This window comes from Erpetoichthys calabaricus, chromosome 1 (assembly GCF_900747795.2).
Source record: "Erpetoichthys calabaricus chromosome 1, fErpCal1.3, whole genome shotgun sequence".
Classification (NCBI taxonomy): Eukaryota; Metazoa; Chordata; class Cladistia; order Polypteriformes; family Polypteridae; genus Erpetoichthys; species Erpetoichthys calabaricus.
The window spans coordinates 256,128,900-256,273,078 of record NC_041394.2 but is presented as its reverse complement, the minus strand read 5'-3'; the positions used below and the strand labels follow the sequence as shown (position 1 = coordinate 256,273,078).

Here is a 144,179-nt window from a genome sequence, read left to right as displayed (position 1 = left end):
GTGTTTTGTGGACTTGGAAAAGGCATTCGACTGTGCCCCTCGGGGAATCCTGTGGGGGGTACTCCGAGAGTATGGGGTACCGGACCCCCTGATAAGGGCTGTTCGGTCCCTGTATGATTGGTGTCAGAGCTTAGTCCGCATTGCCGGCAGTAAGTTGAACCCGCTTCCAGTGAGAGTTGGACTCGACTCCGCCATGGCTGCCCTTTGTCGCCGATTCTGTTCATAACTTTTATGGACAGAATTTCTAGGTGCAGCCAGGGCGTTGAGGGGGTCCGGTTTGGTGGACTCAGGATTGGGTCACTGCTTTTTGCAGATGATATTATCCTGTTTGCTTCATCAGGCTGTGATCTTCAGCTCTCTCTGGATTGGTTCGCTGCTGAGTGTGAAGCGGCTGGGATGAGAATCAGCACCTCCAAATCCGAGACCATGGTCCTCAGCCAGAAAAGGGTGGAGTGCCCTCTCAGGGTTGGGAGCGAGATCCTGCCCCAAGTGGAGGAGTTCAAGTATCTCGGGATCTTGTTCACAAGTGAGGGAAGAATGGAGCATGAGCTCGACAGGCGGATCGGTGTGTCATCTGCATCGGTCTGTCGTGGTGAAAAAGGAGCTGAGCCGAAAGACAAAGCTCTCAATTTACCAGTTGATCTACATTCCTACCCTCACCTATGGTCATGAGCTATGGGTAGTGACCGAAAGAACGAGATCGCGAGTACAAGCGGCTGAAATTAGTTTCCTCCGCAGGGTGTCTGGGCTTTCCCTTAAAGATAGGGTGTGAAGCTCAGTCATCCAGGATGGGCTCAGAGTAGAGCCGCTGCTCCTCCGCATCGAGTCAGATGAGGTGGCTCGGGCATCTGATCAGGGTGCCTCTTGGACACCTCCCTGGTGAGGTGTTCCGGGCATGTCTAACCGGGAGGTGGCCCTGGGAAGACCCAGGACTCGCTGGAGGGACTATGTCTCTCGGCTGGCCTGGGAACACCTTGGGATTCCCCCGGAAGAGCTAGAAGAAGTGGCCGGGGAGAGGGAAGTCTGGGTATCTCTGCTCAAGTTGCTGCCCCCACGACCCGACCTCGGATAAGCGGAACAGGATGGATGGATGGATGGATGGATGGATGGCACTACAAAGGTTAGGAAGTAAGAAAAAGCATACTCAAGTTTATTTCTGATAAGTAAGATTATAATCTAAGCAATAATAATATCTACATAACCATATAAGGATTGAAATACCCCATGAGTTATATGATGTCCTGAATACATAACAATAAACTCCCATGAAAAAATAAGTAGAGTTCATAAAGAATCTTGTCACGCATTACCTCCATATTAATTTTGGTGAAACACATGGCAACAGATTCCAGTTCAGATTGTTTATTCAGTAGATCCAAATCCTTCCTGTACACAGTAAAAAGTAAAAAAATTAGGTAATCCTCCCATTTTCACCATCATGACTACAGTGCTTGAGCCCTAGATGCAGAACATATATGTACGTATTCATGCCCATGAACAACCAAATGCTGTCTAGCAGAATACCACCTGAGAATTATAATTTATAATCTTTCTGTAGTGTTTATGGTTTTCCAACAGTTTTTTACTTGTTGAATGCCAAGGGCGTTGCTTTTCAAATAAATGTAACACATTCTTTGCTTAATTCTTCCATCTGTTGCACACATGATGAAGCATGACCTGCTTAACAAAGAGATCCTGCCTGCACCCTTGGGCCTACCTCAGGCCTTGTGTCAATCTGTGAAGTAAAGGATTACAGAAGTAACTCTGACATCTGAGGGTCTGATGATTATTAAGAGTCAGCATGTTACATTAGACCCATAGCTCTGTCTACAGGAGCCCATGCTGAAGTTATTAATTGCTTTTTATATAACATTAAATAGAAGATGGCATGACTTGAGGCCAAAACAACAGCATGAATTTAGTGCAATGTTTTGTAAAGATCTATTTTAATTTTCTTATTGTCTTCTATTATACATGTGTAGAAATATGGATTATTTAAGTAAATGAAATGCAAAATTCCATTAAAAAAGCATAACAGTACATATTTTAATTTATTTTTGACTATACAACGTGTCTCCTTTAATTTATTCACTGCACAAGAACCTCTGGGACAGAAGAACTAGCGTTGAAGTAAAAGTTGCCTGTCCATTCATCACAAACCTGTTTCTACTAGCAATGATACAAATTACAATATAATTCACTTTATTTTAGTAGAAATCCACCAGATGCAACCTTTTAGGCAAGTTAGCAGCAATTCACTTCCTTCATTAACTACTGTTAATCAAAGAAATACATTTAAAAATAATGTAGTGTTGATTATGAATTATTTGTATATTAAGCAAGAAATCAGTGTCAAAGGTGAGATTCATTAAAATATTTGTGTATGTATTTTATTCTATTATTCATTGCCAGGTACTTGAACAGTGAACTTTAAACTAGTGTTGCATTTATCTCAGATGAATTCGATTAATTTTTTAATCTGCAAAGTTTATTTCATACTTTAAAGGTGGATTATAGTAATTATATTTGTAGGAAGAAAAACTATAACATGCCCTAAACTCTAGCCACTGAAAGGAGCTAAAACTGAATGCAAAAGAAGTGAGTAGCTCTCTTAGACAATCAGCTACTAAACAGTAAATTGCTCTATAAAGAAGTGTCTACAGGGCACAAAATACAGTAAATTAAAAATGTTTTAAACAAAACTGCTTAATACAAAAATAAAATAAAAAAAGAAAGGTATGATTAATAATGGCAAAAACATGAAAATCATGAAGTTTGTTTTTTCTACATGAAATCAAACAAATCTGCTAATGTTACTATGTAGTCAGGCATCTTTTTGAAGGGAAAATCAACTGCCACAGCACAGAACTGCACAGGTTGAACATTTGCAGGCGATTAAATCGTCAACTATAAAAATTGCAACGGTCAAAACGAGAAAGACAAAGCAATCAAGATCAGAATCCAATATGCAATGAATAATCTGTCTCAAAAATCCCGGCAAGAAGTAAAAAAAAACTGTTGATCTAGTATGAATCACTTGCCACAGTCTTTGTTTAAATATCCACAAACTTAGACAAAAGATTCTTTGGAAAACTGCGTTAAATAGAGTCACAGTGATGATATTAGGTGGCACGACTTCCAGGACTGTGCCTCTGACAGCAAGTGGCTATGTCAATTGCATTAAATCCAAAAATTAATGATAAAATAAAGTAAAAATAAATTGTGCTTAGTTCTAAAATCCTAAATTAAAAATAAATATAAGTTCCAAAACAATAACTTATTGAACCAAGGAAACATTAACACATTAACTAACAATCACAACAGAGGCTGTGCCCACTTTGTGACATGACAACAATGTGCTCATGGTGAAACTCAGGATCTAACAAGAAATCATCACAAATAAAACAGCATGAAAAAAACAAAAGTAAATGTGCCCATTACACAAAAACAGCAGTATATAACAGGAATGACAGCATTAATTATTGGTTTGCAGGTGGCTGTTCAGTTTATACCAGACAGAGAATCATTGCTGTGATTCTGCCTCAGTGTGGTGGAGTTTAATATCTTCTCCCTGTTGTCGTAATGATCTATCACTGGAGACACAGATCTGCATAGGTACAGTTGTCTAGTTTGCTAGGTGTCAGTTCATGTTGGGATTTTGGGCACTAAAAATACAAATATCATTGCAAAGCAGGCAATGTGAAAGGTCAGGGCTTATTAGTATGTGGGAAAGAAGGATGAAAAATTCCATAAATGTGTGATAGTAATCAGGGCTCAAAGTGTAGAATTTCGTATTTTTGCCATATCTTTCTCTAACTCTCAAGTATAGCATCATACAACCTGACATAACAAAAAACAGAAAGAAAATGGTGAGATTGTCTGACTGTTGTGGAGAAGCCAGACTTTGTCAGTTTTTTGTGTGTAGTACTAGGATGTTGTACCATGTTAGCCATTATGAATGTAGTGAGAAGTCAAGTAAAATAACACCTTTTATTGGCTAACTAAAAAAGATTACAATGTCAGTTTTTTGTGTAAATCTAATTTCTGTTTCAAAGAACACTTTTTCTTAGTGCTTTTTTTGTTTGTTTTCATTTTTTATCACTGTGATGAAATACTCAATTAGAAGCTAGTTAAGTAGGTAGTTGCAGTGATAAATATGTTGTCTGTTAGTTGTGTTAGTGAATTAAAGGAGTGGATGGATGAGAACTGCTTGTCTTTAGACACAGATAAAACAGAGATGTTAATTGTTGGAGGGAATGATGCTGATCACAACAATATTTTGTCATCATTTACGGTAACTCAGTTGGAATCACCATTAATTTTACTGAATCAGCCTGCAATCTAGGAGTTATCTTTGATTCTAGCATGTCATTTAAAGCGCATATTACAAAGTTGTCCAAATCATGTTTCTTCCATCTTAAAAATGTTGGGAAATTAAGGCGCTTTCTAAATAAACAGGATTGTGAGAAATTAATTCATGCATTTATTTCTAGTAGGATTGACTACTGCAATGCGGTGTTCACTGGATGTTCAAACTGTTCTTTATACAGCTTTATACAGTTAATCCAAAAAAGCTGCAAGAATTATTACAAAAACAAGAAAATACGAACACATAACTCCAGTTCTTAAATCCTTACACTGGCTCCCGGTTAAGTTTAGGGCAGAATTCAAAATCCTCCTTTTAACATATAAAGCATTAAATGGCCAAGGTCCGGCTTACTTGTCTGAACTTATCATGACTTACAAACCAGAGCGCACACTAAGATCTTAAGATGCTGGTCTGCTTATGATTCCAAGGATTAATAAAATAACAGTGGGAGGTCGAACTTTTAGTTACAGGGCCCCTAAACTGTGAAATGGTCTGCCTGCTACTATAAGAGATGCCCCTTCGGTCTCAGCTTTTAAATCCCGGCTGAAGACTCACTACTTCAGTTTAGCATATCCTGACTAGAGCTGCTGATTAACTGTACAGACTGCATCTCTGTTGTTAGTCATTAGCACTAAAATATAAGTAACATGATAGTTAGAATTTGTTACTAACCCACCTGGCCCACCTGCCAAGTTGTTTTGCTTGCCTAAGGTAAAGTCATCCCTGATGGAGGATCGCAGGAATCATGGGGTAGAGGGGTCCTTTCATCAGATTGGTTGGCCTACCTCTGGCCAAATAGGGGAGGCAGCGATGGTTGAGGTCTCCAGGACTCTAAACAAATCCAAATCATATTATGTGATATCATCTACTGTTAAATTCTGCTCCGTACTTGTAATATTTTTATTTTTATAGTGTATTGAGGATTTGTTCTGTTCTGTGCATTGAGGATTTCTTCTGTGTATTGTATTGTATTGACCCCCTTCTTTTTGACACCCACTGCACTCCCAACCTATCTGGAAAGGGGTCTCTTTTTGAACTGCCTTTCCCAAGGTTTCTTCCATTTTTTCCCTACAAAGGTTTTTTTTTGGGAGTTTTTCCTTGTCTTCTTAGAGAGTCAAGGCTGGGGGGCTGTCAAGAGGCAGGGCCTGTTAAAGCCCATTGAGGCACTTCTTGTGTGATTTTGGGCTATACAAAAATAAATTGTATTGTATTGTATTGTATAAATATACTACAGTTGGTGTATGAAGAAAGCTCTTGTGAAAGTTACATAATACAGATATTAGTCTCATATTTATCAGGCTAGTGGTGCAGCCTTTTTGGGTTTTATACCACTTAGTCTTCTTGTACTTTTTGTTTCCTGGGGTCTCATGCATAACGCCATGCATAGAATTCTCACTATAACATGACGTAAGCACAAAAGCCGAAATGTGCTTACGCACAGAAAAATCCAGATGCAGGAATCTGTGCGTTCGCCAACTTCCGCTTTCTTCCACTCGCTCAGTGTGGAAATAAACGCACGTGCCTGCTGTCCCGCCCCAACTCCTCCCAGAATTACACCTCTTTAAATATGCAAAGCAATACAAATAGCCCTTAAGCTCAGCGTTCTGTGAAAAGGCAATGGCAAAAGTAGGAGGAAAATTAGAAGAATTTCAGCGAATACCAAATGGAGGCAAAGAAAAATGTACTATTTGTTGGTTTAAACAGTTATATAAGCAACAAAAGGAAGTTGATTGAATGACATAGTGTGTCGGAGAAACTCGAAAGCTTAAGTTCACAAAGTCGCACAGTGCCCGAAATAAAAAAGTTGTCACATATCAAAGTTGGCATGAAAAGGTGACTCGTAGCCCACCGTCTGAGTATCATATGAAAGCTTACTAGGGTACAGTGAAAAAAAAGGCACACAGTGTGAAAAAAGCACAAAATGTCAACTTTAATCTCGAAATTTCCACTTTAATCACATAGTTTATTTTGTCATTAAAGTAGAACATCATAAACTTCATCTTAAAATCTTTTAATTTACTAGTTTCTCAAATCCCATCGTAACTAAAGTAGCACGTTAAATGCTTTGTTGTGTATTTGATCTTATATGTGATCTATGTGCCTGAATCACTACTTGCTCTTCCTCCAACAGGACTCAGAATCCATTACATTCGTAATATTACAGCTCTCTGAATAATTAAAATACTGAGAAGTATATGTGATATCATTTTCATGATGATATGAGTTATTAAACATGGTAACACTGTGGCGCAGTGATTGTTCATGTCTTACAGCAAGATGCTTGCTGCGTCATGCGCAACCTTCAATGAAATGCTTTATTACAGAAGTTCTGTCTTTTTCAAACGTACTAACCCCCAATTCCTATCCTTACTTTTCTTTCTCCAAATACCCAATCTCCACACAATCAGCTCTGTAATTAACGTTAAGCCATCTGTAAGCTTAGAATGGCGATTCTTCAAAACTTTTAAGGAACATCGAAATATCTTCGTAATGTTTAATTATTCTATCCATCTATCCTTCCAGTGTCGCGCCAGCCACAGCATGAATACAGTGCAAGGCAGGAACAAACTGTGAACGAAGCTCAAGCTCGTTAGCGCTGCGGCACCGTGTAGTTAAAGTTTTATCTGTATAATATAATCAACTTATTTTGCTGCATTTCATCTTAAAAATTATATCGTCATCATGTTGTAAATACACGCTTTATAAAGTGGCTCAGGTTGTGCAATATTATAACTATCATAAGTACAATTACCTCACGGTAACTTGCAAGTACAAACAGTTCTACAAGGAGCACTTGATGGACTGATTGAGTGCATGTATAGTTCCAATCGCTATAGATCTGTGATTCATACTCTGATACAGTGATATAAAAACTCCGAGTGGTGCAGTGAGAGTAATATGGAAAAAGAAGATCCGCTGTGGCAACCCCTAATGGGAGCAGCTGACAGAAGAAGAAGAAGGTGCAGTGAGAGTAACAACGCTAAAGCAGTTATGGTATTTAGAATAGTTTGACCTTTCTGTGGACCATTATATTGTTACAGGTTAATTATCAATCAGATTCAATAAATTTATGAACAATATGTGGTTAATTTCAGTGTATTTGATAAAGCCGCCATCGTGGATGTGGATCTAAGAAAGGGTAACCACACAGGAACAGTAGCACTGCTTTGATGCTGGGTGCCACCAGTCTGCAAAACCGAGTGGAGAACTTGTGTACGACAGGGTATGAGGTACCATGGAAAAGTGCGTGGCTTTACGTCAAGTGTAGGTTTTATACATCGTGATTTGAACGTGGAAACGTTCTTACGCAACATTTCTGTGTGTACGCACCGTTTATACATGAGGCCCCTGGTCACTGCCAAAATTCAGTTGTCTTTTTATGTGCCAGCTCACCCTGTCTATAAGTAATGAGCCCTGCAGTTATATTAATTGTTGGTAAACTAATATTATGTGTTGTTATTTCTAAAATGGAACTGACTGATTCAAGTCTTGGGTAGACAGGCAAGTGAAGTACTCAATATCAAGGTTGCTTATGATGATGATAGTCTGTGAGTCTTTATTTGTTGACTGTGGTAAATTAGTTTTATTGTGTTATCTAGATCTTAATCTTTTCTTATTGCCAGCTGTATGATTAATGTTTGATGTAGTTATGATGGTAACAGACACAGGCCATAGCAGAAGAATAATTAATAGTTTAGAGTAGAAGATAATTAAAAGGGCAAGCTCAGTTATAGGATGCACTCTGAACCCGGTGGAGGTAGCAGCAAAGGAGAGAATTAAAAACAAAACTGAGAGCCTTTATGAACAATGCTGCACATCCTCTGTGTGACATACTAACACTGAGTGCTTGTAGTCAACAAATTATTCAGCAATAGTGTGTCAAGAAACACTACTGGTATCCTCTATACCAACAGCAATATGTGTGCATATACCTCTTTGGACTGTGATTGTTTTTTAATTTTCTTCCTTTATAGTCATTATAGTGTGTGTTCAAACCAAAGTGTGCGTGTATATTTATTTACTTAATTATTTACCTTGTTATGAATTTATTTAATAAAGAGCTTCTGTAAAAAGCCAAATTACCCTGTGTACAAATAAAGTTTTTTCTATCTATCTATCTATCTATCTATCTATCTATCTATCTATCTATCTATCTATCTATCTATCTATCTATCTATCTATCTATCACCAAACATTTGTGTACCTTTATTTCATATTTGACCCTGGCTAATATTTATTCTACTGGGTTTGGAATTATAAGATGTAACAGCACAAATATCTGACACATACCACTGAAATGGTTCAAAGAACAATCAATTAGTCAGTCATTATCCGACCCGCTATATCCTAAAATAGGGTCACAGGGGTCTGCTGGAGCCAATCCCAGCCAGCACAGGGTGCAAGGCAGGAACAAATCCTGGGCAAGGTGCCAGCCCACTGCAGGTTCAAAGAACATCCATCCATCCATCCATTTTCCAACCCACTGAATCCAAACACTGGGTCACGGGGGTCTGCTGGACATGAATTAATAAAATTTTTCCAAGTTATATTCTCTAAGATTGCATTCATCTTGAAAGTAAGGTGTTTTTGGAAAATGGAGGAGTTTCATAAACGGTTAAGACTGATGAACTATATTGCTAATTTCATATGACAGTTTTGTGACTCTGAAAAAAGTAAATACTAGTTAAAAAATAATGTTTGACAAAAGTTTACAAGTGCAATCTGTCATCCCTTCTTTGGGGCTAAGAAAAGATGCAAAATTAGCACTGTGGAGAAAGAAACACTGAAATGCTGTGTCCAGAGCTGTGCTATATATGTCAGTATTTGGTATGATTTTGGGTCCTCAAAGATTGCCAGTGTTTATTTCCATCATTAGATCTTCTTCCAGTATTGCTAGGGTTGTGGCCCCTGAGGTTGTGACCCATACTTAATCAATGCGATGGGATAAAAGGATAGCCATGAGTGCAAATCCTTATCAGATCTGCGGATGCCAAATCTCTGAAATATTCAGAGTTTGTCTTTATGCTCTTTTGGTTCTGACCCTCTTATTCTGTTGACCATAACTATTGTCTCTCATATTGGGCTTTGGTTTAATTTACCTATACAGTGGAACCTCGGTTCACGACCATAATTCGTTCCTAAACTGGCAGTAAACCGATTTGGTCGTGAACCGAAGCAATTTCCCCCATAGGATTGTATGTAAACACAATTAATCCGTTCCAGACCATACGAACTGTATGTAAATATATTTTTTTTTAAGTTTTTAAGAACAAATATAGTTAATTAAACCATAGAATGCACATAGTAATAGTAAACTAAATGTAAAAACATTGAATAACACTGAGAAAACCTTGAACAACAGAGAAAACTAACATTGCAAGAGTTCGCGCTATACCTTTGCCTTATGACCCGATCGCAGTAAACACTTTTTTTTTTTTTTTTTTTTAATGAGTTTTAAGCACAGGGAAAAAAAGGAACATTTGAACAAATCTGAACTTTATTTAAAAACCAACCATAAACCACCAAGAAAGTAACATTGCAGGAGTTCACGCTACGAACTGAAAAATGAACATTTGAAAAACCCGTAATACAAAAACTAACCATAAACCACCAAGAAAACTCACCTTGCATGAGTCAAGTTCTGACATGAAGGAAGTAAGGAGGAACTGGGTGGAGAGGAGGTTACAGTTTTGAGGGAGAGTCCGGCTCCACGATGGAGGGATGTTCTCCTTCAGGTGTTTTCTCTGTGATTTCTTGGGTTTCTGGTGTTTTTAGCTATTTAGCTGGTGAATCAGACTTCATGAAATAGTGGTCTAATGTGACTTGCCTTTTCCTATGCATTAAAATTTTTCGGAAATGCGAGATGACATTGTTGTTCATCATGTTTATCACTCTGTTTGTAACCGCTTTGTCAGGGTGGTTCTTTTCGAAAAAATCCTGGCACTCGTTCCATTTTTCCATGATGGCTTTTATCGCATCACTTTTTATAGCTGCCCTTTCCTCTTCTTCCCCGGAGGACTGCTCCTCGGTGAGCAACCTAAGCTGCTCCTGCTGGAGTTCAGTGAGTTCCTCCATCGTCAGCTCCTCCTTGTGATCCAGGACCAGCTCCTCGATGTTCTCATTGTCCACTTCAAGACCCATGCTCTTGCCCATGGACACAATCTCATCCACAACAGGAGGCTCAAAGCTTTCTAAAACTTGTTCAGAAACACATTCAGGCCAAAGTTTCTTCCAGGCCGAGATCAAGGTCCGGTGTGTGACGTCTTCCCAGGCTTTATCAATGAGGCAGATGCAATGAACGATATTAAAATGGTTCTTCCAGAATTCTTTCAGGGTTAAAGACATTTCCTCGGTCACATTGAAACACCGGGCGAATAGTCCTTTGGTGTACAGCTTCTTAAAATTTGAAGTAACCTGCTGGTCCATGGGCTGCAGAAGAGGAGTCGTGTTAGGGGGGAGGAACACGACCTTAATAAAGTCATACTCCTCAACCATATCGTCAACCAAATTTGGAGGGTGTGCCGGTGCATTGTCCATCAGAAGAAGGCATTTTTTAGGCAGGTTATTCTCTTCGAGATATCGCTTCACGGCGGGAGTGAAAGCCTCATGCAGCCATTCCAAAAACAAGGTCCTTGTGACCCACCCCTTCATGTTTGCCCTCCACATCACAGGCAGTCTGGCTTTGTTTACATTGTGCTGCTTGAAAGCACGAGGGTTCTCAAATTGGTAAACAAGTAGCGGCTTGATTTTTATGTTGCCATTAGCGTTAGCACACAGCAAAACGGTTAACCTGTCCTTCATTGGTTTATGGCCGGGCATAGCCTTCTCTTCCTGGGTAATGTAGGTCCTCTTCGGCATCCTCTTCCAAAACAATCTGGTCTCGTCGCAGTTGAAGACTTGTTGCGGGATGTAGCCTTTGTCCTCCACTAATTTTGTGAAATTTGTCATGAATTCTTTCGCAGCTTCACCATTGGACCTAGCAGCCTCTCCATGCCTTACCACACTATGAATGCCACTTCCCTTGCAAAACTTTTCAAACCATCCTCTACTGGCTTTAAATTCCTCACTTTTGCCACTCGTTGAAGGATAGTTTTGCAGCAAATCGCCATGAACCTTCCTGGCTTTCTCGCATAACATCGCCTCGCTTACGCTATCCCCTGCAAGTTGCTTCTCGTTCAGCCACACTAGCAACAATTTTTCCACCTCTTCCAGCACTTGAGGCCTCTGCCTGGTTAACGCTGTAACTCCTTTTGCAACATCAGCTGCTTTAATAGATTCTTTCTGTTTTAGAATAGTCGGTGGCAAGATCAGTAACACGAATGCCACGCTCATACTTTTCAATAATTTCTTTCTTTACTTCGATTTCAATTCTTCTCACCACTCTTCACTTGCGTAGAAGCCATGGTTAACTGCAAAAGCACACGAAATACTGTAGAGCGCAAAGAGTTCACAGGTAAAGCACGCACGTCTGACTGAGAACAATGAACAGGGAGAGGCTGAACATGTGCTTAAATACAGTAATTGGTGCGTACGAACTGGAAGGGAAATGAAATAAGAGCACAAAGAGTTCACAGCGAAAGCACGCATGCACGTGCAAGCACACACGTCTGACTGAGAACAATGCAACACGTGCGGAAATCATCAGCGTGCACAAACCAAAAGGGAAACTGGCTTGTTCGTATACCAAATGTGTGGTCGTGAACCGAGGCAAAAGTTTGGCGAACATTTTGATCGTAAACCGATTTGTACATGTACCGAGACGTTCGTGAACCGAGGTTCCACTGTATATCTTTTTTGTTTTGCTTTGTTTTTTTACACACTTCTCCTGGCTTTTGCAAACTGAAAAAACAATCGATGTGTTCACGATCATGACCCCTTTCATGATTTTACAAAATAACTGCTGCAAAATGCCTGAGATTTTAACATAAAATTTGTAATAAAATGTACCAGGGAGAGCAATGAATACAAATATGCAAAATAAGATAGAAAAACTAACAATTTAATAAAACCAGAATTGCAAAAAATCTAATAGGCATTATTTTGTTAAGGTTGTCTCTCATGCTTTACTAAATATTTGCTTAAATTTCACAGGAAGTTAGAGAAGGATTTCGTCTTTAAAAGAAAAAAATAGGTGATGTTTGTCTCCATGATAGAAAAAAGTGAGTTTATGAACGTAAATAGTTCTTGAAAATGAATAGGTTTGTTAAAATAATACACACTCTTGCTGAAACATTGTTGAAGCTATTCATAACTGTGAATCAATAAAGTATGATCGGTAGGCACTGTGATTTGCTAATGCCTTTGTGAAAGATTTTTTTTTTTAAGTTAATGTAAGATTGTAAAAATATATTAGTTAATTACTCCATGGGTCTTCTTTTTTGATGTTTGATAGAAGCTAGCACTGCCTTCTAGTGTAGTTGTTATAGTATAACTAGGGGGGCAAGACCCCTGGCGCCCAACCCCCAGTTCTGGCAAGAAAATTAGTAAAAGATGTAAATGTACAAAAGAAAAAATATTATTTACTGGAGTCAAAATCACGAAATTCTATAAATATGTAAAAGAAAAATTAATTATTATTTAATGGAGTAAAAATCATGAAATGAGAATAAAATATTTAATGTTTTACTGATTGGAGTATTCCCGTTAAACTGAGGTCCATTATGCTTGATGAGTATTTATAAGAGACTAAATAAATGATCCATTCATTTTAACTGATACTCTTATAGATAAAAAACGTGTTTTTTTTTAAATTACTCATTTAAATAACAGGAAAAATCACGTGAAACGAAAGTGGTATGCAATGGGTCATTGTAACTCGACACTGACCTAACTAAATCAGCTAAATACAGACATTGGAGTTATGAATAGATAATTTTTTTAATAGTTTGTTCCTGTGAAAGAAAGTTTACTCGATCAAAGATAAAAACCACAAATTTCTTGATATTTTAGTTTATAATTTAAAAATGGAACAAGAATCTGAAAATCTAACAACATCACATTAAAGTTCAATATATTCTGAAAAGAATGATACCAAACATATATACCTGTATGTAGGTTTTAAACTAAGCCCGATTTAAATGGTGACAAAAAACATGACATAACAACATCATATAAATTTGTTGGACTTTTAGGCTTAGGATTTTATATACATAGATTAGATAACTGCTGAGAGTCAAATTACTTTATCAAATTCATACTGTATGAAGAGCTCTTTCAATTATAAAATACACTCTGCCACTTGAAGTCTGCAAACTACTATTTTTAACACATAGTACATGGAACCCGTCTGGAGTTTCCCCATCCCACACCATACAATCTTTGAGAGTGCACCTTCTGTGTTTCTGCTTCTTAAGCTCCTCAGCACACGGACACACATTTAGAGTTGAGCAGTTCAAAAACTGATTAATTCAATCAAATGTCTGAACACTTGTTTGTACCTATCCTGGAGGTATTAGGTGCAAAGTAGGGACTGAAACAGAATGGTGGCCAAAATGGTATCCTAGATATAGATACACCAGCTTGGAGCAAATTGTTTTCATAAACAAATTTAAACCATTTCAGAACAGCAGCCCCTGGTGAAATATCTGATAGCCTTCATAGAATATTGAAGCAGCAAACCAAGTTTACTTTTCTGTTCCCTTCACATAAGACAGAAAGTGACAGGCAGACTTGCAAAACTGTGACTTTTTAAACTTACATAGTGTAGACAAAGGATCATATACTTTAATTTTGATGGGTCCAGAGGAATAAGGACCCATCCTTGCAAACTCTGGAACAACATAATAAGCATTGTGAATCAGAGACTTTAAAAAATTACACTGTAAGATTGGAAACAAATATGTGATCGGATAAATGAAATTATTCAAAGAAAGAGACACTCTTTTCCTTTCATTTAACAATCTACTGAGTAATACTATGATTTGATTTAAAAAGAGAGTGTAATGTTATTTTTGTTCATTGAAAGTAAAAAGACTTTTTGTGCTTAAGTGTCCTTATCTCAATTGGATTGCATGATTAGCATGAAACAACTCGAGGTTAATTGTCTGTTTTGATGAGCTGTTATTATTGAATCGCCCAGCTAGTTCACTTGGAGTTATTTTAGAAATATCTTGCCCTGTTCATTGTATTTACTGTGCCACTCAATGAAGCATTCAGAGTTTGTATTATACCATATGGCATGTTAGTCTAAATGATACACTGTAGTTTATTCAGTATCCTATGGATACTGCAAAGTTTTTACAAGTGTAAAGCAACCAATATGCAATGAGGTTACCTCAAAGTCAGCTTTCTGAGATAAAATGAAAATAACATTTAATACATGAATAAGCTGAAAATCCACACCTAACAAAGGTGCAGCAGTTGCCTTATGTCAGATTCAATGACGGTACAGCAGTTGCCTTATTTCATGCACAAAATTAGAAAGGTGGAGCTGCTACTGAAAATATACCATGCACTCTACTCCCCAAGGAATAACAAACATGGCGTGCTGTAAAACCAGCTTCTGTGACTATAGTTTAGGGTCTCGATCGCCATGGAAAGGAGAATTCTTTTGGTAGGAAATAGAGAAGGGGATAAAAGAAAGAATGTTTTATAGCCGACTGCCTATAAGCTTTTAGATGTATTTTGCACAGCTGTAATCAATCAGATTTAACTGCATGACAAGAAATGTATTAATATGTTTATTTCTATGTTGATAGGTTTTCATTAAATAATTTAGGTCATTATTAACAGAACATAGCATGATTGCTAAACTGGGGTTAGATAAAACTGAACAGTTTCTGTATAGCTGAAATTTTATTCCTTAAATTGAAAAGTTTTGTGTCGGGTCTCAAAAAAACATCAAAAATGTAGCATAAACCAAGAAATCAGACTTAATTACTACGATGATATACAGAAGTGAAAAGCAGGGTAATTAAGAGTGTCTTCACTGGGGTACAAGGGATGTAATGGCATTAGATGTAGGCAGGGTTTGATGTCCAAACATTAAGATATAAGACAAGCAGAGCAGCTTGCTGACGTTTGTAATGGGATACAAATAGATGTCAGACTCTTAGCAAATAAAGAGATGTGCCCTTGAAATGTTGCTACAGAAGATGCCGGTGTTTATGTTGTATGGTTTGAATAAATAAACAAAGTAAAATGATGAAAACCATACACATCTAACACGTACCAAGAGTCAAATGTCTGTCCCCACCCATGTCTCACTCCTCTCCATTCCATGTCAGGCAGCGAGGAGCAACAACAGGGTGCACAATGTTTGGCACAGAGCATGCATTAAATAAAGGGAGAATCAATTGTTTTTTATAGTCAACTGATACCTGAATGTAATCTGATCACAAAAAATTCATGTCAATGTCAGGTATAAATGGTGGTAGACATTGATTAAGGTGGAGTGTGAGACTACAAAGAATGAAAAAATTAAGTATAGTTCTCATGTTACTAACTACTCATACTTTTTAAAAAATACATACGTGCTTACTATCTTATTGAGAACTACATCAAAGTATAAACCACCCCATTACACCACTACACTATAACACCACTTTGTATGTAAATCCTAAGCTATTAAAATTAGCAGTGAACAAGTCAGATTCATGAAGAGGTATACAGTGGAAGTAGATACATTAAGTAACAGTGCAATGCTGTACAAACATATACATTACTTAGATCCTTACAGTTATTAATGTTTACAAAGTCAATTCCTTATTATATTTCCTATTAAGCAATTATTAAAAAAGATGTGTTTGGTTAACTGTGCCAGTAAGTTTAAGTATACAGAAAAAAGTGTAAAACGTGAAAAAACTAAATTTAAAGGTATAATGCCCATTTAGTCTGGCTACAATTAGCAGAACTAGCCGCTGTGCAAAACCTATTAAATAAATAAGGCTAATTAATTTAAATTAATAATAATCAGAAGTATAAATTGGGTTCTGCAGTGGGTTGGCACCCTGCCCGGGATTGGTTCCTGCCTTGTGCCCTGTGTTGGCTGGGATTGGCTCCAGCAGACCCCCCGTGACCCTGTAGTTAGGAATATAGCAGGTTGGAAAATGAATGGATGGATGGATAAATTGGGTTAGAAGCTTTTTCGTGACACATCTTAGTGTCAAATAAAATGTCTGCAAGGAAATTTCAAATTTCCTTCCTGTCACATGATGATGATGCACTCCCAGGTTATAGGGCACATAAGAGCCCACTAGCCCCCCTACAACGACTCCCGGTGGCCCCCAAGGTATCCAGCAGGGCTGTGTATACAAACTACAATGTCCATGAGGCCCTGGCTGGGTACAGGCATTACCTCAAAGCTGTGAAAGAATCTTGAAGTATGTATCAAGTAGAGGAAGACTTCCAGCAAATTGTAATGTTCCCAATAACATCTAGCTAAAACGTCCATACAACAGTGGAGTAAAAGTCTCCACTTGTTGTGGTCTTCTGAGCCAGTAAAATCTCACACAGTGGAATCAATACAGTGCAAGCTATATGTTTAAAGAAAATTGCTTTATTAAAGGTTCTTCAAACGCATTGTGCTGTTAAGAATATTAAGAATGACACAGACAAAGACTGACTGACTGAAAAGTGCATTTTTCTTTTGGTACTATGGTTTTGGTATTCTAAAGATGTGCATGTTTATAACTCTTAAATGGCTTGATATGACTGAATTCCTGCCTTATACTCAATGCTGGCTAGACTCTGGTGTCTTGTGATCCTAAAATCAGATTAAGTAGGTTTAGGAAATAGTTTACTCTTCAGGCAGTTTCTTGTGTCTGCAACTTTCAGTTTCTTAGCATGGAGGCAGAATGTAAGTTTCAAAAGATTCCAGCCACTGATTTCTAAGTACAGCGGGCCTGGTGAGGAAAGGAGGAAGGCGCAGGAGTAAAAATTCATCTCTCCTTATTGTCAGATGTATAAAAATAAGATTAGACCACAGTTAATCTCTTGTGCTGTGACAACTCTAAACTGCAGCCAAACAGTCAAAGCCTCTATAAATCTGTACTGGCTGCATATTTATCAGTAATAGTATAACTATAAATGCTTGCATATCTTTACTGACAGTGATTCTGTACTCTTATACAAGTCTCAGTAAATTTTCATTTAAATAAAAATTTTGTAAACAACAGCCCTTAAGATAGTCCTCAGCAATTAAAGTGTTCAGTAAGATTTGTTTAAATAAGAAACAAAGTAAAAGTTCTCATCTACCTACAATCTTACATCCAGCAAGGTGAAATCTACAGCTGCAAATGACACAGAGACAAATATGTAAGTTTTATCCATGTGAATTAACAAGATGAGTCTCTTTTAATATGGTTCTACATTAATTTTAATAATATAATGTGTCATAATTATAATGGTTATCAGTATTTAAATATAGGAGGATTCTTTAAATATTTATATTCTAGTAGCTATAGGTTTGCAGTTTTTACCCTAAAAAAACAAGCATAACTTAAAAAAATAAATTAAGAAAATGTTTCATAAATATTAATGTAAGACTGCTTTCCAATGAAATCAATGTGCACCTTTAAATTTTAAAGGCATATGAAAACATCTGGCGATCTGAATTTTTTTTCCTTCAATTTTCTTTCAGTCAAGCAAATTTGATGGCATCTCTGATAAACAACTGATTTCATCTTATCTAAAAGCTAGGGTTAAATCTAATTTTGCTACCAGTAATGCATCATGAATATTTTCAGAGGACACAACTAAGACGGTTTGCTTCATTGAAGTACATGCTGCCTTCAGAATAAATGTTAAGAAAAGAATAGTTTCCTTTAAGGAAGACTTGTCATTATTGTTTCTTTACCAAAATAATGGTTTAGTGCCTGTTGCATTTTCAGGATCTGCATCAAATATTTGACTAGACAGGAAAAGAGGAACTAGATTTTAACATAATGGGTTATAATGGAAGTACAAACACAATTTTGAGTTTAAGAAATGTGTGGTTCATTTTGCAATGTACATAAAAGAAATTTTAGCACCAAAAAAAAACTATATAGGAAGTTATTTAACTTCAGAGAATGTACAAAATAAATAAAACTCTTTTGCTTTTAGGTGTTAATGTCAGATACATTTTCAGTTATTCAGCATTTTTTAAAGACACAAACACAATATTAAAACATACATTAAACTTTGTAATAAGTACAGTTTTTGGGTTGCTGATTCAATTTTGTTCATTAAGGGTACCATATGGCAAAATCTGTCTCAGTCCTCTTGTCAGAAATAAGATCATTTCCCTAGTGAATCACTGGCCTGTCATTGTTACATTACTGTTGGTGCTATTCACAACTTTGTAACCCATACAAAGGGAGGCAATCATTTTCTATACATTTATTGAAACTTACCTGTATGACAGTTTATTTATGGGCCATACTTGTGCAGAAACCCCACTGTAATTTAATTATTATGGTAAAAGGTGGTGCATGCATTCAATGAGTATGATGCATTTAAGAGAACTGGCTGAAGAACCAATTCCCTTAATTCCAATCAATTCCAATCAAATACATGCATAGTCCAAATGAACTTGGCATTAAGCTCAGATTCTGCAGTGTCAGACTATGTGGATAATGTGTCTGTTTTCTTTTTGCGTTGCCCCTAGATGGTAGAACATAACTGAAACCCAGAGAACTTAGTTGGATTTAAATAGTTCACCCATTTTAAACTAAATAATTGTGTATGATCAGTAAATAAGCAGAATTCAATGTTCTGACCAGTGATATAACTGCTCCAAGGCCAGTGTACTATTTAACATTTCTCTATTACCTATGTCATAATTCATTTTAGGAGCTAACAGTTTCTTTACAAAAGAATGCAGAAGGATTGTGTTTTCTAATCCAGAACACTTTTTGAGATAGAAGATTATCCACACTGGCATCTTACAATCCATGTTAATGTGAAAGGGAATGTGCAGTGAGAGTGATGCGAAATGAGAGCTTAGGTAAACAAGGTTTTTACATTTTAAAGTGGCACAATCAGCCTCAGAATCATATTTTGGTTATAGTTAATATAAGTGGCAATCTATTTCTACTGTAACAGTAGGGGGTGCTATTGCTCCCTTGAACCCTCAGGTACCACTCCAAACACCAGGTAAAAGTCCAAGACTCTTTATTTTTATTATAATAATGTGCACCAAGCACCCTCCACTCCACACTACTCATAAACACTATACAATACTTCTCAACAATACTCAATAACAATCCTCCTCTCCCAAACACTTAGCCACCCTTCCTCCCAGCTCAGCTCCGCGTCTGGGCTTTCCCAAGGTCCTTTTATATCTCCTGACCCAGAAGTGGTTCCAACCCTGCAGTCCATGATTCCTTATCACTTCCGGGTCAGATAAAAAGTCCTTTTCTTCATCCCAGAAGCACGTCGTTCCTTCTGTCCATGTGACCAGGACGTACTTCCGGGTTATAGGGCACGTAGTACTCCTGAAGCCTCCCTACAGCGGCTCCTGGTGGTCCTCATGGTATCCAGCAGGGCTGTTTGTAAAAACTACAAGGTCCATGAGGCCCTGCTGGAATTCGGGGAACCTCCATGCTGCTGGGAGGGCTCCATCTGGCGGTTTGGAGGTGTGGGCCGGAATATATGGCCGGCCATCCCTCACACTACCTAAAGTTTTGTTGGATGCATTGTTTGGTTCTTGCTAGATATCCTGTACCTAAAAAAGAGAATCAAGGCTTTATGAAATTTCTATTTCTCATTTTTAGCATATAAATTGCTTGCTTTCACTATTCCAAATGATGCATTTTATTCTCCAAGGGAAACATAAAAATAACATAAATATACACAACAACAAATCTGTCAAGATTTCACTGAAAAAGCACTAAAATAAAGCAGGTGCATAAGGCAATCCATAGGACTTTACTAGATATTAGAACTCTATGGCAGCGTTAAATATAATTTTCTACTCTTTATTTTCCATTTTATAATTAAATTACATGTATATCAAAGAACTAGTCTTGTGAACATTGTTGACTTTCATATCTGGTTCACCCAATGAATGAGAACTATGATCAAAAAGAAAGATATTGTTACTAAAAAGATGACCTCATTAATCAGAATTGCATGTCACAGAAACCAAAGAAAAATATAATGCAAAGCATTCAAAAACACATGTTTTATAGATATCCCATCTCTAACACACTGTCTCCAAACATGACTGACAAAATAAAAATGCAAAACTCAAGTAAGCCTAGTATAGCTTATGCTGATGTTAAGCTTTTGTACTGGATACAGGTATTTGTTCCAATGAATTTCTTAATTTATTTTCATTCTTGTTATTTAAAAAAAAATCTTTTTTAACCAATTGGATTGGCCTACTCCTATTTGGTGTTGCACACTTAAAATAACATGAATTTTGCTCGGGGCGACCAACCATTCTGGCTGAGACTGCCTTAGTTTTGACACTCTTAAGTCCAGCATCCCAGGCAGACTTTCCCTGGGACACCTAAAGTCATCTTTTAGCCATTTATCTGTGCCATGCTTCTTATTTATTAGGAAATAATTATTTTTCTACTAGCTTTTAATTATCTGTTTGTCAGGTGAGACCTGTTTGTTTTTGTTGTGCTTTGTTGTATACCAGACTGGCCTGGATTTTGAATAATTTAATGTTAGCTTTGTTTTGATTGATCTTCGTTATACATATAGAACTTTATTTGTCCCCAGGGGGATATTTGGTTATTTACAGGAGCTTTTTAAATAAATGAATACATAATTAGATAAATAAGTAAATATTCACACATACACACACAATATTGTCTGAATACACACAGGAATGACTACAAAGAAAGAAAATATAAATAAGAAAGAAAACTACTGACTTGGCAGTCACAGTCAAAGTTTGGAGATGAAGGATGTGACAGGGTGGGAAAGAGGGGAAGCAGGGACTATTTTCAACTTTTATTTATTTGTGGGTGCATTTTGCTTAAACAAATCTCGTGTACATTCTATTGTCTATAATTATGAATGTTTAAAGCAGCATAACTCAATTATTAGTTTGGTAACCAGGGAATTAAATTAAATGTTTCAAGACATGTTTTCTGCTTTAACTATTTTTTGGAAACACTGCTCTTAGGGTATAAAATTTGAATATGTTTTTAATAAACAGAAAAGATGTGTTTTGTCAATTCCCAAGCCATATTACTGCCCTATTGACAGTTCTGAAAAAAGTAACCATGGAGGAATATACCAAAGAGAATTTGTCAAATGGATTATTAGGCCCTCAATAAATCCTATTTGGCCTGGGGTTTCTTCTTCAGTGTAAAATATGGCTCACTTTGACAGCATGTAGACTTTAGGGGATTGAACAAGATTACAATTAAGACCAATTACCCTTTGCTTTAAACCATTCCTTCTTTGAATCAGGGATGGAAGTCCTCACTTTTTTCTAAATTCAGTCTTAGCAGCAGGTATGGTTAAATCCATATCCAAGGAAGGGGATAAATGAGAGAGGAGATTAATACTGCCACAGAGTATTATAGATTCCTTGTTACACCATATGGATTTGAAAACATTCATGAAGTTCTTGATTCATTTGACAGTGAGATTTTGAAAAATCATTCAGTCACACAAATCTTGGTCTTCAGCTTCATTATATTGATTATTTTCTCTGATTATAAATCTTAATTTCTGGCAGATGAATCGCATGTAGAGGAATTGGTGATGTTGGCCGGAAAGGATAGAACATCATTTTATATTTTTTATAAAGAATTAAAAAAAAAATTGGCAAAATATATAGCACTTGTCTACAAGCATCTTACTTAAATAATCTATGACCTATTCCGAAAATTGAACAAGAAATCCTACTGAATTTCTTTCTTCTGATTTTTGACCATAACCTCCCAGCATCATTACATGAGATGTAAAGAAAAACATATGTTCATGGATGATGAAATACAGGAAAAATGTTAAGAGTGACATCAAACTATCAACCAATGATACAAATTATTGTATCTTGTTTGTGGTCTTTCACCTATGGAATAGTGATTTATTTTTCAGAATTCAGCTGAACTAGGATAGTTGGAATTTGTACTTAAAACCACCATGCAAAAATATTTTGTATATGTTGTGTGATGTTTCCCTGTTTGAGGTTATGGTGCACTTTTTGATCACTATACTTATAATTATTTTTTAACATTATGATGGTTCATAAGTGGTAGTGCTCTTAATAACAATAAATTGAAACTGAATTCCACTTATAAGTATGAAGTAAAGCAAAGTATGGATACCATCTAAGACTGTAAAAATCTTTGTTTTATAAGGATTAGCGTTCTATATGAATCCATCTCAGACATTAATTTCATATTGATCCAACAATACTTTTTATGTATATCAATCTGTTTGATCATGATAGTCTGGGCGTGTGAGTGCTCTGGATCGTAGTGTACTAGCACTAATACTATTTACTTTGTTAAAGCTGTACAGAATGGTTTTACCTTCTTTAGCAAATCATGAAATGTGGACTTGACATTATATTTTATTCTAAATAGACTATAAATTACTTCAAAAACACACATTTATTGTACAATATTACAAGTTACACAGCATGCAACCCAGTACTCCCGTACTTTCACCCACAAAGTCCAGGCCTCTCAACAATGCCTTTCTCCTCTGGTCTGCCTCCACTCCTCTCCTCTCCTCCTGAGCTGTGTCCTTCTTCCTCCCGACTCCAGCCATCGAATGGAGGGAGGTGGCCCCTTTTATATCCACCCGGACGTGCTCCAGGTGCCTCCCAACAAGCTTCTGCTGGCACTCCCTGGTGTGGCGGAAGTGCCGGCTGTGCACCCGGAAGCACTCCTGGTGTCCCTGGTCTTCTTCCACCCAGCACTTCTGGGTGTGGCGGAAGTGCTGAGAGCCAGGGCTCCTCAGGCATCTGGGCGCCCCCTGGCAGTGACCACGGGCCCCTATAGGGTTTAGCTTCCATGTTCCTTTCCCGTGGTCCCCATAGCCTCCAGGGAGTTCGCCCCCTCGTGGTCTGGAGGAGGCATAATCCCTCCTCCGATCCTTCTGGGCATCTCGGCTGGGTACCGCCCCCAGCCGCTCACCACAATAGATAGATAGATAGATATTATTTGTCCACTGAGGAAAATTTGGCTTTTTACAGAAGATCTTTAAATTAATAAATAAATAGGTAGATAAGTAAGCAAGAAAATTAAAAAGACAGAAAAATACTGACTTGGCTGTCACAGTCTTAGTGAAGTATTACTGTTGGTATAAAGGAGTCCCAGCACCGTTTCATGACATAATTCTGCTGAGTAATTCATTGGCTGAATTTACTCAGTGTTAGTGCGTCAGAAAGGGGATGTGCGGCATTGTTCATAATGACACTCAGTTTTGTTTTAATTCTCTCCTTCGCTGTTACCTCTTGGGGGTCCAGAGGCATCCTATAACTGAGCTTTCCCTTTTAATTTGCTTGTTGATTCTGAGAGCCTCCTTTGAAGTGATGTTACCAGCCCAGCACACCACAGTGTAGAAAATCACACTGGCCATCACAGAGTTATAGAAGAAGTGAAGGATGTGTCTTTCCACTTTAAAGGAACATGGTCTCCTCAGGAAAAAGAGCCTGCTCTGGCCTTTTCTTATATAGTTCCTCTGTGTTCCGAAACCAGTCCAAGCTGTCATTAATGTGGACCCATAAGTACTTGTAGGAGTGGACTGCCCCTACATTTACTCCTTGAATAGTGAGGCTAAAGGCTCTTTGGTGCTCCGAAAATCTATAACCAGTTCCTTGGTTTAGCTAATGTTAAAATGCAGACAATTCTCTTTGCACCAACTCACAAACTTCCCCTCCTGACTCCTATACTCTGTGTCATCCTCTTTATCAATACACCCCGTAAATGCAGAATTATCTAAGAATCTCTGCAAGTGACATGACCTAGTGTTATATTTGTAGCTGGAAGTGTAAAGAGTGAAGAGAAAAGAAGACAGGACTGTTCCTTGTGGTGCTACAGTGTTGCTCATATCTGTGCCAGGAACACAGTCATTAAGTCTCACAACCTGCGGTCTGCCCAACAGATAGTCCATTAACCAGGACACCATAGGCTCATCCACCTACATATTTCTGAGCTTACCCCTTAATGGGAATGGTTGGATGGAACTGAAGGTGCCGGAGAAATCAAAAACAAAAAACCTTCACGGTTCTGCCAGCTTTATCCAGGTGAGAATTAGCCTTGTAGAGCAGATAGATAATTGCATTCTCCACCTCGAGGATTTATAGAGTCCAGGACCAGTCCCTCAAATGTATCCATGACGTGAGACGTATGTGGCACTGGTCTGTAGTCATTAGGTGAAGAGGCACCTGTCTTCTTTGTAACATGAATGATGCAGGATGTTTTCCAGAGAAGTGGCACTTTCTGGAGCTTTTGGAAAAGACTGAACAGGTGAAAGAGGACACCAAAGTTGGTCAGCACAGGTGCTACAAACTTTGAGGACTGACTTCATCTGGTCCCACAGCTTTTCCTTTGTGTGGCTTCTTCAATTGCCTCTTTACTTGATCTTCAGTTATGGACAGTCCACAATGATGGTCAGTGGTGGACTTGCCACTGGTGGTAGGAGTTGTTGATGTTGTAGTGAGTGTATGAGGAGACTGGCCATTGGAAGAAGGTGACAGTTGGAGGGAAAATCTATTAAAAATTGGATCAAGACGTTAGCTTTGTCCACATCCCCTTCTAACACATGAGCCCTGAATTGCTCAAGTCCAGTAATTATGGCCAGTCCATTTCAGAGATCTTTTGTATTATTATATTTCTATTTTAGCTTTAGAAGCTCCTTTTCCTTCACTCAGCTGTACATCTTTCAGAGCCTCCTTGTCACCATATTTAAATGCTCTCTTTTTCTGATTCAGGAAACCTTTTTTGTCCCTTGTAATCCAGGGTTTGTTGTTTGGAAAGCAGCCCCTCAATATCATCTCCATTTGACTTGCACATCATTTCCACGTCTGTCATTTGGAAGTAGTCATTCAGAGCCATTTCAACATCCAGGCTCCACTTACTCACTGTTCTGAGTGGTTACAAGCTTGCAGAATAAGATGAATCTAGTTGTGGTCAGATTTGAATAAATGAGCCAGTAGAATACATTTATGGATATCTTTAACATTTGAATATAGCAAGTCCACCTTGTTAGTTCCTCGAGTGGAACCGGTCGCAAACTGATAGAAATTTGTCATCATTCCTTTTAAAGACGCATGTTTAAAGTCACCATGTATTATGACTGCATGGTCAGAGTGAGTCATCATTAAAGTGTTAGTGACAGAACGAATCATTTTTGTTGCTGGGTTCCCATTGGTTGAGGGAGGAATATAAACATTAATAAGGATGATGTAATTTATCTCCCTGGGCAAATAACTTGAATGAATTCCATCACCCAGAATTTCACTGTCTGAATTACAAGCTCTAGTTTTAACTGTAATATTCTCCCTTTTACACCATTTCTCATTCACATAGATGACCACTTCCCCATCTGTCTTTTTTCCACATCATACTGGGTCTTTGTCTGTTCGAAAAAATTAAATCCGTCAGGTATTAAAATGGTATCAGGTATATTAGGTTTAAGCCACCTCTCCATATAGCACAAAATGTTACTGTACTTGTATGCTCCTCGACCCTGCTATAAGCACAGACAGTTCATTCATCTTATTTGGCAGCGTTCAAACATTTCCCATTACAATTGATGGTAGACCAGTTCTAAAATCTTTGTACCTTGCTTTTACTCTCATGCCGGCACATCACTCTCTCTTTCTGTGGACAAACAGCTCCTGCAATAAAATGTAACTGAGCTGCTTAGGCATACACAATTGCATTGCAAAAAGCTGATTATGGTAGTATTTAATTCACCCCACTTTCATTTCCTCAGTGTCTCTTACTGTTTCATGTGTTGCAGACATAAGGCAGCTTTTTGGTCCTATTCACCACTCCATCCAAGTCCGCAGCCTGTTTGAAGTGTGGTCATGACAAGCCGGTACCTGCGTTCACATGCTTTGAAGTTCGTAAGAAAATTTAAAATCCATTTATCCTATTTTTCGGGCTACTATCAGTGATATACCAGAAGCCAGATCAATTCTAATTATAAATAAAACTAGAATAATAATAGTAATTTACAGACTTCCTGGGTCATATACCTGTTTTTCTTTATATTAACTGTAAACTATGATAAAGCAAAGTTGGTAGATAATACAAATATCTACATATGTTGGTTTGGAAGGAGACATTTAATAAATATCTTCTGTACCACATTAACTTTGCATAAACATCTAATACACTCTTGCAATCACATTTAAATCTAAAATTTTCAACATGTAATTATTACTGTCTGAATGATAGGATTTTGTAACAGCAACTTAGTTGCATATCCTCAGTTCCAGTATGCTGATAAATCTACATCTTAAAACCAGAATAGCATGATATCAAGCTTACAATACTACATCAAAATAGGAAATTTGAACTGCCATGTAAATGCCTGCCAATACTAGTAACATTATTACTTTTTAAGGATAACCAAGACAGCACAAGACTACAGACTGATAAAATCAGCTCCTAAATGTAATAATGTCAAACAAGATCAAACTGTATTATTCCTTGTGCACCCTGTTTTAGTAATTTCATTTCAATAAAGGCAGAGAAAATGCTGCCTCTTAGACTCTGACCCAACCAACTTGGTGAAAAACATGATTACCATATTCTTTATAACAAATCTAAAGATTTTTATTAGATCCTTATTCACAACACAAGTTTTAGATACATTAAATATGGCTGTTGCCTCTAGCAGTTTGCTTGTGCACCACTTTCTCAAACTAATGATAGAAACTGTATAAGGCAGTGGTGCTGTTCTCAGTAGCCCTTGCACAATAATTTTATATTCCAGTATTTAATTTATTGGTATTATAAGGTATCATAAGATATCTTGACCTTTAGAGATCTTAATATAAACAATGTGTTTACATCCTTTGATCAGCTATGTCTTCATTATGGAATTCCTTCAACACAATTTTTTTTTCTTTTTACATATCAGAAACTTTTCTCTCGGCCTGAACTCCGTAATCTTCCACTTGTAGCTTCACTTGCTTTAGTATCAATATTCTCTTCATTAAGGGTTATTTCTAGACAACACTGGAAAAAATTGATCCCTATCAGTATCAACGGAATTCAATTATTCATAATATGTGAAAAAGACATCTTAGAAAATGTGCATCATATACATCTTTCTACATTACAAAATATTACTATATCAAGGACTGGATCCTAAATGTGAATAATGCCATCTAGCACTAACCTTGTTAGGTCATATGTTTTGGGACTACCCAAAATTAAGATGATTTTGGGCAAGATTTGTGCTTAGATACTTTAGGTGTCCCCAAGCAGAAATCTATCTGTCTATTTCTTTTCCTTTAACAGCACTGATCAGTGAGACATCAGATGGGACTAGATTATGCATGGATAAACTGACAGTGATTTCCTACACTACATTTTTAGCACATTGATTTTGCTTAACTGCAAGAAATCCTAATGCACTCTAAATAACTAATTGAGAAAGTGAGGTCTAATATGTTCATTTTGTTATTGTAATTTGTTAATGTTATTCTAAAATAAGTCTTCTATGCTCATGCCTTTGTTTTTATTTTTTACCAGAGTTTCCATTTACTGTATATGGTGTATTTTATTTTCAAATAACACTATGAACTTGGCAAGGGCAAGGTTTTATTATGGAACGTACTGCATTTTAACAAATAAAGATAGTGTTTATGATAGAAACTTATAGTGTTTATAATTTGACTCAAAATATTCTCAGTGATTAGGACCAATTATAAAATAAACATACCTTATCTGCCTAAATTTTTAGAAACAATACTAGTCTGACAACTTCAATCTTAACTTAAATGAGAAAAAAATGTTTAAAAAGATTAGTGTGAAGTACACACCAGTCACAGAGAAGGAAAGGCTTACCTTCTGCTGTCTACGACATTGCATTTTATACTAATAAAAGAAATTCTGCCTTTATTATATTAACTCTAAATTCTTTTGACATTGCTGACCAAACCATTCTGTTACACATGGATAAAATGGGTTGTCACATGTATTTCTTTTGTGGTAACCTGTTAAATAATTTTGAGTATGTACAGAAACATAATGATAATATACTATCATAACTTTGTAAAGTTAGATTTGGTATCCCTAAGGGCTCAGTGCTAGGACCATTATTTTCACTTTATATGCCATCTTTTAAAGATACCATTTAGGAAGTTAAAATTCAGTTTCACTTGTATACAGTGACAATTATAAGACAAACCTAATATTACAAGTCAAGCCAAGTTTAAAGTCATGTGTACATAGTACAATGAAATTCTTACTTGCACGTCACCTCAGAACAGTTGATAAAAATACAATACCAAATAAACAGTACACAGCATACATGAAGGAGGACCCAAACATTCCAAGAAACTATGGGAGTAGGGTGTAGTTATTGAAAATGCTGCTAGGTGTCATATGTCTACAGTGTAAAGTGTCAGTTTTCCAAGTGGCACCTGTCTGAGTTAATCCAGTGCATGTTTCTGGCATTTATTCTACAGTCACGCTGGTGACTTCAGGTTTTTTTTTCTTTAATTCTCTAAGCCGCAACAGCAGCTTTTCAAGAGACAATGATGATTACATTTTTGACATTGATAAACTTGTTCACAAAGAGTTGGTTTAACATGAACAGACTGTTGATCAGTGACATTGCATTGAAATGGTGATGCATCTGTGGGAAAGCATCAGGATAAAAATGTCCAAAGCAGTGGGACATTTTGCACCATGACAATGCATCTGCCTACAGCACCTTGTCAGTCAAAGAGATATAACCAAAATCAATGTGGTTGTTGCTTCACACATCCAATATTTGCCTGTGACTTCTTTTTGATCCCAAAATTAAAACTGAAGTTGAAGTGAAGAAGTTAAGCAAAGTTAAACAAAAAAAGCAAACAAAAAACACAGTAGGGTTGTTAACGTGGTTATAAAATATAAGTACAGGAAATGTTTTCAACATCCCAGAAATTTAGATTTCATTGTGGGACAAGATGTGTTAGTAAGAAATTACAGAGGAGGGGAAAATGGTTGGAAGAATGGTTAAGTGGTGTAGTTTCTGAATTATCGGGGGCCTGTTACTTACATGGTTCAGGTTGAAGAAACTGTGTAAAAAATTATTTAAATCAACTGAGAAATGCAAAGCCAAAACAGAACTATGATATTGGTGTGGATGAAGTTGGACCAGTCCATACTGGAGGATTTCTAGATATTGATGACACTTAGGTAAACATTGGGCAGGACACTGACAGTGCACCAAGGAACCAGACACTATATATCTGCCTCCACCGGAACCTCCACCAGATATTGATTCACAAGTATGCCTGGTTTGGAACAAATGGACGCCACCGAGGTTGGATTTGTGAAAATTGTTTCTGTGTTCATGTTAAATATATATAATATCTAATATTATACATTTATAATATCCCCCTGTAAACTTGCCTTTTTAATATTACTAAAAAGTTGTGCATTGAAATTATTGTCTACAATTGGGTGATCTATAACATACTCCTAAAATAAGGCCTCTTTCCCTAATGCTGTCCAGACAAAGACACATGTCCACACTAAGATGGGGCTCATCGTCCAACTGAAGAGGACTTGCATTTAAATTCTGTTTGACATAAAAAGCAAGCCCACCTCCTTTCCTGTTCTGTCTAAAAAGAACACCAACACCCTCTGAACTCCACCTGACTAATCCACCCCTCTTACACCCACCTGTCCTCCTACCACTTCCTCATTAGCTATATATTGCCTTTGATTCCTGTATGTCTAAACATTTTCCTCTAATGATGACACCTGGTAGGTGTTGAGAGCTCAGGAATAAAAGACTATTTTAAGATATCCCTTTATGAATTTATATATAGATATATTGTGGCACGCGATGCCCAGGAAGACAGGAGGAGGGCTCATGCCTCAACCCTGTAGGGGCCCGTGGTCACCGCCAGGGGGCGCCCCAGTGTCTGGAGGGCCCTAGACCTCAGCACTTCCACCACACCCGGAAGTGCTGGGCGGAAGAAGACTGGGGACACCTGGAGGACTTCCGGGAGCACAGCCGGCACTTCCGCCACACAGGGGAGCGTCTGCGGAAGAGTGTCGGGAAGCACCTGGAGCCCATCCGGGCATGTATAAAAGGGGCCGCCTCCCTGCAAATGATGACTGGAGTCAGGCGGATGTGGACGAGAGTCGTGTTGGAGAGGAGTGGAGGTGGCCTGAAGGAAGCAAGCACTGTAGAGAGAGGCCTGGACTTTGGGGGATTGGTGCTGGAGGCACTGGGTTCTTGCATTAATAACTGTAAATATTGTATATAATAAACGTGTGTTGGGTGCAACAACGATGTCCGTCTGTCTGTGTCCGGGCTGTTTCTCACAATATATATATATATATATATATATATATATATATATATATATATATATATATATACTGTATATATCTGAATTGGTATTTGTACTTTGAGCTGTGAAACATAAGTTAAATAGATCATGCTCTATAGTTCACTATTTAGTATTAGCTTTGTGTATACAGGGGAGGAGCTGTGATATTTGGGCACAGAAACCAAAAGGCAATTATTCATCTGTCATTGGTCTGTAAAGACGATGAAATGTTTTTAAGTGTGCTGCGTCCTTGGTGCTAGTGTGTGAGAGCACCAGAGGAATGAAAGAGTGAGCATCTAGGAGGCTGAGAGAAATAAAGTTTTGGTTATTTTTTGTATGTTAAAGTCTGCTGTCTTGGACTTTGGCTTAAGATGTGTGAACCACAGCACTCTCTGTTGGTGCAGAAATAGAACAGTACTGGGTCTGATTCTTTACTCCACTGTATGAAATAAAAAGAAATTGGGGCAAAACACAAGTAACCAGACTCCTCTCAAATTTCTACTAAAATAAAAAAATCCACTGTAAATATGTCATACTGAAAAAAAAACAATATTAAAAAATTGAAAACCATGGAGAAAACTAAGATTATGCCATTACAATGTGTCACAGACAACACAACGCCATAGAGCTACATCCATATGTGGTGATCTTAAATAAATAATATTTTATAACATGAAATAACTACACAGACTTAAAAACAAAATACAACAGATATTAAATGTCATTTTATTTGTAAAAAAATGAAAATTCTCAAGTTAAATCAAAAATATGAAAGCTTAAGAGAGAGGGCGCTTGTAACCATATCTTACACAGTCACACTGCTTCTGGTGCCTTCATAGAAGGCAAGAATAGTTGTGCATTTCTGGGATGCAATGCTAACTAACTAACTAACTAACTAACTAACTAACTAACAGCCTACAACAACAAGGTAAGGAACATTATAAATTTTGTACATAAAGAACGATGATTTTGGGGACATTCTCCAACAACAGTAGACACAAAAGACACTTGGCTACATATGGTTACAAGCCAACTAGGCACTCATTTTTCATCTTTATGTAAAACTACTCTGTGATGATTTGCTAATCAGGTGTGCCTGGTTTGGTTGAAGGAATACTTTAACTAGTGGGGTTTTAACTTTTCCTATCTCACGAAATTCCATTTTCTGTTTATTTTTCTTGTATTGGTAATTACCGAATAAACTTTTAAGCATTGGTCATTCTACATGTGATAAATAAAAACTGACCATGTTAGGAATATAAAAATTTAAAACTCACTATATTATTTATTTTCGCATTTGATTTGGATTGATTTTATGATAAACCAAAGACAAAATAAGACAATATCATATTTAACATATATTTTAATTATTGTTTTTAAAATAAGAAATAGTAATTATATGTTCAGCAACAAAAACAGTATCTAATGAGTAAATTGTTTTGCAGACTATTGAGATGATAAAGTTGAAAGCTTTACTGCATGTGTTAAAATTGAAAATAGAGGTAAAGAATATCTAACAAAAGAAAAATGCTCTTTTTACTTTGCAGACACATTAAACTCTACTCACCATGATTTCAAGCCATTCATACTTTTTCAATATAGCATTCTCTACTAAGAGGCCTTTTTAGTTCTTTTTCTAAATATGATGGGCAAGTTGTCGCCCATATTAATGGCAGGCTCCCTGCATGACAAAGCACTTACAGCTTAAAGTATGCTGAAATGAGTGCAGTAGGAAAAAAGAAATGGATTGCAAAATGAGCAGTTTAGCAGAAAAAAAGGTTATTGCAATTTGTGCAATGACCTGACTGCATTATCTCATTGTTGTATGTCTTTGCTTGCTCCTGAGAATCATATAGTAAGATTCAATAATATAAATGTAGGGTTATGTTTTTATATGTAGTTCCTTACACATAAAGGAAATAAATTACAATATTACTTTCAGAATTTCTTTAACAATTTAAGTACATGGCAGTAGTGTAGAGTTGTAGTTATAGATCATAAGTAATTATTCAATATATACCCTTTAGGGGTCCAATGTAAAGTATGGCTTATAAATTTCATTTTTTTTTTTTTTTTTTTTCCTGTTTCAATTTCTAGGGCGGCACAGTGGCGCAGTGGTAGTGCTGCTGCCTCGCAGTTAGGAGACCCGGGTTCGCTTCCGGGTCCTCCCTCCGTGGAGTTTGCATGTTCTCCCCGTGTCTGCGTGGGTTTCCTCCGGGCGCTCCGGTTTCTGCCCAAAGACATGCAGGTTAGGTGGATTGGCGATTCTAAATTGGCCCTAGTGTGTGCTGGGTGTGTTTGTGTGTGTCCTGCGGTGGGTTGGCACCCTGCCCGGGATTGGTTCCTGCCTTGTGCCCTGTGTTGGCTGGGATTAGCTCCAGCAGACCCCCCGTGACCCTGTGTTTGGATTCAGCAGGTTGGACAATGGATGGATTTCAATTTCTTCATGTTTTAGCAATTTATTCATTACTCATAAATAACACATCTGCATTACTGTGCATTGCCTTAAAATGTAGCCATCTTATTCTTTTTTTTTTTTTTAACATTCTCTTGTTGTATGTGATTAGGGTTACCATCAAGGGCCAGTTACAAACTAATCACTGATGGCTTTAATTTGGACATACTGTTCAAGGCACTGCATCACAGAGTAAGTAACCTTTTTTAAGTTAGAATAACAAAATATGCAAGTGAAAGAGCACAATAATATTGCTTAATCTGATTGGGGCCAGAGCCCAAAACTAAATATATACATATTTGTTGAAATATGCATATTGCTGAAAACCTTAATCAAATTGGGTAATTTCAGTTGCTTTCTTGCCATCCTGTCCCCCTTTGACGTTCTTCAGCAACCTTTAAAAACACAAATCCTAAAACCTGTTTGTGATCCTTCTCAAGCTAAGCTAGGATAAGACTCTCCAGTCAACCACATTGACTCTCTGTATTAAAAGATTGTTGCCATTGTCAACTCCACCCCCATACAGTTTATTCACTTTCTGCATCTTAAAACACTATGTAGTGCTGGGGTCCCCATCTGCTGTCCTGGAGGGCCGCAGTAGATGCAGGTTTTCATTCTAACCCTTTTCTTAAGTAGTGACCTGTTTATTCTGCTAATTACCTTCTTTTGACTTAATTTCAATTGACTTGTTTTTTTAAGATTTGTTCCCCTGAATTACTTCATCGTTCCTATAAATTGCTTCATTTCTTTCCTTAAATGGCACCCAAACAGAAATGAAATGTGAAGTGAGTGAGCTAAGAGAAGACCACCTAAGTCAGGGCCTCAAACTAATACCAATTTCACTTCAGTTAGTTGCTTAATTAGGTGCCGAGTCTTGTTGTTAATTAAACCTGTTCTTTAATTCTATGGGCTGTTGATTTTCTCTTTTCTAAGAGCACTGGTTAAATGTTGTGGGAACCTAAGGAGATCAGCATTCCTGAGACCTTCACCTTTCTTTATTTTCAGATATTGTATGATGCACACAGTTTGCTGGTCATGTAATGGCTCATTTTGTATCTCATTATTATTTGGCTACTAATTATGAAAGAAGAAACAATTAAGGGGTCTAAGTCTTCAAGAGCAAGTCGAATAAAATTAATTCAATAGAAAATAATTTGCAGCAAAAACAGCTCACTAATTAAGAAAAAGGTTAGAATGAAAACCTACAGCTGCTGTGACACCCCAGGACTGGAGTTGGGGAATCCTGATGTAGAGTGTAGCATAAAAGGTAATCAGGGGATTGGTGTATGTAATCATGGTTATCTACATTTTTAATGAAGACTGTCCAATTAAAAAATATACACATTTTTAAAAGGAGAAGAAACAGAAACAAATGTAATTCAAATAACATTTTTAACATTATCACTCAAGCCAATGACTAGGCCAACATTGGAAGTGTGATTTGTGAAATATTTGCATTGCTGCATTTTGTTCCAAGCAATTTCTTAATTAGAAGCCAACACTAGCTATTAAATGACCATGTCTCCATTCTGAAATATCTGCAAACTCGGGCATTACTAGCTTTTACTTCTCAATAGACACTTTCTCTCTTTTTTCAGGAACCAGGGATGTTTTAGAAACTCGGGCCATTTGTGGTTTCTTGTAGGTAGTTCCTGGTAATATTTTTTATCTCCTATTCTGAGTTGTTCTTTTTTTTCATTTAACCAGGAGCTATAATAGATGGACCTCAGGTGATGAATTGTAATGATTGGTTCACCACAAGCGCTGGTGCCATCTTACAAATCTGTTTGGAGTTTGTGGTGGATATACAACACACAAAAGTGGCCTGGAACAACAAGTGGCCCAAGGCCTACATGGTACAGAAACTAATTGGTTTCTGAAATCAAAAATCCTGCTTTGGGAAAGCACCTGGGGCCTCATGTATAAACGGTGCGTACGCACAGAAATGTTGCGTACGAACCTTTCCACGCTCAAATCGCGATGTATAAAACCTAAACTTGGTGTAAAGCCACGCACATTTCCACGGTAACTCATACCTTGGCGTACGCAATTTCTCCGCTCGGTTTTGCAGACTGGCGGCACCCAGCGTCAAAGCAGTGCTACTGTTCCTGTGTGATCACCCTTTCTTAGATCCACATCCATGGCGGCGGCTTTATCAAATACACTGAAATTAACCGCATATCGTTCATAAATTTAATGCATCTGATTGTAATTAACCTGTAACAATATAATGGTCCACAGAATGGTCAAACTACTGTTCCTGTGTGCTCATCCTTTCTTTCTTAGCTCCACATTCCTGACGCGGCTTTGTAAATACACTGAAATTAACTGCATATTGTTTATTAGTGTAATGCATCTGATCGTAATTAACCTGTAGCAATATAATGGGCCAGGGAATAGCCATAGTGTTCCAAATACCATAACTGCTTTAGCGTTGTTACGCTCACTGCATCTTGTTCTTCTTTTTGCTACTCCCGTTAAGGGTTGCCACTGCGGATCATCTTTTTCCATATTACTCTCACTGCACCACTCGGAGTATTTATATCACTGTATCTGAGTGTGAATCACAGCAGCAGATGATCGGAAAGAGAATTATCGGTATACAGTTTCAAGTACACACTACCTCAACCACGGCAAAAAGCGTCAAACCCTTTCCTGTACGGACCTCGCGTTTCAGAAACAGTTTCATCCCAAGAACTATAAACGCACTCAATCAGTCCATCAAGTGCTCCTTGTAGAACTGTTTGTACTTATAAGTACAATCACCTCACTGTAAACTTACACTACAGTTATAATATTACACAACCTGCGCCACTTTATAAAGCGCGTATGATGACAATATCATTTTTAAGATGAAATGCAGCAAAATATGTTGCTTATAGTATACAGATAAAACTTTAACTTCATTTAAATAATCTGTATTGTTAATAATTAAACATGTGAGGACACGGTGCCGCAGCGTATAGCTAGTTCAAGGATAGCTCCTGCCTTGCGCTGTATTCTTGCTGGTGCTGACGCGACACTGGAAGGATAGATGAATAGAATAATTAAACATGTACTACAAAGATATTTCAATGTTCCTTAAAAGTTTTGAAGAATTGGCGTTCTAAGCTTACAAATGGCTTAACGTCTATTACAGAGCTGATTGTGTGGCGATTGGAGAAAGAAAAGTATGGACAGGACTTGGAGGTTAGTACGTTTGAAAGAGACAGTACTTCTGTAATAAATTATTTCATCGAAGGTCGCACATGGCACAGCAAGCCTCTTGCGTGAGATATGAACAATCACTGCGCCACCGTTTTCCCATGTTTAATAACATGCTTTCATTCCTATCATCATGAAAATGATATCACGTATACATCTCAGTATTTTAATTATTCAGAGAGCTGTAATATCTCGAATGTAATGCATTCTGTGTCCTGTCGGAGAAAGAGAAAGAATGGAAGCACGTAGTGATTCACACACAGAGCACATAGAAGATCAAACATAGAACAAAGCATTTAACATGCTACTTGAGAAACTAGTAAAATAAACGATTTTAAGATGAAGTTTATGATGTTCTACTTTAATGGCAAAATAAACTACGTGATTAAAGTGGAAATTTCGAGATTAAAGTTGACATTTCGTGCTTTTTTCCCACTGTGTGCCTATGTTTTTTGTTTGTACCCTAATACGCTTTCATATGACACTCAGACGGTGGGTTACGACTTGCCTTTTCACGGCGACTTTGATATGTGATTTCTTTTTTATTTTGGGCACTGTGCGACTTTGTGAATTTGATCTTTAGAGTTTTTCCGACACTCTGTCAGTCGATCAACTTTCTTTTGTTGCTTATACCACTGTTTAAACCAACAAATAGTACGTTTTTCCTTTGCCTCTACTTGGTATTCGCTGAAATTCTTATATTTTCCCCTGTGCTTTTCCCATTGTCTTTTCACAGAAGGCTATTTATATTGATTTGCATATTTAAAGAGGCATAATTCTGGGAGGAGTTGGGGCAGGACAGAAGGCGCGTGCACGTGCGTTACTTTTCACACTGATCGGGATTTATGTAGTGGAAGAACGTGAAATTTTGCGTGCGCACAGATTCCTGCATCTGGATTTTTCTGTGCGTACGCACAATCCCGCTTTTGTGCTTACGCCATGTTATAGTGTGAGTTCTACGCATGGCGTTATACATGAGGCCCCTGATGATATTCACAACAGTTCCCATTGCACTAACAGCATTAAGTTCTGTAGACCAGTTGTTCACTCCTCAGGGCCCCCTGTGGCTGCAGTTTTCGTTTTAACTAGTTCCTCAATCAGTCACCTTTAATTTACGTCATCGTTTAATTAGCTGACCCTTTTTTTTTCTTTTATTTTGTGTTTAGAAAAGGACAATAGTGTCAGATTTATATTTAAAGGAAATTAAGACATATTTGTATTTTTCAGTATCTTGAAATGTTTTCTGTGTCTTGTTATTTTTTTGATTCATTTTTTTTGTGGACTTTGCTTTCTTAATTGTATCTGAATACGGACAATTAATGATGAGCAGAGCAAGCGCCAGCACAAATGACTCTGAAAGAAGCAGCTACATTTGTGTTACCCAATTCTGAGCTTATTAAGAAACAACTGTCTAAATAACTAGAACATTAAAAAAATAACACATATACATTCCTACTTCATTCAGTAAAAATTTAGCATAACCAATTTGTAATTTCTGAATGGTTGTAAAAAACATAGAACCTGCGAAATAACGGCTTGCTTAATTGAGGTAGGAGTCCAATTAGGAGAAGAAATGGGTTGGGACAAACACCTGCAGCCACAGGGGACCCATCACTGAATGCTGAGAACTGCTGCTGTAGATGACAGAAGGCTTGTGCAGAGTATTGCAATATCTTGGACATCTTGTCTTGGTATTGGTCCTGAACACTACCTGGACATGATGCCATAATAAAGGAAGGTAGGTGAACTGGCTTAAAGCAATTGCCAAACCTCAAGCAGAGGCACAGTAATGTAGCTATGTTCAGACTCTTATCATGTGGTATGGTACTTGTAGTTCAGTAGGCACACTTGCCAGAAAGCAAAATATTGAGAGGAGGTAATTCCAAGGATTCTAATGATCTTCAAGCTGAGCTGGAAGTATTTCTGAATGGTGATGAATAACATGAGCAATGCTGACACACATGCAAACAAAACTGAATGCTAAAGAAGAACAATTACTGTACTTCACTACCAGTTTGTCTAGGAAATGTTTCTTAAAAATCAACAGAACATTGAATATGGCATAGAACTTATGGCTTCACTTTGACAACCATGTAGTTAGTATTTGGCAAACATTAGGGGAACAAAATAGCTGAATTAAATAGAAAATGGCAAGGGATATTTTAGCAGTAAAAGAAATATTTCAGAAATTTAAACTTAAGAATTTAAAGTTATTGCAAGGAAAAAAACTAATGAATTTCTTATAAATATTTCTAGAGCACAGTTGAAAGTAGAAATGATGCAGCAATTGTGAAATTGAGGAATAAGTCATCTGCAAACAGCAGAGATTCCACACTTCTGTAGCCAAACCGGTTAATCTTCAAACCTTAACCATGCTTTAATATCCTGTCCATGAAAATTATTAACAAGAGAAAAGACAAGATTAACCCTTTTTGTAGTCCAGTGCCCACAAAGAACTGACTCAATTTAATGGCAACTCTCACTCTGAAACTGGAGGCTTCTGAAAGACATGCAGCAACAGCTTTGGGATTCCATATTGTTGTAGCACTTTCCACAAGACACAATGGGGTATATGGTCATAAACATTATCCTGTTCTGTAAAGCTTGTAGACAATATTGGCAAACTCTGATAACAGCTTACATATTGTTCCCAGGACGGAATCAACCTTATTTCTCCAAGGTATAAAGTTTAACTAACTGGCTTTCTCTGCTAAGTTTAAAATAATCTGTCAGTTACTAGAACACATCTTGCTGTTTCCTGTTCAAAAATGTTGTAGTATTCGCATGATATCCAGTGCTTTGAGAAACTTCTAGTCATATCTCAGTCATCTGTTTATGTCCCTTCCCGGCAGTAGCCATGTACAGAAGATCTGTGTTCTCTGTTTTTGTTTACAATTTTAAACTTGCTTCACTAGGTATTTAGTTTTGATTAATTTAGGAAAAAATCTGATGTGGGTTGTCACTGAAAGTAGCAACTAGAAATTGTATAAATTGATTTTAAATTTATAAATGATCTGCTGATGATAACACAAACCCAAGTACCAGCTCAATTGCCTTTTGGATAAGCTGTGAACTTGGAAGAAGTTACAGGAGGATCTGAAAGGCTACCTTATGTCTACAAAAGTAAGAGAATCTGATAAACTAAAAATAGGGTATATTTAATGTTCCCATAATTAGCTGCTAGTATTCTGATCCCAAATACCTAAGAAGCTCCATTTCACCCTATAGTAAGAGCTGTTCATTTGAAGATGAAGTGTTTTCCTTCCATTTTCATGTACATCTTGATATTTGTTCCTTGATAGAATACCTCTTTTAAATGTTCCTAATTTTTTTGTTCTTGGAGGCTGCCATTTTTTAAATTTTTGTGTGGTCTGCAGCAGTAGCAGTGTATCCAGGTAATCACAGAAATGCATAATGTATGATATCACCAGAGTATGTCACCATTTGCAAACCTGGATCATCCAAGATTTGCATACTTAGAAGTGTTTACAGTACTTGCAATTTATTCAGTGAATATTTGTAGTAGAAATTTTAGGCAGATAACTTTTGGCCTAGTGTTTTGTATTTGGTTGCAGATTTTTGATTTGTTTTTTAAAATTATGACATTGACATGTTATTGATTTATATCATATGTCCAGGTCCTTTCTCATAAAATATTTATAGAGTCATTTTTTACACAGTACATGGAGAGAACAAAGAGCTGGAGCAAGAATAAAGGCAAGATAAAAAATATCAGAATTGGCCTGTCATCCAATATAAGATAAGATGGATGAAATATCAGCTCTCATTGTGAGTCACAGTACATTCAAATACTTTTTTATTTTGTGTATTAATGAAAACTGGCTTAAACCTGATGACACTAATTTAATGCTGGGCAGATTTCTTGTGATTTAAGCAGACATGGTACAGGGTGAATAAAGGCAGAAACGGTATTAGTTGTCTATGTAAATTGGAAATGGTGCAAAACGAAGTATGTTACAATTAAAACTTAAATTTCTAATCCACACATTGAAATATTGGCTCTGTATATGAGAACTGAGAAACAAAAATGGTTCCCTCAGTTACCAATACTTTAATGAAGAATCATTCCAACCCATAACTGATGACCAAGGGAGGAAAGAACTGAGGACACTAAACAAATGAAAAGCTGAAGGACCAAATGGAGTTAGTCCTCAAGTAGTTGAGATGTTCTGACCAACATTCTGGTATCTTGTGTTATCTGTTAAGTCTGTCACTAAGACTCCGGAAAGTGCTGCTGCTATGAAAGTCTTTCTGTGTTGTTAACATTCCATAGAATTCACCTGATGAGTATAGACAAGAGGACCTTATGTTATATATATCATGAAGCCTTTTGAGAGACTGGTTCTAGACCGTCTAAGTCCTCTTGTGAAAGATCACTTAGACCCACTGCTATTTGCCTATTGGACAAAGATTAGAGTCCAATATCCAATTATCTATCTGCTTTAATGAGGCTTGTTCCCATTTGAACGCTGGCAGCACTGTGAGGATTATTTTTTTATTTTTCCAGTGCCTTCAGTATCCTTCAGCCACCCCTGTTAAGGTGCAATCTCAAAGATATTCAAATGGATGAGCCTATGGTGATCTGGATAATGAACTATCTTTAAAGCAGACCACTGCTTACAAGGTTCAAGGACTGTGTCACTGATGTGAGCAACACTGGAATACCAAAAGGAACAGTCCAGTGACCTTCTCAGTTCACCCTGTATACCTCAGACTGTAAATATAACACCAGGCCATGTCAACTGTAGAAATTCTCTAATGACTCTGGGCTAATAGGATGTATTGGCAAGGGACATTAGACAGCAGCATGGACTCGGGTGGAGAACATTACTTCTCGGTGGAAAAAGAATCATCTGCAATTCAACATCAGCCATACCAGGAAACTTGTTATTGACTTTCACTACACCAAAGAGTCCCTATGCCTGATCGCCATTCAGGAGGTGGATGTGGAAACTGCACTGCTACAAGTACCTCATTGTCCAAATCAATGAAGAGCTACACAGGTCTAGTAACACAGAGGAACTATACAAGAAAGAAGAGAATGGACTCTTTTTTTTTTTTTTTTAAATTATTTTTATTTTTTCTTTGTAGACTGTAATCCTTTAATGTAAGTAGTGGAATCCTTTACATGATCTATAACTCAGCAGTAGCCAGTGCAATTTTCCACATTTTAGTGTGGTAGCACACTAATATCACTTTGAGAGTCACACCAAAATAACAAGCTGAATAAAAAGACAGGCTTAGTGATGGAGTAGGATTCCACTTGCAGAGTCACAGCACCATACATCACCGCATGTCTAGGGCAGCACAACATTCTCAAGCACAAAGCAAATACAAAGATGGCAGAAAGCAGCACAGTATTGTTGTTATTATAGTTACAACTGTAATTTATTATAAAATGTGCACAGTTTTAGAAACGTTTTTCAAAACAGGTTGATTGTAATGCTCTGTGTTAAGTGTATATTATGTTTGTTGTTTGCCTAGCGAGCTAATTGTTAATGCCTGTAACACTAGTTATGGTGCTGTTCAGTTTGCCATTGTTAATGTTGTATTATCAGCAAACTACGATAAAAGAACATTTTTCGCAAACATCAGTCTATTGTCCTGTTGAATGGAAAATTTCCAGTACATTAAGGCAATATTCTAACATAAATTTAAGATCTTTTAAGTTCTGTTTTATTATCTATTGTTATATATTTCATTAATTGGATTTATCTGTTCATTTCCTAACAAACATTTACATAGTTTTTATTTAACTTTTAAATCTTTTTTTTTTTTTTTAGGTGGGAGGGCGGGGTGCTTTTTCTTTCTTTCATGAAACAATCAATCCACATATTCAGTTTAGAAGTGCTGATTTTACGAAGTTCTTTCTACATCACTGTACAATATAATAAATGATGTCTTCTTTTTCAGCCAGTGAGGCAATGTCATATGAGGTTGCTTTTAAGAAACCAGAGCAATTAAAATCCTTTGCCCAAACTGAATATTCAGATCTTGGTGCATTAGTTAATGGGTCTAAATCTTCTACATGAATGCATATTCTTGCTACATTTATTTAAAATCTTTTACCTTCTCTTTGGTAAACCACATTTAAGTATTATAAATCTGTTGTTAAATCTTGGATATGTACCTAAACTTTTCACAATAGCTAATAACCTCTTCTTAAGAGAAAAAAACTTGGTCCATAATTTGATATTTCACTGGGATCAATTTCTAATCTTCCTTTTATTTCTAAAATTTAGAGAAAATTTACAAAAAAAAATGTCTTTGATGTGTTTTGAGTCAGGTTTTAGACAATGTCATAGTACAGAGACTGCTTTAGTCAAAGTATTCAGTGATTTGCTCTCCACTCCTCTTGACTCCACTGACCATGGCTGAATTTTTAGGCTTATAGTTTTAAATCTAAGTGCTACATTTGATACTACAGACTATGATATATTCTTTTGAGTGGACTGGGAAAACTTGCTGGTATAATTTGTCAGGCACTCGGCAGATTTAGATCTTATCTAAGTGACCTCTATCAGTTTGTACACATAAACATTGAATATTTTGAGATAACCAGAGTAATATATGGAGTCCCTCTGGGTGGGTCCACTGCTTGGTGCTTTGCATTTCTCTTTATATATGTTGCTCCCTGGACATATAATTTGCAAGTATGATATTAGTTTCTGTTGCTATGTGGATGATATTCAGCTCGTCGGTTTTCTAAAATAGAAGCTTGTTTAGTACACATTAGATTGCTTGAAATTTTCTTTTGTTGAATTCCAACAAAACAGAAGTGTTGGTCGTTAGTTCTAAAGCTGCTATAAAAGCAATCTGAATGTAACATGTCTGTTGATGGCATCCCTATCAATCCCAGTACAATAATCATAAACTTTGGTGTATCTATAGATTGATCTTTCATTTGATACAGATATTCAAAATGTATCAACAGTAGACTTTTACATAAGAAATGTTGCAAAACTTGCATGTATGTTAGCATAACTTATCCATGCCTTTATTACTTCTAGGTGGATTACCATAATGCTTTGCTTTGTGGCTGATAACAGACTTAAGTTAGTTCAGAATGCAGTGGCTAAAGTGCTTACAAGAGCTGGGAAATATGTATATATCACCCTTATTTTCTTTACATTGGCTTTCTGCAAATTTTGTACTGATTATTAGGTACTTGTGCTCACCTATAACGCTTTGCATGGTTTAGGACCTCAATGTTTGAGTGACCTTTTAGTGCCTTACAATCATTTTCATAGGGTGTGGGATATTTTTGTCTCTAGAATAAAAAAGCTAGAGCTGGAAACAAAGCGGTAGCTTATAAATCACCCTATTTACGGAATAACCCTCTTGTAGAAGTATGAGATTTTGACAGTCTGTCAACCTTTAGATTTAGGCTAAAAATATATTTGTTTAGTCAGACCATTAAGTAAAATTTACAATGAATCTACATTCCTATTTGTACTTTTTTTTTTTTTTAAGTTGACATTTTATTCTTTTTTATTTGTGTAGAACAATCTTTTATTTTGTTCAGTAATGATCTGGGGCTGACACCAAGATTTTTTTTTTCTCGGGGTTTCAGACCTGGAAATATTTAAAGCACCTTTGTGACAATACGCATTAAATAATTAAATGTGATTGCTTGATTAAAACAGTTAATGAGTATTATGAGCTATTAATGTAGACAGAAAATTTAAAGTTGCTAAAGCCGTCTTGCTTTTTTGCTGTTTTTATAGAAACACATAACAATTCAAAAGTACCACCGTTGACTCATTGCAAAAAAGGTGTTGTATCTTGTTCCATTGTACATTTTGTAGCTGTAATGTTTTAAAGCACTCTAGACAGGACAAATGTAAAACAACATCTGAAGAGTCCTATTAAGAAGGTGGTTCTCTATGAAGGTAAGTTAATTTGAGAGCTCATTATAATATATGTTTAGTACTTGGACATATACATTTAACACAATATTTTACAATATAATCATTTTGACTGTGTTACACATTTTAGGTTTCACCATCCACAGATGTGGTTTTGACTGCATGCCATCACTGCATTATCACTGCTTCTACCAGACTACATTATTCAGGAGAAGTGACTTTGAAAAATCATTTGTTTGTTTGTAAACACAAACAGAATGCTGTTTTAGCCACAAAAGCCCCATCTTCAAAACTGGATAACAGATGAATTACCAGTGCTACAAAGACTCTTCCACCAACCCTTGAAACTCCACCAACTGAAAGAGCCACAATGACTGCCCACCTACCCTCATTGTCTACACAGGAAAGGTTCATCATTTACATACAGTGGTCAGAATGTGTTGCCCTATTTGCAATGTTCAAATGAGCAAATGGAACTTGAAAAACCCACACAGACCGCAAACACAGAGCAAAAAGCACAACACCTCAATGCTTGATACCACCTTACCAGCCAATTCATTGATAAGAAGAATGGCATTTCTGCTGCTTGGAAGACATTCAAAGGGCATAGCATACCAGTGTAAAACATGGGGGGAAATTCACAATGTTCTATGCAAGTCAAGTGAATTCCAGATCAACGTGGAACTAACACAGAGTAGTGGGCTTGTGCCTTATCACTGTAAACACATCAGGCAATTTAGCGGCTGTGCTTACTCTGCCAAAGCAGTTTCACTGTTCGAGAAGGTATTGTCAGAGATGGTAAGTGCAAAGTGATTTAGTAAGGAAAAGAAGAAGTCAACAGTGTTATACTTGTCAGTCCTCACAACAACTGGAATCCCACAAAAAAAAGTGTCTGTCAGTCTGAACCATATATCTGTGTCCTACTACAGCCATTTTAGATGTTAAATACCTGGCACTTTCCATGCCCCAGATTGAGATGATCTTACATTCACAAATATTTATGGCCATAATGGAATTTGTTTGAAACCCACCACAAACCTTTCTGGACTGCCGTTACTACAGGGGAAGCACAAACTCTACAAACAAATTAGTGGCTCTGTTCTACTAAAGAAAAGAATGTGAAAGATGACCATTCTGTGTATCCTATAAAAGGTGTTGGACTAAAGAGTATAGTGACTTATATTCTGAGGAACAAGAAGATACCTGCTACCCTGCCAAAGAATTTGTGTGTATCAACAGCTGACCGGCACTATTCAAGGAACCTTTGTCTGATGAAATAATGTGCCAGAGATGCCCCAGCACTGTCCCACTTAGTGACCCTACGCTGATTACACAAAAGGTAAAAATACTGACCAACTGGTGCATTATTGAAGGCAAGTAATAAGTCCCAATCCTTGTATAACTTTCTTTTTGCAAACTATTGTATCTATGCTAAAAATAATGTTATATGTTTTAGATGTTGCCCCCAGTGTGGAATGTCCAACCGTTATCAAGAGTGGAAAGACCACCTCCACAAATTCAATGGCGTTACATTATTCTTGACTTAGCCTTATGCTTGACCTTGAGAAACCTTCTCCAGGTCCGCCAGCCTTTTAGTAGTTCTGAATGTTGTAAAGTAACCAAAACCCTGGTACCAGTTTTATAGTTGCTTTGATTCTTTAACTGGTTTTCACTTTAAAACATATGTGACATGCTTTGTAATTTTATAATTCATGATAGTATTGTCTCTACATATAATGAAATATATACAATGAAAAATACGTATGAAGCAGATAAATCAATTGTACAGTAAGGGGTCATTTTAAATTTCCTGATTTAGGTCCATGCTGCAGTGAGCAGAGCTGTTGAATATTTACAATTTATGGCAGTTGTGTAGTTTCCACCATCGGACACAGTGCTGCATGCCTATTTATATTCTTAGGCCCTTACGGAACATGAGTACAAATACTCATGTGTTACTTGTGGTGATCAAGTGGTAATAAGGATTTGTACAGTAAAGGTATTTTCAGGTTATCAGTTACTAAAGTTCAAATGTTAATTCACAGCATAATCACATTTCTACACCTAAGCAATTATTGACTTAAACATAAATCCTTTGTTTTTAGTAAATGATATCAGAAAACAAACAGAGAATTTCAGAGGACAGGCCATTTTGGAAACTTTTTGGGAGGCATTGTCCAAGTAGATGATTGGTTGTGGATTTGTTGCAAGTATGTTGTCCAGGCCATTTCATAACAAATACTAGACTTAACTTGGCACCTGTTTGCTATCTTGCCTATTGAATATCTGTAAAACTTTTGTTTTAGGTGGAAGATGTAATCCCTTTGTAATACCACCATGTTTTACATTTTGGGTTCCTTGGATTGGCAGGAGGACTTGGCATTGAAATGTTGTGCTGAACACTGAATCTGAAAAGGTTCATAGTTCAAAGTCTTTGTCAGGGGTTGCTGAAATTTTGGTTTCAGAAGACAGGCTTATAGATGAACTTTTCAAGCAGAAGGTTTTTTTTTTTGTTTGTTTGTTTTTTGAGTACGGAAAAAAAATTTAATTTCATTTTCAAATATTTTTAATGTCACAGGTTAAATACTGAAACTGTTTTTGATAGGTTGAAGTGATAAGAAAATTATGTAAAGAGTGTGGATTGGATTCCACTGGATCACGTAATGACCTGCTACTTAGACTATCCAATGAAATGAAGTCTAGGCAAATGTATGACAAATTTCAGAAAAATCTGTGCTGTCTCACGTAAGCATTATATCTAGTATCTTTTATTTTTTAAGTTTTGCTATGTTAATGTAGAATTTAGTATATTTTATTATTGAATATTATTTGAAAATGCAAACACTTCAATGAGTTCTCTTTGTTTGGTTGATGGGCAGTAATCATGTGTCCATGTGGTATTATTTATAGCCTTAAATGTAATCTTCAAGCTGACAGCCCTCAGGACTTTGCGGAGTTGCTGTTATCATGGAAACACATGCCAAATGTAGTAAGGTGTGTCTTTGCCAGGGGTCTTGCCACACATACTAATCTCACATTACCGGAGAAGCTATCCTTCTCTCCATTTGAAGGACATTTAGCTGAACCTACTGAAAGTAGCATAGCACTGGCGATGGAAAGCTGAAAGTGTCCCTTCCTTGGCTGGACACTAAAAAGATAATAGCAGATCCAGATGGTCACCCCAGAATAGGTTCTTCTGATCATTATGCACTGTATGATCGATTTCATAAGAGCAATACCAAAGACTGTAGGAATATTCTGAGAAAACTCACCTTGGTATCCCAGCTAGCTGGGAATGTGAGGCTGCAGAACAATGGTTTGCATTGAGCATGACAATACCATCAACCCATCTCTTTCAAATGAGGAACATAATTCATCACTATAATCATAACGGGAACAATAAGATGCTTAACATGTTTGGGTCTGAAATGATTATGAATATGCATGGACAAGCCATGTTGGGTAATATTGATTGTTTCTGACATCTTTTTTCAACATGTACATGTTCATATTCACATTGTAATGTATGTACTGAAACATGCAATATGATATGGTTGAGAACTCTTCCCTTACTAATATTACAACAGTACAGGTGGTGTGTCTTTGCTGCTTATCACAAAACCTAAGTTTGTCTCCTGATTCACACTGTAATATATTTTTTTTGTGTGTATGTGTGTGTTTTGCATTTTGATTACTGGAACCAAATCAGAGGAGGACCCTGCTGTTATAAATGTTAAGACCAAGTAAAGGAAACCTTTCTACAAAATGTAATACATCTTTAAAAAAAAATAGGTATTTTGAATTAAAATCGATTGTCTTATTGTCTGTCACAATGGAAAATCCCAATTGTGTATTAGATTCAAGACATGTTTGCCAGTAGAACCTGCTGGGATTGTCAACCAAGCAATGAACAAACAAAAATATGTTCTATTACATAAATAATTAATTCAATACTTTGTTTAATGCATTTATACTCAATCCTTTTTTGTTTTTATTTATTTATTTATTTATTTTCGATATTTAAGCTTGATTGGATTTTGGGCAAAAATGACCCAGAAGAGAAAGTGGCTGAAGTTGGGAACATTACTCTTCTGCGAAAGGACTTCTTGACCTTGGGTCACAATGAAGAGCTAGAGGCAACAGTAAGTCTACACTATAAACAAAGTTTATGAAAATGTTTATGTATATATGTTTAACACCGATATGTTACTTTTAAAACTATCATAGATTGCAAATAGCTGTCTACAAGCAATCACTTTGGTGGCTGATGTACAGGTAGGTTAACAATCAGTTACACTCACACACACACACACACACAGTATTGTTTTTATGAACTCTGAATTGTGTGGTATTTTGTAGGGGAAGGGTGTAATGGCAGTTGATGCATGTATTGTGGTTATATGGCTACCTCCACTAAATTAAGATTCTTTTTTATCATTTCTGCATCAACTAACAAAAAGGCATCAGCAAATAGCTTGTCAGGATCATTAATTTCATGTTTTAATTGACTTCCAGAGTAATATTGTGCTCAAGGATCATATTCTTTTTCCTGCTTGGAAGCCAGGTCACTGGATGTTGTGTATGTATTAAATTCTTCATGTAATGTGTAATTAAGTTTGTAGAAATCAATATTTATTCCCCTCTGAAGTGCTTATTTCTCAAATCAAAGAATATTCAAATTGTTTCACAGATCATGAAGCCTAAAGACAGGCAAATGTACTTTCTTGATTCAGCCAATCCTTATGGATTAGGAGATGGTCAATACTTGACACTTTTCATCGATGCAGTCGATATTGAAGATGCAGTTTAGATAAATGAACCCTTTTTGTTCATTTTTCAGTTTAGGGATGATATGGAACCTTTTTTCTCAGGAATGTTCAGATAAAACTTCATATTTAATTATTCTGTATAATTTTTGTTGGGTGTTCAAGAGATCAATTTAGAGAAGTCTGTTGCTATATTAGTTACTTGCTGTATTGTAATGTGCATTAATGTTAATTTCAGTTTAGAAAATGTTGATTTTCTGTTTTCTTTTGATGGTGGGTATTTTTTAAAAATAGAACAATTTAACTGCAAGTCTTTGGCACATGTTGTCCCAGTTGTATGTGAGGTCTTGCCAATGGTTTATCCTGCTCCTCAAGAAAGATCTCTCTCCTATGACACTTCTCCCTATTCCAGTCTGGGTTGTATTTTATGAGATGTTCAATGTGTTGAAAAAATTGCCTATGGCCTTCATCCAGTATAATGTAGTTCTCTACTCCTCCTTTTGTTTCATTGTAGTCCATTATCATTTCTGGCCATGGATTCTCCTATCTTTGTGCAGCGTACACCTCAAGATTACATTGTGCACCAAGGATATGTCAGATGTGTAGACAAATTTTAATGTCTTCACTTGCCTATTCCATGTGGCCAGCAGTTGAGATGGGAGCTCTGGCTTGGCTTATTTTTCCTTATAGTGCCAAGCATTGTTACCTTCATCTTGAGGAGCTACTGTCCCAGTTTGTGTGAAATTAAAAGTTAACACACATGGCATTGTGGCCACACAGCCCATGTGCATGTACAGGTTAACCCTTTAACCGCCAACTCCCTAAATATTCCCCACGCCAGGCGAAATCTGAACAATTTTTGTTTTTTTACTTTTTTACATTTTTTTTACATTTTTTACATTTATTCAAGCAGTATTGACCACTAAATGTTGTGCAAGTTGCCAGTGTATACACGAAATCTATAAATGTAACCTGAATTCTCAGCTAAGCAAAACATCTTGATACCAAACCGTGCCCTTTTCAATGGTAGATACTGTCGAAACTGTAAGCGGCCCTTCCACGACAATAAACTTTCATCAACTGCAACTGACGGTCCTGGCATGTAGGGCAACTGAAATGCTTCAAATAAATGATCAATCAAAGGACGTAGCTTGAACAAGTGGTCGCGGTTTGGATCTTTCTTATCTGGCTCGTTTCTGTTGTCATTCAAATGAAAGAATTTCAGCAGCAAAGAGAATCGGTTACGTGTCATGACAGCTGCAAAAATAGGTGTTGCATACATAGGATCTGTAGACCAGTACATCTCAATATCTGGTTTTCTGATTATTCCCATCAACATCAAAATCCCAATGAATTTTTTCATTTCGTTTTCATCAGTGTCAAACCAAGCACGAACACGGGAATGTGGAGGTAAATTGGGATTTTTCTCAATAAACTGTGCTGCATACAGATTTGTCTGATGAACAAAATGTCTAATCAAATCAGGTGACACAAACAGCTCATAAAACTGCTCAGCAGTGTAATTGTTTACATCAACAATAAAGCCACACGTTCCCTCAAACGAATGCAGAAAAGGTAGTTCACCACGGGCAGCAGCCCAGCTGAGATGCTGGGGATACACCCACTCAGCGCCGTCATCCGATGCGTCTTCATTCACAATATCATGCAGCGCACGTTGCTGCTCATCACTGTCACTAAAATCTTCTTCAGAACTGCTACAATCATGATCAGAACTGTCCAAAATCGCCTGCAAAGCCTCACTTGAAGTCAGTTTACGTTTCGCCATATTCACAGCTGTTACATGCGAATCACGTCACATGACCGGCCAAAACAACCACAGACTTGTCGAAATACAACGTAGTAATAATACCCACGCCAAACCGTCAGTTATACTACTTGCCAGGCATTCATATAACCACAGGCAAATGTGCCGGATAATTCCGGCAGTATGGCGTTAGCAATAAAACAACGGTGCCGGATATATCCGGCAGAGGGCGGTGAAGGGGTTAACCCTTTCCATTGTTAATGAAAGGGCATTGTCTACACTTCAGTATCTACATCAGGGGTCTTCAACATGTCACTCATGAGCTACCGGTAGTTCGCAACCCCTTTCCAAGTAGCTCGCTAAAGGGTTAATGAATCCTACATAAATTTGAAAACTTGATTAGTCAAATTAGAGGTGGGAGATCTTTCCAAAACATCATATCATGATCCACAATCTGAAAAGATAGATTGCAATTCAATGTGGCATACACTTTATTTTAAATATCAAACAAAGTTGAATTCAATTGTTCTCTCGTTCACTAGCTAAGCAGAGTTAAGGAACACAACCCGAAGCTGGTGAGTGAGGAAGGCCCCTCCCTTTGGCCCACTATGTCTCTCTTGGACTCGTGCGAAAATAAAAATAAATCAGTACTACAAGCAAACTATGATACATAGCAAAAATGAGAAATTATTCATATAATATATAATATTTATATTAGTAAACCTTCAAAATAATGTGTAGTTAAAGTCTCAACAGCATTCTCAGCATTTCAGGAGCTTAGTAGAGCCAGATAACTATAAGAATCTTCACCAAGCAGCTCTGAAAATGTCTGATTTCATGACATTCATGTCAGAAGAGGCAGACTCACAGAGGAACATAGACCCAAACAAAGCAAAGTTCAGAACAAGACTGATATGGAGTCACTTAAATGCTCATCTAAGAGTGAACTTAAGTGGCTACACTCCACCATACACCTCTCTTGTTGACTCCATGCAGTGCCAGTCATCTGACTAACTAAAAAACACATCACACATGCAACTGGACATGTGAATACTCTTGTGAAGTGAAACAGTGATATCTAACAAAATGACAAATGAATAAGTAATATGTGTACAGTAATACCTTGGATTGCAAGTAACTTGGTCTACGAGTGTTTTGCAAGACGAGCTAAAATTTTTAATAAATTTTAACTTGATAAACGAGCACGTTTTTGCAATACAAGTAGTATGTATATGCTTTGTCTGCCGAGTGTCATGTGGGGATTGTGGGTAATTGTCTCCCATGCTCGTTCTCAGTCGGCGTGCCTCACTCATATTGTCAACATCTGTATGAGTGTATATACTGTTTACTATAGCAAGGTGACCACATGTGTGTGCTGTAACATGCAAGTCCCTGTCATACACCCCAAAACACGAGGCTGAGTCGCAGTACTTTAGCAAAACCAGCTGTATTCAGCGTGAAACAGGAACAGCATGGTTATTTATTGTAGCGGGATTTACCGCTCTCCTATACAGGGACACAGCAATCGGGCAGGGTCATGACCAGGTTAGTGGCTAAGTAATAATGTGCTCTTGCATTTTATAATGTTCCTTGCATCACCCATTGACAGCAGGCTCTTATAGCTTGACCGTGATCTTTTCTGATTCACTTTTACGGCAAACTGGTACAGCACTGAAAACCTGTGTTTGCTTCGAGACGTTCTTCTGTGTGTTGTCCTGTTGGGGGAATCCCAAAAGAGTGTAGAAACCTTACAGTACGTAAAGCATTTTTTTTATTTTGTGTCCAAGTGTAGTGACATTTTAGGCAAAAGCAACTGTCATTGGATAGGTTTCCTTGTTAAAGTAGGAAAAAAAAATAATGACTCCAGTGAGCCAACAGACAGCAGTGATTCCGTTAGAGTGAAAGTCGTCCTACACAATAATTCTCCTCCTCCTCCTCCTCTCCTCTCTCTTGTCTCCCTCACACCAGCCACGATTCTTTTCAAAGTTAAAGTGCAGGTTAATTTGTTTTATGTATTTTTACTTTACATTTTGTATTAATCATTTTTATATAAATATTTGTGGGTTGTAAAACAAATGATCTGAGTTTCTATTATTTCTTATGGGGAAATTCGCTTTGATATACAGTATGAGTGCTTTGGATTGATTACAAGCACATTTCTGGAACAAATTATGCTCACAAACCGAGGTTCTGCTGTATTTGCAATTGCATTGTTTTGTTTTGACAGCATTCATGTTTTAATGCAATAGTGTGAGATGCACTAGAAAATGCATACGGACTTAAAAATGCACTTGCCGTTGAACTAAATATTTGTTTGTGATGTTTTAATGCAAAATGTGAGTTGTGGACACCAACATTTTGTAAATGTTCAGGCAAAACCTGCTTATTCAGTTTGTTTGGGTCGAAATAAGCTATAAGAATAAATGTTTAGCTCTCATCCATTTTCATTTTGTAAAAGTAGCTCTCAGGGGAAAAAGTTGGAGACCCCTGATCTACATAGTTCCACTTGGCCATGTTATTTGTAGCTTTGGACTTGATTATCATTTTTATGCAGATGATACCCAGATCTATTTCAGTGTTAAAAGTGAAAGTTCCTCAGATCTTTCTTGACTCATAACTTGCCTCAGTGAAATTAAAACCTGGATGTAGTATAACTTTATAAATTAAACTGCAACAAAACCAAAGTTCTGCTAATTGGCACTGAAGCTCAGCTTAAAAAAATGAGCTCCTCTTCAATCACTCTTGGTGATGATCTCATCAGATCTTCTCTTACTGCAAATAATCTTTGTTTCATTCCTCTTTCTTACTCCACCCACATAAACCACTTTAAGGAACTTTCATACTTCTATCTGTGTAACATTTCCCATGTTCACTCATTCCTCTTCTTTTCTAATGTGAGGAACTTATGCTTTTTTCATGTCTTGCATCGACGACTGTAACTCCTTACTGGTAGGTGGCCTTTCTAATTTTATATCACAGCTCGACTTGATGCAAAACTCTGCTTTGAGTGTCCTGCTTGCAACAGCGAGCACATCATAGGCATCTTGCTGCAACTTCACCAGCTCCCGGTGTCTTACAGGATTGAATATAAAATTCTATTAATAACCTACAAAGCTTTAAATGGCCTTGCACCAGACTGCATCCGTAAACTTTTCCATCATTGTGCTCCTGTTCGCCCACTAAGGTCCTCTGATTCTGGTAATCTTGAGTGCCCTACCCTAACCTGCACACTTTGGGTGACAGGGCCTTTAGCTGTATAGCACCCAGACTTTGGAATGACCTCCTGAAATTAATGAGATTAGCTGACTCAACTCTTTATTATTATTATTATTTTTTTTTTTAAGTCATTTGTTTGGAAAGGCATTAAACAGAATTGGCATGCTGACCTTTCTTTCAGTTTACCTTCTCTGTCCAGGTGCTCAGGATTTGTTTTTGTATCCCACATTATGTTACTTGTTCAAGATATTTTTTGCAATGTTATATTTTGTATTTTAGTTTTGATTATTGTCTTTTGAATGCTTTTTATACCCTATATCTATCTTTATTTAGTGGGGATATTATTTGAATTCAATGTTATATATTGATAATTGTTCTTTCTGAGTTTTGTGAAGAACTTTGAGCACAGGAAAGGTGCTATATAAATAAATCGTGGTGTATTTAAAATTTTTACTTTTGGTGGCCTGTCATTTTATTTTAATAAGTGACAAAAACTAGGGAAATTCCATATACTGTAAGGCAATTAATATATAGTATAGTGTATTGCCATTTTCTTTACATACAGTATGTTTAAAAATATTAGATTGGCTAAAGGTTTTCATTTTAAATTGATTTAGAACAACATTGTACATGTGAATTGTAATTTTTTAAATTTATTCAAATTTCTTATTATTTTTTTACATAAATGTGGCATGATGTAGACATTATAACTATATTGTTGTGTTAATGAATGTAAACAAAAATATTTTAAATTAAAACAATTTTTTTAATGATTTTAATTTTGCCAACATATTAAGTGGTTCCTACAGACCTGAATACAAGGTAAAGGTTAATAGTATATTTTACAGAAATGATCCATATTGTTTGTTATTGTTATTTAGTTTGATCTATGACAAGACATGATGGAAAAAATCCTCCGAACTTCACAATGATATTTATTGTTTATTTTAATGTATTTATTTTTCTTTCACTTAATTTTTTTAATAGGTCTATAACATGACATTACTTCCAGACCTTGATGAGATCAGTTCTATCCTGAAACTGAAGGCCTAGATCTGCTGTAACGTATGGTGCTGTGGCTCCGCAAGTGGATGATATTGCAGTGATGGGACACACTCTCAACTGCTGGAGGTAAAGTAGTAGGAAAGGAAAGAATGAAGACAAAACTGATGGCTATTATGAACAATGTTGCATATCCTCTCTATGACACACAATAATTTAAGCCAAGAAATGCTAATGCTGGCTCCTTCATACCACCTTTGAAATGCTTCAGTGTGACTGCTCTCTTATCCTTAACCAAGTCAGAAGTTCTTCTTTTTATAATTATTGTGTATGTTTCAGGGGATTGATTGTTATAATAATTTCTGTATTTTTTTTGTCCTTCTATAAAGTGTTAAATTTCCTGTTAGACAAATAAAGTTCTGTCTGTAATTTCTAAATTCTTATGGCCTCTCTTTCTAGTTTTAATATCTCCGCTGCAAAGGAAATAACTAATATTGTATATTAACAAGTAGGCTTTAGTAAACAACCCTATGGATGCTTAGCTGGTGTTATTCCTGTAAATGATAGAGCGTTAAATTACTTTGTATTGTTTACGTTGTTATGGTTATGACTTATCAAACATCTGATTATTTCCACACTGTCAATTTCTACGGAGTTATAGGTTCATTTTGCATTTATTGTATAATTGTTTTCAACAATTTCTTGGTATATTATTGTTTTGGATTCCATTTTTTCCCAAAAAAGTACAGGAAAGCTCAGAGATTCTCTTTCAAAGAGTACAGTTTTAAAATCAATACAAATGTAAAAGTACTTAATAACCAACATGATAGGAGTTTCGCATTTTGATACCTACAATTACTTCTACAATTATTTATTTATGAGCTTCTCTTTACAGAAAAACAGATAAGACGCTTCCAGACAATAACTAGTATTTCACAAACACTATACATTTAATTCTGACTGATATTTATAAACTAATGCACTATTAAGTAACTTAATTACAAGTTTAGTACTTTCAATGTATGAGAATGTTTAGGGATAACAATGCAACCATCCCTATGATTTTTAATGATAACTAATACTAAGTAAACAGTATTTACTGTTTAATAAGAATTCAACTTTTCTTCATTGTTTGGCAGTAAGGATCTTACTGTTGTTAATGCATTTTCAGCAGTAGGCTTTTTTTTAAAGGCTTGGTAAGTTACATAAATAAATCAATCAATAAATAAATAAATAATGAGGCTGTTAACTGATTACTTGAGTCCTGAGAAAATCCCCACTGTTTTATTAGGGAAGCTTTACAAACTGAAGGTCAGTGTTTAATTTTTGTCATTAATAATTCATTCATGCAACCATTTTCTAAATGTTTTATTTTCATTACAGTATCAACATTAGGTGGTAATGTAAGAAACAGGCCTGCTCAGAATGCCAGTCTACTACAGAGGACACACACACACATAAACTCAGGCATACTGCTCCTCTGTTACTTTAGCATGCACAACCATCCCACAACAGGACTTGAATCCAAGACCCTGTTTCTGCAAATAAACAGCAATAACCACTGTCTTGCATATTATTAATATCATTAATTTGCTTATGGTATATTTTTTATTTTGTAGTTAGTTAAAATGTGATTTGCCTGTAATTTTCTGAAAGTGATTTGTTTCTACATACATAACTGCGCCGCTATGCTTTAAGACTTCTCTAATATTACATAATTTCTGTACTATTGCTTATTTTCATTGTATTTTACTTTCCTTTAGAGTAAGTAGCAGGCAAGGAAAAAATTTTTAAAAAGGCATTATAACACTCTAACACTATATAAAATAATTTATAGATAGCTAACACCCTTAGAAAAATCCTTGATGGATATAATGGCTACCAATAATGCAATGTCCTCCATTCATTCTCTTTCATTGATGTGTTCTTGTTGCTTGAGAAGTTGCCAAACTTGAGGGCAGTATTTTTATTTTTCATCAAATAAAGGCCAACAAAAAACTGCTGGACTTGATGTGTATATCACCATGCAGATACCATCATCCTATGGAATGTCGTAAGTGCTAACACAGGTGTCTGTTCTAATAGAAGTAGGTTTGAAAAAAGTTTTTTTTTTTTTTTTTCTCTCAAATGGTGTAAACTGTTTTGAGAATTTCTGTGTTTTTAACCAGTCTTGTCTCTATTTTGTTGTTTTATTTTTTTTTTTCTTTCAGTTATTGGATGCAACCGAGATGGCAAGTTTCATGTGCTCATGTGTAAACATGACTAAATAAAAAACTTTGAGCTGGACCAAAGCAGACATAAGCATCTACATCTGGAGCAGGCAAAATTGAGTCCCAAATGACTGTTTGAGGGAAAACAAGTGGAAAACATTGACTATGTCACAAGATTATAAGGTGTTGTCTGAACCGTCTTCACCAAGGTTATTATTAGTGCAGGGTGGTATACTGGTTCATACCAAAAAATGTTTTTTTTTGTTATGACATGGATTTTTCTTATACCACAACACTTGATTAAATAGCCTAAACAACGTTTGGAACGTGGCACAGCGGGAAACTGTTTAAGGGGGGGAACCTTTTTCACTGCTGCACCGCTAAACACACGGATTACATGTGTTAGTGGAGGTATTGAACGGTAAAAATGGACAGAGAACATTCTGAAACTGAAACTGTAGCAAACGATAAAGTTGAACATGATGACACAGAAGAACTTTTGCCGAAAAATGGAGCCGTGTCTGTTGTCTGGAGATACTTTGGTTTTAAAAGGTTGGATGTGGACCATTATGTTCAAATGTGTGAATACTGTTTCTATATTACTGGATAATACGGCAAGCCATAATGTACTTATTTTATTTTATTTTTTTCAATACTGTGTAATGTACCCTGGGTACTATGTAATAGTGTGATGATATGTTGAATTTATTCTCAACATTTCCACTTTAATCTCGATGCTCATGATGAGAATAAAGTCGACATGTTGACTTTATTCTCGTAATTTGTCATTAAAGTAGAACATCGTAAACAAAACTTCATCTTAAAATGAGTATTTAATTTACCAGATTTTCTCAAATCCCGTCATAAGTTATGTAGCTCATTAAATGCTTTGTGTTAAGTGTTCCTCGAGCCATGTTAATCGCTACGTGCTACTTAAACTGACTTCCTCTTGCACTAATTAATTAATTTCATGATATTCCTGCTCCCTGAACATTTAGAATGCTAAGATAAATACTTGATATCATTTTCATAATTTAATGTATTAAAAGCATGTATTAATCATGTTGGGGGCACAGTGGCATGGAGGGTGCACTGCTGCGTCTCAGCAAGGGGGTCCCGGGTGTTCCCTGCCTTGAATTTGCATGTTTTTTCTGGTGGGCTTACTCGGCGTGCTTCAGTTTCCTTTCAAAGTCATGTAGATTGTGGGGTTTTGTTATGCTATATTGACCCTGCTAGTGTATGTATTGGTCGTATTCACCCTGCGATGTGCTGGTGCCCTTTTCAGGATTTGCTCCTGCCTTGCTCACAATGCTTGCTGGGATAGGTGCAACCCTAAATGGATGACATAATTAAACATGTATAACAATGATTTTTTTAAAGTTCTGAACACTCCGTGGTCTAAGTTTATAACTAGGTTTAATTTCACAAAGACGTTTATCGTGTGGTGATTGGTTATTTTGGAAAAGAAAAAGGAAAGATAGGAACTGGGGGTTTGGTACGTCAGACAGAGACAGCACACATGCAATAAAGAAAGCCCACTCAAAAGAACATCCATTGAATTCTGTGTTCGTGTCTCCGACCACCAGATCACGAACCCAATATTTACACAATATTTAAGTTAAACCTGTGCGATACCCATTCATACATCCAGTTTTTTGGAGCCTCGTCACACCTGCCATAAAGTTCTCTACACTGAACGTACACCTGGGGACCATTACTGCGAGGGAGCAGCACTACCGTGCATGTTTAATACCTGCTTTAATGCATTTCATCATGAAAATTTATATTAGCATTCTACATTTTCAGAGAGCAGGAATATCATGAAGTGAATGTATTCTGTGCATCAATTGCTGCCTGTGCCTCCTCTTAGTGCATCTGGGCTTGAAGTCTTGGAAGTAATAGTATTATTACTGGAAGTTGCACTATTATTTATTTTATTGTTATTATTTATTAGTTTAAATATTATGCAGTTTAATGATGGTTAAGTTGTTTAAAAAGTCACTTTAACGTGTCGGTGGACAGAGATTGTTAACATTAACAGAAAGTGTAGTTGGTTTACAAAAAATATTTACTATTTATTCCTTTTCAAGACATGTTCAGTGCAATACAACTTTTGACAAGCACCTCTGTCTAAATGCCTCTTTGGATGGTTGAAAATATGTTGTCAAAATTTTAGTTTAAGTTGTTTGCAAACTTTGTTTAATAAAAAGGTTCTATATTTTGACTGCATCTGTCATGCAGTGTGATTCCTTCTCTTCATTAGTGCCACCCCCTTGAAAACTATCACTTTATGGGCCCATGCAAACCTGTATTAATACTTGTGTGCACAATAAAATGTTTTTTGTACAATGTACAAATCTCATGACCGTGGAATAGGTTATTCTTAACCACGTTTTCCACTGCAATTACTGGCTAACATCCACTCATGCATGAGGAATAAAATACCATCCAATACCGGGAAACCGGTATAATTTTGAAAAATCCTGTGATACAGAATTTTATAATTATTATAATTATTATAGTTTTGCCTTTTTGTATTAGGTTTTGTATTAGGTTTAATTTGTATATTTTTTCTGACTTTACTTGGAAACTCAATTTAGTTTTAGTTTTCCTTCGTCGTGTATTTTTAGTTTTTCACAATGACATTTCAATTTTATTTTTATATCTATTAGTTTGTTTTAGTTTTAGTAATTATGGTATGGTTAAACAGCTACAATGGAGTTTAGTCTGTCACAATCAGACAGAACTGTAGACTTAATGGATTTGTATATGTTAGTGGATGCTTACTCCACTACATGGTTTACTATCTGGTTTTGTTTTTGTCTGATAAAACCAAGCATAATCAAAACCAGATACTGAATATGAACAATTTTATAATTTATAAAATATTTTCTACGTCATTTGTGCTGAACAAATATGAACTGATTGTTGGCTGTGTTTATTTTTTCCTTTTATTGCCCAGAATGGGCCAATTTGTAATGAAATTTAGGTAACTTTTAAGGTTTGAGGTGTTGTTTTTTGATTTGTTTTTTTTAAACTCTAAATGTCTATACCACACAACATATCTCACTTCAAAGACCATATGCTTATAACGAATGTCTTCAATATTACATTCAAAAATCTCCCATACTGGGCTTTTTATTTTCTACCAGCCATATTGATCTTTGATTCTGTCTCAGGCACATACAATTTATAGACAAAATTTTGCCACCTGAAGGACTGAAAAGAATATCAAAAAACAGAACATTGATTCTATTGTGTTTTGACGGGTGCGATCATGAAAATCATGGGGGCTTAGGAAGAAGAGAGCTCTTAGACTTGAATCAGTGTGTAGACCCCACCTAGCTGTATTGAGGGAAACAAAGAAAAACAAGAATTTAGTGTTAAGGTTAGGGGCAGTGAGACTTGAATAGCCCACACATAAGAACAGTAAACCCTTAATGAGCAGAGTAAGAGTAGGTAATAGGAGTATGAACCGCCACAAAATGACAGAGAGAATCTTAGATTAGGAACAATATATACATTATCTAAACCTGTTTATCCTGAGCAGGATGGCAGGAAACCTGAAGCCTATCCCAGCAGCTTTGGATGCAAGGCAGGAAAAATCCCTGGTATGCAATGTGTATGATATGGCTCATGTTAAGGACAAACAGAGTATGATAATTCAAATATAGATTTTTAAAGAGAGAGAAAAATTGAAAAAAGGGGGACAAATATTTTAAAACAATTCCACTACTGTATTATTTTCACAATAGTGGGTGTTTTGAGCTGTGAATATAAACTAAAAAAAGATAAGTTAATACATTTAGAATAAATACAAAAACACATTAGTATATTTAGTTTTTCACCAGTTGGCAGACTTTCTTCGCCTACCTACCTGTAGTTCAATAGAAACATTGCCAATTTTACAAGGTTTATATCACTTCGTGGTTAAGCGATTTTTTTTTTAAAGCAAAAGTGATTGGCCTGCAACAATATTCTGATCTTGTATGTTGACCTTTGTCCGTCTATAGATCAGTGCAGATTTATTTTCAAAGAGGATTTCTCCTGTTCAATGTGGCAGGTGAATTGCTGTCAGCAAAACACAGACACCTGAGAAATAAACTGAAACGTTACTGACTTGTGATTTTTCTGGCCATATGGTAAAGGTTTTGTTGACCAGGACATTCAGACTTCAGATGTTTGAAGTACATCTTGATATACAAGTGCAAAGAAAGGTGGCACAGTAAATAGCTTCTATTTCACATGCTTTACGCGCCCATTTCAGCTTGCTCTGTCACCGCAAATGCTGTGTGAACACCTGCCCTCTGTCATCAGTTGCCATTCACTGGATGAATATGTGCGGGTGGCTCGTGGTGGATTACTTTCTGTTTTAGAGAGTCAAAAATTACAAGGGTTAAAGACTAATAACAAGAGTATTCATTCAAAACCCATCCATCCATCTATTATCCAAACTGCTATATCCTAACTACAGGGTCACGGGGCTCTGCTTGAGCCAATCCCAGCCAACACAGGGCGCAAAGCAGGAAACAAACCCTGGGCAGGGCACCAGCCCACCGCAGGGCACACACACACACCAAGCACACACTAGGGACAATTTAGAATTGCCAATGCACATAACCTGCATGTCTTTGGACTGTGGGAGAAAACCGGAGCACCCAGAGGAAACCCACACGGACACGGGGAGAACATGCAAACTCCATGCAGGGAGGACCCGGGAAGCTAAAAATATTTTAGCAAATTATTATTTGATTTCAGTTAGTCTTTCCAGCTACTTTAATAGTTTCGTTTAGTTTTAGTTTTTCATTTCGCTTTGTTAATTATTTTATTTCAGTTTACGAAAATGTTTTTTTAATAATAGTTTCAGTTTTGATTTTAGTTTTCGTTAACAATAATAACCTTGGTCTTCAGCTGTGGAGAAGCTCATTATGCTGAACCAGTGTGGTCATGTTTGTAGTTCGAGTAAAGGTTACATTTCAACATTAGCCCTGACAATTTCCAACCCACAGTTTTTAACACTCGACAACATCAAACTAATTTTAAAGTAGCAACATTGTTCTTATAAATCTACTGTGAGCTCCAAACCCAACGCGCACTCAAATAACATTCCCATAATTATCAAGCCCTCAGGTACTATTTATTGGTGACTCAATGATTAGTAAAGTGAGGAATATGCATTGTTTTCCCAAAACTTTGTTTTGTGACCTGTTACAAGAAATTCCTTAAGTTCTGCAAGAATATCGAAAGGGTAAATTATATTGTGCATGTGAAGTTTAAATATATTAATGGAACAATTTGAATGGTTAAAATGTGAGTTCATGTGCCTGATGTATTTCCTCAAAGCATTTTCTATTTGAGTTTATTACTTGGGACTGATTGCTACTACAAGAGGGAAAATAGATGGCAGATTCCTAAAATGGGATTACAGATTTGTCTTGCTTCTACCTGCATTTCCCATGAAGCTAGTTTTCTCAAGTTTTAATTTATTTTTTTTAATTTCAGTAGGACCCATCTTAACACCATGGGGGTATGCATGCTTATGTCTAATCTTCTACACAGCATTACTTGCCATATTGTAGCTGATTAATGCACAGAACAAATAAGTACAGTCGCAGGAAGGCATAAAACCATCCACTCTTACCAGACTCAATATTTTATGCATATCGGGTTCTTCTTTACCTTTGATTCTTGTATATGTACCTGTAATAAGCCTTTTTAGAATGTTGTCATACTATACTTAATATACCAGTAATCAGTGTTAGTTTGTAGCATAGCCATCACAGAAAGAAATAAAAACTCAGATTGTTATATTGGAGCCAGGATTTATTTCCTGGCTTTTGTTTACTTGCTGTTCTATTATTATTTCTGTTATTTATGAAAACCAGCCTACCTGATGCCACTGCTGCGGACACCTCCTTCTGGCTATATATTCAGTCACTGAAGAGGATCTCATCAGTGCTGCATTGAGGTCACTGTGGAGTCATATGTACAAATTGTTTATCGTTTAGAGTTACTGGTCCTGTAATTTATTTTTGCTCTGCTTATTAGATTTCTGCTATTGTGTCATATATTGGGACTTCTTTGCTTGGATCTGCCTTATCGGTAATTCCTTTTTTAAGCCCTTTTTGATATGTTTTCCTAATCTCTTAAGTATTTTTCTTTTATAAGAATTTTTAAAGAAATGTGTCTCTACAAGCCGGGGTTTATCAGTTTTGACTCCCTTGTTAGTTATTCTTCATATATTTTTGGAACATTTCTATTATTATTTTTAAAATTTTGAAATCAAAGGCCATTTTATGTGTTATTTTGGAAACATCATGCATACTTTGCCAAGTCATGGGACTCCACATCATAATACTAGCAATTTGATTATTATAAAATGGACTGGAAACTTGGCTGAGAAATTATATCCAGAGACCACCCATAAACTCACTTTATTAGATGTCCGTTCATTGTCCAACAAAACTTTTTAATTCAGGAACTTACTGAAGATTTTGAACTATACTTTTCCTTTCTTACTTGGACATAGCTTGACATCAATGATGTACCTATACTTAAATCCTTCCCCCACATTGTAAATACTTCAGTGCTTCTAGATTGAATGGGAAGGATAATGGTACTGCTTGACACAATCAAGATACTTCCTGTTCTCAGGGAGTATTTTTATTCTGCCATTTAATTGGTAGTTTATCATCCAACTAAGCTATATGATAACATTCTTGATGAGTTTTGTGAATTACTGTCTAGATATGTAACAGACTTTGTTAAAATCACCAATAGTTAAAACACCGTCATTCTTATTATTAAGAATTATTATTCTTACTAAACATGTTTATAATGTTTGAAATGGCTATAAACTTATGCAGCATCTAAAGATGAGCATACATTAGACTTAGTTGCCATGCTCTCTGTAAAGATTAAGGTCACACAAGTTGTTGATTTTGCCGATTCTTTGGGGGGCTTAGATAGCAGCATTAACTTTAGATTAACTTCTTATATTGACTTTTTCCTTCTCTGTCCAGATGAAACTAGCATTTATGTTTAAACCTCTTTTGAAATAGGTCCTTTCTCCTTTACATGATGTTTATTTTTCTTTTATTAAGTTGAAGTTATTTCTTCACATTCACAGTATATATTAATGTTCCACAGGAAATTGTGTACTAAAATGAATAAGTTATAAATTTTTAAAAAATAACTAGCCTATTCTTGCCTTTCAACATGGAACTGAATGGTACTGGGGGTCCTAGTATGATAAAAGCTTATTTTAAGCATTAAAGCTTACAAAATACATCCATTTTTTTAAGTCAAAAATGTGACTAAGTATTGATCCATTGCTTGAGATTGTACACATAATACAACACAATCTACCCATATTGTTTTAAAAAGGGAAAAATAAAAAAAACAAAACATTTAAAATAGCTAAATTTCACAAAAAAGAAGATGAGCCATGTGCTTCACTTCACTGCTCATCTTCCTATGCTGAACCTTCCAGGACCAGGGGCATGGATTCACCTCAGAAAGTCATTGGCAAGTTCTGTTATTGACATTATTGAATGTTGATGTTCAGATATGGATTACTGTCTCTGTTCTGTATACAACTAGACAGTAATAATTGTCTTTCACTATATAAAACCTTATTTCATTATTTCGCAAAGATATTGCCTAGAGCCACCAGTATGATAATGCACTTGTGTGTTTTGCTGGTCTAGTGAGAGAAAAACTGAGCATGTTTGTAGCATATAATCAAGTGACAAGAACTGAATGGATGTGAACCTTTGTTCAAAGCATACATTTACTTTTAATCAATTTGAAGTTAAGCAAACTTAATACAGATGTTTTAGCTTAAGCAGAGTGGGACCATACAGCTGTTATTCTTACCTCACAGCATCAGGTTCATCATAGAGTTTACACATTCTCTCCATGAATTTACAGACTGATAATTATCAGTAAGTGTCACTGAGTTTACTCACTCGAGAACGTCCTCAGTTTTTTTTTTTATTACCATTGTGACACGCGTGTGGTTGGGAAACATTTTAAGGGTTCAGTTGATGGTAATTCTCTACCAAGCCAGAGGGTGGCACTGTGTGATAACGCTCTCTCTTTTCCTCCCTGTGCAGACCAGGAGACTAATGGCTGTCATCCAAAAACTGGAGTCCGTTCACCTGGACCCACCTCTTCCTGCTCAGTCTAACAAGACTAATTTTGTGTTGTTAACATGCTTTTTTTCCCCCTATTTCAATGTTATAATAGACGGGGTTGGCCTCAACATGCCCAAAAACATTTTCATTGTCCCGTCTATAACAGAATATCCTCATGCCACACTCTAATCTGTTTCATCAGTGTGTGGCTCTATCACATAATCTGCCTTTTCCATTTCCTCATTACTTTTCTTTTATCAAGGGTGTACATAGTACACCACAGAAAGTGTATAATGCTAAGTGATGATTGGTATTGGAACTTAGCATCGAACCGTAGGTAGCTTGACTCTTCCAAAATTCCAAGGCTTCTATTAAATGTATAACAGCATATTTATTGGTATTTGTACAAAGCAAATTAAACTTTTCACCCCAACACTTTCACTCAGCATGAATGTCACTTCATGGACTGTGTTAAATAATAACATAGACTGTAATAAATGAAAAGTAGGTTTCATTTAGGAAATAAGAATTATGAGCATGCATCTGTCCGTTTTTACAAGCCATCGCAAAAACATAACCACTGAAGAAGCGGAATTGTAGAAGGAAAATCAGGATAATAAACAGAATATAGCTTGGTAAAGGAGGATTTGCCATAACTTCACACATAAAAACTGCTGCAAGTAGACAAGCAAGCAAGCAAGAATCATATCCTTACCATGGAAAAAATAACCAAGAATCTATAATAAAATGTTTTATTTCAAGTTTAACTTTATTGTTACAAGCATGCCTCAGAAATGAAGAAGGCACATTTTCTTAAACTGAAACATTTGATGCATCAAAGTGGATGTGTTTGTTAAGCTTAAGGCTTTTTTTGACATTGGGACCCAGCACCCATTAGCTCCATTATAAAACACAATAGCAGGCCAATTATTATTATTTTTAATATATTAAATCAATCAATCAATTTCATTCCATATATACATTGTTTGTGAAGAAATAAATTTAGAAAAGCTGTAGAAAGCTTTAGAAAGACTGTAGAAAAGCTAAGAGGTTATGTCAGCAAACAAACTGTACACTTTGCTGTTTATAAAAACAACTTTGCATTTTTCAAAAACAAAATTAATATTTCCAGGTAATCTTTTATTTTTTTATGCTTGATCTATAAATGCAGTGGCCCGTTTATAAATAAACAACTAATTGAATGGCTAGCTTAATCTCTGTAGGTGTGTATGCTCACGTAGCTGTGGAAGTTGGTGAGGTAATTGGGGTGAGATGCTTCATCTGCTTTCTGTGGTGCCCAAGGAAGCATATTAGGGAGAACCAACACAAGAAAAGGGGAAAAAGATGAAAAGATGTAGGATATATTGGTCAGTGAGACAGAAGGGAAGAGAGACATGAAGGAGTTTAAAGAAAGAATTGGAGGGAAAAAAGAGGCAAAGATGGAAATAGAGAAGAGTACCCGAGCTGAACTGAGTTGGGCAGGTGTAAGTCTCAAGGCTATAGCAGCCAGAGGCTGTGGAAGAGGCGCTCCTACTGAGTGTTTGCCTGGGAGTAGGAGCAGCCCAATATGCGGTGTTCCGGCAGGCACAGAGGGACTGGCAGCGGGAGATGTATGCAGCTCAGTGTGGAGTCCCAAGATTGTTGGAGCCCAGGCAATGGGGACCTGAACCAGGATTTGAAGGTTGACTGCACCTGTCGGCAGGCGTCTACTTCTGCAAGGTCTGGGCAGGATACATCGATGAGACGCCGAATTTGAAAAGAAGCATTGGAGCTGATTTTTTTCCATTGACTGGCTCTGGTTTTAACTTCCGATTTGAATGGATATTTATCAGATTTTAATCTTCACCTTGTTTTTATGGATTATTTAGTTATTGAGTTTTGGAGCACTGCACTGCTTTTCAACACTTGATTTTTTTTTATAGTTTGTCTTAATAAAAACACTAGTCACTTTTGCACCTACCCCTTGCTTTTTGTGTTGTGTCCTTATCCTCTGGATCATCCCTCAGGTAAGTTATTGGTGACAATGGGTTCAAGAGGCTCGCTAGAACAACTGGGAGTTTGGAGATGACTTGCAGTGTCATAACTATCGACAGACTATTCAATTCACCATTTACTGATCCATCTAAAAATTGCAGGTACTTAAATAATTAAATCTCTGTCATTAGAGAAAATGTAGTCTGTATGAATTCTGGTGCTTTGCCCCTCTGATCTGCTAACAATTTAGTTATTAAGTCTACCAAGAGCAATAGCCTGGGAGTTAGACAATTTAAAGTCACAAAAATATTTTTTTTTACTAAATTCTCATACCTGTCTTCTGGACAAAATTCCCACCAGTGCTCTTACACAACTTTTTCTTACATTATCTACCAATTATTTTTACCACAATGTAATATAACATATATATATATACTGTATATATATAGCCCTGAGTCCAATCACAAATTCTCAATTAGACTGAGATCCAGATTTCAACTTGGCCATTTCACAACATTAGCAATGGTGGTTTTAAGCTATTCATTTGTAGCTTTGCTTTTTTTCTGGGGATTGTTGTCTTTCTGGAAAACAAATCTTCCAAGGTGGAGGTTTCTTGCTGACTGCATCATGTTTTTTCCTTCAGGATTTCCCTGTATTTTGCTGCATTCATTTTACCTTCTACTCTCACAAGCCTTCCAGGGCCTGAGGCAGAGAAGCATCTCAACAGTGTGATGCTGCCACCACCATGCTTCACAGTGGGGATGGCATGCTTTTGATAATTTACTGAGTTATGTCAAACATGTCATTCAACTTTGTGGCCAAAAAGCTCAATTTTTGTCTCATCAGACCAAAGCCTTCTTTTAGCTGACTTCAGAGTTTCCTATGTGCCTTCTGGCAAAATTTATGTGGTTTTCTCTTTGCCACTTTCCCATAAAGTACTCCAAGGGATATTCAATAACTGGTGTCTCTATCCCTGACATGTTCTTTTAAACTGCCTTTTCACTGAGTCGCTTAGAGTGTTATTTTTGTCTTCAGTGTGTAAGTTAGATCACCATACTGGCTCAAAATAGGTTGCACCTTCCAGATAAGGTGAATTTATACTATAATTATTGGGTACAGACTGGTGACCTCCATTTAACTAATTATGTGAGTTCTAAACCTAACTGGCCACACTAGTGATGATTTACGTTTGTCAAATTAAAGGGGATGAATATGCAATCAATTGTTTATTGTTTTATATTTATAATTCATTTAGACCAGTTTTCAGAGATATATTTTGATTAATGTCAAAAAAGAAGATTACTTTGTCTTAGATTTAATGTTGTATAACAATAAAATGTGAACCTTCCAAGAGGGTGAATTCTTTTTATAAGCACTATAATTGCAAACATTTATCTAATCTTCATATTTTTTGGTAGGGATCCCCAAAGCTCAGTCCATGGAGCCATTGTTATTCAGCCTTTCCATGCTCCACCTTGGTAGTATAGTTAATTACATATAATATTCATTTCTCTCAATATGCTGATGAGGCATCTTTATTTGTTTTTATCCAGTGACATCTGCTATATAACTGTATTGAAGAAATTAACTCTTGTATGGGCCTGAACTTTCTTCAGTTAAACAATTAAAAAAATATTCTGCACATTTGTAATGAATACCAGAGGAATGGAATAACATGCTATCTTGGTCTAGGACTCAAAAAGTAAAAGACTGAGTTAAAAATCTGGGATGAATTTTGATAGTAATCTTAATTTTAATTGTCATATTACCATTTTAGAAACATAGCCTAAATTCACAATTTTCTATTGCTGTCCTGCAATGTGTGCTGCAGCTAAAGTATTAACTTGGACAGAAATTTAACAGCATATTACACCTGCTTTCAAATTACTTTATTGGCTTTCAGTAGCTGTCAGAATTGATTTTAAAATATGTTTAATGATTTTTAAGTGCCTTAATGGTTTAGTTTCTCCTTATTGATATGATTACTAGGCATGTCTCTTCAATCATTAAAGAATCGTCTGCTGGACATTCCCAAGGCTGGAGTGAAGTATGGGAAATCAGGTTGTTGTTGATATGGCAGTAGTCAGTCGAGCTCTTTTCCAGTAAATCTCATATCTCAATGGACATGTTATAAAAGGTCTTGAAACATATGTTTGTAGCTTGGCTTGTAATCGATTTTCCTGCTGTAAGATATTCATTCATTTTAATTCTTTTTCTCTTTCTGTTAGTTTTCTATTTTTATGAATACGTATATATGTTAATGTATTTGCCATTTTTATATTTGTAAAGTGACGCAGTGGGTAGCGCTGCCTGCTTCGCAGTTATGATACCCAGGTTCGCTTCCCGGGTTCTTCCTGTGTGGAGTTTGCATGTTCTCCCCGTGTCTGCGTGGGTTTCCTCCGGGTACTCCGGTATCCTCCCACAGTCCAAAGACATGCAGGTTAGGTGCATTGGCGATTCCAAATTGACCCTAATGTGTGTGCTCCCTGTGGGGGGCTGGTGCCCTGCCCGGTGTTTGTTTCCTGCCTTGTGCCCTGTGTTGGCTGGGATTGGTTCAAGACCACCCCCGTGACCCTGTAGTTAGGATATACAGGAGTGGGTTGAATAATGGATGGATGGATATTTGTAAAGTGGTTTGTGTTGCTATAACGTGTGCAAATGCTATATAAATAATAATAACAATTATCAGAATAAAAAACTTCAAAATGCTCAACCTGCTGTAGCATATTATTTTCAGAAACCTTAACGTGCTTTTCAATCATAAATCAAACTTAGGTGCCATAGATCCAGAAAAGGCTTCATCTTGCAAACCTTTGCAAAAAGCAAAGGCAATAAATTAAATACCAGGATCAACTCAAAGCTTCATCTGTACTCATTGTACTTATTTTCCTTTATGATCAAGTAGCATTATGCTGCTAAACTGTTTTTATATGCATTAGCCTGTAAACTCATACACAACAGAAAAAGAAAATTGACATAATACATATTTACTCAAAGTGAATGTAAAATAAATAATTAATTAAGTGTATACTTATTTAATTAGCTTGTACAGTCCTGTCTCTTTTACTGGATTCAACAACTGCATACATTTTTGATTTCCTGAGCTTCTCTGGTTGGAGTCACTAAAAACATCATTAGAATCTAAACAATGCGCAACATGATCACATCTGGATTTATCTTCCTAAGAATATACATTTTTGTATAAGAACACATTGTGACGTGCAAGTCCCTGTCTTGTTCCCCAAAACATGAGGCTGAGTTTCAGTGCTTTAGCAAAACCTGTTTTATTCAGTTTGAAACAGGAACAGCACGGTTATTTATTGTAGCTGGACCTACCACTCTCATACACACAGACACAGCAATCAGGCAGGGTCGTGACCAAATTAGTGGCCAAGTAATCCTGTTCCCTGCATTTATAATGTTCCTTGCATCACCCATCGATGACAGCACTTATAGTGTGATTGGAACCGGCAAGTCGCTGCAGTTCTGGGAGCTTGCGGTTGCCCCGACAACGGATAAACTGTCTTCAACAGACGCGGCAATTGCGCTTCAGGATGCTCTTTGATGTCTCCTCCCATTGGGTTGGGAGGAGTCCCAAAAGAGTTTAGAAACCTTATAACATCAAAAACATAAAAGTGTCTCATTGGACACTTTCACTTCCAAAACTTAGTGCATAGTACGGTCATGATCTCCTGTGTGCTGCCATTTTGTCTCATTGGCATCCGTTAATGCTAGGGTGGTTGCTAATCATGTCACCTGCATTGCCAGTATAAAGCTTGCTGTCACCATTTCTCCTCTATACTAGTATTTGGAGAATTACCAAATCTGACCTTGCTATAATTTTATAGTTTTGATTTTCCCGTAATGATGTTTAAGATGTCTTTTAAATATTTTTTTGCTATTTTCTCTCTTGCCATCTCTTTTTCTTTACTGACAGCTATTGTGTGTTGCAAAACTGTGCTGCCTATCTTTTTCTCTAGCATTCAGTGTCACAGTTTAATTCTTTTGCAGTTTGTTGCAAAATGGTACAGATCAAGCAGAACATAAGAAGCATCCCTTACCATACAAGTTGGCAAAACATCAGCTAACATGTAGAACATAAAATTCATGTGTATACAAAAATTATATGTTAACATTTTTTTTTTATTTTACTTTCCAACTTTATAGCCTTCTATCTGAACCTGCTTAATTCAATACAGAAGTCTGAATCGATACCAAAAACATCAGGCAAGTAGATGAAACCAGCTCCGGAGAGGGTAGCAGTGTGCTTATGCCATGTTCTGTGAGGCTCACATGACACATTTAGACACATTTGGATAAAGAATGGAAAATGAGAATACCTGGAGAAAAACTCATACAACCCTGGAGATCATATGCAAACTCACAGACACAATCTTAAAACAGGAATTCCAATTCTATGTTCAGGAGCTGTGAATTAGTAAAGTCAGTATAGCTAACAAACTGACTTTGTATTTAACAATTATTAAGAATAATCCATGATAAACTGCTAAACTCTTCTTACCATTCAAATTGTGGTTTTAGTGAGACTTACAAAGCAAAATAAAAAAGCATAACAATTGCTTCTTAATGGATCTTATATAATTCAACTTTGCGCATAAAATCGTTCAAGCAGTAAATTGCAATTGTACAAGTAGAAAATATCAGCCTATCTAAAATTAAAAAAGAAAAAACAAAACTAGATAAGTAATCCCAAATGGGCAGTTGATATTTTTACAGATAGTTTTTATAATCACAGATGTAAACTGTTTTACCAGTAAACTCTTCACCAGCTTGAGGTTTGGGAGGAAAAAATGAAAATTCCTGACACTAAAGCAAACACAAACACCGATGAAAGCAGTCTTTTGTGTTGTAATGTTAACATAACCTTTTAAGAAAAAAATTATGAATACTGCTCAGTTAAAAATTGTTCTATACAGTAGATGGGCAATGACTGTGGGTTAAAATATAACACTTTTTCATTCAAAAAAGTAGCTTAAGGTGCTTTACAATAATATTAGCTAAAGGCTATTTCAAATAAAATGTAAAAAAACTAAAGAACAGTTATTTGTAAAAGGTTGTTTCAGACAGTAGAAATTGTAAAAAAAAAAAGTGCCCAGCCTAATAAAGAAATGCTGTAATCAGATGGCAAAAAATGTCCGGATGGCTCCCTGCAGTAGAAGACAAACCTTCTGAATCATTAAGGCAAAAGACCACCCAGACTCTTCTGTTCATTCTACAGTAGGGGTCGCCAACTCCAGTCCTGGAGGACCACTGTGACAGTAGGTTTTCATTCTAACCCTTTTCTTAATGAGTGACCTGTTTTTGTTGCAAATTAACTTCTTTTGAACTAATTTTAATTGACTTGCTCTTGAAGACTCAGACCACTTAATTGTTTCTTTTTCTGTAATTAGCAGCCAAACAATAATGAGATATAAAATAAGCCAAAACAACTGGTGTCCATCGTACAGTATCTGAAAATAAAGAAAGATAAAGGTCTCAGGAATGTCGATCTGCTCAGGTCCCCAAAATATTTTTTACAGGGCTCTTAGAAAGAGAAAATCAACAATTTTGGGAATGTCTGCTAATGCACCACGAGAGCAGCAACAAGCCACGAAATGAAAGAATGGGTTTAATTAACGACAAGAATCAGCACCTCATTAAGCAGCTGGTTGGAGTGAAATTGGTTGGAGTTTGAGGCCCTGACTTAGTTGATCTTCTGTTGGCTCCCTCACTTCACATTTCATTTTTGTTTGGGTGCCATTTAAAGAAAGAAATGAAGCAATTCAGAGGAATGATGAAGAAATTCAGGGGAACAAATCTTTAAAAAGCAATTCAATTAAATGAATTCAAAAGAAGTTAATTAGGAGCACAAACAGGGCACTCATTAAAAAAAAGGGTTAGAGTGAAAACCTGCAGCCACAGTGGTCCGGACTTGGCGAGCCCTGTTCTATAGTACATAGATGTGCTGCCGTTATGAGGATGCTCTTGTGACTGCAGCATACTTTGCTGAGGTGGCAGCCACCACCAAGTACTGGGAAAAAAGAAAAAAAAAACAAAACAAAACATAAAATTATTGATTAGTGACCAGTCTGTAAAATAGCATATTTCATGAAAACAGCCACATAACCACAACATAAGTTAAAAGCAGCAAAGTTACATAAGTTACACTCAGCAAACCAGCATTACAGAATCTGAGGTAAAGATTAGGAATGCTTGGGGGACAAATACTTCATAATATTCCAAAATATAAGAAGGTTGTCAGATTGTGATGCACAATCCCTACAAGTGACAAAGAATTTTCTTCCTATTATATAAGAGTGAAACCAACTCAAGACACTGCCTGGAAGATCAACCCAATGTCTAAAACATTAAAAATGCTGTGCTAAGGTCTAATAGAATAAGAACTGGATTTTAATCTATATCAGCAATTAACTAAAAATCATTCATTACTTTAAGAAGTTTCTGTACTATGATTTGGTCTAAAACCTGACTGATACTTATTCATAACAGATTTTGTTTTTCAAACAAACTCTTCATTGTAGAAAAATTACTTTTTCTAGAATTTTGCTCAAAAAAGGCAAGTAAGGGATAGGTCTAAATTGTCCAAAACAGAGTAGTCGAGATATTTTTTTCTTTACTATTAGCTTAACTACTGTTGTTTTTCAAGAATCTCAAAAAATGTCCATTGAAAACTTATAAAGTAATGAGTCAGAGACTTTTTTAAATAAACCTGTAGGAACTGTTTCAGGGATACCTGTGGATGATGATCAGTTAGGTTTATTTTAGTACTATGTTCAGTTCATCCTTAAGGTCTATGGTATACTACATACAATGTTATATACTTTATTGAAAAGAATGCTGCAATAGCCTCACATTTAGCCATGGATGGTTTAACATCCTTTCCACAGAGTGAACTGGGTGTAAAAGACAGTCAATAGTTGAAAATAAGAATCTTTTGGTTTCTGGCACTATTGTTTATAATTTTCTTAGAAGGACTGTCTCTGATATCAGACTATTGTACTGTATTTGCTAAACTGAGCCTTCAGCATTTCATAGCGGATAGTTAATTTAATCTTTGTCCATTTGTGCTCAGCTTTATGGCATTTTCATTTGAATGTCTATATTTGCTATCCAAGAAATTACATCTTTTTTGGAGGCTACACACTGAAATTGTTGACCTTATTTATGCCACTAAGTGTATTAAAAAAGGAAGTGAATGGTAACAGATATCATGCTAAATATGAGTATTTGTTTTATGGTTTTATGGTCTAGTCATATGTGATTACCATGAATTTACAAATTATTCCTGTGCTATTATTAGGACAATTTCTGCTTTACAAAAATTACAATTACATTCAAAAGCTACATAATATACACATACCTATACTGCATTTTGCTGACTATTTTGAAGAAAGAATATAAGACCTGTCATTTTGGAAAACTTTAGGTAATGAGTGCTCTTTGAATGGATCTTTCTCACAAACCAGCCAGCTCCCTGCCTTCACAATGTGACTGTATTCTCATACATAATTTTCTCTACCTTGCTCTCTTGTGGTTCTTGCTTTGGAATTTCTACATAAAAAAGACACAGTATGCAGAGATTTTCCTTTCTGTATTTCTACCTACTGTATTTCTATAGCCAAAAATGACAGGGATAATTTTACCTTTACTATGCCCAGTATTAGGTAGAAATCCTGTACAGTGAGGACCAACCTTTCATTCCAAGGCAGAAAACCAAAAAATGATGTTTTAGATTTATAGTATTTGTTCCATGAATGAATGATCTTTTTCAGAACCTGGGGGGGATATAGAAATATTATAACAATCAACACCCCCCATAAAAATACATGAGAATTAAAAAAAAAACAAAACTATCTACTGATGTTTTAGAAGTGTTATGAAGACCAAATGAAGCCTTTGATAAGTTCTTGTTATATAAGAGTAAATAATTAATAGATTAATTTTTGCAGTACCTAAACTAAACTGTTACCTAAATGTTCCTTTACTAAGTTTTATTGTTTGCTTGTTTGTCTGTTGCCTCAATTTTACTGCATTTGGTAAAGGAATCTCAACTTCAGTGCTATGAAATACTGAAATGAAAAAGGCAATGCATTTTTTTATTACATAAATTACAAAATTAATTCCAAAAGCTGGAACATCTCAGTCATTAATGCTGAACATGCCTAAATGAGTATAACTGACAGAAGGATATACATCAGATATACTTAAAAAGATAGATATGGTGACTAGAAGGGACATCTGGTCTTCCTCTTTCCCTGGCAACTCTGTACCCCTACTCCTCTCCCGACACCAAGCTCTTCTGATAGAGAGGGTAGAGGATTTTACAAAGCCAGTTCTCAGCATTCTCCTGGTGTCAGTTTAGCCAACAAGGAATTACCTCTGGGTAACACCTGCTCTGACAAAATCTATACTTCTCATCAAACTATGGAAATCTTAACCACTGCAGCAGAACAATGTTGTTGTATGCCCAGTAAATACTACATCATATTATGTAACTTCTAGTCAGAAGGGATGTCTAACTTGATAACTGCAGTTGCTGATCTTATTGCCCAAGGATGTCAACTTACACGTGTAGATATTGCAGGGGATGACAAACTACATAGCTCCATGATGATTTTTCAGGTCAGCTTCACATTTCTAAAGTATAATAGTCATGAACTAGCCACTTTTACTGAGAGCCAATTAACTTGCTGACAGATCACACTGTTTAACCATAATCTCATTTTGTCAAGATATGTAAAACATGGGGCATCAAAGAGATGATCCTTTTTTGTATTTGCGAGTTCTAAAAAACACACTACCCCTATTTCCATTGCGGTTGCATTGTATACATTGTACTTACAGGTGAACACTCATCAGTTGTCAGCTCTCATACATTCAGAGCCCGAGTATATAACTTTTTGTTGGGTTTGAGTCAAAGACTGTTGGGAATGCCAAACTACATGACCGGCAGTCACAGAAACATACCGTGCATGCCTTCAACTCACTAAGATTATCCACCTTAATAAAAAGACAAGTATCTGTGTATGTGTGGATTTGTCTGATTCCTATGTTTCTGACATCCCAACAGACAGCACATCATAAAAATTTGTAGTAATAAAATGCATTGCATTTATCATTCCAATAGATAGTACATCACAAACATTAACACTGCATTTGCAAATCCCATATCAAACAGCATATAACGGATCCCTATGTATTGCATCTGTCATTCCAACAGATGGCCATCACAAACTTTTCTAGTCATGCTTTTTTTTTTTTACTACATCTGTTTGTGATACATGCAGTGCATTTTATTATTACATGCATTATAAAATACTTTCTTATAGATGGGAGCACTGCATTCTTTTACGCTGAGACCTACATTGATTATTTAAGATTTCAACCCATCTTAGACTGATAGCGCAGCTGCATGTAATTTACAGTAAATCTATGTCTGATAATCTCTAAAAATCATATACTGTAGTGTAACAAAGCCTTAATGCTCTGCAGGGATTTAGCATCCCCCTGCTGAGACATGGCATCAGAGCTAGGTAGTAATGTCCCATCCTGGATGTGTACTGCCTTGCCATGCCCTCCAACCTCTTGCTCCCCCTTACAATACTATTTTTGTGCTAAGACAGGCAGATGGAAACAGTTGCACTTTGTATTTCTATATCTAAAGTGGTATGAAAACAGCAAAACCAATCTATAAAAAAAGTTTAATTTTTAAGTCTTCAATTGTACGTGTAGGCGTCTAAAAAGACATTGTCTTGTCATGACCTTTAGTAAACTAGTCATGTTTTAAGCTATATCCTTTCAAATACTACTATACTAACACTATATCCGTGTACAGCCATCATGACTTTAATCCCCAACAAACGTTTTTTTTTTCCTTTCGACAAAATGTTTAGAATTCCAAGCAGATTGGTTTTAACATTTTTAAAGTAAACTACAATAGTTTTCATGAAATTCGAGAGTGTGCTATTGATTCATAGGCTTGTGGCCAAAGCAGAGCCAATCAATGAAAACAGCTGCAGTAAGAATGCTTCCTAATTATGGGTCGGCTGTCAAGGCAGTGGGTTGGCTGGGGACTGATGTGGGCTCACTTGACAATAGCAGATAATTTGAGAGCAATAAACGCAAGGTGTACGAGTCTGCTATTGCATTCTGTTTAAATGTGTGTTCATACGTACAGTATGTAAATATTTCACTTTTTCTGCTATTGTTTTCTGTTTGTATATTTTGTATAAGCTTTCTAAGCCTGTCTTCAGAAAAGACTGCAATACAAGAATAAATTAAATATGCTCTTCAAACATACTTTTGTACTCTGTGATTAGATTCACTAAACCAACAGTTAACAGATCTTTAATATTTATCATATTAAAATGCACAAAATCATCACAATAGTTTGTATATAATTCCCAGTGCTAGTCTGGCACCTTCTGCTTTGTTTCCTCTTAGCAATGCAACTGTGCTACCATGCACACATTTTCCAGCTGCCAGTTATCTTTTTTGTTTTTTAAGAAAAAAGCATAATACCAAAAATAGATGCCTTGCACACTGTTATATTTTCTCACAATATGGAAGCAGTTACTCTCAAGGGGTCTCACCCATGGAACTTTCTCATGTTTTACTATTATCTTCAACCGTGAATGCACAAGGAGAAAAGCATGAAAACCTGTGCTTTAATACAGCTTGGTCATTGAAATATGACTTGTTTTTGATCTCTTGAATCTTTTTTTATTACCATTTCCATAAAACTATCCGGAAAGGTGCTTCTGCAGTGTTCATGTTGATGTTTGCACTCAACAATGTCTCAAAATAACTACAGTTACATGTAACTTACTGACCAGCACTACACTATGGAATGTGTAAAACATCCCTACAGGTTCTTGACACAGAAAATGAGCCCCGAGAAAGTTCATATGAAAAGAAATTGCAGTCCAATTGGACACAAGAAAGACAAAACAAAAAAAGGTCACTGTTGGACATAAGAGATTTGATGCAGTTTTCAAAAAACTTTTTGGCATACAACTACTACAAAGTTATTCTGACAGCATGTTGCGGACAAAATACATAATTTTTCAATTAAGAGATATGCAAACAATGAGATTAATTATTAGGTTACACAAGAAGCAGGAAGTCTTATACAGTGTTTTCATTGATCAAGACACAAGCACAGTGCAACTGTTTACATGGATTTTTGACAAATAAAGTACACATGGATTACGTTACTTGCTCAAGCTTGCAAACAGGGATAATGCTATAGACTGGACAGGCAACCTAGATTAGGAGGTTAAAGACATGGCTTAAATCCTCATGTAAAGTGGAAGGCCACAAATGTATGTTATTGAGGGTCATTATGGGATTGTTTACATATCTACTATATCCTTTTCATATGAGTTTTAAAAACTGTATTTAGGTGTAATTTTTGAACTCTGCCAACTATTTCCTGAATTTAGTATTGTGCATCAGTGTTAGTTTAGATTTGATAATTACTTGGTTTGTCCCTAAGGGGAAATTAAAATTTTACAGAAGCTCAAAAAAAAAAACAGCAAAAAAAAAAATATCAGCCCCCCACAAACACACATAGAAACTTCTTTCTTGGATAATGCAGAGCTGCTCCAGCCAATAACAGCGTTGTAGGTAGTAGTAAGAAAAGTTCACACCCACTCAGCTTGTACCTCAGTTTTATATTTAAAGACAGTTCACATTTGGATCAAGTAGGTCCACTTTGTAAATGTCCATCAATAGAACATGCTGATAGACTTTTGTTTTCTTGTCAGAAGTGCATTTACTTCCCCTATCAACTATGTAGCATATTCAATTCGTCACCATGCAATCTGCTGCATTAAGGGCAAATAATTTCAGTCAACTGAAATATAATAAACACAAATTATTTTTAGTTAATATTTTAACTTTTGTTACAAGTTGCCTGAAGAAGGGGCCTAAGATATCTCGAAAGCTTGCATATTATAATCTGTTCAGTTAGCCAATAAAATGTGTCATTTTGCTTGACTTCTCATTGTATTCATTATGGCTAACACGGTACAACACCCTACTATCTCAAGAATGGAAATATTTTGATTGGATATTTTGATCTATGCAGAAGCTGCACAGACTGTGAAAAGAGTGTGAACTAACCAGTTATTGACAGCCAAGGTATCGTCAAAAAGCAACAACAAAAAAAATACTACAATATTAAAAAGGAGGACATCATCCATATATCAATATATTTTAGGACCAATTTCCATTGTAGATGATGGCCTAACACTTTGACTAACTTATAATAGGCACATCTATGCTGGCTGAGAATTACACGGTGCATTAGTCTTTTTCCAATTTTTTGCATAGCCTAGCCCTGGCATTTCTTGAAAGTTTATTGACAACTTGTACTGTGCACCTTCCTGACATTTGAGGACACTTGCAAAAAGGCCCTACAACCACTCACCTACTCTATGCATCCCTGTAGAATTCAACCAGGATAATACTTTGACTTCTCTGGCTGGAAACCAGATGACAGGCAGTGTAAAAGTTGATCCATTTCTTTATTACCTCTCTCTGTCTGACCATTTCACTGAGACTGACAGCTTGATGACAGATTAAATTTGATTCCAAATATGTAGCCAGAGGCCCTCTAAAGCCAAGAGACAAACACAGAGGCTCTATCAGAACTATAGAAGCTTGTAACCTGAGTGATGATTAATAACAATGTCAAGCAGGTTTTTGGGAGAGGGCAACTTTTTCAAAATAAATTGAGCTGTCTTAGAGAAACAATCATCTACCATAATGCTACAGTAATTCATATGGATGGAAAGCCATAATCATGATCAGAAAGAGCATAGGGGCCTAATAAGATTTTTTTCAATAAAAATGAGGACCACCAGCTTTGAAGAGAAACAGGCAGACAGGAAAGACTTTACAACATTATCTATGTATACCAACACATTGGAGTACCTGGGCTTTTTAAATATTTCATCCTGTTTTATTTTTTTATATTTTGTGTTGTCATTGTATGTTGCGTGAAAACTAAAGACAAATTCCTAGTACACATTAGTGTACCTGGCCAATAAAGTGAATTCCGATTCTGATCAGCAGGAAAGGCTGTCAAACTACTTGAAATGGGAATCCACCAGCTCATTTGCAAATGGCCATGTATATGGATATAGAACGTGTACCTCACACAAATACAATCAAGTTCTTATAGTTATTCCACTTATTAGTAACCAAACAAAAAAATCTGTATGGAATGGTCATTGCATTACCTCCATGTAAATTACACCAGTTATACTGTGGGGAATTATTTAACGGAAGACTTACAATACAAAGCAACTGATTGTACAATACCATATACTCATAAATATTAACATATAATATGTATTATTTACAAAAATAAATGCAGGGTAGAAAGTGGAAAAAGTGAACAATTTCAAAAAAATTTTATTTGAAACTAGACACATTGGGTCAAATGAACTAACCAAGCTGAATAGATAGACAGATTAGTATACAGTGACTTAATGTCAGACTGCTGTCACTGTCCTGCTCCACTGACAGATTGAGGAGATCGTTTCTCCCCCACACTATGCGACTCTTTAATTCCACCCGGGGGGGTAAACGTTAACATTCAACATTATACAAAGTTATTGTCTGTTTTTCACCTGCATTATTATCATTCTTTAATTTAATATTATTTATTGTATCAGTATGCTGCTGCTGAAGAATGTGAATTTCCCATTGGGTTTAATAAAGTATCTGTCTATCTATCTATCTAATGCCTCTGTCCACATCGACTTTTACAGATCTATTGTGGACATTTGAGCCAACTTTTCACATTTATTCTGGGTTTATATTTCAGAGACACATGTCCATAATAGCGTATATAAGTGCGATGTTCATATAATTGAATCTGCTGCATTCTTTCACCCCAATTTTCAAGCCTTTTTTTGTAACTAGCACTTTTGCACACTGCTTCTTCACTTGTATCATTTCTTCCTGAATCTGCACTTTCTGCAGTAACATTGGGTATATCTGAGTTGTGCTGATGAAAATTATATCCTTTTTTTGCCATGGTATTTTTCATCATGTTTGTTGCAGTAAGCTCTTATTAACTAAACACCACAACATAATTATTCTTAATTATACTTGCATCAGAATGTGTAGTGTGGAAACCACGAGACACCACACTATCCAATGCAATCTCAATTTTTGACTTACATGCATGATTTTTTTTTCTGAATTGGAAAACTAGCTTCTTTTAATACAGAACTATCAACCACCTTGAAATATTATTATTTTTCATTATTTCAATAAAGTTCCAACTGGCAAATTCTATCAAGTGTCAGGGTATTTTACTGCATTTTGCAGAGTCCACAAGAAAAATAAATACAGTTGTCACAGGTGTCTGGTCACACTTATAGGTAATCTAACTTAGACACCATTAAAATATCCGACTACGCCACCCAGTTTTATTAAGAGACTGGGAACTCCTGAAATTTACCAATAATAGCACACAGGTTTCTTTAAATTGGGCGGTGAGTAAACACACAATGAAAGACAACAGTAATTTCAGAAAAAGGCAACAGTAAGTTCTATTGTACAAGACAATATAAGGTACATTAAAGAGATAAATGAACATAACAGAACATAAACATATCAGGAATTAATTTCCTTTTTTTAAAAGGAAAATACACAGTCCACACTCTAAATGTCCATAAAAACAAGAATTGGTGGATACAACCTTTAGTGGTGCAGAGTCCAGTTTGGGCACTGTGTTGCCCCAACACTTAATTGTTCATGGATGCACTCTGTTCCGGGGCAGAAGTTGTGTCAAATTGTTGACTCCCTGTCAGCGTCTCTTCGTTGTCCCTTTTTCTTCCACTTTGGGCTCCTTGTGTTGCTGGGACCTAGGCACGCCTCATTTCTCGTCTGTCAGCTTTACTGGGTCCTTTCATGCAGATTCCCTCTCTCGCTGAACCCACATCCGGCGTCTCTTTGTGGAGCTGTCTCTTCCTCCCTGGAAGTGTTGCCGTCCTTGTGCCTCACGTTGTGCCAGCCAGGTACCCTTGTCTGCCTGCGAGCCCCTGTGCCATGTCCGAGTGTCTTGGCAGCATTTCCTGTGGACTCTCCCCCCTGCCTTCTGCTGGTCAGCAGTTTATATTTACTTCACCCCTCTGTGGTCAGTCCTGGACAAACAGTTTAATCAATGGCACATCTAAATTGCCTGGGTTTAACAATTAATAAAAACACAAGTTAACAAAATGTATGGTTACCAAACATTAATAAGTACAGATATGCTGATTAGGAACCAATATTTCCAAGCCAGGTAAATACAGACATTCTACCAAGGCCAAACTTCAAAGCAGTGATTCCCTTGCAGGACAGCAAATACCACTAATAAGTACAGATATGCTGATTAGAAACCAATATTTCCAAGCCAGGTAAATACAGACATTCTTCTAAGGCCAAACTTCAAAGCAGTGATTCCCTTGCAGGACAGCAAATATCATTAATAAGTACAGATAGCCTTTTAACTTCTCACCCCCCAGTCCCAACAGTGGGTGCCTAATGGAGCCACCCAGTGCACAAAAAAAATGTAAAAGTGTCCCCCTCTGACACAGTCATATGAAAAAGTTTGGGAACCCCTCTTAATTCTTTGGATTTTTGTTTATGATTGGCTGAGCTTTCAAAGTAGCAACTTCCTTTTAATATATGACATGCCTTATGGAAACAGTAGTATTTCAGCAGTGACAATAAATTTATTGGATTAACAGAAAATATGCAATATGCAACATAACAAAATTAGACAGGTGCATAAATTTGGGCACCCCAACAGAGATATTACATCAATACTTAGTTGAGCCTCCTTTTGCAAATATAACAGCCTCTAGACGTCTCCTATAGCCTTTGATGAATGTCTGGATTCTGGGTGGAGGTATTTTTGACCATTCTTCCCTACAAAATCTCTCCAGTTCAGTTCAATTTGATGGCTGCCAAGCATGGACAGCCTGCTTAAAATCATCCCATAGATTTTCGATGATATTCAAGTCAGGGACTGCGACGGCCATTCCAGAACATTAAACTTCTCCCTCTGCATGAATGCCTTTGTAGATTTCAAACAGTGTTTTGGGTCATTGTCTTGTTGGAATATTCAACCCCTGCGTAACTTAAACTTTGTGACTAATACTTGAACATTATCCTGAAGAATTTGTTGATATTGGGTTGCATTCATCCCACCCTTGACTTTAACAAGGGCCCAAGTTCCTGAACTAGCCACACAGCCCCACAGCATGATGGAACCTCTACCAAATTTGACAGTAGGTGCCAGGTGTTTTTCTTGGAATGCGGTGTTCTTCTTCCACAATGCAAAGCGCTTTTTGTTATGACCAAATAACTCAATTTGTGTCTCATCAGTCCAAAGCACTTTGTTCCAAAATGAATCTGGCTTGTCCAAATGAGCATTTGCATACAACAAGTGACTCCGTTTGTGGCATGAGTGCAGAAAGAGCTTCTTCCTCATCACCCTGCCATACAGATGTTCTTTGTGCAAAGTGTGCTGAATTGTAGAACGATGTACAGATACACCAGCAGCAGCGAGATGTTCTTGCAGGTCTTTGGAGGTGATCTGTGGGTTGTCTGTAACCATTCTGACAATCCTGTGCATATACCGCTCCTGTATTTATCTTGGCCTGCCAGACCTAGATTTAACAGCAACTGTGCCTGTGGCCTTCCATTTCCTGATTACGTTCCTTACAGTTGAAACTGACAGTTTAAACCTCTGAGATAGCTTTTTATAGCCTTCCCCTAAATCATGATACTGAACAATCTTTGTTTTCAGATCTTTTGAGAGTTGCTTTGAGGATCCCATGCTGTCACTCTTCAGAGGAGAGTCAAAGGGAAGCACAACTTGCAATTTACCTCCTTAAATACCTTTTCTCATGATTGGACACACCTATCAATGAAGTTCAAGGCTTAACGAGCTAATCCAACCAATTTGGTGTTGTAAGTAATCAGTATTGAACAATTACATGCATTCAAATCAGCACAATTACAGGGGGACCCAAATTTTTACACAGCCAGTTTTTCACATTTGATTTAATTTCATACAACTAAATACTGAATCACTAAAAATCTTTGTTCAGAAAACATACCAGTACTCAGATGTTCCTAGGAAATGAAAGACATACCACTGTTATCTTTTTGTTGAAAGTAGAGTAAATTATTATGCAGGCTGAGAGGGGTTCCCAAACTTTTTCATATGACTGTATGTGGCTATATGGTAGCATTATTTGATTAAATCACCAAGAATATAAGCTTATTGTCGTTCACTACCAATAATGTTAATGTCAAGTCAAGTCAAATTTTATTTACAGAGAACATTTAAAAACAACAGAAGTAGACCAACAGGCTGTACAGCTTCATAAATGCACCAAATACATACAGTATATACATATATATGATACTGTACTTGCCAAATAATACAAAGAGTATATATATACACACACAGTAAATAAACACACCAAAAAAAAAAAAAATATATATATATATATATATATATATATAAGTTTAGAAAGCCAAAAAGACATGCTTCCAGGCATAATTTAAAAGAGACCAAAGTTGGTGCTGACCTAATATAAAAAGAAAGACTATTCCAAAGCTTAGAGGCAGCTACTGCAAAAGCTACTGCAATGTATAATGAGTTGCAATAGTCAAGCAGATAAGAGACAAACACATGAATTAGTGTATCAAAATCATGTACAGAAAGAAAGGGCTTGACCTTAGCCAATACCCTGAGCAGAGGGAAACAGATTTTAACAATGGAGTTAATTTGTTTATCAAATTTGAGGGCATTATCAAAAATCATGCCAAGAATTTTTGTGAAGGGTTTATAGTAGGTTGTCAAGCGGCTAAGATTAATTTCTGAAGCACAAGTAAGATCAAAAGGCCCAAAACACACACTCTCTGTTAATTTTGTCATTTAGACTAAAACGAATTAGTGACATCCATGTTTTAATGTCTCTTAGAAAATTTGCTTTGATCTGTTTCATCAGAAAATATATCTATGTATCATCTGCAGAGCAATGGAAGGAGTAATTGTGTTTTTTTTTTTTAAATGGATCCCAAGGGCAAAATGTAATGTGAAAAAAGAATAGGCTCCAGAACAGATCCTTGAGGAACAACATAGGTGATAAGGGCCCATTCTACTCATCCATTTTATTGTATACTGAACATTCTGTGAGTTGACTTCAGAAAATCTAAACAGAAATCTGGCAAAAAAGCTTTAGGGAGTGTTTGATGTCCACTGAAGATGACAACTGATCAAGTAATCACTTTCAATTTCTTTTGAAAACATTGGTGCTGTACTGAAGAATGTGCTTCAAACTTTAATTCTTTGAGTTCAAAAGCTGCATGAATAGGGCTTCATTTGTTATATAATGTCTGCCAGGTAGTTTTGACTCAAAAAGGTACTGTCATGGTTTAACAAGGGCTCTGTCACAGGTCTCTTTTTTTATTTTAGCTTGTTTTGTTTTGGGGGTTGAATCTTCTGATATATTTTTTTGTAATTTTTTTGGTGAAAGGCTTTAATCTGATACATTGCCCCTTGTTAAGCATTTTTTTTAAAGTTAATGTTATGTTAATTTAGCTTGTTGTTTGTGTGATTAATGCCCTTTATCTTTATAAGATGAGCCCAAGGGTCCACTAGTGTTGCAGCTGTGGCTGCCTGTGGCATATATAGGGGCCTTGGATGTATCAGACTTTTGCTGGTGCATTAGCTCCTACTTATGTTGTTTGGCTTCCCTTTTTGATTCCCTATTTGTGTGTTTTTTAGGATTTTGAATTTTTGTTTTTAAATATATCTTTTTGGACCTGCGGTTTTGTTGTATTTTGTCTTTTGAATCTTTTTGTTTACTGTTATGTTTCTGATGATTATTCTAAGATGAGTAGAAACTAACAAAGAGATGACAAAAAAATGACCCAAAAATGAAAGTTAGGGCAAGTAAGGTCAAAGCCAAGAGAACCAATAGACCAGACAAACTAAACAAGAGGGCAAAAACACGAATCGAAAGATGAAGACAAAAAGTAGTAGTACAAAAACTGACATTAGGGACTATTTGGGAGAGAAGCAAACGACTACTAATAGGGTTTTAGTGTTCAAGATGTGAATCCATTGAAGGATAATGCATACAGCAACTGCTGACAAATTTATATCGTCACATCCTGTAATGTCATTGATATGATAATTATAGTCTTGTGACACATACTATTATGTGATGTAAACAAAGGAAAAAAATCTTAATGAGAATGAAATTAAACTTTGTCAAAGTAAATCTGAATTGTGGGTAGTGCATACAATTAAAAATATTAGGTTAAATTAGGTAGATGTTATTATTCCAGAACAAAATTTGTTTGCTGCAGGATAATACAAAAACATAAGGCATAGTTATACAGATGCTAGAAAGTAAACAACACAACAGCTGAGAACTATTTTTATTGTAAGTACATACAATCAAGATTAGTGCAAAGATTAATAATTACCTTTAACAGTACACAAAATTTAGAATTTAGTAGCATCCCCACAAGTAACAGGATTCAAAATGTTTATAGCTCTGGGAATAAAAAATTCTTAAATCTGTTACTATTTACCCTCATAAACCTACATCTACAGGCTGATAGCAACAGCAGAAATTTAGAGAAAAGAGGATGACTGCTGTCTGAAAGAATCAAGGTAGCATTCATTCTAACCTGCTTGTAATACAGTTCAGTGACAGAGGTCTGCAGCAAACCAATAATTTTACTGCTAGTTTTGACAGTGTTAAGATTGTTTATATTCTTAATGGTGAGGTTGCCAAACCAACAAATGAAAGGAAATGTGGCAAAAGATTTAATACAGGACTTATAAGAAAGTGTCATTATGGTTTTGTCTACTTCAAAACTATTGAGTTTCGAAAGAAAGAAAAGCTGTGTCTGCCCCATTTTACAAAATTGTTCTGTATTAAGATCAAAGTTTAGTTTTTTATCAATGATTGTCCCTAGATATTTGTAGCGCTCTAGTGTCTCTACTGTCTCCCCTTTAAAAGTAAAGGTAGTGAGATCTAAAAATATACTTTGTCTTAGTTTAGCTCTTAAAAGTTACACTCAAAGTATTGAACAAACTCATCAAGAACAGGTACATGGCTGTCCTCCTTATCTTGTAGAACCACGGTTTTCAAACTTTTTTGAACAAGTACCACTCTGCGAGGACCAGTAAACTGAAGTACCACGGTCAATGAATCGTTAATTTACGCCCGTGTTGTTTTGAAGAAAAAGTCACTATAATCACTATAATGACTATAATTATGACGTTAAACTGATATTACACTAACTAAATGGGTGCCCACGCTAATAAAACCCGGCTTGGAGTCTTCCACGCATTTACAGTAGTATACTTACACTATATATGATAATATGCAACATATTGGCATTCTAGCAACATCGATTCGTGGAAAATAAAGGACCACACGAGTACCACTTGGCATGACTTGAAGTACCACCAGTGGTACGCGTACCACAGTTTGAAAACCGTGGTTGTAGAAGACTCACAATAACGAAACCATCTGCAAATGTCAGGTATATATGTTGTTGTGTAAACTCCTGCAATTATTTGTATATAAGATAAATGAAAGAGGAGATACTGTATGTAGCAGCCTTAAGGTGAACCAATAGATGTATTGAGGCCATCTGAAAAACAGGCATTAATGCTTACTCTTTGCGTTCTTTAGTTAACACTAGAATTACTGAAGCCAACGAAAAAACTATAAAAATAATCCTGGCCCACCTTAAATCCCTTTGCACCTCTCCGTCAGCATCTTTTGTGCTGTAAATGTGTCGATCACCATACTCAGCAAGCAGCCTGCTATCCTATCCCCCCACACACCGCTTCAGCTTAATTCTCAAAGAAGGTTCTCAGTGCTCAGTGTTTTATCTTGGATCAAATAAACACTTTCATAAAAGGTACAAGTATAACAAAACAAGTGTGCTTTTATTTGTGACACTGGTACTGTAATTATACATCCTTTTCCCTTGTCGGTCACTTTCTGTTTATGTTTTAATTACAATTACACACGTTTATGTATGTATGTGTGGAAAAAATTTAATTAGTAATCTTTTTTTTTTCTCTTTTTACTATTCTAAAGGAGACTGTTAAACATCATACCCTTGGTTTATTGTTGTTGTTATTATTGTATTGGGGTTTACTATGCTTATCCAGGGCCACTTTTTAACATCATTTCCTGGGTCTACTATCTTAATATTTCAAGACTGTTGAAGATTATATTTTATGCTTATAGTATTTAGACTGTATTGGCAATAGATATCTCAATTTTAATCATCATATGCTGATGCTGAGGGGCTTGTTTTGTTTTGGACGTGCTCTGTCTCTAGGTATGTCAGAAGACTGGGACTTTGTGAAGTGGGGTCCAGCCTCAAGTGGGGAGGCAAGATGGGGGGGTGGGGGTAGTAGGGGGGGAGAAAAAGAGAGCAAGCTATCTCTAATCTATCCTTTTAATCCTTATAATTATAATTATTAATGTAACAATAGACTGCATGGCAATAACCCTAGCAATCGCCAACACAAATGGAGACAAAATCATTGACAATAAAAATATAATGCACACATTTAGAGACTACTATAAATCCTTATATTCTACTGAGTTTAAAGAAGACAAGACACAATCTAATGCATTTCTGGTTGCATTAAAGATACCACAAATAGATACTCTTAGTTCAGAGGAATTGGATAAACCATTGGCACTATCAGAATTACTAGATGCTATAAAGTAACTTCAGAGTGCGAAAGTTTATAAGACGTTCTCCACTCAGCTAGCTCCCCTTTTATTAACAACGTTCACAGAAGCTAGAGACAATAAAATTCTACATCAAACTTTTCGCCAAGCATTAATCATTGTCTTTCCTAAACAAAATAAGGACTATTACAGTGTGCATCATACAGACCAATTTCACTGCTGAATAATGATGTTAAGATACTCTCCAAAGTCCTAGCTAGAAGGATGGAGAAAGTGCTGCCTTCGGTAATATCACAGGATCAAACTGGATTTATTAAAGGTTGACACTTAGCATCCAATCTTCAACACCTGTTTAATGTAATATATTCACCCGCAAAATCAAACATCCCAGAGATATCATTATCCTTGGATGCAGAAAAAGCATTTGATATGATTGAATGGAACTACCTTTACATTACATTGGAGAAATTTGGGTTTGGCCTGAACATTTGTGCATGGATCAAACTACTGTATACCAATCCAGAAGCTTCAGTTTGTATTAACAACATTAATTCAGACTACTTTAAACTAGAACGTGGTACCAGACAAGGATGCCCCTTGTCACCACTACTTCTTGCAATCGCCATTGAGCCAGTGGCAGTTGATTATCAGAGAAGGACTTGAACATAAAATTTCTCTATATGCAGATGATATGGTACTGTATATATCAGACCCCTATATCCAAAATACAGTGCCTGCAGTCCTAACAACACTAACAGAATTTCAAAAGATTTCTGGTCTCAGAATTAATTTGAATAAAAATGTGCTCTTTCCAGTGAATTCTCAAGCACACAATATTAGATTGGACACCTTCCCTTTTATCATTGCAGATCAGTAAATATCTAGGGGTAAACATCACAAGTAAACATAAAGCTCTTTATCAACAAATGTTCGGTGTCTGTATGGAAAAAATAAAGCAAGACTTGCATAGATGGTCAACCCTTCATCTCACTTTAGCTGGAAGAATTAACATTGTTAAGATGAATATCCTCCCTAAGCTTCTCTTTTTATTTCAAAACTTTCCAATATACATCAATAAATCATTTTTTAAGAAATTAGATTCAACCATAACCACATTTATGTGGAATTCAAAACATCCATGTATCCAAAAAACAACCCTACAAAGGCCAAAGGCAGAAGGTGGCATGGCTCCACCTAACTTCCAATTTTACTACTGGGCAGCAAACATACAAACTATAAAAACCTGGACATGGACACAAATACTGTAGATGAACATATACAGGCTTGATCCACAATAGAAATAAATCCTGGAGTACTTCTTTACATTCCTTGCTTTGTGCCCCAATAAATGCAAGTTATCGCCAATATACTAACAACCCAATTGTGCTTCGCTCACTCAGAATATGGAACCAATGTAGGAAGCATTTTAAGATAGAGAATATTTTATTGGTGGCACCTCTGCACGAGAACCACCTTTTTCAACTCTCCCAAACATATGCAGTTTTTAATGTCTGGAAAACATTTGGGATTAAATCACTAAGAGATCTATACATAGACAATGTCTTTGCATCCTACAAACAATTACATTCTAAATTTAACTTTCTAGCAATACATTTCTTTCACTACCTTCAAATTAGAAACTTTGTTAAACAGAACCTGCCCAATTTTCCCCAACTCCTACCTCCCCCTATGCTGGAAAAAGAAACTTGCTCAGTTTCAAGGACTTAGCATTTCTGCAATATATAAAATCATTTTACAGATCCTCCCTTTCAAAGATCCAAGAGGACAGTGGGAAAAGGATCTCTCACTCGACATCTCAGAAAATGAATGGAAGGTAGCAATGCAGAGAATTCACTCAAGCGCCATATGCAAAAAAAAGTATACAATTATTCAACTCTAAATTATATATCGAGCACATCAGGGCAAGATCCAACCAGCGAACGCTGCAATCAAGTTCCAACCTCACTGGGTCACATGTTTTGGGCCTGCACCAAAATAACATCTTTCTGGATCAAAAATTTTAAATGCCTTTTAGACAGCCTTGGTGTCACAATCCCTCCTAACCCATTAACAGATGTGTTTGGTGTATTCCCAGATGGGCTTAAAGTGAAGAAGGACAAACAAACTGTGATTGCCTTTACTACAGTATTGGCACACAGACTTATCTTGCTAAACTGGAAGAATACTAACTGTCCTCTTTTAATACTAGAATTACCAGAGCCTATGAAAAAACTCGTAAATCCGGACCACCTTAAATCCTTAAATCCATTCGCACCTCTCCGTCAGCGTCTTTTGTCCTGTAAATGTGCTAATAAACACGAGCAGCAAGCAGCCTACTATTCCATCCCCCAACAGCTGCAGAACGTGCACAAACTTCTCCCAGCTCATGCCTTGCTTGATTATCTGGGAGTGAAGTGCTGGAGTTTTAGAGTGGAAATAATAGATCATTATTTGGAACACATGCATTTCATGTGTGTTCCGTTTCTACAATAATCTGTGTAAACACATTGTTAAAACAGAAACGTTTTTCATATTTTAGTAGTAAATGACAAAATGTTGGCATAAACTATATAATATGTGAAGCCTGGAGTCCAGAAATCAAATAGACTCTTTCACTAAAGGTACAAGGCTAAAACAACAGCTTCCGTGGCATAGTGGTAAGATTTGCTGACTTGTAATCAAGAGTCCCCGGTTCGATCCTGACTGCCTCCTATATTTGCCGTTTTCAGCAGTGAGCTGCTCTTATTGTTAATATTATACAGTACACACATACATTTGGTTTGCTTCCATAACAGACGTTGTACATTTATAGTACTTGTGAAAGTTACCATTTTATTTTCACTTTTATTCTCTCAGTCACTATCATGATACATACTACCGCCCCCCGACCCAGGGATCTGACACTGATAGTTTTTATTTGAAATTGGGAATAACTGTAGCTGTGAGTGGTGTTTTGAGACAATGGAACTGGACATTCGCTGATCTGGAGGGATAAAAGCTGACACACAAAACACTGGTGAATCTGCCTTCTTCGTATCTCACTGTCACTTGATTTTTTTTTTATTCAGTTTTATTGAGTGTTCCTGCTCACGCTGAATTAGTATGCACCTTATGGGCTATGATGTCAAAAAAAAAACAAAAAAACAGAGATTTAGTGGTATATATGATATTTGGAATTATTCATTTTATGACCTGTATAGTACATCTCGGAAAACATTGTGGCATAGATGCAACATTATTCATATTATTCATATTCATTCGCATAACATCTTGTGCTTGTAATCAGTGACCACGTGTTTTTTTTTTTTTTTTCTGCTCTTGCCAGTCTCCACGTTGCTGTAAGCTGTTTCTTTTGTACTCCAGGACATGCAGAGGAAAGAATAGTACAGAGCGGTAAGCTCAGTGCTATATGCAATCATCAAATTCAAATGTTAACAGTTCACACACACACGCAAGGACCGTCCTTCCTACATTTACGACGTGTGTACCTGTTGCAATGCACGCACTTCTCTCTATGCTGTGGTTTCTATTACACACCTGAAAGAAAGAGACAATATATGTGACATTTTGAAGAAATAATTTTATGATCTGAATAGTACCAATCAGAAAACAGCATCGCACTAATGCAATATTATTTGAAAATGAACAGCGTCAGATTGGGTGTGAATTTATGTTGGCGCTGTTACTTAGAGTCAGATCAGGAGGGGCGGGGTGGGGTGGTACAGCGTGATCGTGATTGAGAGAATAAAACTGAAAAAAGCTAACTTTTACAAGTACAAAAAATTTATACCAAATGTCCCATATATTTGTTTCTTTCTTTTTTTTCCCGTGCTGCGTTGACACCGTGCACCAGAAGACGTGAGCTTATTCAGTGCAAGCAGGAACATGCAGGTGGCCATTTGCTGTGTGCTATAACGCGTTCAAGTCCCTGAAGGCCATTTGCTGTGTGGTATAACAAGTCCCTGAAGACCTGAGATTCTCTCAAGACTCAGGCTGTAATAAACAACATCCATCCATCCATTATCCACACCCACTATATCCAAACTACAGGGTCACGGGGGTCTGCTGGAGCCAATCCCAGCCAACACATGGCGCAAGGCAGGATACAAACCCTGGGTAGGGCGCCAGCCCACCGCAGATAAACAACATTAAAAACCTAAACACTGCTGCATGAAACTCCAGGTTCAGTTGCTGAAAATATGCAGAAAGTTATTTACACAGCTGTAATATATTATTTTGATTGATTCATTGTTTTTGGCTCAGGTTTTCTAATGTGAACACGTGAGACTAAGAAATAGATCATCTAAAGAAAAAGTGAAATTCCTTACTCTGAAGACAAAAGTTGATAGAGTAAAGGTCAGTACCAGATTTTTGATATTTAACCAAAAACATTTAACAGCATAACCATAAAGGTTTTTAGAAAAAATCAGATTTTCACACATTACATATTGTCACACATTATAACACTGATGATCACATGGTTAACCACTGGAACATTGTACAATCAACAACAGGGATTCAGTCATTCAAAAGCAACAGTAAATTGTGGTGCCTGTAAGAAAAAAGTACTAAAATGGCAAAATGGTGTTCATCATAAAAAAATGTAAACAACAAACATAAAAGCTTTATAAATCTGAACAAAAATATGCAGAAACAAATAACAAGAAAACAAATCACTAATGAGATGAACACATTTCAAAAACCTTTCTCACCACATCTTGCCTCTGTGCCTAATGCCAGCTGAGCTCTTTCCATACTGTTTTGAAGCCCACAGGAACTCCTGGGTTGAACCCCTTCTGGTTCAGTAGTGCCCTATGAAATACTTGGAATCATTCTCATAAAAGGTCAGGAGTCCCTGAAATTGTAAATCTTGGTTTACTGTAGATTAAAAGAACTAGACAACCCTAAAGTACCTATTATAATTCATAGCAACAAAACAGGCCCCTTGCTGCTAATTACTGGGCTGAATTTATATAACCCGATTTGACGCAGAGAGAGAAATAAAAAAATTATGTTCAATAGGAATCGTGCCAGTTAGCTCAGAAATTACTGAGATTTTACATATCATTTTTCAAAATAAACTAATCCTGTCAACATGGAAATATCCCCAGTGTTGGTTAGTCTTTTGCCTCCAGGAGTGTATAAAAGATGCAGCATGTGAGGGCTAAGTGGTAGTCTGAGCTAGAGGCTAACCATTGTCAATCACTGAAATGTAAAAAATGTGAATTCTCAATGTTTAGCATAATATGAGGTATGGGAGCAAGTGGCAAGTTCCTTTTCAACAGAGGAAGTTTTTTTGCTTCTATTAAAAATGTTAAGGAAGGTCATTGAAGAAAAGCTTCAACTTTGCTTTAAATCCTGCAAGAATTCTTTTAACCTTTGCCAACTTTTCTCTTTCTTTTAAGATTATTGCAGGTTTATCATTGTTTTTAAAGGGTCTATGAATTTCTCTTACCTTTACTATTGTTTGAACCACTTGTTGTTTAAAGTTTTCTAAACAGATTATGTTTACGGGAAGGGTGAATATGTAACATTGCTTAACAGATCCACAAAGGACTATAAGTTAACATTTGGCACAGTCAATGAGGTCACAGTTTAAACTTAGAGAAAATAGATAATGGTACTCTTCATTTGCAAGCCTAAAACATTATATCCACCATTTGTTGTAGAGTACTATGATTTTTTTTAAATGAAAGTAATGCATAAAATACTCAGTGGAACCATTTAACTCACATCTTACAAGACAATGTCAGATGCCACTACCAAAGTGTCTTCTGTAGTGATTAACTAAGTGCTAAGCCTCACATAACAGAAACTTCTATATAAGTTTAATCAATATATGATATAATTTTACAATTTTATACAAGTATATAGTTCTATGAGGTTATAACAATGAATTATTAAACATAAGGATAAGAGTTGAATGTAACTAAAGGGTTAACTAAAAGTTGTTTTAAGCCTAAGTACATGAGGCATTTGCCTCATCTTAGAGGAGTCACTAAGACAGTTGCTAAGGTTAAAATGAAGTTGATGAGTAACAAACACCCCACTAGAAAGCAGGAATAAACTAATGGGAAAGACCAAACACCTCTCCTATGAAGCTGTGTCAAAATCAATAGAAGAGTCCACAGATCACCCTTATTTACAAGGCAATATTTAGATTAATGGGACAGTCAACAGGAATCAGAAAACACTGGTGGCACTTGTTGATTGGATGAAGCTCTGCATATTAAGAGTCAGATGATGTGATGTATTAGATGAGGTAATGTAACAGAAAAGCATAAAAGCAGATTAATTATTTTATTGATTGCACACTCCATGGACTGAGGCATTTGTGCATATCTATGTGCAAATAAAGAATCATTCTGCATTTTCATCTGGTTTCAGAGAATGATTATTTGAAAACAGAGAAAAGTTTTTTTTCCACAACACTTCTCAGCAATAAACAGCAACTGCAAATATTACTTTACTAAAATGGCAGTGATGGGTAAAAAGTAAAACTGAAAGAGATAATAAACAGTTCCAGATTGGAAAAAAATATAGAGATGTGTAGAGGTCTGGTGAAAAATATGCAGAAGAACACCACTGGCGATGCCTTTTACATAACTGAAGTGCTGTAAAGTGCTGTTCCTATCCTGTTGTTAGAATAGAAATCCATTTTGTGCCAAATTAAACAGTTTTATCTTGCTTAAAGAAATATCCAGCAAGTGAACTGTGTAAGCTATATGGTCTGTAAGGTTGTGTGTACAATACCCTACATCACCAATTCATTATACATTGTGTTTATATTATCATCACTGCTGCAAGATCCAAAACAAACATTAAGGAAGGAAAGGCAACACTGAATGAATTAATAACATAACATTCACAAAGCCGAATCAAATAAATTTGTTTGATTTGGTTGCAGGTAGCTGGAGCCTATTCTGGTTGCATCAGGCTAAAGGCTGCCACAAGTCCTGGGCGGGACACCAGCATATTGCAGGAACTACTGATTAGCACACCCAGATTTACATAGGGCCAGTTTTTAAAATGACCATTTAAACTCCCCTAATGTCTATTGACACAATTTTTTGCTCAATTTCTCTATGATTTTTATTTTTGGAGCCAACATTCCTCCTGCTTTAATTAACTAAAATACTATTACAGATTATCCTGGATGTGCCAGGATGATGTGAATGCCAAAGCAATCACAGTGACAGATACTGGACAAAACTTGCTGTAATCCCTAAAAATCCTGACAGTATGTTTCGGTTTTGTATAGAAAAAAAAGTAAAAAAAAAAAAACAAAAAACTATAGAGCCAGTATCTTTTAATTGACTAGAGATCTTTAATGGATTTCAATATCAATGACATAACCCAAACACACTCACTAACTCCTATGTATCATCATGAATGCCTTTTTACAAAAGCCAAAGTGCAGACACAACAAACTTTCTACTGCTTTGTGTGAAGACCACATTTTTTTTAGACAAATTGTTTTGATTTCTTTACTAACTTATGAAAACTTTCTAGTGTTGAGATCTTTGTTCTGATTAATATGTGGCCCGCTGTCTCACTGACATCTTTCATTACCCACAGCCAGGGGAGCCATAATAGGCAAGGGGAGTTAAAACAATTCAAATGGCTCGTAGCAGACAGGGAATCTCATAACTATTGGAGCTTAATTTTATATTAGTTTTTATTAGCCAGTTACTGACATTACATTTAAAAGGATAATTTAATTATGATTTAGAATCTAACAGTTTTAAACATTTACACATTTCCAAATCTACTGTATCTGTATCTCTTCTTTAAGGCTGATTGCAAATATTTTACAATATACTGGAATGTGTAAATTTCAGAAATACAGCTGTTACCATTTTATTGTTAAGTATCTTTAAATAAACAATAAATATAATTATTATAAAAATGTCTTAAATCGTAAGACCAAGAATGCATAACAAGTGAACATACAAAAAGAAGGTTATGCCGGATCAAACTGCAGCATTTTCCATTGTAGCACTCACTGGGTTTTTTAAAGAAAATGGCCTTGAATGACTGAAGATGCGTTATTTTCCTAATGAACTTCCTTGTCAACTACCTCAAAGCTTTTCTAGCTTACCTTTTAAATATATTCTAGCTGCCTTCAGCACAATAATTTAGTCAGCACTCACATAAAGATAGAGCAAATTAATTTCTTAATTAACCCTTTATTCTGACAGCGACAAAAGAAATAATATATAAGAACCTATAAACAGCACATACATTACTATATATGTATCTATTTTAAACTGTTTTTTATGGTTCCTTGCTATAGAAATAATAGAGAACAGATCAAACTAAAAAAAGGACTAGAATGGTGCCTTTCAGGACCATGTGAGATATTTGTCCTTTTTTGTTTTTTGGGGATTACACTACAGCATATCAAAATTTAGACTGCAGTGAGAAATTAAAATTTATTTTCAAATCACCTCTTATTATGTACTCTTTTTTTAAACCGTAAACATATCCTGTCTCTACAGTGCAGTCTAAGTAAAATATTTAGTGGGAAGATTCAGTGTTTTATCAAAAGTGTCCTTTAAGGGTCATCATTCTTAAAATTACTTCATCTATTCCCAACAAAGCTCAGACAAGTCTCTGACACATCAATCAAGTATTGAAATAAGCAGGTTCAGAAAATGAAAGATGCTTCTTCTAAAGTTGATGAGTGTATTATCAAATGAATCCCCTTCTTTACTGTTGAGCTGTGTTACGGAAGTGCCTAACAAGAGTCCAATGTGACTAAAAATTAATTAACAGTAATTTTAAAGTAAATTAATTACGAAATCCTGTGAACTCTTATAATTCAATACATATTAATAATAACGCAGAAAACGCATCTTGAACTACTTATCATCTATTAAACCCAACTCTCAAGTAGATGAATGCACAAATGTGAAGACTGTGGATCATTTTTTATAGAAATTTGAAGATCATCCTATTCAAAGTGCCGAATTGAACTCCTTCAGTAAAATAAAGGTTCTTGAGCTCTGTAGAATAATTACTCATTTTATCTACCTGCATCCTTGATCCAGTTCCAACAGGCTTTTTCAACAAAGTGCCTTACTGTTTAATTATCAGCATTCTAAAAATAGTTAATTACTTAATTACTTCCGTTACTTTTCCAAATTCTATGTAAAGTGCCTATGTAAAGTGTGTGACTTTCCTTCTTGAAAAATACCCTTGCCTGGTCTTTTTTGGAATAACTTTAGACCTATCACTAACCTGACATTTTTAAGGAAAAATCTAGAAAAAAGTGTTTTTTTAACAGCTGAATGATTATTTGAATACAAATTTAATTCTTGAAATATACCATTCAGGTTTTAGAACTAATCATAATACAGAGACAGCTTTGATTAAAGTATTTAATGGCATATGTCTTAATTGTGATGTGAATAAAATATGAGTGCTTAATTTCTCAAACTTGAGGACTGCTTTTGATACCAGAGACAAAAACATTGAAACCAGCCACCTTAGTTGGTGTGGGTGGCCTTTCTGGCATTCCATTAAAATGCTAATGATCAGATATCCTAAAGGGAAACAAAAGCATTGTGTCATGGAAATTAGAACCTGATATTGTGTGGCAGTGATTAACAATTTATCTTGATGTTTCTCTTAAGTTCAGACCTGGGGGGTATTTTTCGTACGTAGATTACTCGTTTAGCCGGATGTAATTGTTGAAGATTTGGCCATTTCCTGGATCTGTCAGTTTTTCGAAACTAATCCTAATCCTCAAACCTGCTCCGAGCAGGTTTGTTCTATGTAAACAAGGTTTAGCTCACACACTTAATCAGTGTCCATGCATGGAATTCATTCAGTCATGACTTCGCCGTTCATGAATGAGCGACCAATTGATATCGGTACGCAAATTTTAAGAAGAGAATTTCATATAGAGAGGGGTTTGCGTGATTGGCAAGATCCTTTATTGCTCCCGGAGGAAATTCTTTTCGAAAGATACCGTTTTAGCCGAGGGGGAATATTGTATCTGAAAAATTTATTACCACCTTATATTCGAAGTCAAACTAGGCGAAGTCGGGCTCTCACAACCACACAGAGAGTATGCATTGCTTTGAGGTTTTTTGCAAGCAGCACTTTTTTTATATACTGTAGGCAATGCGGAAAATCTATCTAAAAGTGCAGTTTGCCAGGCAATTCATAAAGTCTGTTTGGCTCTGAAAGATTTCCTTCGGGTTTTCATAGTGTTTCTTGGTCACCTGCGTGTGCAGACAATAAAAGAGGCATTTCATGCCATTGCAGATAGGTAATACACAGGCAAAAACACCCACAGTTCCATAAAGAATGTCACAATCAGCCTAACATTCTCATTACCCAGGGTTTCCAAATGTGATTGGTGCACATGGGACTGATCAGAGTGGAGTTTGATTTGGAAAATGTACCTCTCCTCCTGATGAATAATCAGAAACAGTGTCTTCATCAAATATTTGACCTTCGTCAATATCTCGTTGGTCAGACACAAGTTCTAGCTATATGACATTCCTTGCAACTGACCCAACAAAAAAAGAGGGCTATATGGAACATACCTATGGCACACATTGAGGACAAATATATGCAATGACCATCCTTTGCCTGAAATGAAGTGACCACTGCATCCTGCCACTGGTTCTGAGGAGGAGTTTCCCCGTGTAATGCCCTCAGAAACGGGGCAATGGGCATTTTCCTGGAGAGCCAACTCTTCTGCAGGGATTAGGTCTGGACCGCGTGGACCTCCACCTGTTTTTTGCTTGTCTGCCTTCTTATTAGCTTTAAAATTAATGTTCTTTACATTATATATGATTCTTTATGTCAACAATTCTTTAAATAGTTATATACCAATATTTACCAGTTTGAAGTATATTCTTGTACTTCACTTTAACCTGTTCCCGTGTTCTCCTTGTGCTCACGTTTGATCTGGAATTATGACATATTAAATAATAATTAATCTGACACATAGGAAATGAAACGCTGCTCTCAGTAAGTGCAATGCACACGCATTTAATTTGTCAGGCACTTTTGGCTGGCTGTCTTTTCTGGTTTGGGCTGCTTTTGCAGTGTTACCCCTTGTGCATATTAAATCTTGAAATTTTTCATGTCCTTCGAATGAAAGGTCTTGCTCCGCTTGTGTGAAAAAAAAATGCGCCCGTTCTTTCATCATTTTGTTACATCCTATCAAAGACTTGCTGATCATGTTTTCTAGACTCAATATATATGGGCTTTTCAATCAGCGCGGGCGCGTGCAATCATCTCAGATGATTAGATCCAGCTAGACTAATCTACTACATGGCTGCGTTTGAAAAACCGACTTATCCCGGATGAGTTTCACCGGCATTAACTCATCCAAGATGAGGCATCTGATCTCAGATGATTTAAGCAACGAACGGAAAATACCCCCCGATGGTGAAAAAGAGCAGAGTATGAGTTAAAGATGAACTCCTCTGTTTTAATTGTTTTAATAATTGAGCAGTTTTATTGAAAATTTGGTTTTGTTTTTAATAATATTTTATTCTCTTGTAACACAGAAAAAGGGCAAGCATAATTGTGATATCTACTGCAAAAATAGGTTGTTTGTCATGTTTGTGTTCATCTCTCATTTAGTCAAAATAAAATTGTCTTGTGTTTAAAGAAGCGTTGGTTTGAATAAAAATACGTTTAATGATAAAGTTAAATTTAAAGCTAAATTAAAAAATTTAGATATGACACATCATTGGAATGTCAGTGATGTTTGCAAATGATTGAAAAAGAACAGATGTGAGAGTTGTAAACAGGAATTTGTGGGACAATTTGAATGGCACAGCCTTTACAATTTACTGGCTTAACTATAAGAAAACTTACTCTTGCAAAGCTTCAGAAATATTTGCAGCATTTTCATAACATGTAAGTGAATTTTCTTTGATATGGGGATTGAATGCTTGACATCAATGGGTTTTATGAGTTAAATTTTTGCAAAATCATATCAGACTTAATCATTTGAGTAAGAGTATATTTATAATTATCAAGAAAATGTGCCAGAGTTCTATATTGAATAAACATGTTTTCAAGCTAATGATGGACTCAGGTCATCTGAATAAATAATTTTTGAATTTATTCACTATCTTGCACAAGATTTTCAAAAACAATTGGCTTCATTTTTTGTTAAAGGTGTCACTTATACATGCTAAGGGAGTGTATTGGGGGCTCAGAGCAAGATGATGCAGTGAGGACAGGTTGTGAGACAGCAGAAGTACGAACTGCTCTTCTTCCAGCTCAAGAGTAGAGAAGGGGTCCCACAAGGAGCAATAACGATATCTCTGGGGGTCTCTGGGAGTCCCACCTCTTTCAGTTCCAGATCCATATGTGCACCGTGATGGTTGGAGGTCATTGTTCAGACCCACGACCGTTGGAGCCACATCAGCCCACAGAAAAACTATAAAATCTACCTGAAACACAGCTACAATTTGCTAATACTGTTACTTTGTTTTCTTTTTTTTACTACTTTATTATATCTTGGAGAGACACAACAGATTACAGTGTATTGTCCAATTTTCTATGACACGTTATTCAGAGAGCTGTTCAAGCACAAGTTGTGACATTCCTACACTGTCCAAAATTTTTCATAATAATTACAATTATACATTTTCCAAGTGTTTTAAAACTTTAAAAAGTTGACCTTAATAATCCATAGGTTTCAGTTCTGAATGAGTGTCACATAATAGAAGATTTTTCTAGGATAGTCAGGATTACATACCAGTTAGACAAGTATTATGCCCACAGACTAATGTTAGTTGGGCCTATTGAACATGTTTATCTAGAAGATAACTACGCTTATTTAAGGGTATGATCTTTAAAATTGATATTTTTTTCAGTTGTGGTAAACTTTTTTTTTAAGACTCAACAATACAATGATGAATTTAAGATTGAACATTTTTAAGTCTCAGGAAACTTTTTACACAAATTAAACTGCCTTTCATTTCACTTTGACTAGCATTCAACCAAAGTACAGAGCAATTCTAAAACTTATTGAATGTTTTGTACTTCTCAAACAAATACTTGAAACAAAATGGAATATACCGTACATGAACCACTTATGTGGACCTTACTGAAGTTGTCCGAAAGTTAGTTTTGACAGCTCTACATAGTGGGGAAAAAAACCTTCAGCAGATATGAACTAAATCCAATTTTAAGAAACTTTTATTTTGGTTGGAATGGTTCTTCTGTAAGCCATGTTAAATTTCTAAAGAGCTTACACTTAATGCAAACATAACTTGAAACTGGCATACAGTCCACAAAACACGGAAGTGAAAATGGACTCTTCTGGACTATGCACACCACATAGTAAGTAGGTCCACTTTCAATTTTATTTCCTCAAGAAGATTGAAGTATTTGGCAGCTATTGGATATAAATAGTGATATTTTTTTCATTTTCGAGCTTCCTAGACACCCCAAAGATAGAATATCTCACAAAATAATATTTCCCATAAAAACAGAAAATCCAGGGCAGAAAGGGTTAAAACTGTCTCCTTTATTTGTGTCTCAGGGTAATTAGAGGCATCAAACTAGCACCAAACACTTGGGCTTCAAAAAAATATATATTAAAAAAAACATTAAGTAAAATTTTATGTAGTTACAAATGCACTAAAAAGCAAAAAATAAATGTATCTTTGTTGACAGTGACATCTTCATAGTATGGATTGTTAATAATTAACCACCATAATGCACCATAGACATGTTTGCAGGGTATAGAGAACTCATAATTGATATTAAGGTTCTCAAGATCTTCGGTGACCACAACGATTCCCACCTCACTGGATGATCTTTGTAGCATATTCGGTAATCTCTCAGTAACTTCAAAGATGTCCTGGGTGAACAGTACTGCTTGTCCGTGAAAGCCACACTGTCCAAAAAGTCCAGTGAGCTTGATGATCTTCAGAAATGGAATAACTCTTTACAGTAGGCGCTGTTCTGATTGTGTCAAGATCTTTATGACATGGGTTTTAGACCAGGATCCAAGTTGTTCCATTATGCCTTAGGTGGTACATTTGTCTTATTTCTGATGGCATGAGTTCGACAGTGAGAGCACAGTAACAACATATGTTTGGCTGTTAATTTTGTGGAAGATATGGTGTTGTCGCTGCATTGCAGTGAACTGTGTAAACCTGATTCGGATAGCAGCATTTCGTACAGATTTCACAGATTTGGTCGCAAAATACATTGACGGCTTTCTCAAAAGTACTCATATCAGCATTCAGTATTTGTTGATGTTGTTCGTGACATATGCGATCCTGTTTCATCTGGGCTTCACGTTGTTCGGGAGGTGTTTTTCAGATCACATTTGTGTTCGCCGAATACAATCTTGTTCTAATCGAGCTTCTCGTTGTTCAGGTGTGTCATACATTGTCAGACCGATGCCAATCGTGTTTCATGTTGTTCTGGTGTTTCTTGGGCTCTAATTTGAGTCATAACATGCCAAACCAATGTTAATAGAACTTTGCATTGTTGTGGCAATTCCTTAGTCCATAGTCATGAATGGCGAATATGATTTAGCTCTAATCTCACTTCACATTGTTCTGCCATTTCATGAAGCAAGCATTGTTGTTTAAGTCGTTTACATTTCGTTTCCTAATCTCTATTGGCATGATTTTTTTGACAATTTTGCTTCTCTTTTTCCAAACATCTCTTTCTGCATTTTATTGTTTGAAATTAAATTGTTTTGCCTTTTAATTTTTGGACAAAATATAAGAAAATTAACAGCTTTTATTGCACTGGCAGCACCAACACATCACAAACGTAGTTGTGTAATTACAGGCCCTAAATTTTGAATCAAATGTTGAAAATTGGAAGCCTGATACTGGCGTGACTGATACTCTTGGGATACTCTTGCAATGTTATCCCTTGTGCATATTAAATCTCGAAATTCTTCATGTCCTTCGAATAAAAGGTGTTGCACCGCGTGTGTGAAAAAAAAATGTGCCTTTTCTTTCGTCATTTTGTTACAGTCTATCAAAGACTTGCTGATCATGTTTTCTAGACTCAATATATATGGTCTTTTCAATCAGTGCTGGCGCACGCATTCATCTCGGATGATTAGATCCAGCTAGACTAATCTAAAACACGGCTGCGTTTGAAAAACCGACCTATCCTGGATGAGTGTCAACGGCATTAACTTATCCAAGATGAGGCACCTGATCTCGGATGATTTAAGCGACGTACGAAAAATACCCCCCGGGTTAAAGTGAAGTACAAGAATATACTTCAAACTGGTAAATGTTGGTAAATAACTATTTAAAGAATTGTTGACAAAGAATCATATATAAACATTAATTTTAAAGCTAATAAGAAGGCGGACAAGCAAAAAACAGGTGGAGGTCCACGCGGTCCAGACCTAACCCCTGCAGAAGAGTTGGCTCTCCAGCAAAATGCCCATCGCCCGGTTTCTGAGGGCATTCCAGGGGAAGCTCCTCCTCAGAACCAGTGGCAGGATGCAGTGGTCACTTCATTTCAGGTAAAGGATGGTCATTGCATATATTTGTCCTCAATGTGTGCCATAGGTATGTTCCATATTGCCCTCTTGTTGTTTTTTTTGTTGGGTCAGTTGCAGGGAATGTCATATCCCTAGAACCTGTGTCTGACCAACGAGATATTGACGAAGGTCAAATATTTGATGAAGACACTGTGGTTGTGAGAGCCGAACTTCGCCTAGTTTGACTTTGAATATAAGGTGCTAATAAATCTTTGAGGTACAATATACCCCAAGGCTAAAGCAGTATATTTCGAAAATAATTTCCTCCGGGAGCAATACAGGATCTTGCCAATCGCGCAAAACCCTCTCTATATGAAATTCTCTTCTTATAACTTGCGCACCGATATCAATTGGTCACTCATGAATGGCGAAGCCATGACTGAATTAATTCCATTTACGGACACTGATTAAGTGTGTGAGGGAATCTTTGTTTACATAGAACAAACCTGTTTGAGGATTTGGATGTGCAGCTATGACAACACATCCAGCAAGAGTTTAGAAAAACCGACAGATCTAGGATCATGCCAAATCATCAACGATTACATCCGGCTAAACGAGTAATCCACGTACGAAAAATACCCCCCATGTCAAAAACAAAATGTTTACCAAAAGTCAATAATGAGAGCAAATATCCCAATGTAACTAATATCGTTTCCCCAACTAATTTCAAATTGCATGAAAATATTAGCATAATTATCATATATATATATACTTTGTGATAAATAACGTCACTGAACAACGTCAAAGTTTTGGGGATTTGCCCCATATATTGCTGTTGCAATATTGTTGGTCAAAAGAACTGAAAAAACCATTCAACATTCGACAAAATGGTCGGTTTCACAATGGCTTTTATACTGATCAGAAAATGGCTACAGGAAATGAAATCATAATGGAAGTGATGTCATCAATGTGGGGCGGGAAGTGATGTCATCTTATGAAGCCGGAAGTGACGTCATCGATGAGGACGTGGATGAGGAGCCATTTTCATGATTATGGGATTGGTGCAGGTATGGTTGAGTTATTTATCGTCTTTGGTTCTAAAAGGTCAAAGAGAGAGGCATCATTACCACAGTACAACCCCCTATCTGTTAACTCTTCACTCACTTGAGGACTTGTTGACTGCCTCCAAAACGCACGTGTGTGACATGACCCCCCCCCCCCCTTCAGCCCAGATCCATCGGGTCGGGCGGCCTGCACCGAGAGGTCGAAGGTTCGGGCGTCAGCGTTGGCCTGAAGAGAACCCCGACGATAAGTAACTCTGAATCTGTAAGGTTGCAAGTCCAAAAACCACCTGATGACAGGAGGGTTAGACTCCCAATTCAGAGCCATCCATTGTAAAGCGGCATGGTCCATCACCAGAGTAAACTCCCGTCCCAACAGGTAGTATCAAAGTTGAGTCACAGCCCACTTAATCGCCAAAGCCTCCCGTTCCATCGCCGCATACCGAGTCTCCCGATCCAACAGTTTCCGGCTGAGGAACAACACGGGGTGTTCAGCACCATCGATGCATTGGCTCAACACGGCACCCAATCCTGTGTCCGATGCATCGGTCTGGAGGATAAAAGGACAAGAAAAGTTAGGAGATTTTAAAACAGGTGCTGACGTAAGGGCCGACTTCAGGTCACAAAATGCAGCTTCAGTAGTTTCATCCCATACCACTTTAAGAGGAGCCTTTTTCTTTGTTAAATTCGTAACAGTCGACCAGCGCAGGGCAGTCCTAAGGTTTGCCGGAACTGATTTTTCCTGCTGTCGGAGCTCAAAGACAGTCTGCCGTCTGGGTCAGATCACCGGACCGAATTCCGTTGAAGGAGTCAACCGATCGTCTTTGGTCCCATCTGGGGTGCCAGAAAACTGTGGAAGAAAGAATTGTTGACCCGTAAAATGGAAGGAGTAAGAGTCTCACACCAGAAGAAATGTTCATAAGCTTTCTTTTATTGTTGCATACCTAGACTGGAGTGTCAGTAGCATGCGCGCTGACAGGAAAGAGTTCAGCTCTTTTATATCAGCTGATTGTGTGCACACTTTACAAGTTCGTATAAAGGCAGATTAATGCATGAGCCTTTTAGGGCTTAAAATAGACGGTGGTTACAGATGAGTACATAGAGTAGCTTATTCGTAAAACAGGAAGAACAGTTTATAAAAATACATTTCTGGTAAAGGCAGATTTCTGGTAAAGTCAGATTCTTTTGAACTGCTCACACAAGTTAGCATCAGTAATATATGTTAAAGGTCACATACACAGTTTCTGCAAACTGTCAAGTACACATTTTTTTAAAATATAAAAAGGACAGTTATCTGTAAACTGAAAATTTCCATTCCACACCTCTCAGAAAACTGAGGTACAAAACGACGGTAGTAACTCGCTATCCCCAAGAAAGCTTGCACTTGCCTCTTTGTAATCAGACAGGGCCATTTAACAATGGCATCAATTTTGGAACACTGTGGTTGCACCGTCCCACCACCAACCAGATAGCCTAAATATTTGGCTTTTTTCAAGCCAAAGAAACATTTCTTTGGGTTAATCCAAAGTCCAGCTTGAGCCAGCGTGGTAAGCACAGCCAACACATGCTTTACATGATCCTAACAAGTGCCGGAATAAATGACGATGTCGTCCAAATAGGCGGCACTGTAGGAATTGTGGGGACGTAACAGTGTGTCCACCAGACGCTGAAAAGTTGCAGGTGCCCCGTGCAAACCAAATGGAAGGACCTTGTAATGCCAGTGTCCACTAGGTGTACTAAAGGCGTTTTTTTCTTTTGCGGAAGACGTTAAGGGAATTTGCCAGTACCCTTTCGTCATGTCAAGAGTAGTCAAAAATTGAGCGTTTCCCAGCCTCTCGATAAGATCATCCACTCTCGGCATAGGATACGCATCAAACGTAGAAACCTGATTGAGTCGTCGGAAGTCATTACAGAACCTCCAGGACCCGTCAGGTTTGGGAATTAAGATGATTGGACTAGACCATGGGCTATAGCTTTCTTCAAAAATGTCCATCTCTAGCATTTGCCTAATTTCCAATTCAACTTCATTTTTCTTTGCTTCAGGAAGTCTATACAGGCGTTCTCGGACAACCACACCTGGGTCAGTAACAATGTCATGTTCAATCAGCGCAGACGACCAGGTTGCTCGCTGACTACTTCCGGTATGGACAAAATAGCAGATTCCAGTTCTTGTCGTTGTTGCCAAGAAAAATTCGAACAGAAATTAAGGGGTTGATATTCAACAAAAAGGGAGCTTGGCTGACCGGAGGAAGGCTCCGCCTCTCTGTCCTTCCACGGTTTCAGCAAATTAACATGGTACACGCGCTCACTTGGTCACCGATTAAGTTGTTTAACTAAATAATCGACAAGCCCTTTTCATTCCTTAATTTCATATGGCCCTTGCCAATGTGCCAATAATTTTGAATGGGAAGTAGGTACGAGCACCATAACACGATCCCCCGGGTGAAATTCCCGAAGGGTGGTATTTCGATTATAATATCGCGACTGAGCTACTTGAGCTTTTTCCATATGTTCTTTAAGTACGGGCAGAACCTTATTTAATCTGTTGCGTAATTGCACAATGTATTCCAAAATATTAGAGGTTGGTATGACCTCATCTTCCCAACCTTCTTTTAGCATATCCAATAGACCCCGAGGTTGTCTTCCATAAAAGAGTTCAAATGGAGAAAACCCTGTTGAGGTCTGTGGGACTTCCCGATAAGCAAAGAGTACGAGGGGAAGTAACTGATCCCAGTTCCGTCCATCCTCACTAACTACCTTGCGTAACATCTGTTTAAGAGTTTGATTAAATCACTCTACCAAGCCGTCTGTTTGGGGGTGATAGACCAATGTTTTCAGATGTGAAATGCGCAGTAACCTAGCAACCTCCCTGAATGTCTCCGACGTGAAAGGAGTTCCTTGGTCTGTTAATACCTCTTTGGGAATCCCAACACTTGTGAATATCCCTACTAGTTCCCGTGTGATTATTTTAGAAGTAGCCGAGCGCAAAGGAACAGCTTCTGGAAATCACGTGGCATAATCTACCATAACTAAAATATATTTATGACCTCGTAGTGAAGGCTCAATGGGTCCTATGAGGTCAATTCCCACTCTTTCAAAAGAAATGTCAATTAAGGGAAGAGGAATAAGAGGAGCACGGTCACTCCTAGGAATCTGACGAATCTGACATTCTGGACATGAAGTACAGAAACGTCTGACCTCCTCATTTATTCCCGGTCAATAGAATCTGAACTTAATACGTTCTAACGTTTTATCAGTCCCCAAATGGGCTCTGAGTAAATGAGCATGAGCTAATTCACATACATAATGACAATATGTGCAGGGAATTAACAATAATGTCCTAATTTCCCCATCACGTTCGGCCACACGATACAACAAATAATTTTTTATAACAAAGTAGGGCATTCATGGTAAGGGATTTACAAACAACTGTCCATTTACTGAAACCACTGCATTTCTGGTAAACTTTAAGGAATCATCATTCCATTGCTCCCGTTTAAATGATGAAGGGGTAATTTTAAATTGTGAAACTAAATCACTAATGGGATCCTGAGCTATCTCAATGGGAGGAGTTTCAGTCAAATCAGGTCCTACGGAAGGTGGGTTGCCTCTCATAGTGCCTGAAGGACCTTCCATCTCCATCTGCTATGCTATCTATCTGGGAATTATGGGAGCGTGGAGGCACTCAGATTAGCTTCATTACCATTCATTACCAAACCCTCTTTTATAGTAGGAGCAGAAGAATTTATACCGCTTTTATTATGAGACCAATCTCGCCCCAGTATAACCGGAAACGGCGGGTCTGCCATTACTGCCACTACAGTAGTTTTGAAACAGCGTGGAGGATTGCTTGGTCTTTCTTTCTTCCTTGTGGAGACTTTGGGATTAGATCGGGTGGGCTCCATATAAGGTACACAAACCTGTCAGGTTGAACGCGAGAACCGTTCTGAGCCCTCCGATTTACAGGCCACCCAATGACGCTTCACCAGCTCAACGAGGTTATCCATGGAGGTAACCTCCTGTTTGAGAACCTGCTGGGCGAGTTTCTCAGGCAGAGCATTTATAAAGGTCTCGATTGTTAATAACTCGGCCATATGCTGGGCACTATTAACATCTGGCCTTAGCCAGCGGCCCACTTTGCCCCACACCTCGTACACTTGTGTACGTATGGTTCGTTCAGGGTCAAACCTCCATACTCGCCACTCTCTCGCCTGCTGTGCCGCTGATACACCGTAGCGTTTAAATATTTCCTTCTTTAGGAGCTCGTAATTGGCAGCCAGCTCCTCAGAAAGCTCATAATAAGCCCTCTGTGCCTCCTCCTTCAGATAGGGTGCCAGAATGTAGGCTCATTCCATCTGCGGCCATGCATTGCATTTAGTGTTGCGTTCGAACACCAGAAAGTACGTTTCAACATCATCATCTTCTGTTAAATATGTTAATAAGGGTGGTACAGACCGCAATGTCTCCGCTGTAATTGCTGCTGCCGCTCGAGCTTCCGATTCAGCCAAGCGGGTCCTCGTGTCTCCTAATTGAATCTTAACTTGCTGTAGTTCTGTCATCATCGTGTTTAACACGGTGGTCAGGTCTTGTCCCTCTGACATCCTGGAACAATTTAAATCCTGCCTGCTACGTCAATTGTAATAAATAACGTCACTAGACAATGTCAAAGTTTTGGGGATTTGCCCTATATATTGCTGTTGCAATACTGTTGGTCAAAAGAACTGAAAAAATCATTCAACATTCGACAAAATGGTCAGTTTCACAATGGTTTTTATACTGATCAGAAAATGGCTACAGGAAATGAAATCATAATGGAAGTGATGTCATCAATGTGGGACCGAAAGTGACGCCAGCAATATGAGGCCGGAAGTGACGTCATCATCGGAAGCCGGACGTGACATCATCAATATGGGACCGGAAAGTGACGTCATCAGGATGGGACCGGAAGTGACATCATCTTCTGAAACCGGAAGTGACGTCATCGATGAGGAAGTGGATGAGGAGCCATTTTCATGATTATGGATTGGTGCAGGTATGGTTGAGTTATTTATCGTCTTTGGTTCTAAAAGGTCAGAGAGAGAGGCATCATTACCACAGTACAACCCCCCATCTGTTAACTCTTCACTCACCTGAGGACTTATTGACTGCCTCTGAAGCGCACGTGTGTGACAACTTTTAATATTTAATATTTTTATATGTAGATGTCCCATCATTTGGCAGCACCCAGTCATAGCAACCCCCAAACCCTATGGCTACAGTCATCAAAAAAAACAAGAAAAATGGACCTGTAAATGAAAACAATGTTAAACTAAATATCATCACAATGATACTGAAAAAATAACAAAAAGAATCCGAACAAATATTATTAACTACACAATAAGTTAAATAAAAAATGATCATCAAAGGGGCGGCACGGTGGCGCAGTGGTAGCACTGCTGCCTCGCAGTTAGGAGACCTGGGTTCGCTTCCTGGGTCCTCCCTGCATGGAGTTTGCATGTTCTCCCCGTGTCTGCGTGGGTTTCCTCCGGGCGCTCCGGTTTCCTCCCACAGTCCAAAGACATACAGGTTAGGTGGATTGGCGATTCTAAATTGGCCCTAGTGTGTGCTTGGTGTGTGGGTGTGTGTCCTGCGGTGGGTTGGCACCCTGCCCGGGATTGGTTCCTGCCTTGTGCCCTGTGTTGGCTGGGATTGGATCCAGCAGACCCCCATGACCCTATGTTCGGCTTCAGCGGGTTGGAAAATGGATGGATGGATGATCACCAAAAACCATCACTGCTGTCAGATCACAATTTAAATGTGTAAAACAAGGCAAAATTTATAGTTCAAATGGTACCAGTTTTACAGTCTTATAAACATCTACAGTAGTCTTCGATCTTTGAAAAAAAATCAAAGATTGTCACAGTGATCAAAACTATAGACTACAGGAAATGAATGGTCTGTTACCAGTTGATCTCGCTTGAGAGTTTGAAAAAGATTGTGTTAGAACAATTTCTCTCAGTGGTAACACCCCTTTGAGATCACATAAATCAATGCCCATCAGATAGCAAAAGTCACAGGTTAGTAATAGGTTAGTCATGCTAAACAACATTTTTGAATATCAAGAGCAATCTCAAAATCTAATTAGAAATTGTTTGGTAGGTTTTTATAACATTTTATTGTTTTATACTGTTAAGCTGCATCTAGTGGCTAAATGTTGACGGTACTCAAAGATAATTTCAAAATAATGTCTTTTGAATGACAATTAGCAAGTGAAATTTACCTCCACTGTGTTGTCTTAAAAATTTTAAATACTGGGCAATCTCAAGGCTGTGCTTAGTTTCCAGTATTGGATTTATTTATTTTTATTCTTACCAATGAGGGCTGACCTTAATATTCTATAGATAGATTTTTCAGATTAATTAATGATACTGCACTCATAAGGTTTTTGAAACTTGACATTTAATTATTTTTTTTACATTTTATTGAAATCAAGTAACATTCCATACAAGCAAGTCAAACTTTACAAAACTAGGTTTGAATAAAAATCAACCCCCACCCATGAGAAAGAGAGCTAGGGCAACAGAGTAAAACTTTAATAGTAGGAAAAATAAATAAGTAAATAAGTAGAATAAAAAGTAGAAGAGAATCTGCTTCCTCAATTTAAATGCTTATTCTAAAATGTTATTGATTAGATCCCACCAGGTTTTAAAAAAATTTTGTACAGATCTTCTAAGTGAGAATTTGATTTTTTCCAATTTCAAATAATATATAACATCAGAGGGTCTATAAAGGTGGTTATCGTGCAGTGTTGCCACAGATAAAAGCTTCTCTATTTTGGAAGTACTCCCTACATTGGTTCCATATTCTGAGAGAACAAAGCACAATTGAGTTATTAGTATATTGGCGATAACTTGTATTTATTGGGGTACAAAGTAAGGAATATAAAGAAATACCACAGGATTTTATTTCTATTGCAGACCAAGCCTGTGTATGTTCATCTATTTAGGTCAATGTCCAGGTTTTTATAGCTTGTACATTTTCCACCCAGTAATAAAATTGAAAGTTAGCACAATCATGCCACCATATTCTACCTTAGGTCTTTGTAGGGTCATCCTTTGGGTATGTGGATGTTTTGAACTCCAAATAAATGAGGTTATGATTGAATCTAACTTCTTAAAAAATGATTTATTGATGTACATAGGAATGCTTTGAAATAGTAAGAGAAGTTTAGGAAGGGTATTCATCTTGACAGTGTTAATTCGTCCAGCTAAAGGGTAGACTATCTATGCAAGTTTTGCTTAAATGTTCTGCTCAAGTTCTTCTCTGATAATCCCCTTCATCTCATAAGCATTTTGACAATGAACTACCATGTTCTAGTTTTAAGTAGTCTGAAATAATGTTGTTAAAACAAACTGAAGCTTCTGGACTGGTATACAGTAGTTTGATACATGCACAAATGTTTGGGCCAAACCCAAATTTCTCCAATGTAGTGAAAAGGTAGTTCCATTCAACCATATCAAATACTTTTTCTGCATAAAATGATAATAATATATCTGGGTTGTTAGACTGTGTAGGTGAATAAATTACATTAAACAGGCATTGAAGATTGGAAGCTATGTGAATGCCTTTAATAAATCCAGTCTGGTCTTGTGATAGTACCGAAGGAAGCCCTTTCTAAATCCTTCTAGCCAGGACTTTGGGGAGTATCTTAACATAATTATTCAGAAGTGATATTGGTCTGTATGATGCACATTGTAGCATGTCCTTATTTTTCTTAGGAAAGATGGTAATTAATGCATGATGAAACGTTTGAGGTAGAATTTTATTGTCTCTAGCTTCTGTAAATCTTGCTAATAAGAGGGGAGCTAACTTAATTGAGATTTTTTTATAAAATGCAGCAGGGTAGGCCATCAGGGCCTGCTGCTTTCCCACTCTGATGTGAGTTTATAGCATCTAGTAATTCTGATAGTGCCAGAGGTTTATCCAATTCCTCTGCATTGAGAATATCTAGTTGTGGTATCTGTAATGCATCCAAAAACGCATTAGGTTGTGTTATGGCTTCTTTAAACTGAGTAGAATGAAAAGACTTGTAGTAGTCTGTAAATGTGTGCATTATATTTTTAGGTTTAATGATTTTGTCTCCGTTTGTGTTGGTAATTGCTGGGATTGTATTGCGAACTTCCTGCTTGTGGATTTGTTGAGCTGAGATCTTATTAGCTTTTTCTCTGTGTTCATAGTAATGATGTTTTCATTTAAAAATGAGTTGTTCTGTTTCTTTAGTTGTCAAATGCATGAGTTCTGTATGTAGAACCTGTCTCATTTGGACGCCTGGCATATTCTTGATCTATTCTGGTAATTTCACTGATTAGCTCTGATACCTTCTTGGTTTCCAATTTATTTTTGTGGGAAAGATATGAAATAAATTGTCCTCTTAAGAAAGTCTCCAGAGTATTCCTGCAGAGACCTCTGAGAATGTATTTGTCTCTAAAAAAAATCAATTTAGTGAGTTAAGATGCCAGCTCCGAGATGAATATGTGAGGCATAGTGATTTTAGCTCCATGATTAAACAGGCGTGGTCGGATATAACATTAGTGTTGTACTTAACAAGATTTAATTGTAGGCAAAAAATTGTTATCTATAAGGAAATAATCAATTGTTGAGTAACAGTGATGCACTGGTGAATATAAAGAATATTCTTTTGAGTTTGGGTTTAGAAATCTCTAGGAGTCTAATAAGTTGTGATCAGTTACATACTGTGTAATTGTTTTTGCAGTGTTAGATGTCATCTCCCCTGTGGCAGGAGACCTTTCTAGGTCTGGATTTAAAACACAATTAAACTCTTCAGCCATTATAGTTTTATGAGTGTTCACATTGCGAATGGATGCAAATACGTTTTGGATGAAGTCCCTATTATCCACATTGGGTGCGTAGATATTTGTCAAAATCAGTTTACAGTTAAATAAATTACCCATGACGATTACATATCTCCCTTCAGGATCAGATACAATATCTGATACTACAAATGAGATTACTCTATGTTTAAGAATTTCCACACCCCTAGTATTTTTTATAAAGCTGGAATGGAATATTTGGCCAGTGCAGCCAAAACCGATCCTTGCTTAATAAATGTGTCTCCTGTAAAAGTACTATTTCAGCGTCTAGACCTGTTAGGTGAGAGAATACTTTCTCTTTAATTCGTGATTGAGCCCTTAACACTAGAATTACCAGAGCCTACGAAAAAACTCGTATATCCGGCCCACCTTAAATCGCTTCTTAAAACCTTTCTCACCTCTCCGCCAGCGTCTTTTGTCATCTAAATGTACTGATAAAGACAAGCTGCCAGCAGCCGGCTATTCCATCCCCCCAACGACTTAGAACGTAAACAGGCTTTTCCCAGCTCTTGCTTGATTGATTATCTGGAAGTGAAGTGGAGTTTTAGAGTAGAAATAATAAGATTGTTATTTGAAACACACGCATTTCATATGTGTTGCAGTTCTACAGTAATCTGTGTAAACACATTGTTAAAACAGAAATGTGTTATATATTCTAGTAGCAATTGACAAAATGTAGGCATAAACTATATAATGTATGAAGCCTGAAGTCCAAATATCAAAGACACACTTTCACAAAAGATACAAAAAAAAGCCACCGCCAAAAAAACCCGCCTTAGTGTGAAACATTGATATGAATTAACTATCGCTGCTTCCGTGGCGTAACAGTATCAGTCGCTGACTACGCATCAGAAGGTCATGAGTTCGATCCTGCACAACTCCCATTTGAGAAGTGTTCTTATTTTCACTATTTTAGAATAAAAAGATACATTTGATTTCAGTCTGTAGCAGCTGGTGTAATTTATGATATTTGTAAAGGTTAGCTTTATTTTTTTTAAATTCACTTTTCATTGTCTCAGTCGCGTTCAGGATCCATCCCTACCGCCCCCAACCTGACACTGCTGTTTTCACATAAAGACGCGCCAAAGCTCTGCAGTGTACTTGTGACTGCATTGTCGTACCAATGCTTGCGAACTGAAGTGTCTGCATGCACTTTTCGTGGCATTACACGCGTATTTTTTGAGCATGCCCATGTAGCTCAAACACAGGAACATATGTTGATGCAAAAGTATAACAAAACAAGTGCACTTTTATTCAAGACTATAACCGAAGAAAAAAGAAAGCAAGTTACAGTAGGCGGTTGATATGACAGCTTGCGTGGTGGAATGCTAAGAACTGCTGATTTCCATTCTGTGCTATATAACTTAACATTTGAATCTGATGATTGCATATAGCGCTGTCTGATTTAGTGTGCGCAAGAACATGCAGGTGGCCAGTTGCTGAGTGCTACAACGCACATTTTAAAAAAGAAAGAGACAAATATATGTGACGTTTTGAAGAAATCATTTTATGACGCGAATAGTACCAATCAGAAAACATCGTCGAAGTAATGCAATATTATTTGAAAACGAACAGCGTCAGGTTGGGTGTGAAGTTATACTGGCGCTGTTTGAGTCAGATCAGAAGCTGAATAAGCTGAAAAAGCTCCTGTTCTGACTCTAAGTAAAAAAGCATGAATTAATCAACAGAAATAACCGCGATTGACATTTTAAAGTTAACGATTTACAGTGCATGCCAATTTATAAATTCAATGTCCGTTTGAGGAAAAAAAAAACACTTTCTTCAAAGCTGGGAATCGAACTCGCGTGTCTGTGGCACAGTAAGGCAGTGGTGCTCCAAGTCAGCAAACCGTCCTTATAACTTATTTTTTTCAAGATCCATAACACACAGACAGACCGAGCACTGCGTAATACAGAGACAGACAGGCAGAGATATACAAATAAACAGGGAAGGCACATGTACTGAAAGAAAAAAAAAATCAACATGTGCGTTGTTCCTGCTGCACTGAATAAGCTCACCTGGTCTAACATCACCCCTCCCCCCCGATCTGACTCTCTAAGTAACAGCGCAAGTACAGACACAAATCAAGTGCATGTGTGTACTGTATAATATTAACAAAAAGAGCAGCTTACTACTGAAAACGGCAAATATAGGAGTGAGTGGGGATCGAACCAGGTCTCTTGATTACACTTGGTTTGCGTCTGTACTTGCGCTGTTACTTAGAGAGCCAGATCGGGGGAGGGGTGATGTTAGAACGGGTGAGCTCATTCAGTGCTGCAGAAATAACGCACATGTTGATTTTTTTTTCTTTCAGTACATGTGCCTTCCCTGTTTGTTTGTATATCTCTGCCTGTCTGTCTCTGTATTACGCAGTGCTCTGTCTGTCTGTGTGTTATGGATCTTGAAAAAAATAAGTTATAAGGACAGTTGTTCATGTTAATTGCAGTCTCAATTGTTAAAAAAATATTTTAAAAGGAGCATCCCACATGAAAATATAACGATCTCATTAACTGACAGTGCATACCAATTTACAAATTTTATGTCCGTTTGAGGTTAAAAACAAAAAAAAGAAGTAACACTTTATCCCCAGCGGGGAATTGAACTCATGTTTGTGAGGCAGAGAAAAGCTACTTGGTCTGAGAAGCAAATCTTAGCGTGCTACGCCACAGAAACTGTTATATGGTGTGTGAAGCTTTTGTGGAAGTCTTTATTTGATCTTAGGAACTCGGGCTTTACACATTCTACATTTTGTAACATTTATTACTAAAATATGAAAAAGTTTCTGTTTTAGCAATGTGTTTACACAGATTACTGTAGAAACGGAACACGCATGAAATGCATGTATTCCAAATAGCGATCTATTATTTCTATTCTAAAACTCCAGCAGTTCAGTCACTCCCAGATAATCAAACAAGCCATGAGGTGGAAAAACTTAGTGAACGTTCTGCGACGGTAGGGGACGGAATAGCCGGCTGCTCGCTGCTCCTCCAAATCGGCACATTTAGAAGACAAAAGAGAGGTGAGAACGGTTTTAAGGTGGGCCGGATCTACGAGTTTTTTCGTAGACTCTGGTAATTCTAGTGTTAAACATTCCAGCTCAAAAAGTTAACTGTTTGCTCATGGAGACATTGCTTCTAAACTTTTGTTGTCATTTTGTAGTCTTAATTTAAGATAGTACATTATTACATAAGATAGCTTTGACCTTAATTTCCGATTTTTCCAGGAGCTATTGCCATGAAGCCTATTGTTACATTGGCACTTCTAATCTATCCTTTTAATCATTATAATTATAAATAGCTTGCTCTCTTTTACTCCCCCACCCAACCCCCCATTTTGCTTCCACATGTGAGGCTAGACCACACTTCTCAAAGTCCCAGTCCTCTGACATACCTAGAGACAGAGCATATTCAAAACAAAGCAACTCCCCAGCAGCTGTGTATAAGGATTAAAATAGATATATCTTTTGACAATACAGTCCAAATACTATAAGCAAAAAGTATCTTAAACATTCTTGAGAAAGAAAACCAGGGAAAAGTTTGACATTTCATTCCAGAAATTATTTAAAAATGGGAAATCCAATGTCATTGAATGGTGCTCTTTCAATTTCCTCAAGATAAAAGACTTAAATGTTTGCTTCCTTAGTCTTCCAATGTTCACAAGTCTTCCACACAAGGAGCTATACCTCATTCTGCATTTTTATTAATTTTTTTCCTGCTTGTGCTGTGGCTTTTTGAACTGCGTGTTTAATGTTTTTAAGCTCAACTAATACAAGGCTTCTGGGCATTGTGCCAATGAATGGACATAAACAGATAAGAAGACCTTCAAAAATATTTTTAAAGAAAACTCTTTAAATAAAAAACGTCTTTTAAATAAAGGTCTGTTCTGTATTCATATACTGTATTTATTGTGAGCCAATTTCTGTTGGTAGGTTTTCCTTCATTTCCATTAAGGTATAAAAGGTGGCTTGAGATCAATTGAAACAGCAATGGCATATCCTATGATTGTCTTTCCATGTTGGCATATGAACTAGTAAAGAAGGTCTTAAATGCCTACATGCAAAACAAAGAGTTGAAGCTTGTTTTTTCAACAGGGCTAAGAATAAACTACAATTCATGGTTAAAGAAGTAGCAAGAGTAAATGGAGTTGATCAATCATGTGGAAATATATTTGTGGACCTTGACCTAAAAGTTTTATCAAATCCTAAATAATGAACTCTGTTTTCACAATAAGGCACTAGAAATCATGTGTCAAAAAGGGACAACAACAACAACATTTATTTATATAGCACATTTTCATACAAAAAGTAGCTCAAAGTGCTTTACATATTGAAGAAAAGAAAAATAAAAGACAAAATAAGAAATTAAAATAAGACAACATCAGTTAACATAGAAAAGGAGTAAGGTCCGATGGCCAGGGTGGACAGAAAAAACAAAAAAAAACTCCATAAAGCTGGAGAAAAAAATAAAATCTGTAGGGGTTCCAGGCCACGAGACCGCCCAGTCCCCTCTGGGCATTCTACCTAACATAAATGAAATAGTCCTCTTTGTAGTTAGGGTTCTCACGGAGTCACTTGATGCTAATGGTCATACAGACTTCTGGCTTTTAATCCATCCATCATTGCTGGAACATCATGGTGCTTTGAGTAAATGGAAGCCACCACCAAAAGGACACCGGAAAAGGAAACAGAAGAGAGAGTAGGGGTTAGTACAGATTTTAGAGCCACCATGAATAGTTATTATAATGAATTAGATATACAGAGTATCAGGATTTAAATTACAGTAAAGTTATGAGAAGGCTATGTTAAAGTAATGTGTTTTCAGCAGTTTTTTTTTAAGTGCTCCACTGTATTAGCCTGGTGAATTCCTACTTGCAGGCTATTCCAGATTTTAGGTGCATAACAGCAGAAGGCCGCCTCACCACTTCTTTTAAGTTTTGCTCTTGGAATTCTAAGGAGACACTCAGTTGAGGATCTGAGGTTACGATTTGGAATATAAGACGTCAGACCTTCCGATATATAAGATGGGGCGAGATTATTTAAGGCTTTATAAACCATAAGCAGAATTTTAAAGTCAGTCCTGAATGACACAGGTAACCAGTGTAGTGACATCAAAACCGGAGAAATGTGCTCGGATTTTCTTTTCCTGGTTAGGATTCTAGCAGCTGTATTCTGCACTAGTTGCAAACGATTTATGTCTTTTTTGGGTAGTCCTGAGAGGAGTGCGTTACAGTAATCTAGTCGACTGAAAACAAACGCGTGAACTAATTTCTCAGCATCTTTCAATGATATAAGAGGTCTAACTTTTGCTATGTTTCTTAAGTGAAAAAATGCTGTCCTAGTGATCTGATTAATATGCGATTAAAAATTTAGATTACAGTCAACAGTTACCCCTAAGCTTTTTACCTCCGTTTTGATTTTTAATCCTAATGCATCCAGTTTATTTCTAATAGCCTCATGGTATCCATTAATGCCAATCACTAAGATTTCAGTTTTCTCTTTATTTAACTTGAGAAAGTTACTATTCATCCATTCTGAGATACAAGTTAGACATTGTGTTAGTGAATCATGAGATTCGGGGTCATCAGGTGCTATTGATAAATACAGCTGTGTGTCATCAGCATAGCTGTGGTAGCTCACGTTGTGCCCTGAGATAATCTGACCTAATGGAAGCATGTAGATTGAGAAGAGCAGCGGACCCAGGATAGAGCCTTGTGGAACACCATATAGAATATCATGTGTCTTTGAGTTGTAATTACCACAACTAACAAAGAATTTTCTCCCTACCAGGTAGGATTCAAACCAATTTAAGACGCTGCCAGAGAGGCCCACCCATTGACTAAGGCGATTTCTAAGAATATTATGATCAATGGTGTCAAATGCGGCACTCAGATCTATGAGGATGAGAACAGATAAATGGTCTCTGTCTGCATTTACCCGCAAATCATTTACTACTTTAATGAGTGCAGTTTCTGTGCTGTGATTTGTTCTAAAACCTGACTGAAATTTATCAGAATCGGAATCAGAATCAGAATCAGCTTTATTGGCCAAGTATATGTACACATACAAGGAATTGGACTCCGGTTTTACCTAGTATTGTCCCTGATGCTGTGAGATTGACTTAAGTGTTCATGAGAGTGATGGCCTGAGGAAAGAAACTGTTCACATGTCTGGTAGTTTTGGCGTACAGTGCTCTGTAGCGCCTACCAGAGGGAAGAAGTTGAAAAAGGTTGTAATGGGTCTGGTGTAATGGGTCTGGTGTGATGGGTCTGCAATGATGTTTTCTGCCCGTTTCCTGACTCGAGATCTGTATAAGTCTTGAATGGAGGGCAGATCAACACCAATGATTTTTTCTGCAATCCTGACTGTCTGTTGAAGTCTGTTCCTGTCCTGTTTTGTGGCTGAGCCAAACCAGACTGTGATAGATGAACAGAGAACAGACTGGATTACTGCAGAGTAAAATTTGATGAGCAGCTCCTGAGGCAGGTTGAACTTCCTGAGCTGGCGCAGGAAATACAACCTCTGCTGGGCCTTTTTAACAATTGTGTTTATGTTTAGTTCCCACTTTAGGTCCTGGGAAATTGTGGATCCCAGAAACCTAAAGTTTTCCACAGCAGACACAATGCTGTTGAGTAGTGTGAGAGGGGGCAGCACTGGGGGGCTCCTCCTGAAGTCCACTGTCATCTCCACAGTTTTAAGCTTGTTCAGCTCCAGGTTGTTTTGACCGCACCAGAGGGCCAGCTGTTCGACCTCTCGTCTGTATACAGACTCGTCACTGTCCTTGATGAGGCCAATGACTGTCATATCATCTGCGAACTTCAGGATTTTAACAGACGGGTCTCTTGAGGTGCAGTCATTTGTGTAGAGGGAGAAGAGCAGACAAGAGAGGACACATCCCTGGGGGGCGCCAGTGCTGACTGTTCGTGTGCTAGATGTGATTTTTCCCAGTCTCACTTGCTGCTTCCTATCTGTCAGGAAGTTTTTGATCCACTGGGAGATGGGAGCTGGTACAGTGAGCCAAGTGAGTTTGGTGTGGAGGACTTCTGGAATGATAGTATTGAACGCCGAGCTGAAGTCCACAAACAGGATCCTAGCATATGTCCCTGGAGAGTCGAGATGTTGCAGGATGTAGTGCAGTCCCATGTTGATTGCATCATCCACTGACCTGTTTGCTCGGTAAGCAAACTGTAGGGGGTCAAGTAGGGGGTCTGTAATGTCCTTCAGGTAGGTCAACACCAGTCTTTCAAAGGATTTCATGACCACAGACGTCAGGGCGACTGGCCTGTAGTCATTTAACCCTGCGATGGAGGTTTTCTTTGGAACCAGGATAATTGTGGAATGCTTAAGGCAGGAAGGAACTTCACATAGCTCCAGGGATCTGTTGAAGATCTGTGTAAATATGGGGGCCAGCTGATCAGCACAGACTTTAAGACAGGAGGGTGACACACCATCTGGACCTGGTGCCTTCCTGATCTTCTGTCTCCTGAAGAGCTAACTCACGTCCCCTTCACAGATCCTGAGTGCAGGTATGGTGTCAGTGGGGAGGGGCAGGGGCTTGGTAGTGAGTGCTGGGAGTGTATTTTGATTGGCGTGGGTGAGAGGTGTGAAAGAGGGATTATCAAACCTGCAGTAGAACAAATTCAGCTCGTTGGCCAGTTGGTGGTTCTCTTCAGTATGGGGGGATGGTTTCCTGTAATTGGTGATGTCTTTCAAACCTCTCCACACTGATGCAGGGTCATTGGCTGTAAACCTATTTTCCAGCTTTTCAGTGTAGCACCTCTTTGCTACTCTGATCTCCTTTGTCAATGTGTTTCTGGCTTGATTATACAGGATTCTGTCCCCACTTCTGTAGGCCTTCTCCTTAGCCTTACAAAGCTGCCTGAGGTTTGTAGTAAACCAGGGTTTGTTGTTGTTGTATGTGCGAAAAGTTTTCATGGGCACACACATATCCTCACAAAAACTGACGTAGGATGTCACAGTGTCAGTAAGCTCATCCAGGTCTGTCGCTGCAGACTCAAAAATACTCCAATCAGTACAGTCAAAGCAGGCTTGTAGTTCTCTTCACCGTTTTCACCACAGGCTTTGCAGATCTTAAGTTCTGCCTGTAAGTCGGGAGAAGATGAACCAAACAGTGGTCAGAGAGTCCCAGGGCAGCACGAGGGACAGAGCGATAAGCATCCTGTAATGTTGTGTAGCAGTGGTCCAGTGTGTTTTTGTCCCTGGTAGGACACTTAATATGCTGACTGAATTTTGGCAGTTCTTGCCTGAGGTTTGCTCTGTTAAAATCACCAAGAACAATGAGCAAGGAGTCCGGGTGTTTGTGCTCCATGTTAGTTATCTGGTCAGCCAGGTGTTGTAATGCTTCACTAACACAGGCCTGAGGTGGGATGTAAACACCAACCAGAATAAACGAGGAAAACTCCCGCGGTGAATAGAACAGTTTACAGTCAATGAAAAAAGACTCTTAAGTGAGGGCTGCATGTTTTGATTAGTACTGTGACAACCTTCGTTTATGTAGAAACAGATTCCGCCTCCTTTCGTTTTCCCCGAGAGCTCCATGACGCGGTCCGCACGGAGAAGTTGGAAGCTCGGCAGGTATAATGCGCTATCGGGGATGTGCTCACGAAGCCAGGTTTCAGTGAAGCACAGGACGGCAGATCTGGAAAAGTCCGTGTTTATTCAGTTTAACAGTAGCAGTTCGTCCATCTTGTTGGCCAAAGAGCAGACGTTCGCCAGGTGTATTGAAGGGAGTGCAGTTCGAAATCCCGCGGTGGCGCAGTTTAACAAGCGCTCCGGCTCGCTTCCCTCATCGGCGTCTCCTTCTAATTCTGTAAAGGGCGGCTGCTCCTCCGACTAAAAGTTCTGTAAAGTATTCTGTTTGAGTGAAAGACAGTGAAAAAATTTCACCAGTGAATTGACCGATGTGTAAGAGTTCCTCTCTGCTGTATGTGATCAGAGGGGGACAGCTTATCACTGAACAAACAAACAAAAACAGAGAAAGCACCAAGGAACAAGGCACCGAGGCTGCCATCTGAATAGCATGTTTATTGAGGTGCTCATTTAACTGCATAATGACTGCCTTCTCTAGAATTTTACTTAAGAAAGGCAGGTTAGAGATGGGTCTAAAATTTTCAAGAGCAGAGGGGTTGAGATTATTTTTCTTAAGTAGGGGTTTAACTACCGCAGTCTTAAGACAGTCTGGGAAGACCCCCGTATCTAATGACGAATTTACTATGTCAAGAACATTATCAATAAGCACGCCCGATACTTCTTTGAAAAAATTTGTTGGTATTGGGTCAAGGACGCAGGTGGAGGGTTTCATTTGAGAAATTATTTTATGTAAATCAGGTAACTCTATCCTAGTGAAAGAGTTTAATTTGTTTATAATGGAATACTGGGGTTTAGGAGGATCCTTAGTGTTGGGGAGATTTACTATGTTATTTCTAATATCATTAATTTTTTGATTGAAAAATACAGCAATAGCCTCACACTGGAAGTACTTAGGAGGCATTCCTTTGAGTTACCTGGGTTTAACAGACGATCAATCGTCGAGAATAAGACTCTGGGATTACTAGCATTGTTATTTATAATCTTAGAGAAATAGCAGCACCTCCCAAGACGGACTGTGTTATTGTATTCTGTTATTTTAACTTTTAATATTTCATAGTGAATAGTTAGTTTAGTCTTCCTCCATTTACGCTCAGCTCTACGGCATGTTCTCTTTAAATCAGACACTCTTTGGGTCTTCCATGGTATAACAATGCTAGAAAATTTTTTAACTGTCTTTTCAGGTGCAACTATGTCAACAACAGCTCTCACCTTAGTATTAAATCTTTCCACCTTACTATTTACATTATCCTCGCTATTTTAGTTGACACTATAAACGGACTGATTGCTTAAAATGACAGAATAATGCAGTCCAGAAGAAATGACACGATACAACTTAAATGTGTACTTTAATTAGTAACCAAAGAGTAGCTCAACAAGAACACATTCTGTATTGTGTATATTTCTCTTTGTCATAATGTATACTCCCCTCTTTCAGATTTTTTTTGTTTTCTTATCAAATCTTAATACACATGACCAATTATAGTTCCCCTTTCAAGGATAGTAGAGTTCACCTTGATTTCTACCTTGACAAAGGGGATATGTGAGAAGTAAATATCTTTTTCCTTTTCTGTCCACTCTAAAAGATAGCCCGGCCACAGACAGACATGACAGCAGATGTCCACAACACATGGTTTATTTTACCTTTAAATCCTGCACACAACACAATGATAGTGCATAAAATCCCACACTAATTCAGTCCTTATTCCTTCAGCCGCCTCCACTCCTCCCTTGCAAGCTCCATCCTCTTCCACCCGACTTCAGCTCTCTGAAGGGAGTGAGGCGACCCCTTTTATCATGCCCCGGATGTGCTCCAGGTGCTTGGTGATGGTCTTCCGGCAGCACTTCCTAGAGTGGCGGAAGTGCTGCCCTTGCACCTTGAAGCATTCCGGGCGTACACAGTTCCTTCTCCGTGGCCCTGATGGAATCCAAGGGGGCTGCCCTCCTAAACCCAGGGAAAAACAGTGCCCCTCCCGTGGTCCGACCCTCTTCCAGGCGTCCCTGTGGGGCATGATCCTTGGTCATCTGCCACACCACATAAAAATGATATTCTATTTCCCCCAACTGATTTAGATTTTTTCTTTCTTCTCTCTATGCTGCCCTACTCCATACAGTTTTGTAAGGACTGTATAATGCAGTTTGTTCAAGCCCAAAATAAATCAGTTGTCAGTATATTCCAAAATCTTAGTGCAGTTTAGTAGTTCTAAGTATTTTCTATATATTTTTGATAGTTTCAGTTTGAGACAATGTAATCTATTGAAATATCAGTACAAATGTTACTGACGCTTGAATGATAAAGTCTATTTCCAAGCTCTAAATGAGCATTAACAGGTTTTGATCAGTATTGGAAAATACAATTATACACTATTGAGTGGGAAAGTAGGTGCTAGCATGGCTAGAATGTATAGTGTAAAAATTAATAGGACTTGACAAATGGCATTGCTACCCCAGTTCAGAAGGAGAAACTGGTCTAATTACAATTGGACTAAAGCTCATTCAGTTTTTAGAAGTAAGCCAATCAAATCCTGAAATCTTTAGGTTAGTATTCCTCATCTAATTTTGAAGTCATGGCACGGTTATGAAACCTTCACTAGAGTGACAAATAGAAATAAATTGGAGATTTATTGGATGAGCATGCTAATTACACAGCATTTGCCTTTTTGCAAAAAGAACAGTGTAAAAAATGTAATTAGACTTTTAGAAAGTGTACAGAATAACCATCTCCCTGAGTAGATGCATATCACAACAATGGCTTTGATCAATTTTGGTGTAGCTATTTTTTAAGTCACAATGTAATATACAATATGGTGCCAAGTCATTTATATCTACATATTGGTCTTTTTCGATCCTTGAGTAAGTCACAAATTCAGTAAGCACTGTATCCAAATGCATTGTTTCAAGATTTTGGTGTCTTACATTAATTAGAAACCATTATCGAGTACATAGATAGATAAATAGAATTTTTTTTGTCCTCAGAGGGAAATCTGGCATGTTACAGTAGATTAAATACATAAATATAAACACACATTTTGATCTGAACACACACTTACATGACTATAAAGCAAGAAAAGTTCTGACTTTACTGTCACAGTCCCAGTGAGACATTATGCAGATGTATTACTGTTGGTATAAATAAGCCCCAGTAGCATTTCTTGACACACTTTTTCCGAATAATTTATTGACTGAAAGTACTCAGTGTTAGTGTGTCAGAGAGAGGATGTGCAGTGTCATTCATAATGGCACACAATTTTGTTTTAATTCTTTCCTTTGCTACGACCTCCAGTAGGTTCAGAGTGTGGCCTATAACTGAGCTTGCCCTTTGAGTTAGCTTTTTGATTCAGTGGGCCTCTCTTGATGTGATGTTACCAGCCAGCACACCACAGTATAGAAAATCACACTGGCCATCACAAAGTTATAGAAGATGTGAAGGATGTCCCTTCCCTCATTAAAGGAACAATGTCTCTTAAGATAGTAGAGTCTGCTCTGTCCTTTCTTATATATTTCCTCTGTGATCAGTGACCAGTCCATTATGTCATTAATGTGCATCCCCAAGTACTTGTATGAATGGACCACCTATACATCCACTCCTTGACTACTGACTGTACATAGAGGCTGCTTGGTGCAGTGAAAGACAACAACCAGATCCTTGGTTTTGCTGATGTTAAGATGCAGACAATTCTTTTTGTTCCAAGAAACACACTATTCCACCTGACTCCTATACTCTGGCTCATCCCCTTTATCAATACACCCCATAAGTGCAGAGTCATCTGAGTTTTTCTGCAAGTGACATGATCTGGTGCTATATTTATAGCCAGAGGTATTATACTAAAGAGAAAGGGAGACAGGACTGTTCCTTGTGGTGCTCCAGTGTTGCTCACATTCATATCAGAAACACAGTCCTTGAGTCTCACAAACTGCAGTCTGCCTGACAGATCGTCCATTATCCAGAACACCATAGGCTCATCCATCTGCATTTCTGAGTTTACCCCTTAACAGGAATGACTGGATAGTACTGAAGGCACTGGGTAAATATAAAAACATTCTCACAGTGTTGCCAGTTTTGTCCAGTTAAAAATAAACCTTGTGTTGCAGACACTCCAATCTTTGTCCGATAGGCAAACTGTATTGGATCCAGGTGGTCTACCAGAACAAGAAGTTTTCTATAGTCTAGGACAAATCTCTCAAAGGTTTTCATGATGTGAGATGTAAGTCACACTGGTCTGTATTCATTAGGTGAAGAGATGCCTGCCTTTTTTGGAACAGGAATAATATGAGATGTTTTCCACAGCAGTGGCAGTCTTTGAAACAGGTGACTGAGGACACCATAAAGTTCAACAGCACAGGACTTAAGAACTCATGGACAGACTCCATTTGGTCCTGCAGCTTTTCCTATGTGTAGCTTCCTCAGTTGTCTCCTTACTTGCTCTTCAGTTGTATACAGTCCACACTGATGGTCAGAGGTGGACTTGTCAGTGACCATTCCAGTTGACATAGTAGGAGTTGCTGACATAGTAGGGGTGGTGTGAGGAACTGGTCATTGAAAGAAGGTTACAATGTGAGGGAACATTTATTAAAAATTGGTCCAGGGCATTAGCTTTGTTCACATTCCCTTCTAACACCTGAGCCATGGATTGCTTGAGTCCAGTTAATTCCAGACATCCTAATTGTTATTCAAACTGAGTTTGTTTTTTGTTTTAGCTTTGAAAGCTTTCTTTCCTTCACTAAGCTTTTATCATTAGCATATGCTGTATGTCCTTTAGATCTTCTTTAAATGCCCTCTTGGTGTCATTCAGGAGACATTTTACCTCTTTAATAATCTAGGGCTTGTTATAGTAATCCAAAATAAAATGGAAAGTTACAAAAAATTTAAGTAGCCATCATTTTGAGTTGAGCAGTTTAACACTAGAATCCCTGAAGCCTATGAAAAAACTTGTAATCCTGGGCCACCTTAAATTCCTTCACACCTCTCCATTAGCATCTTTTGTTTTGTAAATGTGTCAAGCAGCACAAGCAGCCTGCTATCCCTTCCCCCTCTCACCACCACAGCTCAGCTCAGGCAAAAAATTCTTCCAGCTCAAGTCTTGTTTATCTGGGTGTGAGGGGCCTGGAGTTGTATAGGGTAAATAATATATTGTTATTTGGAACACATGCATTTCATGTGTGTTCCGTGTCTACAATGATCTATGTAAATGTAGGATGACAGGAAATGCGAGAAATCCAAGAAATGTTGAACACATAGTTAAAACAGAAAATTTTTGCATGTTATAGTACTAATGACAAAACTTTGACATGAAGTGTATAATGTGTGAAGACTGAAATCTAGATATCAAATAAACACTTTTACAAAAGGTACACGTATAACAAAACAAGTACGCTTCTAATCAAGAATATAACCGAAGGAAAAGAAATCAGGTTAGGGTATGATGCTGACACGACCACTTAGGTGGTACAGCAGTAAGAACTACTGATTCATAATCAAGAGTTTGCAGGTTTGATTCTGGGCACTTCCCAGAATTGTCATTTTAAGTAGTGAGCTGCTTTTATTGTTACTATTACACAATAAAACATACATTTGATTTGATTCTTTAACAGCTGGTTACAGTTTTACTCTCTCAGTCATGTACATGCTCCCCCCAGTCTGACACTGGTGTTTTCAAATAAAGATGTGCTATAACAGAGGTGAACTCAGATGAGAATGAGGGTTTTACGTCGGCGAAAGAGAACAGAAGCCCTCCCCACTAGAAACGTTAACTCACACATAAGAACAACGCAGCTGCACCAGGCATAAAGGGAAAAGATGGCACCATTTGGATGCTGCAACAGGTCGTCCTGCCAGTCAATCTGCCACATGCATGTCCTTCAACATAACAGCAGGGCATGCCAAGCTCTTCAAGGTATCGTACTAAGTTCTGTTTGTGATTATGTTTTGTGATGGTCTTTATATGAAAAACATTTTTATGTTACTTATATAAAAGGCACATTGAATGTTATTTACCTATATTTATTTATCTTCCTACAGCGTTAAGTCACAAGTAGGCTGAAGAACTTCCTGTGTATGATCAGTACGGGCATGCTGACAAAGTGCATGTGCAGTGCCACTCCTTATTCAGGAAAAGATCAGTTGCGAAAAGTGTGATGGCAGCTTCCCCTGCAGTTATAGACTCTTCAGTGCGCGAGTGACTCTTCACGCAGGTGTTTAGATCTGACAGTGTATGTTCTCAAAAAAAAGAAGTCTGACTGCATTCTCATACCATTGCTCGAGTACTGAAGTGTCAGCATGGCACTTTACATAGATAACCCCTCTAAGAAATGTAATGATTATTCGAAATAGGAGACACATGGTATAATGCAGAAGTGTGTACTTAAGGGAATAAATAATCTCTATACATCACAAAAAAAACTAATTACAAGCCAGAAAGGCTTGCTCATATCTTTGTAGTAGATGATAAATACACAGTATCTCTGACCACTAAGCATTATAAAAATGCTAACAGAATTCAGTCTATTGTTAATAATAGAAACTAATTCTACAAAATTTACAACACTATTATTATAAGCATATGAATTTGGCACAGCAAATAACTGTATATAGGAAGGAAGGAATCCAATCAGACCAATGAATAAGGAAGATGGAAGTAAAGTCACTGAAATAAAGAAAAGAGTAATATATTTCGGGTAGCTGTAAGATTTTACACACATCCAGGGGTATTGAAAGTGAGGCTCTTGTCAAAGACTTCAAAGGTGTATGCATTCTGTATAAAGGAGTTAGATGAGTTTTAGAGTTTGGGTGTTCAAAATGCTCCTACTTTTTATGGAGTTGGAAGGCCACAGGCCCAGGAAGATACTAAGTATATTTTTATATATTAAAAAAAGTGTATTTGGTTGATTCTAGGTATGTTTGAAGAAACAAAAGAATTGATATTTTTATCTGGCATATTACAGCAGACATCAATCAAAGTCTTTCCAAAAAAATTAAATAAAGTGTCACTGCAATGCATATCTTAGCAACCAATTTCATTTCTGAAGAGTAGTGTTATGATCCTGGCTAGTGGCCATTGCAGAATGAAAAAAAAACATTTTGCAAGGTCAAACAGGGTTTGTAAAGGAAGGCTAATACTGTGAGACCTTTAATGAGTGTGCAATGTAATACAGTATATTCTTCTACAGGCATTGAGCTTTCCAAGGATTTTCAGAAAAAGCAAATGCTTTTGATGTAGTTGAAAGGGGATATTTATTTACTTTACTATGTACATTTGAGTTTGGGCCCAATTTGTTTTCAAGGATTGAAGCATTATATTCTAAACCAGAAGCAACTGTTTTTGTAAGTACTATAAACTCTGAATGTTTTGCTTAAGAGGGTGAAACTCAGCAGGGCTGCCCATTGTCATTCATTCTATTTATCACTGACTTTAAGGGAGGGAGTTGAAGAAAAAATATCTCTATTAAAAAAGCATGGTTCTATATATTTACATTTACTTATTTACAGACAATGTGGTATAGTGGTTAAGGCTTTGGACCTCAAACCCTGAGGTTGTGGGTACAAGTCTTGCTACTGACACTATGTAACTAGTCGCTTGACTTGCCTATGTTCCTATTGAAAACCAAAAAAAAAAGTAACCAATTGTATTATAAATGTTGTATGTCACCCTGGATAAAAGCGTCAGCCAAATAAATAAATATAAATGGTACTATATATTGATGATTCATATTCACCATTTCCAAATGTATCAGGTAGGTATATTAGATGAATTTCTTAGAATTTCCAGGTTTAGGATTAACTTAAATAATCACTCATTGTAATATTTCACATATCAGTTTTACCTGACTGGTTGAAAACAGTTTAAAATCTTGAAACCACGGTCACAAAAATGTAAAGATACACAGATTATTTAAGTCAAATAGACATAACTAAGGGAAAACTAGATGGACATCTACTCACCATACTTTTGCTGGAAGAATTAATATTGTCCAAATAAACATCCTTCCAATGTTTTTTGTATATATATGTTTAGAGTAGGGTGGCAAGGTGGTGCGGTGGTAGTGCTGCTGCCTCGTAGTAAGGGGAGCTGGGTTCACTTCCCGGGTCCTCCCTGCGTGGAGTTTGCATGTTCTCCCCATGTTTGCGTGGGTTTCCTCCGGGTATTACGGTTTCCTCCCACAGTCCAAAGACATGCAGGTTAAGTGCATGTGTAATCCTAAATTGTCCCTAGTGTGTGCTTGGTGTGTGTGTGTGTGTGTGTGTGTGTGTGTGTGTGTGTGTGCGCGCCCTGTGGTGGGCTGGTGCCCTACCCAGGGTTTGCTTCCTGCCTTGCGCCCTGTGTTGTCTGGGATTGGCTCCAGCAGACCCCTGTGACCCTGTAGTTAGGATATAGCGGGTTGGATAATGGATGGATGGATGTTTAGAGTACTCCTATTTCTCTCTCCCATATATACTAATAAATTACTCTTGGGGGAAAAAAAATATATAAACAGTTGTAAACCATGTTTGTTTACAGATTTAAAAAAAATCTGTATTACAAAGATCTAAAGCAAAGGGAGCAATGCATCACCTAACTTCAAATTCAACCTCTGGGCTATGAATATACAGTATGTATTCTAAGACTTAGGAAAGAATGAGACAGAAACTAAATTGTACTGACGTTGATTTTAGAGTGCATGTTGTGTTCCATTCCTCTGTACGTTATTTGCTGTGTGCACTGACTGCTATTAACTTCCTCAGTTGGCTCCAGAATGTGGTATCTGAATACACTAAATCTGAGGCGTTCTTATCAATTACACCCATGCATGATAATTATCCTTTCCAGCCTTCCTTAACTTATAAATTTGTTTAATAAATGAAAAATTCTTTGCATTAGCTACCTTGGAGATATGTTTTTAGGTAATACTTTTGCATCCTTCAAATTTCTATGACTTTAACATCAAGCCAATCATTTCTTTTATTATGTGCAAGTCACAAATTTTGCTTAAAGACACCTACCAGGTTTTCCTAAGCTGCCTTTAATATTAGTGACAGAAGTTGCATTATCTTCTGATAATGAAGACATAATAAGGAGTATATCTGGACTGTTTGTCAAAAACATTCCTTCTTAGATGATTTAAGGTAACACTGGTAAAGGAAGATTTCAATAAACCTTTCAGGCTGAAAGGAACTCTGTCATTGACAATATGTACGCCTGATCGATTTGTGAATTGTATGCTGACACATAACTCACATTCCTCTTTCAAATTCTAAAATATACCTAGGCCAAGTCTCTAAATGTGAGGAATACTCTCAGGTATCTGCCTTGCTCTTCTATACATTTTTTGTCACTGTCCCACACTCCAGCAATACTGAGAAGAAAGGGACCAGTCTCTCAAAGGTCTTCATGCAGAAAGTAATGCAACCAGCATAACACCCAATCCGTATATTGCATAGTGTAAAATCTGTTGCTTTATCTCTCACTACAATGCTCACATGTTGCCTCATTTTACTCAACTGACAGGCTCCCAAACCACACACTACCAACATGAACATGAATAAAGCCTTGTCAGAAATTTATTGAAATGGTCCTTAGATATTTTAATGTCTTTGAGTGATAACCCAATAGGGTATTCAACTGCAGTTAATATTTCTCCAGATGTATTGGGGATAGTGTTGAACTTGAATTTGATATGAAATATATCACTTCAAGTGTTCTTTCACATTATTTGATTAGATTAGGTACACTTTATTAATCCCTTAGGGAAATTCAAATACAAACAGCAGCAGAAACATAAACAATAATAGAGACTCATAACATAAAATACAATCAATCAATCAATTAATTAATACAAAATAAATTAATTAAAAATTAAACTTAACAAGTACACTGGGTAGAAGCATTGAATTACCTGATAGGAATGGGTAGAAAGACCCTTAGAGTCACTTCTTAGCACACTGTGTTGGAATGAGCTGGTGGCTAAAAGTGATCCAAAAGAGAGCCTCCTGTAGAGGATGGAGGGGATTTTTCATGATGGCATCCAGTTTTGCCACCATCCTTTTTTCCATAACAGCTTTAAATGTGTCCAAAGTTCACCTTGTGATGGAGCGGGCTTTCCTGATAAGATTGTTCAGGCATTGTGCTTCTGCTTGTGATTGTGCTTATGTTGCTTCCCCAGAAGACTGCAGCATAAAACTCCACACTGGCTACTGTGGACTGGTAGAACATTTCCAGCAGCTTGCTGCACACATCAAAAGACCTGAATCTCTTTAGCAAGTACAGCCTGCCCTGTGCCTTCTTGTAGAGCGCCACTGTGTTATCAGGCCATTATTATTAAATATTGTAATTTATTGTTATAAAACTAACAAAGGAGATTAAAAAAAGGAAATTATTGTTGGGATGTTGCAGACTTACGATATTTACTTACTTCCTCACACTCAGTGCCTCACACTGTCATGGCCTTCTTTGATCCAAGAAGAAAATGTTACATTACCAAAGAAATGCATAAATGGCATGAAAATATGCTCTGCTAACTGCAACATATGAACACAGACACTTCAGGTCTTAAAATCTGCCACTTTTTCTGTTTCTTTATTTTAGCCCTCACACTTACATGCTATTTTTTCATATACTGCCATGTGCTTGATGACTAACAGCTTTTAAATCAATTAACACTTGCATGTGTGCTTTACTCCACGAAAGCATACAAAGTGGCTGCCATTTCTATTGAAAATACAGCATACAGTGTATTTCTAGTATTGATTAATAATGTTGCTAGCGTGAGAGAGAGGGAGAAGGAGAATTTTAACATGGACAGCAATTGTCACAGCTATGGAAAAAGGGATACTTCTAATAATAACTTCTCAATAACATTGGGAGTCAAGTCTGTCTACTCAAAATGGCAATTTAGCTCTTGACAAGTAGTCAGTGTCTTTGTATCCTAAGACATTTTTATTCTAGGGAATATATATCATAGTAAGCAGCATTCAGGGATGGCAGCAAAACCAAACTTGAGACTCATTTAGTCAATCTGTACAGCAAAAGAGTGCATTCACAAGATTTTAAAAAATATAGATGCCAGTGACTAACATGAAAGAGGTCACTGAATAGATAGCTAGAAATTAATCATCTTGTCAAGACTTCAGACTACAGTCAACTGTTTAAAGTATCTCCTGTACACTCTATCTCTTGATAACAGTGTCAAAGAATATTTTCACATGCTACACAGGTGATTATGCTGTACAATGTGTTTATGAGTTTCCACCAATTGCATTCTTCACTGTCAGTGTAGCCCTAACTGCCATTCTCACCCAAACAGTTTCTACTTTTGCCCACAGATACTGCAATGTACAACATAAAATACATTGCCAAATAAACATATACAAAGCTAATGGATGAAAAATATATTCAAAACCTGAGTGGGGGAATAGTTTAAATAAATGTAACACTAATTATGCTGTGAAGTCTGCTTGAGCACTTCAGCTAACTGAATAATTTTAATTTCATCTTGTAAGTAATAGGCTATGCAGTTGTAGTATTTGTTTAATTTTCATGTTTTTTCAACACCTACATATTAAGTTCTGATACAATATAGGACAGTTTACCTGAGGTACCATCTGCACTATAGCTACAGTATCTAAGTCCAGGCCTCATTTTTTAACAAAGAATACGTTTTATCCCGTATGATGTATTTAACCCATAGTATGATATTTTTATAAAATATCTTCCCCTCTATCTATATAAGTACAAGTATGACAAGAATGTAGAAGAGCTGCTGTTCAGTACTGTAGGGTCTGAGTGAGAGAGAGCTTCAGCTTAGATGACTAGGAAGCACTCCATTTTCCACTGCTTAATCTTACTCTATGCAAGCAGCTGTTGGGGGGGGGTCATGTTTAGCTTACACTTGTGCAACATCTACAGTTTGCTATCTGCAGCTTTGATTGTGAAGATGATGGGATGAATGGTCAAGTATGGGATACTTTTATTTAATTATTACAAACTAGAAACACATATACCAGAAACAGCAACTCTTTTTTCAGCAGCTAAAGAAGATATAACACACAAGGAAATTTAACTGCAGATCAATAAAATGGCTAAGTACCTTATGGTTCTGTACATTGCATAATTAAATGTTATTGACATTACTCAAATTAAAAAGCCCATTTTGAATTGCCTTATTTGATTGTAAATGTACTAGTTTGTGAATGTCATATTTCAAACACTTAAAAATGACAACATATTCAGTAGCAATGTGACTTGTGTAATGTGTGAAAGTAAGTAAAAGAACATACCTTAGAGCTACTAGAATATACATTTATATGCAAACTTATATTGTGCAATTATCAACCAAAAAGTAAGTAGGAGCTTCTGCCAGTGGTGGGAGCCCCTAATTTGAAAGCCACTCTTGCTTAGGTGCCTTTTGGAGAAGTATACTCTGCAAACCATCAAACACACTAATGCTGTTCCAAGATTCGCTGCGTCATCAACTTCATACAGAAATCCTGCAGATGCACACAAACACAACTTGACAGAAACCATTTTCCTAATTGTTAGACATTTTCTACTGCTAACTGACTGGGCAGTGTATGGCTTCAACTAATTGCATGGTGTTTTTTGCAATTCTGTAGTCATCAGGAAATGCCAAGGGAACAGATAATCCGACCTCCCTCCTGCTTCTGTATTTTCAAGGAATGAGGACTGCCTAGATGATCCTAAAGGGTTGTTGAAAGCAACCTGACGTTTATGCATTGATTCTACTCTATTTGCAGTTCATTAGTGTGAATACCATGCCATGCTTGCCTATTTTCATAATTAGTGTTTCGAAGTTACTGCCTGATCTCTATTGCAAAAAATACTATTTTATTTTTATTATGTCACTATTGAAAAGTGAACAATATGAACTATTATACGAATTATAAAGAGGTTGAATGCAATTAATTACTGAGGAGTGAAACGGAATATTTTTAATATAGATTTTCACTCATTATTTTACATACAGTGCATACAAATATGACAAATATATTTAAAAATGACAATGTGCTTTCATCCTAATCATTCTGTTTAGTAGTAACTGAGCTACCACTTCAGTAAAATTTTTCAAGGGAAAGAACACAGCATGGTTGTTCCCAAGAGATCCTGAAACGTCACATTTTTTTCTTTTACCTTACATTTTTGAACCCCTCCTTATGCTTCAAATTGTTATACGTTTACTAACTTAGAACTAATAGTTTGCATAATTAATAATTTTAGCTTCACGGAACACAACTTTATTTATGTATTTCTTTGAAAAAAAGTTAACAAGTATACAATTAAACTTCTAAAAGAAATGAATTTATAGTCAGACTCAAAAAAGTAGAAAAGAAAAAAACACATCAGAACACGCCTTTATTAAGTTTTTAAATTTACTTTTAAGGGGCTTTGCCCCTTGCTCACTTCGCACGCCAACCCCCAGCCCTGTACTATGTGATAGCTACTTTGTGGTTCTGCTTGCTGCTTGCGTATGAGGATGGGGATGTACAATTTAAACAGATTTTTAATTTCATGGGAATTGTTACATATGCATAATAGAACTATTTTACATTACAGCAAGTAATTAACCATATTAAAAAATAGTAAAAAGTAATAATTTGAAAGTAAATTATATATCATGTTGCATTAGAGTTATTTGTTGCGTAATACCATTTCGTTCTGCTTGGCTTTGAAATTAACACGCAAATACTTTTTAAACTTACACTTTTACTATAAAACTTCAGTAAAAACTATTTTTTGAATTCAATTTTCTGCAATATCACATTGAATTTTTGATTCTGTGTTTGGACTTTCATCGTGACAACATAATGTATAACTGCCCGTGACTGAATTTCGTTTTTTTCTCTCTATTAAATAAAACAACTTTTTTGAATGTTTGGCTCTGAGATTTGTTAATTAGTTATTCTAATGGGAAGCTGTTAGTGTTTTAATACGAATGGCATATCAAGATCTCCTTTGTTGTCTAATGTTATCCACGGAAGATTTACTACATTAGCTTTCTTGGATACATCCTTCTTTCTACAGTAATTCGTGCAGTGGAAGACCTGATATGGTGTTAATGGTTGTAGATGTTCTTTGGGATATTGTAAGTTGATGTTTTCATGTTCCGCACGATCACCACCAACTGTTTCAGCATAGTCTATTGATATTCCTTTAACCAATTTTCTGTGTAACCAATCAACATTTTTGGTGGTAATTTGTTTGACTTCATCGTTTCTCAGTGCTAGGATTGCCCCTGTACTCATTTCTTCTGTTGATAACCCTTTGTGATGAAATTCTTCAATAAGATTTGGACATAATATGTCTTCTTTAATTGGGAACTTAATGTGAGGAAAACGTTAAAATTTATAAAAGCTGAGAGAGCAGGAACTGTGTGTGTCAAAAGCATTCACATGAATGAGAGGTGAGGGTACCATGTGCGTGGTTGAATATGGTTGACTTGAAAAAATCTCATGGCCAAAGTCTTGTTTCGTGGGACTTGAAAAAATCTCTTGAAAAAGTCTTGCCTCATCCCAGTATTTTTTTATATAATAGATATATTTTACTTTAGCTTCTCAACAATAAGGAAAAAACCTGGATTAATAACACAATAATTTATTTAGTTGTCATTTTCCATGGACAGTATAGTTTTAAACATTTGTCATTTCGTAATGACTATATCAGATTAATTTACAGTAAACAGCTGATATGCTAAAAATAGTCAAACTTTCTCTGGGGTTGAGATTGTTATAGATCTGGAAATAAAAAAAAACTCACAACATTACACTAAGCTTCATCTTTAGCCTAATATGGAGCCTGCTAATAGGTGATGGTTAGTTGTCTCTCAGTTACCAAGCATGACTTGCTTTTATCTCCCTAGGTGGAACTGAAACTGTTTGAAATTAGTCTGGTTTGTCCAATTAAGTGAGACCTAAGCCAGGCTTGCTTCACAGAATACCCCACAACCCCAGAACTCTGCTAATGACTCCGCCTTTTTGATGTTTTTGATTTTTATTATCGTTTTATTCTGTAGTTATATTTTCCTATTTTTAAGCATGTCTGCTGAAACTGGGGCCTAAGTGAGTGGGCCTGCAATCACTGTTTGTTGCTCAGATGCTGCTGTTAATTAGACTCCAGTCTCTTGAATAGACCAGGTAAAACAGAGACCACTGAACTGACCTTAATTACCATGTGTCTCTAAGATAAGGCTGTGCTCTTTGATTCATTTTGGATTTCTGACTTCAGGTTTTGGGTCTTTAAATTTAAATATGTGTGAAATATATAAAATTATGGATTCTAATTTCTGATTTTTGGAAATTAATTTTGATCTAATTCGTATTTGTTATTATAATAACTTTTAAGTTATTTCTGTATTAAGAGTAAAATTTATTTATTTTAGTATTTTATCTCTTTGGATTTTGGTTTGGTATTTAAATTTCTTGTTACTTTAGATTTAATTGAATGTTTTTTTGTTCATTATTCTTTGTTTATATTAATTAATTCAATTATTTCTAATTTCTCTATTCTGTGGAATAAAATCTACTTTTGTTTAAATTAGTAATCTAACTTGTGTTTTGTAATTAGAGAATCCATGTAGCATGGGAATTTTTCTTATATCCTACTCCCTGGTGGAGTTTTTGAGGCAACTGTGACCACTATGTGTGAGGGCATACTGGGAATACTGATTGTACTATTAGATCATATAAAGAAAATGCCAGATAATTTACACTTATTCTAGGACTGCAGAATAGCAGCTGTGAGGAAATATTGAAGGAGTGAAATTTTTTCAGCCTACTGAGACAAACATAGTGATACCTCATTACTCTCCATAACCTAATGATGTACCCATGCAGTGAAAGAAAATCTGCAGTGTTTGTAATATTAAGTGCATTTATAGATCACATTTAGTAGCTATGAAAGAAACTCAAAATCATTCCTGCTATTTCTCCTAACTAAATTAAACAAACTGAGTAATTTATTTATTTAGCCATAATTAGTATTTTATAAGTCATACTGAATTAAAGATTCAATAAAATATTTGGTTCTAAAGTACAGGTATTTATTTCCACATTTAGTTATATAAATAGACAAATAAATCCGAGCAAGCTTGGCCAGAATCAAAAACAGATGGTGATTTAGTTGTCCAGGTGTGGAATCTGAGACCTTTGATTTATTGTAACTATCTGTATCCTGGCAATAAACAGACTTTGAGGTTGAATATTTCATAAGTGTATGCTAATGAAATCAGATGTACAAAACAGTGCACATAATCAAGTATTGCATAAATTATTATAGTTAAACTGAGCCTAGTGCACTTTAATAAACAAGCACAAATATTGTACTTTTAGCAGCCAAAGGATATGCTTCATAAGCAGTGGCATTACTAATAAGTTCGGTTGTGTATCATATCAAAGAGTCATTTAATTACCTGTCGAAGTTGGCACCTTTTTCAGCTACCCTGACATGTTTATTACCATGCTTAAAATATGTTATGCTGAACTTTCCTGCTAATGAGCTTGGTAAAGAATATGTAAAATGATACAGTTGGTAACATACATTTAACTAGCTTGAAAATAGTGTTAGGAATAAAGCACTTGATTGCAGCTAAACCTATTAGTGTAAACAAACACATTTAGTTAATTTTATATATAGTGACTCTCTGCATGAGAGAATGGACAAAGCCAAACACAAAATGACATTTTCTCAGAGCCCTCAGGTATTCTTTCAATTAAAGAAACGAATGTGGACTATTGGCAGTTATGGGACATTTGGGCTTCCTGTATAGTAGTTTTTTTTTAGTTTTTAGTTCTAACAAGGCCTGGCACCTGGTAGTGATGGGGTATAGTCCTAATATCTTCCCTAGATTAGCTAGTTTAGCCCTTTTTCAGTCTCATATTTTAAAAAGTGTACAGACAAATCCCAAGGACTGTCCAACTCTTCAGAACACAATGGGTTGTGACATTATAACTCATTTGAAATCACTGTAAAGCATCTCAGACAGAGTATCTTCATTACTACATCTACAGTTTTGTTTTCTTTGAATTCTACGCACTGCGTTATACATGAGGCCCTCCACAAAACTGAGCGGAGAACTTGCATAAACCAGGGTTGGAGCTACCGTTTAAAATGTGCGTGGCTTTACGCCAAGTTTAGGTTTTATACATCGCAATTTGAGCGTGGAAACATTCGTACGCAACCTTTTTTTGCATACACACCGTTTAAACATGAGGCCCCTGGTCTGGCTGAGAAATGACACTATGCATGAATGGATCCATATTGCCTTTTGTCACAAATATAGGCTGTTAGTTGTAGTGCAGGTATGTGTAGGATGTTTCTTGCCACATATTAGGCTTGTCAATACCAGATAAGTGTTATTTGAATAAGATAACATGCCTAAACTTTATTTCTGAGTATGTTTATCATTTAATGACCACCGTCTCCCTTTTTTCAATGGATACTTCAAGTAAGATAATGTGTAACATTACAAATTATCTCAGGGTGTATCTATGAATATGACTGACTTCAGTTTACTTTGGTGATCTGCACAGTCCTAAGATCTTAACGATATAGGGCATCATTGGATGAGATTGAATGGGAAGTTTGCAGGAAGAAAGTGTGGCTGGAAAAAAATTGCACAAAATCCCCTTCCTCAAAGATGTCATACTTTTCTAATGTCAAAAGATGATACACGACAGGCATATCTGTTAGGATGACTGCTAGTTATATAGCAGTATAGCCAATTGTCAATAAATTTCCTCAATGATAGATTTAAAAAAAAAAGTGATCTGCTCTGCCTTCTCCCCTTTTTATGCAGCACAAAGGAGCAACAAATAATGTTATATTCCATTATAATATTTAAATATAATATCTGAGGTTAATTACAAACGATTAATATGCATTGATAGAACAATGATCAAATGCTCTGTGCTGCAAACCAGAGGAAAAAAGTGAATATGAAAACTGAATGCACATAGATTGTAAAGACATGGAATTTCCCTTGAGCATTCGATTTTGCTATACTGCATATTTGAGCCTTTTCTACAGAAACATCAATCTCCATAATACAAAAATGTAGGGGATTTGGCATCCAAAAAGATGCATGGAAATATAATGATGCATTTAAAAAGTTTTCATGGTTTTGTTATCCAAGGAAGTGATCAGCAAAGAAAATAGCCTGCCTTTGCAATACAGGTGCTGATCTTGAGAGACATTAAACAAATACAGTGCACTCAGCTGAAAAAATGTATTTTTCAAAAAAAATTAAAGTGACATTTACAGCCAAAAAAAAAGATTTCAAGGCCTTTGGAGACTCCACCATGGAAATGTGCTCAATGCACTTCTATTATTATATACAATATAGTAGACAGAGAAATTACAGAATGTATTATCCTCAGAGTTAAAGAATAATTATTTTTTATTACCAGACTAATGTGCCTGTCCTAAGAAAAAGTGAGGTTCTGCTTAGGAGGGGTGCCAAATCTCTCTCTAGCTTGGACAGCATTATTAAAAGAACATTTTTAAATTGTAAATGTATATGCCAATCAAAAGTGTGTTAAACTCCTGTAACATTCTAATATGATAATTTTTTAAAGAAATGTAGGGACTAAAGGGCTAGGTACTGTACATCTTCAAAATGATGAATAAAATGGTACCTAAGAAGTTGTTTATAATAGTACATTTTATTTATATAGTGCCTTTCTGATGCTCAAAGTAGGGGAGTACAGAACAAGCCTGGTGGCTTTTTTGGCAGAAATATTTAAGTTGATTAATTATTAGGACCATTTTAATTTGAAGAATGAAACTCCTATTTAAACTGACTAAAGTAGTCAGTATTTTATTTCACATATTTATCACCTTTCTGTTGATATAGTGACACACATGCTTAAATTATTAAAATTCTCTGATTATCTATACAAACATGTTACCAATGTATATATTTGCCATGACCCTGAATGGATCTGATAAATGGGTTTAATATACAGTATGTGTACATACTCCAGAGATTGAGGTTAGAGGTTTTCCCCTCAAAACTCTGATTTTAAACAAAAGGAACATGACCCTAAATATAAAGAGAATTAGTTTAATTGTCCAAGATGATCCCAAAGGGGAGAGAGAATAATTCAGAAACAAAGGGTCAGAAGGAGAGAAATGGCAGTTGAAAGGGTGTATGTGTTGTGGTATGTAAAAGTTATATACGTAATAAATTATTCCACCTGACAAACGGCAAAAATCCACTTAGCTGAGCCCACTGGGAGAGTGTTGTTTTGTTTAGTGTTTGTGATTTAGTACTTGGTACATTCCACTTAGGTATATTATTTGTTTATTGCTGCTTTAATAAACTCATCTGTTTGAAATACATGTAATTTCAGGCTGTGGCTAGCTCTATGTGACATTTCCCAATACCTCAAAAATAGATAATGATATTGTACTGAAAAATGATGAAAAATGTTTGGGTTTAAGACAACAGATTGTGCTGTGATTGCTAAGAGTCTGCATTAAAGTCCAGACCAGTGGACAAGATAATACACTTAAGACCCTCATCGTCTTGAATCTAGAACCTTTTTAATTTTATATTCCAAGTCTCTGTCAATTTCATGGGGGAGAAATGCTCCTAGAATAAATACTCAAATAAAGAGACAACAGAAATGAAAAGTTGGATTGACTCTAACATGATGAGACAGAGTCAATTTAACATACTCTATCCACTTCTTTCACTATAATGTAGGAAGCAATTCATTGTGGTTCCAGTTCCTGGGACATTGTCTTTAGGTTTGAGGCAGAGCATCTGATTGGATGTTTTTAATTTCCAGCAGTGTAAGATATTACAAAATTAAAGTAAAGACTACAGTGGTGTGAAAAACTATTTGCCCCCTTCCTGATTTCTTATTCTTTTGCATGTTTGTCACACAAAATGTTTCTGATCATCAAACACATTTAACCATTAGTCAAATATAACACAAGTAAACACAAAATGCAGTTTGTAAATGGTGGTTTTTATTATTTAGGGAGAAAAAAAAATCCAAACCTACATTACTCAGTGTGAAAAAGTAATTGCCCCCTGAATCTAATAACTGCGATAAAAGCGATTGCGATAACTTGCAATGAGTCTTTTACAGCGCTCTGGAGGAATTTTGGCCCACTCATCTTTGCAAAATTGTTGTAATTCAGCTTTATTTGAGGGTTTTCTAGCATGAACCGCCTTTTTAAGGTCATGCCATAGCATCTCAATTGGATTCAGGTCAGGACTTTGACTAGGCCACTCCAAAGTCTTCATTTTGTTTTTCTTCAGCCATTCAGAGGTGGATTTGCTGGTGTGTTTTGGGTCATTGTCCTGTTGCAGCACCCAAGATCACTTCAGCTTGAGTTGACGAACAGATGGCTGGACATTCTCCTTCAGGATTTTTTGGTAGACAGTAGAATTCATGGTTCCATCTATCACAGCAAGCCTTCCAGGTCCTGAAGCAGCAAAACAACCCCAGACCATCACACTACCACCACCATATTTTACTGTTGGTATGATGTTCTTTTTCTGAAATGCTGTGTTCCTTTTACGCCAGATGTAACGGGACATTTGCCTTCCAAAAAGTTCAACTTTTGACTCATCAGTCCACAAGGTATTTTCCCAAAAGTCTTGGCAATCATTGAGATGTTTCTTAGCAAAATTGAGACGAGCCCTAATGTTCTTTTTGCTTAACAGTGGTTTGCGTCTTGGAAATCTGCCATGCAGGCCGTTTTTGCCCAGTCTCTTTCTTATGGTGGAGTCGTGAACACTGACCTTAATTGAGGCAAGTGAGGCCTGCAGTTCTTTAGACGTTGTCCTGGGGTCTTTTGTGACCTCTCGGATGAGTCGTCTCTGCGCTCTTGGGGTAATTTTGGTCGGCTGGCCACTCCTGGGAAGGTTCACCACTGTTCCATGTTTTTGCCATTTGTGGATAATGGCTCTCACTGTGGTTCGCTGGAGTCCCAAAGCTTTAGAAATGGCTTTATAACCTTTACCAGACTGATAGATCTCAATTACTTCTGTTCTCATTTGTTCCTGAATTTC

At 36.9% G+C, this 144,179-nt stretch overlaps 1 long non-coding RNA gene across 1 annotated transcript; it reads left to right on the top strand.

The window, feature by feature from the left end:
* The first annotated feature begins 35,750 nt into the window (after positions 1–35,750).
* Positions 35,751–119,032, top strand: LOC127526671 (uncharacterized). The gene is made up of 2 exons (XR_007934098.1): positions 35,751–35,849; positions 118,821–119,032. It is a non-coding gene; the product is annotated as an uncharacterized LOC127526671 (long non-coding RNA).
* The last annotated feature ends 25,147 nt before the right edge of the window (positions 119,033–144,179 follow it).